Below are 141,723 nucleotides of genomic sequence, written 5' to 3'. Positions count from 1 at the left end.
CCCCACCCACCCCAGGCGAGGCTGCATCAAGGTGCGCTGGGGGGCAAACGGTCGCACCTCCCTCCCTCCCTCCGTGCCGCAGCCCCGATCCAACCCGCCTCCCCCCCAGCCCCCGATGCGGGCAGCTTTCCCGCAGCGAAAATAAAGGTCGTCGGGATCCCCCGGGCACGCGTCCCTCCTACAAGTCACGTCTGTTTTCGCCACTTCGGGTGACAGACTACCAGGCGCCCTTTGGATTTCCCTCCCGGAATCGCAACGCCGGAACAACTCTTGTCTACACGCGCCCGTGCATGCACACGTTCAACATCGTTTGTTTTTTATAAACACATAAAAGCCTCGTTTTGTCGGGGTTGGGGGGACGACGACAGCTGGACTCTCTTACCTCCTTCGCGGCCGGCTCGGAAAGTAGCAACAAGAGGATCCCAACATCCGGTCAGGAGCCCAGAAGGGGCGGGGAAGGGCGGGGCGAGGTGGCGTCAGAGCCAGCGGGGAGGAGGGGGGAGGTGTGGGAGGAGGCGGCGCTGGATTTCCGGGCATAGAATGTGGCAGAGGCGCGGGATTTAATTTAGAGGTGCTCGCGCTTCAACTCGGAGCTGCACACGTTTCAGTTCGGATATGCACGCGTTTATATGCACGCGCTTTAATCCAGATGTGCACGCGTTTGAAGTCTGATGTGCACGCGTTTATATGCACACGCTTTAATTCGGGTATGCACGCGTTTGAACTCTGATATGCACGCGTTTATATGCACGTGCTTTAATTCAGATATGCCGGTGTTTGAACTCAGATGTGTCCGTGTTTTACGTCTGATACAGGGCCGGATTTAGGTTTGATGAGGCCCTAAGCTACTGGAGGTAATGGGGCCCTCTGTCCAGCTGTCCTTTGTCAACAACAAATTGTCGCTGTTTTTTGTGTTGATTATATGCTATATATATGGTCATTTAGGGACCTAATAGGTCCATACACAACACAAAACACTGTTGCTATGTGTAAGTTTTATTTCATTCCCCCCCCCTTAAATTTTGGCAATGTGCATCCAGGTATTTTTTCTTTAATTTTTTGGGGGGGGGGCTCCAAGAGAGTGGGGCCCTAAGCTATAGCTTGTTTAGCTCATACGTAAATCTGGCACTGGTCTGATATGCACACGTTGCAATTCACATAGGCCCGTGTTTTAACTCTGATATGCACCGGGATGCGGGTGGCGCTGTGGGTTAAACCACTGAGCCTTGGGCAGTTCGAATCTCGCGACGGGGTGAGCTCCCGTTGCTCTGTCCCTGCTCCTGCCAACCTAGCAGTTCGAAAGCATGTCAAAGTGCAAGTAGATAAATAGGTACCGCTCCGGCGGGAAGGTAAACGGTGTTTCTGTGCGCTGCTCTGATTCGCCAGAAGGGGCTTAGTCATGCTGACCACATGACCTGGAAGCTGTACGCCGGCTCCCTCGGCCAATAACGCGAGATGAGCGCCGCAACCCCAGAGTCGGTCACAACTGGACCTAATGGTCAGGGGTCCCTTTGCCTTTATGCGCCATTTTAATTCAGATTTGCACAGCTTCACTCTGATATATGCACACACTTTAACTCCAGGTACAGATGCAGCCTGTGGTTTTATCACAACATGTTAATAATTTAAGTGACCTGCTCATTTTGTGTTTTGTCTTGTATTGCCACTTTATTATGTCACGGTGACTCTACAGCAAAATAACATTTAGAAGAAAAGTAATGCTAGAACCATAGGATTGTAGAGTTGGAAGGGACCCTGAGGGTCAACTCCTGGCAATGCAAGGAATATCTTGTCCAATGTGGGGCTTGAACCCATGGCCCTGAAGTTAAGAGTCTCATGCTCTACCAACTGATAAAATGTTTGGTACCACATAAAAACACATTTGGGGTAACGACAAAGATTAAATGGCACCTTTAAGCCAAACACCAGTGCTCAGTTGAATACAGTACTAATTTGGAAGCAAGACTTATTGGGAGGCAAGGCACATTGCACTCCCCAACAATGCAAAATGGAGATAACAATATTTGTAAAAAGAAGCAGCAAGATGTTGGGTCTCTAGTCATTCACTTTCCGCTTTGCCCTTTGCTCTCTGCGTATGGAGAGGTGCCCTTTGCTAGGCTGATTGCTTGGACAGATGACAACGATCGATCTATATTTTCTCATAGGGAGGCCTGGGGACACTCTGGTTAATAATCTACACACAGAGTGGGATCTGAGATAAGTGGGATGTGTGTTTGTGAAGCAAAGAAGGAAGAGAAAATTAGCTGGACCTAAATCAAATCCTCAACATGCTACTAATACCCTGGTATTGATATCAATATCTTTTCTACAGACATAGAAACTGTTCTTTTCTGATCCAAGTGAAATAGGAATTTGGGGGGGGGGGCTTGAAGACCCAGAGAAGTAAGGGTTCTTCAGGGTTTCCTGAGCCAAGGCATTATTATGTATGTTTTCTGGGGAAGTTGTGAAAGGGTTTAGGTGATAGCTATGCAAAAGAGGCAAGGCGTATCCAGGTGAAGGTCAAGTGGGGATTATTTCTCCCGTTGAGCAAGGGGTAACCCTTCCTTGACCTCCGTATCTGGCAGGGAAAAAATGGCTCCTGTTAGGTCATCGTTCCCCTCTGTATATTTGTGGACCCATGGAACCTGTGCATGGTGTTCACCCTCCTACAACACAAGGTTCAACCACAACGTATGTAGAACCTATGGAATTTGCCCAGTGATGCCAAGTGCAGCAAACATTTCACTAAATGTGCTGTCAGGTGCTTTTTTTCTTGCAAAGGTGAAGGACATGCAATTTTTTTCAAAATCTATGCGGTACCATAGAGACCAAACTATTTTGTGCCATGGGTTTTCATAAGGCTAGTGCGCTTATCAGATAGCTTGGAAAGAACTTCTAAAAGGCAACATTTCGGGGACTCGCCAGGTGGGCACTTTTTAAAGGTTTTACAGCCTATATTTCTGTGCTTTTCTTTGCTGCCTGCTTTGCAGTGTTAAATCTCAGCGGCAGTTCTCTCACCAAAGAGTACTGTGGTCCCCTCCATGTAGGTTTTTTTCTAATGTTTTTGTACTTTTGCAAAACTTGGGCATTCCCCCCCCCCCCGGCCCAAGCCTGGAGACACCTCCATCTTCTTTGTGGACTGTGGCTACTTAAGGATTGGCACTCACTTCTTTAGAAGAGGGAAATATTTTCTCTTTCACGCAAAAACGTTTCCGATTCTTAATAAATGTCAGTGATTTTGAACTTGGATTTGAAGACTGAAAAAATAGTGGCTTATAGAAAATAGAATAGTTGGATGTTAATGAGTGAATACTATATTTAGGTGACAGAGAGCCAGAAGTATTTCCATTTTCTTTTTCTTCTCTCTTTTTCTTTTTTCTTCTTATTGCTCTTGTTCCTTTTTAGGTTTAAGATTTAAGAAAGATTAAAAAAAATTCTTTTATTCTGGTGTACAGTATTAGAAAAAGATACTTTGTAATGGGCATGAATGTTATATATCTTTTGATAAGTATCAATAAAAATATATATATTTTACATAGAGAAGGAACATGCAAATTTTTCCAAGAGGCAAAGCGACTATACTATTTTTTTTAGCACTCTCTCATCCAAAGGTTACAGACTCTGGTCTTCTTATGATCAGGACCAAGGAGAGCACTCAATCAACATGAAGTGTAAACAAGGGAGCCTCTTCCAACCTAAGCCACAAAGCCTGCCTTAAGATGTGCTCCTTTACAACTCAGGAAGTAGATTCTCTTACTGATACCAGACAGGCTCTACGGCAGGCAGAGAAACCAGCGCTTGGAGCCCAGGACACATCTTTGGGGAGGGGGCACTCGGGGCGCAAAGCTTGATGGTTCTCTCTTCTCCCTCCTTTTTCTTTTTCTTTTTAAAATAATATTTATTAGTTTTCCAAATTTTTAACGCATCAATACCAAATTACATCAAATTGGATACAATTTTTCCGAAAAGTTGTCTTCCCCCTCTTCATCCTAAATGCGTCCCAACTTTCCCCCATAGTTTGGTGTTACATGTTTATTTCTAATTCGCATTTCATTCCTTATATTCAATTTACAAGTTACAGGTAGGTAGCTGTGTTGGTCGGACGTAGTTGAAACAAAAAATTAAAAAAATCCCTTCCAGTAGCACCTTAGAGACCAACTAAGTTTGTCATAGGTATGAGCTTTCGTGTGCATGCACACTTATTGAAAAGCTCATACCTATGACAAACTTAGTTGGCCTCTAAGGCAGGCATCCCCAAACTGCGGCCCTCCAGATGTTTTGGCCTACAACTCCCATGATTCCTAGCTAAGAGGACCAGTGGTCAGGGATGATGGGAATTGTAGTCCAAAACATCTGGAGGGCCGAAGTTTGGGGATGCCTGCTCTACGGCCAATGTTGTGCAGCAAACTGCTGTGGAGATGGCTGATCTTCTGTGCGTGCTGTTATAAGAATTTTAAGGTCTTGGATATATAATAAATGTTCATAAATGTACAAGGCAAACACGTACATAAATATATAAACCAATGACTGAAAACAGTACAGAAAAAGTCCTGAAACTATTTTGACTCTCCTAAATCAAATATTTCTCTGCAAGGAGGAAGGAAATGGGAAAAGCTTTCCAATTGTCTTTGGACTGAAGGGGCTTACACCTCCCTGTAAATACAGTCTGGCAACTATCTGTTAAGCTGAGCACACTATCAATATGCGTAAGAGATTCAGGAACTATGTATTTACCATCTCAAAGGAATAGTCAGGCTACCCAGGAAATGCAATCAGATAAGGCATTACTTTATCAGGTCTCCCTGACAGGAGAGAAGCCGGCATACTCAGATTTTTGCTGTAGACCACCCTTTTCTGTGATGTAGTTGTGACATGTCTGGGGTGGTGGTCTTGGGCTACACCCCTTCTGTGATGTATGCATGATGCTTCTGGGGGTGGCCTTGGACTGGAGGGTGGGCAATTTTAAATGTCTATATAAAGGGCAGGCATGCTTTTGTTCTGGGGTCCTCCTCTCCTGTGTGAGAGAGAACACCCTGTTGCAACAGTTAATAAAGATCAAACTTATTAGCTGCTTTGCTTCACAACATTCTCTGGTTGGCCTCTGTTCTTTTCTCCTACTGATGGAGGACCTACAAAGGACTCTATGAGGGCTCTTGTGTACCCCTTAAGGCAGGCATCCCCAAACTGCGGCCCTCCAGATGTTTCGGCCTACAACTCCCATGATCCCTAGCTAACAGGACCAGTGGTCGGGGAAGATGGGAATTGTAGTCCAAAACATCTGGAGGGCCGAAGTTTGGGGATGCCTGCCTTAAGGGAATGAGGGCAGATTTTGTTTATTACAATGCCGTTATCTGTCAGGGATCTACAGCAAAATCAAAACTGCATTTTATGGTCAAAACGTTTCATCTTTAATGTAGCACAGAGCTATTGCTAGCATCTTCACGAAGGCCACCATAAATCTCTTTGCACTTTGCAGTGCAGGCTGGAACGCTGGAACAGAGACTTCCAATCTTGTGCATCTCCCCGATCATTGCTGGGTACGCACTGGCTCCACCTGTAGCCACAGCCCATTTTCTGCCCGTAGAATTAATGCCGGCAAACGGCGCACGGCTTGGCTCTCATCCAGCCTCACCACAAACCTCAGCAGGGTCAAGGCCAGGGCCACCTTCAGCTCCGACATAGCAAAGTTCTGCCCAATGCAGTTCCTGCAAAGGTAAAAGAGGTCAGTGTCGTGGAAGAGGCTCCCCAACATTCCTTTCCCCCACCACACTGCCAAGAGGAAATAATGGATCAAGGTGAGAATGTAAGGAGAGCAGGCAACAATCATTCCGTGGGCCAAAGACGTAGGTCATCGTATTGATATGGCTTCTTGGGAGAAGTTATGGGGAAAGAATATGAAATTCACTGCTTGTAAATTAAGAGTAAATTATCTTAAAATGATTTACAGGTGGTATTTAACAACATATAAACCAGCCAAGGTGTACAAAAAAATGTGTCAAGCATATGTTGGAAATGTAAGCAGATACATGGGGCTGTTATAAGAATTTTAAGGCCTCGAATATAGAATAAATATTCTTAAATGCACACAGATCTAAATATATGAACCATGTGTCTGAAATAGTATGGGAGCGTAACCCTGAAGCCATTTTGACTCTCCCAATGACCTCAAATAGTCCTCTGCAGTAAGGGAGGCAACTGGGGAAAGCCTTCCCATTGTCTTTTTGCTTACAAATCCTGTCTCAAGGATGTATTTGTGTATGAATAGGGTGAGCCTGTGACCTGGACTCAGGAACTAAAGTATTAACTATCACAAAAGAATGGCCAGGCTGCCCAGGTAATGCAATCAGTGACCATTATCAGCTATCCTGGCAGACAGGAATTCTGCTGGAGACCGCCTCCTTCTGTGAAGTATGTATGATGTTTTTGGAGGTGGTCTTGGGCTACAGGGTGGGCAATTTCAAAAGTCTATATAAGGGCTTGCACACCATTGTTCTGGGTTCTCCTCCCTCCTGCGTGTGGTGAGTGGGGATCAGTCTTACTAGCCGCTTTTGCTTCTCAACATACTCTGGTTGGCCTCTGTTATTTTCTCCTACCGATAGGGAACCCACTTAAGGACTCCATACGGGCTCTGGAATACTCCATAAAGCAAAGGGAGCAGTTTTACTTACAACAGGTCATTCTTCCATATATGGTGGACATGGAAAAAAGCTAAAGGCTTTTGGGAAGCGATATATAAGGAAATGAAATTTAAATGGGCTATTCCCAAGAGATGAGAAGCTTTCCTTATAGGCATAATAGAGATGGAGGTTCCAAATATGATGACTAAACCATTTATGTACGCGGCAATGGCAACGAGAATATCATATGCACAGATATGGAAAGGAGAGCAGGGAAGAGAGGCTTTTGAAAGTAAAGGGCTAGGCAGAAATGGCAAAGCTGACAGTGAGATTAAGAAATCAAAATGACGAACTTTTCATAGAAGAATGGAGGCCTTTTTAAAAGTGCTATAGTCAATTTATGAAACAATGTAATTCTTTGATATTAAGACGATTGTGAAAATGTTCGAAAATGTTAATAAAATATTATACAGTGAGAATGTAAGAAGAGCCTGCTGGATCAGGCCAATGGCCAGCATCCTGTTCTCACAACTGTGGAGGCAGAGAGCACGGTCATCATGTAGGGTTGCCATATTTTAAAAAAAGTAAAAACCAGGACATCCCCAAAGTTGTTGGCAAAAGTTGGGTTTACCAAAAACAGCCCCCCCCCAAAAAAACCCATGATTGATTTGCCTAAGATCCAGGACAAAGCACCGCCTTTTGAAAATCCCCCCCCCCCAGATGTGAATTCCGCCTTTGAAATACCAGTAATGTCCGGGAAAATCTGGATGTATGGCAGCCCTATCATCATGGCTAGTAGCCACTGACAGCAGTCTCCTTCATGGTTTGATGTTATGTGAGATGAGCTGTTTACATTTTTACTGACCAGCACTGGAGACTTCTATCCAGTGATAACTATCCCCCTTTCAAACAGGGACCGAAATAAATCCAGATGTCCTCGACCGCAAGCTCTTTCTGGGGAATAACTGCGGAAGGAGAGGGCTTTTCCTAGTATCAGGGCTGGAAGGCACCACGAGGGCCATGCAGTGCAGAAATCTTTACATCCTACATGGGGGCTCGAAACCATGACCCTGAGTTGAAGAGTCTCGTGCTCTACCGACTGAGCTATTCCGCCTGCAGCAGTCTGCTTCATGAATTTGTCTAATCCTCTTTTAAAGCCTAGGGACCCAGGTGGCGCTGTGGGTTAAACCACAGAGTCTAGGGCTTGCTGATCAGAAGGTCGGTGGTTCGAATCTCTGCAACGGGGTGAGCTCCCGTTGCTCGGTCCCAGCTCCTGCCCACCTAGCAGTTCGAAAGCACATCAAAGTGCAAGTAGATAAATAGGGACCGTTCCGGTGGGAAGGTAAACAGCGTTTCTGTGCGCTGCTCTGGTTCGCCAGAAGCAGCTTTGTCATGCTGGCCACACGACCCGGAAGCTGTCTGCAGACAAACGCCGGCTCCCTCGGCCTATAGAGCGAGATGAGCGCCGCAACCCCAGAGTAGGACACGACTGGACCTGATGGTCAGGGGCCCCTTTACTTTTACCTTTTAAAGCCATCTGAGTTGGAGGCCCCCACTGCCTCCTGGGAGAGGGAGTTTGATAGATTGACTGTGCACAGCATGAAGAAGGACTTTCTTCTTCCAAGAAGTGACCACTGTCAGTATCATCCAGGCCAGAATATCTCACGATACCCTGCAGTCAAGAAAATTAACACCTGGCTACAAGAAGCTCGGAGTTCTCTGTTACCTGGGTCCTGCTGAGAAGGGCACGAAGGCCAGCGGCGACTGGTTCTGCAAGGCCTTCGGTTCAAAGCGGTGTGGGTTATAGACCTATGAGGACAAAAACAGACTGAACTTATGGGTGACTGGAAAGAAGAAGCCAGGCAGTTGGGAGTAAATGAAATGAGCAACACGACCTACTGAGTCCCCCTAGAGGAGCCCCCAGGCCCAGGAAAGGGTCCCAAGGGAGACGAGAAGAAGCTGAAAATACACAGCAGAAACTGATACCTCAGGCTCTGGCCAGACGGCAGGGTTGTGATGGGTTCCGAAGATACTGACCAGGCAGATGTTCCCTGGGGAGAGAAGAGTTTCTCATCAACGTGTGGATATGCACACAATAGAGAATGGCTCGCACAAGATGTTGGGTTGTTGTTTTTATTCTGATTGTATATGTTGTGATCTTTTCTGTGAACCACCCTGAGACCTTCGGGTATAGGGTGGTATATAAACTCTATTATTATTATTATTATTATTATTGCAGTTCGAAAGCACATCAAAATGCAAGTAGATAAATAGGAACCGCTATAGCGGGAAGGTAAACGGCGTTTCCATGTGCTGCTCTGGTTTGCCAGAAGCGGCTTTGTCATGCTGCCCACATGACCTGGAAGCTATAAAAGAAAAGAAAAGAAGCTGTACGCCGGCTCCCTCGGCCAATAATGCGAGATGAGCACGCAACCCCAGAGTCGGTCATGACTGGACCTAATGGTCAGGGGTCCCTTTACCATTATTATTATTATTATTATTATTATTATTATTATTATTATTATTATGGGAGCAGAACAATAAGGACTATGGACTCAGCTTAAGAGTTGTCGTTAACTTTTTGCAATGGTACATTCTGAGCAAATATTGCTCCACATCTCTGTTAGTGTTGCTGGCTCTCAATGAACTCGGGATCATCTTTTGGCTGGGGCGGGCGGAAGGGTGGGGCGGTATCTGTGTACATCATCATCATCATCATCATCATTTATTATTTTTACCCTGCCCACCTGGCTGGGTTTTCCCCAGCCACTCTGGGCGGCTCCAACAGAATATTAAAAGCACAATAAAATAAAAAAGATTTCCTTGACATCTGAAGGGAGGGTGTTCCACAGGGCGGGCGCCACTACTGAGAAGGCCCTCTGCCTGGTTCCCTGTAACCTCACTTCTCGCAGGGAGGGAACTGTCAGAAGGCCCTCGGAGCTGGACCTCGGTGTCCGGACTGAACGATGCAATGTTCTGTTCATGCAGTGGGGCTTCGCTTTCCTCTCCTCTCTCTTCACACCCTCAACGTCTTTTCCAGAGGGTCAGCCAGCCATCTGGAGCAGATGTTAAGGAGGACCTAAAGGAGCGTCTCCACCCCCATCGTTCTGCCCGGACACTGAGGTCCAGCTCCGAGGGCCTTCTTGCGGTTCCCTCATTGCGAGAAGCCAAGTTGCAGGGAACCAGGCAGAGGGCCTTCTTGGTGGTGGCGCCTGCCCTGTGGAACGCCCTCCCATCAGATGTCAAAAAGGAAAACAGCTACCAGATTTTTAGAAGACATCTGAAGGCAGCCCTGTTCAGGGAGGCTTTTAATGTTTAAGAAATTAGTGTATTTTAATGTTTCTGTTGGAAGCCGCCCAGAGTGGCTGGGGAAACCCAGCCAGATGGGCAGGGTATAAATAAATTATTATTATTATTATTATTATTATTATTATTATTATTATTATTATGTTAGGGGTGAGCGATGGTAGCAGCCGAGTCCGAGGCATCCTACCCACCGGGTCAAGCACAAGGCAAAGGAAGGTCAACGGGGATCCAGAGGCCTAGCTTGCTGCGGTTACAAAAAGAGGCCTAAGGACTTGCCTACCCTGTAAGCTTCTCAGTACTATGGTATATTCAATGGTATGTTCCAAGGATTAACATACCATTTACTTGTCACCGGTAATCACCCGTGGGACATACCATCAAGAATGCTGCTGTTAAGGGTCCTTGATTGTCCTTATGGTGGAAAAGCAAGGTAAAAAGTCAAATCAAAAATGTTTTTATGAGTCGCTGTCACTTAGGTCCAGACTATATATCACCAGGGAGACATGACGGCCTCTCTGAGCCGTGTCTCACTCATATCTTTTTGTTAATGTGCACTTGAAAATGCACAACCGGATCCCACCATGTGTTGCCTGATCTCCTGAAAGTGGAAGCCAAAGAAGCAGAGCAGAGGACAGGAGAACAACTGAAACCAATTAGCGAGGCTGAATTTCTTATCAATGTCCTTCCTCAACACTTTTAGACTCACAACCATGGCAGTGAACAAAATGGTGGTGGGGGTTCCATCCCCTCCCCCATTTTCTGATACGATTTTGCGTCAAATACGGCTTCTGATTAATCTGACGACTAGTCATTATAGAAAACATGTACCTCAAAGCATTTGAAATTTTTATTTTTATTTTACATTAAGTAAATTATACGTTCCTGCCAACCTAGCAGTTCGAAAGCACGTCAAAATGCAAGTAGATAAATAGGAACCGCTACAGCGGGAAGGTAAACAGCGTTTCCATGTGCTGCTCTGGTTTGCCAGAAGCGGCTTTGTCATGCTGGCCACATGACCTGGAAGCTATAGGCCGGCTCCCTCGGCCAATAATGCGAGATGAGCGCTGCAACCCCAGAGTCGGTCACGACTGGACCTAATGGTCAGGGGTCCCTTTACCTTTACCTTTTTAAATTATACGTAAAGACTTCATGGTATAAGAGTGAGCAAGCCAAACAAGCAACCCAATTCCCGCGGGACATTCTGAAATACGGACTTAATTCCCTACCACCAGTTTAGGGCTCACGGAATCTCTTGTTCTGATAGTGCAGCAAAAATACAACAGCACAGCAGCCCCTTTGATCCTCAGACTGCCCTTGCTGCAAGATGGAGGATGTAGCGGGGGGGAGGGGAAGAAGCCCACCTGCCAGGTGCTGGCAAATGGTGATGCCAACTGGCATGGGATGGGCTAAGGCCAGGTACCTTTGGGGATTATCTTTCCGTCAGGCAGTTTCACATCCTCGGTGCAGCGGCGGGAAATGGCCGTGACTGGCGGGTGGAGGCGCAGGCTCTCTTTAAGGCACATGGTGGTGAAAGGCATCTGAGAGAGGTCTTCCCTGAAAAGAGGAAACATCACCGTTACTGTTTATGATGGCCAACTGGCATCACGGAACTGTAGAGTCGGTGCATTGTAGCATCAGTGCGCAGGGCTTCAGGTGGCAACCCCTCTATCTACTCTTTCTTTTCCTGCCCTTGGGATGTGCCGTGAATGTTGCATTCTGGGGACCTTGGTAGGGAACATGTGGGAAACCGCGCCTGCCTCAAGGCTGTGTTGACTGCATTGTATCATTCTTGTTGAAATGGGTGCCCCTCGCCGTGTTCCCGTTTTCCTCACTTCAAAAGAGGGAATGACAACAGGAGCGGTGCCAAGCAGAAACTCTCTTTGAAGAAGCACAAATAATGGCGCCTGCAGACTTTCCCTATATAATAGAAACATAGCTGTTCTTTGAGATTTGTAGGCAAGGCTTTGTGCTTGTCTGTTAAAATGCTGGCTCTACAGCAGTGGTCCTCAAACTGTGGGGGAGGGTTGCCTTGGGATGCTCAAAATGTCAGGGGAAAACTTTCATTCTCATTGGCAAGAGTGGATGAAATGAGAGCCTAGCACTCAATCCTCCCTGGATTATCTTATTTTCTAAGCTGTGCACATGCAGATGGACATACATGCACAAAAACGGTAAACTGCATTGTAGATGAGCAACCACACCTGGGCTCAGTTCTACCTGCCACCCTCTTGATTGCCCCCTTCATGTCCCATCACCATTCAATCTCCTCTGTCTCCCGGCCTCGCAGCAGGTTCTGAATCTCTTCCCGGCACTGGTCTTGGTAGTTGGGATGTCGAGCCAGGTTGTACAGCACCCAGGACAAGCCGCTTGCTGTAGTGTCGTGGCCTGCGGGGAGGGAGAGTGAGTGTGAACTCACAAAAGAGGCATGCAGGGCCCCCTGCCTGCTCACCTGGAGCTTCAGCGCAACCACAGCACTGGCTGGCAACAGAAGGTCCAATCGGAAGATTTCTCTGGACCTGCAGTCGGCTGTAAATAGTATCAAAAGTTGGAAGATCCCAACTGGAGAGGACTGAGCTGCAACCCCAAAGTAAAGCTGGAGACCTACTACCCCTGAGCACAAGGAAACAACAACAACAACAACAACAACAACAACAACAACAACAACATAAATTTCTACCCTGCCCTTCTGGCTGGGTTTCCCCAGCCACTCTGGGCAGCTCCCAACAGAGCCCTAAAAACAGAATAAAACTTCAAACATTTAAAACTTCCCTAAACAGGGCTGCCTTCAGATGTCTTCTAATAGTCAGATAGTTGTTTATTTCCTTGACATCTGATGGGAGGGCATTCCACAGGGAGGGCGCCGCTGCCGAGAAGGCCCCTCTGCCTGGTTCCCCATAACCTCACTTCTCGCAGTGAGGGAACCGCCAGAAGACCCTCAGAGCTGGACCTCAGTGAACGATGGGGGGTGGGGACGCTCCTTCAGCTATACTGGACCGAGGCTGTTTAGGGCTCTAAAGGTCAGCACCAACACTTTGAATTGTGCCTGGAAACATACTAGGAGCCAATGTGCGTCTTTCAGGAACGGTGTCATATGGTCTTGGCTCCCGGTCACCAGTTGAGCTGCTGCATTCTGGATTAATTGTAGTTTCCGGGTCACCTTCAAAGGATCATCCAGTTGACAAATTCATCTAATCCCAGAGAGCCCCCCCCTCTCTCTCCCCCTCTCCCTCCCCCCCCTCCACCTCACATCCAGTTGCACATATAACCCCAGAGTCTGGGTTTTACTGAAACAAAAGTATTGTGTCTCAGGAAACCAGCGCACAATGAATGACCTGACCCCAATGGCTGTGGATAAAGGCTGCAGGTGGGATGCAGCAGAACTGGGGCAGCACCAGGTCAGAACCACGGACAGCACACCATGATCCTCCCTGGGAAGTATTTCACCTCATATTGGGGGGGGGGGGGTCAGAACCCATAGTTCAACCCCTCCTAAACACTCAGTTGCTGAACATGACCTGAAAATCCTTCTTGCCCTTCTGTGACTTGGGGGGGAATGGGAATTGTGCCCTGTTTCTGCCACCCCAGAGAGATCCTGCAAACAGTGACTGACCAGACCCAATCCAGGCACCTCACCCTCAAACATGAACGTGTCCGCTTCAGCTGCGATGTCAGCATCAGACAAATGGCGGCCCTCTTCATCCTGCAAGCACAAAGACAGGTGTTTGCAAAGACACAAGGACCAGAGCATCTCTGCCAGTAGAGGGCACCAGGGTTAGACCACTGGTTAGTGTTGCTCAACTCCACACTGACTGGAAATGAATCTCCGGGGTTTCAGATAAGGGACCTTCTCCATGCAACACAGATGGTTAACCACTGAGCTATGGCTCTTCCCTTCCCTTGTCCCTAGAGAGTCTGGTCCACTTCGTCTATACGCCACAGGGTTAAGCTTTCCCAAGTTGATGGCATCCTTCCTCTTAAGGCAGGGCATCAGTTCCCATAAAAGTCCCTTTCCTTGCCGTCTTTCTGCCTAGTACCTTTGCCAGCAAAAGAACATCAATGAAGTCCACAGTTTTGCCTTGCTTGGATTTGAGCCAGGCATCGTCCCCCAAGCGGCTATGTGCCATTCGTCGTTGCTGAACCACATTGGCTGTGAAACGGTGCACAATGTCACACGCACGGCGGAAGCGGCGGCCGTTCGTCGATAGGTAGTAGAGCCAGTCGAAATGGTGGATCAGGGCATGCTGCCGCAGCACGACAAGATTGCTGAGTTCTAAGATGGCAGCAATGTAGTCACTTGATTTCCTGGAACATAGAAAAAGTCTACTTGTCAGGAGAAGACATGGGAGGAAGTCTCGGCAGAAGCTGTCCTTGGAGTCTAAGAACAGGTTCTTTGGGGAACATTGTTCAGGTCTTGACATGGCTCCAGTATGAGCAAGCAGCACAGGCCCAAACAGCTGAAAAACTCCCCAACAGATTTAACATTTAACAGGTAACAGTACCTGTTTCTCATTAGTACTGAAACTCCAAAAAGCCTAGGCTTTTGCTGTTAGAATGCCCACGGAGAAACATCTAGTGGAGTACTGCCAATGGATACTTGTGATGCCCCAATAACACAGGTGTAGCACAATGCTAGGTGTTTACTCATTGGTAAACCCCACTGAGTTCAATAGCATCCCAAGGCAGCCCTCTGCTTCATGAACCTGCTGCAGACCAACACAGCCACGCTTCTGAGTGAAATACCGTGTTTCTCCTAAAATAAGACACGTCTTATATTTATTTTTTCCTCAAAAAAACACACCATGGCTTATTTTCAAGGGATGTCTTATTCGGGGGGCTGGATCATAACAGGGAAATGATTTTTGATATGAATTTTACAGATGCTGTACAACTGGCTGTGTTTATTTCTCTATTTAGAAATCACGTTTCTGTCTCTCAGGGCTGCCTGAGATCACAATTGGCTTTACCAGAAAGCTGTTAAGTACTTTCCTTTGATGCCCAGATCTCATGGCTACCATAAGGTTTCTACCTTTCAGGACAAAGGCAAGGTGATAATAGGAAGTTGTCTTTATCTATCTCCTTAATCTCCTCTTTCATATGCATAACCTTTGAAGCCTAGGAATGCAAGTTGTCTTTCCTACCATAGCTGCAGTTTTAATTTCAGTTTGCCTGCCCCGCTCTCTGTCTCGGCCATCAAGAGGAAATCAACAGGCAACTCATGGCTGGGCACATACCGGTAGAATGGAAGGGGGGAAAGGTGGGAGGAAGCGAGAGGTGGGCTGTGTGTGTGTGTGTGTGTGAGAGAGAGAGAGAGAGACAGAGAGAGAGACAGAGAGAGAGAGACAGAGACGCAAAGGGGGAGAAAGAGAGAGAGACGCACAGGGGGAGAAAGAGAGAGAGACGCACAGGGAGAGAGAGAGAGACGCACAGGGCGGTAGCCCGCCTCTCAGCTGATCGGGCGCCTCTTCGGCACCGCCGTAGCGCTCAGGGCGCTCGCCCCCAGTCGCCCACGCAGATCCCGGGCTTCACCTGCAGCCGCAGCTGCCTCGCACCAGGCTCTTCGCGCTGCGCTGTGCTCCCCGAAGCGGCTCCCACCCCCATAAAAAACAGTGAGGCGGCCGCGGGGGAAGTGCCGAGAGCACCCAGGAGCGCGGCTGCAGCGACGGTAATCCCGGGGGCTGCGGAGGTGGCTGTGAGCACACGCCAAGCCCCAAAGCACGGCGGCGGCGGTGGAGACGGACACTGCGAGTGGCATGAAAAGAAGAAGGTCGCCAGCAAGCGCGCTGTTGCCTCTTGCCGGCTCTTCCGAAGGCGCTTAAATGCCTTCCTTTCCTTGCCAGACCTGCTCCCCCCCCAGCTTATTTTCGGGGTATGTCTTATATTTATTCTACTCATGAAAAGCCTGCCATGGCTTATTTGGGGGCCCGTCTTATTTTAGGAGAAACACGAGTACTTTTGTTTCTGTGCAAAACATTAAAGGCATTGTCAAAGCTGCTGAACTATTGCAGATCCCTGCAAACACACCTTATAGGGATTTCCAAGGAACACTTGTTTACACCTTCAAATAACTTCAATCCGCAGAGGGGTGGTTGTTGGGGGTTTTTTTGGGTTTTTTTGAGGGGAAGCCATGACCATGAACACATCTCCAGTGATCCCCAGATGTGGGGAAGTGTGTACAATGGCACCTCGCAAGACGAATGCTTCACACAACAAAAAACTCGCTAGACGAAAGCATCTTGCGATGTTTTTGGTGACTCGCAAGACGAAGTTTTCAATGGCCGCGCTTCGCAAGGCGAAGTTTTTCGGCGTTTTTTTTTTGCCGCGGCAAAAAAGATGAAATTATCGCTAGACGAAGCGACTCGTGGCACGAATTAATTTCGTCTTGCGAAGCACCACTGTATTTTGAAGCTCAGCATTGCTACGGAAGTGAGTCATACGCACCATTTGCTATTCTGTCACGTAACATAACCCCGTATCTTTTTCTGTGGGGGAGAAAGAGCATCAATTCTGGGCTACAGCACTGAATCTAGCTTGCTCCAGAATCAATGGGTAAAGGCCCTTATGTAACAACTTAGAGGATGGGCGACAAAGGATCTGGAAAGCCACGAGTTCCCCCAGCGTTCCTTCTGCCAGCCTACTCACTCTTGGCAGTTGCTGTCGTAGCTGAAGACACATTTCTGCAAGGTGTCCAAAGTCATGAGGCTGATTTGCTCAAACATGTCAACGGAGGCTGGGCCTGCCGAGGTCAACTTGCGCCACTTGGCCTGCCAAAAAATGGAAGGGGAGCACAAGAATCAACATTTCGGAAGGCAGCAAATGAAGAGCACGGCGAAGGACTGACCAGTGGGGTGACACAGCATGGGCAGAAGGGCAGCAGGGGAAGGCCCAGGCTGGGCACACAACCACATAACACAGTGGGTGCAATGATGGGAGATGAGTGAAGCTGAGAGACTGAGAGACAGACAGACAGACAGACAGACAGACAGATGCTAATATTGAATATCTATGCGGGAAAGAGCTGAAAACAACTTTCTTTCAGCAGCTGACTGTGTAGTATCCCTACTGCGTGGCCCCTTTGAGGCATGCTTCCATGTCATGTTTAAATTATATTCAAACACGCACAGCCCATGGATACACATATATCAACCCTGAAAATGAAACATGAGTTTATTCAGTGCTAACTGCAGATGTGACATTCTAAAGTAGAGGAGCAAAGCAGGATTAAAAAGTGCAGTTACGGACTTCCGGTCTGGCGCCATTTGCGATCGGCGGGGGATTTTCGGGCTCCGAAGTCCCCAGCGACCCAGAGGAGGGGGGGAGTCGCGAGGGCACCGCGACCCCTCGGAGAACCCCCGGATTTGGCTTTCCGGGACCGTGGGAACCCAGCCGAGCTCCGTTGAGTCCCGTCCGCCGCCCGGAATGCGCCTTGCGAGGTGCGCTGAGAGCCGGCGGAGCGGGACGGAGCCTTGGGTCGATTGCTACCTCTGGGATGCAAAGCTCCGTGCCGACGACAATTTGAGCGTCAGATACCTCCAAAATTGAATTAAGATTGGACTTGTAAGTAAAATTTGTTGGATTACTAAGAAGAAATCATTTGGTCCGGGGAGGGGAATCAAAAAAGGAAACGGAGGTCGTCCCCCCCCCACCCGAGACAAGCGAGCAATTACCAAGCCCGCAGCCAATACATTAGATCGGGACCTTAAAAACCGCTAAAAAAAAAAAATTAAGCAAGACCCTTCCCTGTGGGGCAGAGCCAAGGGAAGGAGAAATTCTTGTAGATCTCTGCAAAGAAAGGTTTGAATCTGGGAACGAGCCCTCCATAAACCGGGAGGCGAGACCCTGGAAACAAAGTCCAGCCGACAGAGCGCTTCCACCGGTTAAGAAGATTTTTTTTTTTTAAAAAAAAAAACGAGTTTGTGAACTGTCAAATGAGGCACGGAAATATTAGATCTCTGGGACAAGAACGTTTAAATTGAGAAAAATTAAGTTGGATCTTATAAATAAATAAATAAAGGATTTGGAATCTGCGCCATCTTGGGGTAAAGAAACCATGCCTTCTTCATCGTAATTTGAGAACACAAAGGAACTGGATAGACACAACAATGAATTCCCAGCTGAGCAAAGAGAGACTGCAACTTGTGTTACAGCTTGTTCAAGAGCTGGGAGAAGATGTCCGGCAATATGGGAAACAGATACAAAGTCTTAAAGAAGTGCTACAAGAGTTCTCCCCAAATGACACTTTGGAATTACAGGATGAGATAGAAGAGCCTGAAACTGAAGAACCGGAGCAACTTGTGGGAGAAGTTGCAAAGGACATTGATTTTATGCAGACGGCTTCGACTCGGAATGCTGGTCTCTCAGTGGGAGGGGGAGTCCAGATTCTGGGCCACGTTATTCAAATAAAGATGGAAGTTTGGAGAAAGCTATGGTACTGGGGGGGGAACAGAGAAGAAAGTTGGGAAAGAGAGGCGGAGAAAGAGAGTTGTGCAACAGAAGGAAAAGTGGAAAGAGGGAGGGGGTATGGAGTGGGCGAGGGATGGAGTGGGGTGAAAAAATAAAATGAATTTTAATACGGGATGTCTAAAATGGTTTAAAAATGGATTGTTAAAAGGAGCTGGCCAAAGTTTGCAGGAAATCGCCAATCAGGGGAAGGAGGGGGGGGGTTAAGAATGCTTTAATAATTTAAATAGTGATTTTAGTAAGAAAAAATTTGGGAATATTTTTTAGGGAAATTACAGGCTAAGGGGTTTAGTTTAGAGATTTGATTGAATTTTTTTTTTTTTTTGGATAAAATTTTATGTAAGATGAAAATAATTGGTGAAGTGATAATTAACATTATGAATTGTATTTGATACGAGAAAATTGCTGACGTGGGGTGTAAAATGAACTCGGGGAGGGAGGGACGGGGAAGCTGAAGTTATGTCAGTGAACATTGGATAAGATTTAAAGAATTTTTTCTTTTCTTTTTTTCGTTTTTTGCTATTTTTGCTTTTTTCTTTTTTTTCCTTTTTTTCTTTTTTGTGCTCTTTTTCTATATTGTTTCTGAGGTTAAGAGTCTATGTTATGATTATGTGATTAATGTTTAAATTGAAAATCTTCAATAAAAATTATTTGAAAAATAAAAATAAAAAGTGCAGTTACTTTACAGGCACATCCCTGTAAAGTAAAGTAACTGGAGCAAGCTAGCTTCAGTGCTGTAGCCCCAACATCATAAGGATCTTCCTGCAGCCAATCTGAAGTTGCGCCAGCGTCGCTGCCTGCCCAGAGGCGTCCGTGGCTTCAGATTGGCTGCAGGGGCTTCTTGCAGCCAATCCGAAGGCGTGCCAGTGTCGCAGATGTCAGTCCCCATGCGGCGAGGTGCCCACGGCTTCTTTTCAAGGAAACACTACGCCGGTTTAGCTCAGTGCGGAGACTGACCGAGTGGGCATCAGGGTCCGTGGGCCGGATTCACAAGCCTGGTGGGCCGCATCCGGCCCCCGGTCCATAGTTTGCAGACCCCTGTGTAAGAGCATGGAGCGGAAGCACATTAGCATGAGTATTTTGAAGGAGCTCACGTGCATGATGTCTGTGCTCTGGTTGAAGAATTTCATGTAAGGCTTCAAGATGTCAAAATGAAAAGCCGGGGTGAGCATCCGCCGATGTCGTCCCCACTTCTTCCCACTGCTCAGAAGTAGTCCATCGCCTGGCACAAGGAAACAGAGGCTCATTGAGCTGCATTATCCTGGCAGCGGAACGGCCTGCCTGCAGCCAGTGAAACTCCCAGAGAAGATGAACTGCCAGGTCCACAAAACCACACCCCAAAGATCAAAACATCCACCCTGTTGGGATAAAATGGGTGGAGCTGTGCAGCTCTCAATTTTGCCTAGGTATACCACTAGTTCTAGGGATGCAGGTGGCGCTGTGGGTTAAACCACAGAGCCTAGGGCTTGCCAATCAGAAGGTCGGTGGTTCGAATCCCCGCGATGGGGTGAGCTCCCATTGTTTGGTCCCTGCTCCTGCCAACCGAGAAGTTTGAAAGCACGTCAAAGTGCAAGTAGATAAATAGGTACCGCTCTGGCGGGAAGGTAAACGGCATTTCCGTGCGCTGTTCTGGTTCGCCAGAAATGGCTTAGTCATGCTGGCCACATGACCCAGAAGCTGCACACCAGCTCCCTCGGCCAGTAAATGAGATGAGCACCGCAACCCCAGAGTCGTCCACGACTGGACCTAATGGTTAGGGGTCCCTTTACATTTACCTTACCACTAGTTCTACTAGTAAAAAAGGTAAAGATAAAGGTAAAGGACCCCTGGATGGTTAAGTCCAGTCAAAGGTGACTATGGGGTGTGGCGTTCATCTTGCTTTTAGGCCAAGGGTGCTGGCCTTTGTCCACAGACATCTTTCCGGGTCATGTGGCCAGCAAGACTAAACCACTTCTGGCACAACGGGACACCAGGATGGAAACCAGAGCGCATGGAAAGACCATATACCTTCCCACCATAGCGGTAGCTATTTATCTACTTGCACTGGTGTTCTTTCAAACTTGGCAGGTTGGCAGGAGCTGGGACTGAGCAACAGGAGCTCACTCCATTGCAGAGATTCAAACCGCTGACCTTCTGATTGGCAAGCCCAAGGGGCTTAGTGGTTTAGACCACAGCGCCACCCGTTTCCCTTGCTCTACTAGTAGCTAATGATCATGAAAGATAAAAGCAGAATTGCCATACTCAGGCACAAGATCCCTCCGGATCCTATCCTTGTCTGGCCACCCTGGGATTATCTGGTTTGCTACTCCTGATAGGCAGGATGTTGAACTGCATGAACTACCCTGAGTTCAGAGGACATCGATCTGGTGAGGTTGTCTTGGGAGACTAAGGGGCGTCACTGTGGATACAAAATTATCTCTTCGCAAGGAAGTTCTAAAGGAACAGATACCAACTGATCTCCCAATCAGAAGTCGATAGACCGGCAGGTAATTAGTTGCCCTAATTAGGCGGCAGTTGTGAAGTCAGCTCAACAATGATGCAACAGCCCCTTCGGGAGATGAATAGTGGTAGCTTTCTGGCGTCCACAAATTAGAAGCCTTGCAGAGAATGATTTTATTGTGTAGTATTGTACTACTGTGTAGTAGATCAAGGGTACAACAACAACTTCTATGAGTGCTTTTTCAAGATTAACTGCAGTGTGAGAGGGGAATTTCTGAGCTTGCAACTGGGGAGGGAACTCCCCTCCCCGGTTGCAATGCCTTAAGAGCTCTCACGTAGAAGATGGAGCAAGCTTGTTTTCTCCTGCTCTGGAGGGTAGGACTCAAACCAACGGCTTCAAGTTACAAGACAGGAGATTCCAACTAAGCACTAGGAAAAGCTTTTTGACAGCAAGAGCTGTTCGGCAGCGGAACAGTCTCCCTCAGGAGGACTCTCCTTCCTTGGAGGTTTCAAAGCAGAGGCTGGATGGCCATCTGCCATGGATGCTTTAGCTGAGATTCCTGCATTGCAGGGGGGGTTGGACTAGATGACCGTTGGGACCCTTCAAACTCTACAATTCTATGTTCCTGGCTGCTGTTAAATTTTATAGCTGTCTTTAAATGAAAGGCTGATCCAGGTAGAAATTAAACTCCTAAGATTCCCCTTTGTTTGTGGCTTGTCTTGTCCTGTGTTGTAATGCTGGTAACTCTTATAAGGTAAAGTAGGCTCTGTTGTTTCATTGGCTGTAAAAACGACTCTCATACTGTGCTTTCATTACTATAGCAGGTATGGAAGCAGCTTAACCATCTCAGGGTCCTGTCTGATGTCCCTACCCAAGCCCAATCAAGACCTATCTATCACTCCGCAGTTCAAGAAGGATACTGACAAGCTGGAACGTGTCCAGAAGAGGGCAACCAAAATGGTCAAAGGCCTGGAAACTATGCCTTATGAGGAACGGCTTAGGGAGCTGGGTATGTTTAGCCTGGAGAAGAGAAGGTTAAGGGGTAATATGATAGCCATGTTCAAATATATTAAAGGATGTCCTATAGAGGAGGGAGAAAGGTTGTTTTCTGCTGCTCCAGAGAAGCGGACACGGAGCAATGGATTCAAACTACAAGAAAGAAGATTCCACCTAAACATTAGGAAGAACTTCCTGACAGTAAGAGCTGTTTGGCAGTGGAATTTGCTACCAAGGAGTGTGGTGGAGTCTCCTTCTTTGGAGGTCTTTAAGCAGAGGCTTGACAGGCATATGTCAATAATGCTTTGATGGTGTTTCCTGCTCGGCAGGGGGTTGGACTGGATGGCCCTTGTGGTCTCTTCCAACTCTATTATTCTATGATTCTATGACTCCAAAGTGACTGGAAGCTTATGCATGGTAGGATAAGCACTCCATTGGTAGACAGCATACAATCCTTTTTGAACCTCTATATTACAGGTCTTTAACTGGTGGGTCGGGATAGAAGCACTACCACCGTGCAAATATATGGTTAAAAGTTTGAAAATGGGTCCCCAAAGGCATGTTTGGGTGAAAAGCAGGGCCTGGATCTGAACAGGTTGCAGATCCCTGATCGGAAGAATCAGAAATCAGGAAAACCAAAATTTTAATAAAGAATGGGGGAAATACATAATTTATCTTAAAAACCATTGTAAACAGTTAAAATTGTTAGTAAGATTGGAATAACCCTTGTAGTTTAATGATGAATTTTGGATATAATGGGGAGGTAAAAGATTTGGATTACAGTGGAACCTCTACTCATGACCACAATCCGTTCCAGAGGCCCGTCCGGAAGTCGAAACGAGTCTCTGGGAGAGGTGCCGTGGTGCACAGGCATGGGCGGCATTTGCCCGCTTCTACACATGTGTGAATGGCAATTGCTGCTTCTGCTTCTGCGCATGTGTGAACGGCAATCGCCGCTCCTGCGCATGCGCGAACGGTGGCAAACCTGCCAGTTAATTCCGGGTTTGCCATGGACGTTGGGCAAAATGGACGCGAGTGGAGATGGACGTAAGAAGAGGTTTGACTGTATTATAAAAGATGCAGGAGGAAATGATTAACCCACAAAGGAGAGAAGAGAGAAGGGAAGTCCAGGAGATTCTATGGAATCTTGTCTTTATGTTGTATGTTGGATATGTGATTGTAAAGCTGTAATTTGGAAAAACCAAATGAACAGGTTGCAGATCCCTGTTCTGCATCAATTGCGGGGAACCCCTGTCGCTCCAGATGTTGCTGAAATGCAACTACCACCAGCTCCAGCAAGCATGGCCAATGGCCAAGATGAGGAGAGTTGTAGTTTAGTAACATCTGGAGGGCCAAAGGTTCCCCGCACCTGCTCTACACACTTATCCCTGGCACAAGACTCATGGTCTGACAAGTTTCAGGTCATACCTGCCAAGTCTCCCACTGAAAAATGCGGGATCAGCAGCGGTGCGGCACCGGAAGTTGCGTAGAAGCAACTTCTGGGGCCGCTCTGCCCATGGGTGGGCACCGGAAATAGGGCAGAGCAGCACCGGAAGTCGCTTCTACGCATGCCCGGCAGCCATCTTGGTGGTGGCTGCATGGTGGCGGCCATCTTGGTGACGGCCGCGGCCATGCGGCCACCACCAAGATGGCCACCGGGCATGCGTAATAGCGACTTCTCGTGCCGCTCTGCCCTATTTCCGGTGCCCACACATGGTCAGAGCAGCACCCAAAATAGAGGCTCCCTGGCAGGTAGGAAATCCGGGGGGTTTCCGGGATTTTTCTCCATTCGGGAGAACAGCGGGAAACGGATTAAAATCCAGGGGTTTCCCGCGAAAAACGGGATACTTGGGAGCTAAGTTTCAGGTGTGGGGTGGGGGGTACCTTACCAAGCCAAGGCTTCAAGAAGCCATAGAAGAGTTTGTCTTTGGGAGCGACAGCAGCTGCAGGGAAGAGAAAAACAGAAACACATTCGCTCTAGTCCTTTCTTTTTAAAAAAGATCCTCAGACATTTAAGTATTAAAGAATTTAATAATGCAATTATTATGATGTTTATTTATATCCTCCAGACTGGGACTCAAGGCGGCTTACACAAATTAAAACAATAAAAATATTTAAAGTGTTTTCAGGGACACCTCCACTGAGGAGTGGAGCAAGGGAATTGGAACGCCTTCTGCCTAGCAGCACAGAGCAAAGGCTCAGGAAGGGATCATGCCACCCCCAGATATTTGCATCCGCATCAGACTAGAAGCACAGAATGGGCGCACTTGCAGGGAGGTTCACTGAGGCCAAGCAGCCACAAAAATGAAATTAAAAGCAGATTAAAATAAAATAACTTACATTTGCCATGCTTTTATTTTGTTGGAGAGGTGGTGTAGTTGTTTTTTTATTTTCTTTACAAAAACCAACTTTTTCCTACAGAACTCCACTCCGAGAACATGCAGGGAGCATCCTTGGACTGATGCAGCCGTGCTCAGATCCCATAATTTGCATAGCACCCTTCAACACACTTTACAAAACCTTCCCTCTCCCATCTCAATTAAAGCAAAATTAATCGCACAGCATTGAGTCTACAAATAAATAGATGCAGAGCATGAATATACACATACACAAGCACACTCCAGCTATTCCAGGGTGTTATGCGACATTCTCATTTCCCTGACAAAGAAGGAAGATGCAGACCCGGTTCTCACGTTAGGCTTTGTTTAGGCTTATTATGATTTACGAGTGTGTGTGTGGGGGGGTGTTAGGGGAGGGGTAGTACCTCTGGTGAGGGACACGTCCTGCTCCTTCGGGGGCAGTTTGTCCACCTTTGGTCCCCACCCTGCAAACGGCTCTCACCTGTGGCTCCTAGAAGCTGTCGGTGCGACAACGGGCACGCCCTGGGAATGGCTTTGATTGGCCAGCTAAACCAGGTGAGGGTAGCCGATGGGTCTCAAACCCTTGGTGAGTTAGGGACTTCCTCTGCGTGCAAAGACAGGCTCTGGCAGATTGAGCGGACGGAACCAGTAGTGCGCCCAATGGTCAATAAGATGTTCTCTGCACATGCTCTAGAGGCAAGTGAGGGGCAGGTGGGGCTTGCCAACCTGGAAAGGTGGTCCATGTAGGACAGGGGTCGGCAAGGCTTACCGGGCATGGGCCGGATTACTCCTGCGGAGATCCTCCGTGAGCCGGACTGGCGCAGCACTGGAAACCGCGCCTGTGCATGTCTGCGGCACCGGAAATCGCTTCTACGCATGCCCAGACGCCGACAATCATGCCTGCGCAGAAGCGATTTTCAGCATCTGGGCATGCACAGAAGTGATTTCCAGAGTCGCGGAAGAGAGTCCCCGCGCTGCGCCGGTTTAGCGCAGCGCGCAGGGGCTCACCAAGTGGGGGGCTCAGTTCAGGGGCAGCTCATGGGCCAGTTAAGGCACCCTCATGGGCCGCTTCCGCCGCATGGGCCTTAGGTTGCCGACCTCTGATGCAGGAGAAGGAAAACTCTGCTCCAAATCTGCACTGCTTTGCAGGATATATTAGGGAGAAGAAAAGACTAAGGAGTAAACCCTACACAAATCCCTAAGATGGTTGGATGGCACCTTATCATAGCTGCCAAGTTGCTGTCAGAGAAATAAGGGACTGGACCGGAAGTAGCAGACCGGAAGTAGCGCTGTCGCCATTTTGGAACTGGGCGGAGCATGCTCAGAAGCTACTTTTGATGCTGCTCTGCCCTGTTCCAAAATGGCCGCCGCACCAGAAGTCACGCCGCAGCCATTTTGGAACTGGGCAAAGCAGCATCAAAAGTCGCTTCTGAGCATGCTCCGCCCAGTTCCAAAATGGCCGCCACGCCAGAATAAACCGGGGGAAAACAAAAAAAAATCCATTTTTCAGCTGGGGACAGCTGGAAAAACGGGGGTTTCCCGGGGAATACGGGGGACTTGGCAGCTATGCCTTATATGCCTCCTTCTGGCAGCTCCGGCAGCCAAGCTGGTGCCAAACGTCTTGCTTGGCTTTCCTTTGGACCACATCATCCAGGCCGAGAGGAGAGACTTGTCGACTGGGCAGCCCAGGGCCTCCATGCACATTGCTTAGACTTGCACACTGCAGAGGTCCCTTTGGTGCTGCTAATGCAGCGGTCTCACTTCAGTCCCGGAAGTGCACTCCCTAGTCTCTCAAGACAGGCCAACGACAACAAACCCAGCTCAGCAGACTAATCATAAGTTGTTTTCTGCCAACAAATTGTGGTGGAAAGCCACAATTTGGTGTTAGCTTATGAACCATGGCATGCTTGGAGTTATGTCTGAACCAGATCATCCTGCTTGGTCCAATCCTGTTTGGCCAGCCCACTCCAGACAATCGCCGGGGCACAAAAACCCAACGCAAGAGCAGCTGGGAAAACAAAGCAAGCTTGGGAGAAACAAGTTAGAGATTGTTTGCTTCCCTGTGGGACAAGTCAGGGTTTGCTGAACAAACCATAGTGAAAACAAACCTTCCTAAAAGCATCTAACAATGTCCCTTTGCAATGATCAGTGGAAGAATCCCTCTGACAAAGCCATGCTGCACATTCACCAAGCAGCTTCCGACAATTGACCGTCCATTGTAATTACAGAGAATGCATGATTGGTTCTACAAATGCCAAAGGCTCCAGTGAGAAATAACAACAACAACAACAACAACAACTTATTTATACCCCGCCCATCTGGCCGGGTTCCCCCAGCCACTCTGGGCGGCCTCCAACAAAATATTAAAACACAGAAATTCATCAAACAAATAATAATAATAATATAATGGAAGGCATCTCCATTGATTATTGATATATCCACAACCAGTTGATTATCATTTTGCATTTATGGCCATGCATGAACACTATTGCAAATGCGACAGTTTCCCGAGGCTTCTTGCTGTGGAATATTTAGAAAGCGTATGTTTTTTGTACAACTCACTTCATTCCCTCTTATTCTTCACATAAAAGAATTGCTCCCTAGATTATCGCCAGCTCTCCGCATTATTTTCTCTCCCCCCCCCCCCACAATAAAGCCACATGTCTAAGATGGCAGTCTGAAGGTCAAAACTTGAACTATGCAGACAGGCATGGGGCAAGTTTTCAATGGCTCACATTGAATGGGCTGAAGCAGATAAGCTGCTTTGAAAATAGGGGTGTCCAGTGCTATTTTTCTAGAAAAAGACGTGCTGGAACTCACCAGGAACACCTCCCTCGTTTTCTTAGAGCGGCAATGCTGCCAGAACTGAGTTGGTTCTTTTTTAAAATAAATAAATAAATATTTATACTTTTCAGATATATACATTTCACCGATTTTACGATCATTTTGACATTTTAAAACTTGACTTTCTTCCCCCTCTTTCTGCGATTCCTTAAATTTATTTTTAATACCTCCTGCATATCCAACTTAACTTATTTATTTATCTCCTTTAAATATATACTCTTGTGTAATTGCAGGTTATTAGTATACAATAATCCTGCCAGTGTTTTGATCTGTTTACAATTTATCTGTAAATATTCAACAAACCATTTCCATTCTTTTATAAAAATAAGTTTGTTATCTTGATTTCTTATTCTTCCGGTAAGTTTCGGCATTTCTGCATATTCCATAAGTTTTTGTATCCATTCTCCCTTGAGTTCTGGTGAGCTCCAGCTGAAAAAAGCTCTGGGGACATCCTATTCCATAGCCTCCAACATTTTCCCAATGAAAATAGGGACGCCCTAAGGAAAAGTGCACGTCAATCAAATCAGAAACCGAAATGGCTTCTGTAAATCCGGGACTGTCCCTGGAAATTAGGGGCACTTGGAGGTTCCGATGATGGCTATGCTCTACCTCCACAGTGCTTCTAAGTGCCAGTTGCTGGAAACCACAGGAGAGCAGAATGCTGGACTAGATTGCCCTGTGGCCTGATCCAGCGGGCTTTTCTTATGTTCTTATGCCTGACATGAGACCTGCAGGCATCCAGATGCCACCCTCAAGTCAGCCCGCTGCATGGCTTCAGCTTCGTGCCCTAAGGAACGGCCTCTACATGTGCCTGCTTTCTCTGCCACAATCTACCTGATTCCCGGAGCACAGGACCGATGGTCTCTGGATGGAAAAGCCTCAGAATTGGAACCCAGGGCCCAAACCACCAGACACAGATGTGCCTGTACTGGGCAGTCAGCTGCGCGGCATCCTGCAGTCCTTCCTCAGTGCTTCGTGCCTAGGACAAGGATTGGGTTAGCAGAGACGCCAGCTCAGCCTGCTCCCCAAGAGCCATGTGAGTAAATAAGCCCGCAAAGGTTGCTGGCCTGCAAAGAAACAGTTAGTTTAGAGTCCTGAGGTCAGAGAGCTCCAGCTTGTCACATTTCGATTGTAGGTACAGTGGGGAGACAGGACACTCCATGCGCTGTCCACCAACCCATTCACTCGCTGGTGTGTAATTCCTCGTCACCCGCGGCTACCGACTAATTACAAGGCCCAAGCCTTCCTGGAATGGAAGCGATATTAACTCTGTCCATGTGCTGGGGGGAAAGATGGCAGCCAGCAAGAAGAGCCAAGCAGAAAAAGAAGGAAAAACAAAATACAGTGGTGCCTCAACTTACAGATTTAATCCGTTCCGAAGGCACCTTTGTAGGTCTAAAAATTTGTAAGTCGAAAAGTGCCATTGGAAACGCGGTTTCCCATAGGAGTGCATTGGAAACGGGAAAATTCGTAAGTCGAAGCAACCCTATCTAAAAATTCGCAAGTCGAAAAATCCTAAATCTAAAACTGCCGCGGTTTCCTTTCAGATGTCAAGACATTCGTAGGCTCGTGGCCATTTGCCCCATTTGTAAGCCGAAAAATTCGGTTGTCGATTTGTTCGTAAGTCGAGGTACCACTGTACAATATACTAGAGCTCTCCATTCTCAACCTTGGGTCTGCAGATATTATTGAACTACAACTCCCCTTATATCTGACAGTAGTTCTACTACTCCCGAACACTGGCCATGCTGGCTAGGAATGGTAAGAGTTGTTGTCCAACAATGCCTGGGGATCCAAGGTTGAGAAAGGCTGCATTCATAGATAGAACCGGTACTGTTCCTGTGTCAAGTGTGATAGGAACACAAGGAAGCTAAAAAGCTGTGGTGTCTTCTTTTGACGTGCACCTTAGCTAGAAATTGACTAGCTGCCCAGGGGGCAGGGAAGTGGCATAGCCCAATGGTGAAACACACGCTTTGTTTACAAAAGGCCTCTGGCATCTCCAGAGAGCAGGAGTGCCAACTCAGGCTTGTGGGTGCCCGCTGCCGCAACATGGACATGCCATGTCACAAGCACATGCCTGCACATAGTGCATTTGACATCACACACACTACGTGCAGGCATATGTGTGTGTGTGTGATGTTGCATGTTTGGGTGGTGGCGTATCCTCTTTTTCCTCCTCTTTGCAGCCAGTGAGGCACCCTTTTCCACAAGGAGGGGAGCAGTCAGGAGGAAGAGGAGGAGTTTGGACTTGATATCCCGCCTTTCACTCCCCTTAAGGAGTCTCAAAGCGGCTAACATTCTCCTTTCCCTTCCTCCCCCACAACAAACGCTCTGTGAGGTGAGTGAGGCTGAGAGACTTCAGAGAAGTGCGACTAGCCCAGGGTCACCCAGCAGCTGCATGTGGAGGAGCGGAGACGCGAACCCGGTTCACCAGATTACGAGACTACCGCTCTTAACCACTACACCACTGCTGGCTCCAAAAGTGCCTGGACTCCAAACATCTGTTCACTTCTGTGCTTTAGTTCTACATGAATGAAGCAGCAAGCAAAGAAGGCCTGCTTCGGGAAAAGCCAGGACCACAAAGGTCATACCCTTGTGGCTCCAACTGCGTTTGGATCATGGCCAGAAGGGTCATGAGAAGGGGGCAGGAAATGCTATCTGTCATGACCTCCATTATTCATGACACCAAAACTAGGGCAACCAGTGTTTCACCAGCGAGGGATTTGGGGAGTCCTGCCAGTCAGTATTAGCTGTTCTCTGATTCATGGCACATCATATTCCCCTTCTGTCTCAAGAACGGACTCAGGAACTGATTAGTTAGAGGCTGCTGCCCTGACTCCTTGGTCAAATCAATTGCCTTAGCTTCAGCATCTGAACTGCAACCCACTTCCTAGCGGCCTTCCTACAAGATGCTGAATTCATTACCTTCTAGCATCCCTGCCTGTGCTCGAAAAGGTCCACCTTTCACAATCATGGCTCCCTAGGAACTCTCACTGTCATCACAATTGCTTTTGCTTACCTTATTGCTAGATCCATTTCAGCTGGAGTTTAGGACTGGTTTGGACACAGAAACTACTTTCGTCACCCTGCATGATTGGCTATGTCAAGAGAGAGACAGGGAAAATGCATAGCTGCCAAGTCCCCCGTATTCCCCGGGAAACCCCCGTTTTTCCAGCTATTCCCAGGCAAAAAAATGGATTTTTTTGTTTCCCCCCGGTTTATTCTGGCGTGGCGGCCATTTTGGAACTGGGCGGAGCATGCTCAGAAGCGACTTTTGATGCTGCTCTACCCAGTTCCAAAATGGCTGCAGCACGACTTCTGGTGCGGCGGCCACTTTGGAACAGGGCAGAGCAGCATCAAAAGTCGCTTCTGAGCATGCTCCGCCCAGTTCCAAAATGGCGGCAGCGCTACTTCCGGTCTGCTACTTCCGGTCCGATCCCTTGTTTTTCAGGCAGGAACTTGGCAGGTATGGGAAAATGTGTCCCTGTAAATTCTCCTCAACCTCTAAGCAGCTTTTGAAACCATCAACCATGGTATCGTTCTGGAACAGCTTCCCAAGTTAGGGGGGTGGCAGCACCACTTTGCAGTCAAGGCGTAGCAAGGGGGGTGCGGTAGGTGCGGTTTGCCCTGTGTGTCCCCACTGAGGGGGGTGACAAAATGACAGGCGGCATTCCCTGGGGGGCCTGCAGCACGCCCAAGCCACGCGTTTCGGGCGCCCGCAGACTCCACGCTGTCCACCTGCTGCCTCCCCCACAGCTGTAGGGTGGCTGAAGCCCCGGGCCCTGCGGCACACCCCATCCCTATGGGAGCCATGCGCTCCGTCCCTATGGGTGCCACACACCCTGAGCCATCCCTATGGGCACCGCGCACCCCATCCCTCCCTATGGGGCTGCGTGTCCCGCCCCTATGGGCGGTTCGCCCCACCCCTGGGCGCGCCGCCCCAAGTGCCTGAGAGACTTCCTCCATCACTGGGCCCGGTCCTACTTGGATGGTCAGTTCTAGAGGGTGATGCTTGAGGCACAGCCAAACGACCCTCCAGCTGTTTTGAGACTACAATTCCCACAATCCCTGACCACTGGTCCAGTTAGCTAGGGATGATGGGAGTTGTAGTCCCAAAACAGCTGGAGGGCCAATTTTGGCCATGCCTGCCATAGAGCCTTCAACTGAAACCTCAGGGTTCAATTTTATCCCCCATGCTGTTTAACCTCTACATGAAACCACCGAGCGGGATTATCTGGAAGTTTGGAATACATTGTCAGCAATATGCTGATGACACACAGCTCTACTTCTAAACATCTGCAGATGTGACAGTGGATGGATTGGGCCGTTGTCTTGCCTTGGTAATGAACTGGATGAGAGCCAACAATTGAAGCTCAATCCAGGTAAGACTGAGCCAGTTATTGGGTGGTTCCCAAGACCGGATGGATGAGGGGTGACCTCTTCTTGATGGGGTTACACTCCCTCTGAAGGAGCAGGTAAGCAGGTACACAGCTTGGGTTTTTTTCTGGATCCTTTGCTGTCGCTTGAGACTCAGGTGGCCTCTGTGGCACAGAGTGCCTTCCGTCAGCTTTAGCTGGTGGCCCAGCTGCACCCCTATCTGGATAGGGACAATCTAACTTCTGTTGTCTACGCTCTGGTAACCTCCAAGTTAGATTACCACAATGTGTCATGTGTAGGGCTGTCAATGAAGACAATTCAGAAACTTCAGCTGGTGCAGAATTCGGCGGCCAGGTTGCTCATGGGGGCAAGGCAGTTTGAGCTTCTTACTAGGGTTGCCAGACTCAATAGAGGACAGGACCTCTGTGCCTTTAATTGCCCTGCTCTCTTTTGAGTCTGGAAACCTTAAAGAGAAACCAGCAGACCCTTTGTTTAATTTCCAAGCAAAGGGTCTTGCTGGTTTCTCTTTAAAGTTTCCAGACTCAAAAGAGAGCAGGGCAATTAAAATCACAGAAGTCCTGTCCTTTGTTGAGTCTGGCAACCCTACTTATTACACCGATCCTGGCTTGATTGCACTGGCTGCAAATTAGCTTCCCGGCCCAATTCACAGTGCTGGTTTTGACTTATAAAGCCTTAAATGGCTCAGGACAGCAATACCTCAAGGACCGCCTTTCCCCATATGAACCCACCAAGACGTTGCAATCAACCTTTGAGGCCCTTCTTTGTGTGCCGCCTCCACAATAGGTCCAGAGGGTGAAAACACAAGATTGGGCCTTTTCTGCAGTGGCTCCCCACTTGTGGAATGCTCTCCCCAGGGAGGCTCACCTGGCACCTTCATTGCATATCTTTAGTTTAGGCACTAGGCGACGAAAACGTTCCTCTTCTCCCAGGCCTTTGGTTAAATCAGGCATCCCCAAACTTTGGCTTACAACTCCCATGATCCCTAGCTAAGAGGACCAGTGGTTAGGGATGATGGGAATTGTAGTCTAAAACATCTGGAGGGCCGAAGTTTGGGGATGCCTGGGTTAAATAAACCAACTTATGGCCTTTAAACTATGTGTGTGAGGTGTGTATGTGTTTGTGTCATTGCTTGCTATGCTGTTGTGTATTTCGGTGTTTTTCTGTTATACAGTGGTACCTCGGGTTACAAACTTAATTCATTCCGGAGGTCCATTCTTAACCTGAAACCGTTCTTAACCTGGGGTGCGCTTTCGCTAATGGGGCTTCGCGCTGCCTCTGCGCCGCTACTGTGCGATTTATGTTCTCATCCTGGGGCAAAGTTCTTAACCCAAGGTACTACTTCCGGGCTAGCGCAGTTTGTAACCTGAAGCGTTTGTAACCCGAAGTGTTTGTAACCCGAGGTACCACTGTACTGTCAACCACCCTGTGATCCTTGAATGAAGGGCGACACAGAAATGTCATAAATAACAATAATTATTATTCCTCTTGCAGCTAGATAGAATCACTAACACACACCCTATTCATAATAATAAAACTATCCTGAAAATCCAACACCAGAAAATGAAAAAAAATACCTGCAGTGTTACATTTATTTTTGTTTGCTTCTTCATTTAAAACATTGCATACTGCCCTTTCTTTAGGGTGGTCATGATACTCAGTTTAAGTCTGGTTTAAGGATAATCAATCCTAAGGACAGGGCCGCCCCTAAGGCAAGGCTGGGTGGCGCAATGCGCCAGGGCGCCAGGCCACCAGGGGGGCGCTGCACTGCAGCGCCTGTTGCACTAGGAAACGGGGGGGCGGGGGCGCCGGAGGGATTTTCGCACCACGGCGCCAGATATGCTTAAGATATGCTTAGGCCCTGCCTAAGGAGGAGGGAGTTGAAGTTGTCTATCAATAATTAGCTACTGGACAGCAGACTGAAAGGGCACACACAGTTCACACAGTTAGCCTTTGACAAGACGGCAAGATGTTCTGCATTAAATCAATCACTTACAACTTTGCATCTATATATGCAAATCAGTAATTTATATATGCAATTTTCTGTCCTTTGGGTGTGTGTGTGTGTGAAGGGCCGCTTGACCCTTCCTCAACGAATTCCTGGGCAGTAATGAAACCCTAAAAACACAATAAAATTGTCACGTTAAGGATAATAGAAGGCAGCCACTAAAAATGTCCACAAATTAAAATGTCCGAGAAAGCAAAATGCCCTAGTCTAGAAATGAAACAAGAATCAAATGTAGGCACTGGCTGCACTTCCTTAAGTAAGACATGTGCTACTTCATTATTAAACGAATAAAACAAAGTCTTCTGCTTTGTTGTTATTCGGAGCACTTCCAATTGGGAAGGGTGCTTAGAGAAGAGCCTCAGCAGATCTCAGCACGTGGGCAAGCTGGTTTCAATCACAATATTATATCGTGGTTATAGTTATTGCTGACTTCTCAGTGAGGGGAGCATCTTTCATCCCAGCACTGTTTTCTTCACTCCCATCCTGCCTTCCCCCCAGTCAGTTCAGTGCCTGTGTCGAAATTCCAGCCGTGGGGGGGGGGGCGGACAACTTCACACCAGTATGAGACCATGTACAGCCATACCTCGGTTTAAGTACGCTTCGGTTTGAGTACTTTCAGTTTGAGTACTCCGCGGTCCCGTCTGGAACGGATTAATCCACTTTCCTTTACTTTCAATGGGAAAGTTCGCTTCAGGTTAAGTACGCTTCAGGTTAAGTACGGACTTCCAGAACCAATTACACTCATACTTTGGGTTAAGTACACTTCAGGTTGAGTACTCCGTGGACCCATCTGGAACGGATTAATCCACTTTCCATTACTTTCAATGGGAAAGTTCGCTTCAGGTCAAGTACGCTTCAGTTTAAGTACTCCGCGGACCATCTAGAACGGATTAATCCACTTTCCATTACTTTCATTGGGAAAGTTCGCTTCAGGTTAAGTACGCTTCAGGTTAAATACAGACTTCCGGAACCAATTGTGTACTTAAACCGGGATACCACTGTATTTGGCCAAGGTCCACCTTTCGCTATGGAAACTCCGTCATTCATGCCTGGGAAAGATGGCCACTACTGAATGCTGTGGCCTCTTGGGCCTGCGATAGACTCCGTGTCTTGCCACCACAATCCACCACCACAGTACCTGAGGCTGTTGCAACTGGCTTGATATAATCAGGATGAACCAAGGAAATGACCGGTAAGAAGGGCCCCATCCACGTCACAAATGCCTGGGAATTGGTGGCTACCAGCTCGGAGACTTTGACCAAACCCTCCTCACAGGGCATAACCTGGAAGCAACAGAGGCAATGAGTGTGGGCACTAGCAGGGACCGTGGTGCCATTGGGACAGCATTCTGGAGGCTAAGTCCAAAGCCCACCGGCCAGCAGAATGAGGAAGAGGGCCACCAAAGGCAGTGGGCATGGCTGACCACATCTGGAAATAAGTGACATAGAGAGAGGGGCCCATGTGGGGCCGTTGAGTCCAAGGTCCAGCCACATCTAACGCCATCACTGTGCAAGTGGCAGGACTGCCGAACATGAGGCAAAGGCAGGGATGTATGCTGGCCAAGGTTTGCAACAAGAACAAGAGGGAAGAGGAGGCGCTTCATAAAAAGGAGCTTGCTATGGGCTTGGAGCTTGGGCTCTGGCCGCCTGCCCTGAGCAGGCATCACAAGGTCTGGCAAAAGCCCTGTTCATCTCAGTGGGACGGGCACCGATGTTCCCACTGGCTGTGTGGGTGACTATACATATAGCAGCTGGTAGGCAGCAACGAGTCCCAAACCAGCAACTTTCTCAGAATTCCAGAGTGGTGCTTCATATTCCCTAGAGATGCTACAGAGACAACAGCATTGGTTAAGGAGGCATTTACTGCCCCCCGGTGCTTTTCTTCTAGATAAAATGGTGCCACCCTTGATTACTCTCAGAGAAAAGCACTGTTGCCACCCATCCCTAAGCCCTGGGGGGGGGGGAAGGATGGGGGAATGAGCAATGGTGGAGCAAGTCGATCGGGCGCCTGGGGTGGCGCGCGTGCCCTGTGCCCTGAGGCGGGGCCAGAGGCCCGCAGGGCAGGGCCAGCTGTGTCAGGGTGCTCCGTGGGGCCTCCAAGGAGTCTGCCTGCCTCCTCCCACTCAGCTGCCCTACAGCTGAGGGGGAAGCGGTGGGTGGATCGTTTGGGGCAGCATGGAGCTTGTGGGTGCCCAAGCCACTGCGTCACTCCCAGGAGAGATACGTGGCTTGGGCGCGCTGCAGGCCCTGTGGTGAGTGCCGCGTGCCATTTTGCCACCCCCCTCGCTGGTGACACCCGGGGCGGACCGCCCCCACTGCCCCCCCCCCCGGGAATGAGGTTGGTGAGGGGTTGAATGGGTGAGGCAAAGGGCCCAAGCCTATTAACCTCTGTGGGATAATTTGAGAGATTCCCATGCCAACAGCCAGGAACAAATGCAAGCAAATGAGGGCTTATCTGCACTCAGTGTCCGAGTGCTCTTTTTTTTTCGCTTCACAGCTTTCACCATGAAAACCCTCTCTTTAAAGTTGAAGCATGACAAAAGGATATAGAGGTTATCCACAGGTTGCCATCAGCTCCGATTCAGTGGTAAACTGTTTTTTGTTTTGTTTTTTGCAGGGAAACTCCCGAGTTAAAAAAGAGAGAGAAAGAGAGAGAACTCGGACATGGAGCTTTAAAGTGCAGACTGTGGCTGGGAAGTGTGAATAAACCCCGAGCTAGCCTTCTTGGCATGTCCTTGCCATGGTCTGCTGCTCTACTCCAGAGTCGTCTTTGGGATCATGCCCAATCTCTTCTTGGCAATTATGCTCCAGGGAAGCCTGGCCTGCTCATTAACAGCTCAGCAAAGACCTCAGCAGCTCCTGCCAAGAAGCTGGCCTCCTGAGAGACTTGTCACCAGGCCCAGGGCTCACAATGTGCCTTGAAACAGTACTGAGAGCGAGGGATGGCGGGAGGGAGAAACAAAGAGGGAGAAAACAGAGGAAGTGCTGTGAAGGTTTGGGGCAAGAAGAGCAAGGAGCCTGCCGGGCAAGGGGCTGAGCGCATGTTTTGGGAGTCTTTCAATTCTCTCCACCTCCCACCCACACCCCCAAATTAAGGTGACCGGGTCTTGCTGCTATTGCATTCTCAAGGGAGTAGCCGGGAGCAGAAACCTCTGCTACAACTTCTACACAGCTCTGCCATTTCTGTGGCTGGGAGCAATCTGCTGGGAGGACGAGCCAAACCGTGGCAGAGCAGAGCTGGGTTCAAATAACCGGCAAGGAGAAAACGCAAGGAAGAGGAAGAGGTGACCGTGGTGGGGATGCGGCGACATTTGAGCAAGCTGGGAGTGGAAGTTGTTTGCGAGAACAAAGGACCCATTCAGTCTGCCCCTGTGCCCCACTCTGCCAAGGGGGTTCGTGGCAAGCAAGATCTATTTTCTGAAACAAATGTTTCTCCCTTCCTCACATTCCAGCTAGTGTGGGTTCCCAATCTGAATGCATATGCCGTTTTGGCTAGCTCTCTCCTCATTTCTGCTTCCCGTTTAGAACACAAATGAATGGCTGGATGGTGTCTCAGACTGAACGACATTCTTAGAATGTCACAACCAGCCCACCCTGAAGTTCTGAACTGAGGCAAGACTTGCGAGCCATTGGCACCCAGGTATGGCGGTCTTCATCCCTCGCCCACCACAAGCAAGGAATGGCTGCGTCAGTCCCCCCCTCCTTTCCCTTCCCTCGGCAAAGCTGGAGACCTCCCTCCTTGACCAAGCCAAGCTCCAGAAGCCACACTTACTATGTTGAGGTGCCCTAGGAGCCAGTTACGACGCGGGGGCTCTGGGAAGCAACGCAATCTCTGGCAGTTAACGTAAAAGCGATGGCACATGCCAAAGGCGTCCGTAAGCAAACGGAAGAGCAAAGCCAGCAGCAAAAGCCAGAGGCTGGAGACAGCCGCGGTCCGGAACAAGGTCTTCTCAAGCGCCAGCTTCTCCAGGATCCAGTCGGTGAAGGGCAACATTCTGGAAGAGGGAGGCAAGAGGGACATAGTGTGCTCAGTGGGAGAGGGAGGCTGAGAGCAAGAATTTAAGCGAGCCTCTGCCACCCACAGGATAGGTCACATTGGACTCTCTCCCTTCACATTGGCTCTCTCCCCCCCCTCCCGAACCCACTTCCCCCTGCCAGACCAGTGCACTTTGAAACTGGAGCAGACGCCCTTGGGCAATGGGCCGAAAAACAAAAAAAATGCACCTTCAGGCAGACTCACTTTCCAATTTCCCTCACGGTGCTGGCAACCCTGCAACTCCCCAAACAGTGGGCAGAATGAGATTCCAATTAGTCATGTGTATCCACCCTCCACTCTCCCTGGAACATTTTTATTCATTCATTTAAGTTGTCTTGCCGGTTGTGATCAGGGTCAGGAGACAGGCTAGAGGGGGATTAATAATAATAATAATAATAATAATAATAATAATAATAATAATATATTATTATTATTATTATTATTATTTATACCCCGCCCATCTGGCTGGGTTTCCCCAGCCACTCTGGACGGCTTCCAACAGAAAAATAAAACACAGGAATCTATTAAACATTAAAAGCCTCCCTGAACAGGGCTGCCTTCAGATGTCTTCTAAAAATCTGGTAGCTGTTTTCCTCTTTGACATCTGTTGGGAGGACGTTCCACAGGGCAGGCGCCACCACCGAGAAGGCCCTCTGCCTAGTTCCCTGCAACATGGCTTCTCGCAACGAGGGAACCGCCAGAAGGCCCTCGTCTCTGGACCTCAGTGTCTGGGCAGAACAATGAGGGTGGAGACGCTCCTTCAGGTATACTGGACCGAGGCCACTTAGGGCTTTAAAGATCAGCACCAACACTTTGAATTGTGCTCGGAAACGTACTGGGATTACTTTCCCTTCCACTTTTTTTTTTTTTTTGCCTCACTCCAATTCACTTCCATGGGAAAGATAACAGTGCTTATATCTTCTGAGAGGGGGGAAAAATACCTGGGGGCGATTTTGAGTGCAAAAATATGTACCCCAATGAGATATGGTGAAGCTGCTCAGGACTGCAATATCTCAAGGACTGCCTCTTTCCATATCAACCTACCCAGACCCTGAGATCATCTTCTGAGGCCCTCCTTCGTGTGCTTCCTCCTCGAGAGGTGCAGAGGGTGGCAACACAAGAACGGGGCCTTCTCTGCAGTGGCTCCCCATCTGTGGAATGCTCTCCCCAGGGAAGTTTGCCTGGCGCCTTCATTATACACCTTTAGGCGCCAGTCAAAAACATTCTTTTTAACTAGGGCTTTGGTTGATCCGATTTCAATGGCTATTGGGTTGTTGTTTGTATTTTTATTAGGTATTTTGCGATTTTTTTTAATCTTGATTTTATTCTGTGAACCGCCCTGAGACCCCTAGGTATAGGGCGGTATATCAGTTCAATAAATGATACTAATAATAATTCCCTCTGTGGGAGATAAATTTTCCCAGTTTTGGGAAAGGGAAAAAAATTATGGCTCCCGGGACCTCAAAAAGTAGAGGGGTGGGAATATTAATTAACTCCAAGGTGGATTTTGTTGAGAACAAGGTGTTAAGAGATAAGAATGTAAGTTATGTTTTTGTTCAAGGTTCTTTAGAGGGCGAGCCGGTGGCATTAGCGTCAATTTACTTCCCTAACAAGCGCCAGCTGGATTTTCTGTGTAGGTGTGTAGGTGTTTAAAGAAGCTTGAGAAATTCTCGCCTCATGCAAAAGTAGTGGGCGGAGATTTTAATGTTAATCTGCAAGGGGGAAATAGTCCCAAAAAGGGAAAGGCTGTGATTTTTTTTAAAAAAACTACAGTGGTACCTCTACTTACGAATTTAATGCGTTCAGAATGCACATTCGTATGTCGAAAAAAATTGCAAGTCGAATCCCATAGGAATGCGCTGGGAGAATAAATTTGTAAGTCGAAGCAACCCTATCTAAAAATTCGTAAGTAGAAAAAATCCTATCTAAACCGCATCCAAGATGGTGGACGGAGCTCCGTTCGTAAGTAGAAACATTCGTAAGTAGAGTTATTTGTAAGTAGAGGTACCACTGTATATGGGAAGTATGGATTACAGTATTGGAACTATGGATGGAGTTGTTCCCCAAGGATTATTCATATTCATTTTATTCTAGCCCACATGGAACATTTTCAAGAGGCAGCCAATCAGAGAGCTCTCTTCTGCAGGCTGGCTTCCGTCACTGTTAAGACCCAGCTTGCAACAAAGTGGATGTTGGGGTGAATAATGTGCTCTGCCAGAGGGATCCCACCACCCGCTGCCCCGGGTAAAGTCATGTATGTCGAGATTACCTTTGATTCCCCAGACAGAAACTGGGAGCATGGGAGGGGATGCCTCTTGGGGTGACTCAGAAAGCGCTCTAGTGTTGCCATAGGCTAGTTTCTCAAATCTGGGCAGCCTAACCCGCTAATTGCTTTTGGTTTGCTCTTGGCACGCACTGCAAAAATAGGGCAAGGTGCAGCAGAAAAGATTGCCTAGTTGCTCAGCGTTTGGAAAGAGTGGTTTCCCTCATCTGCCTTCCTTCGTTCTGAGAACACAAGACAGGCTGATAGGGGGAGACCTGGCAGGTCCAAGTCTCCTGCTTTTGCAGCTCAAACAGTGCAGGACTTCACACTTTGCTCTGCGGTTACGTGAGAGTAGAAATTACTGAGAGTAGAAATTACGTGAGAGTCCCATGGACTGCAAGAAGATGAAACCTATCCATTCTTAAGCAAATCAGCCCTGAGTGCTTATTGGAAGGACAGATCGTGAAGCTGAGGCTCCAATACTTTGGCCACCTCATGAGAAGAGAAGAATCCTTGGAAAAGACCCTGATGTTGGGAAAGATTGAGGGCACTAGGAGAAGGGGACGACAGAGGACGAGATGGTTGGACAGTGTTCTCGAAGCTACGAACATGAGTTTGACCAAACTGCGGGAGGCAGTGCAAGACAGGAGTGGCTGGCGTGCTATGGTCCATGGGGTCGTGAAGAGTCGGACATGACTAAACGACTAAACGACTAAACAACAACAACAACAGAAATTACAAGTGTGAGAAAGAGGTTATTGTTTCCCCCCTAAACCCTAGAAGCCTTGGCAGCTGTGTGCTAGAAACAGAATATTCCGGCGTATAAGACAACCCCCCAACTTTTCCAATTAAAATATAGAGTTTGGGATATACTCGCCGTGTAAGAAATACAACCCGGCGTATAAGACTACCCCCGACTTTTGAGAAGATTTTCCTGGGTTAAAAACAGGGGTGTAGGAAGATAGGGGCGGTCGGGGTGGTGCGCCCTGAGCAATGCAATCCCAGGGGCGCCATCGCCGCTGCCCGCCCCGCCCCTGCGTGCGGTGCCCCCACCCCTGCGTGCGGCAAGCCCTGCCCCAAAACGTGCGCCCTGTCACTGTGCACGCCATGCCCCCAAAACGCGTGCCCTGCCACGCCCCCAGAACGTGGGCCACGTCACTGGGGGCAGCGCTCATGAAGCTCCGCCGCTGGTTAAAAAGTAGTCTTATACGCAGGAATATACAGTACTCAACTTTATCAGATAAAGTTTAGGTGGCATAATCAGTTATACTGAATCCATTTTGTGCGGTGGGGATTGTGGTGGCGGGTAAGGTAAAGGTAAAAGACCCCTGGATGGTTAAGTCCAGTCAAAGGCGACAGTGGGGTTGCGGTGCTCATCTCGCTTCAGGGCAAGGGAGCTGGCCTTTGTCCACAGACAGCTTTCCAGGTCATGTGGCCAGCATGTCCAAACCACTTCTGGCACAACAGAACACCGTGACGGAAACCAGAGCGCACGAAAACGCCATTTACCTTCCCGCCACGGCGGTACCTATTTATCCACTTGTACTGGCGTGCTTTCAAACTGCTAGGTAAGGAGGAGCTGGGACAGAGCAATAGGAGCTCACCCCATTGTGCGGATTCGAACTGCCAGCCTTCCAATCAGCAAGCCCAAGAGGCTCAGTGGTTTAGACCACAGCACCACCCACATCCCCTGTGGTGGCAAGCCCCACCCATTACAATTGGGCACATTCTTTCAATAAAGTTTAAAGACAACAGTCTGCAAACGAAATACTGGTGTGAACAAGAAGAGAAACACTAGAACGCTTGCATTCATGACTGCTGCTGTGAATGGTCCATATGGGCATCTTGAGTGTTACATAGATAGCTCATAGACCACAATTTTTTTCCTGTTTGAACCCATTGTTCTCTTTCTCTCCCTCCCTCCTTCTCTTTGGAATTCCCCCGCCGCCTTTTTTAGAAGGTTGCAGATTCCAAGACAGTGTCCTGGGAGACTGAGATATCCTCGCACTTTTTTAAAATAAGAAATGTTGCCATTTCTCATGGCAGATTGGTGCCCATTTGTTCTTTTGCATATAACAATAACAGACACAGAGACTGTGCTTTTTGCATTTCGTTATCACTTGATTCCCCCTCCTCACCCATCCACATCCCAAAGTATGCACGTATACCACGGATTATACCAGTCTGCCAAAGTTCATTCATTCTGCCAGAGTGAGTGTGTTGGTCTTCCTCACTGCACTTCCTAGGTCAGGGTCCATGTTTGTAGAGCGCTAGCCCTTTGGCAGGAAGACATGGCCAGACTGTTTCCACTAGAAGAGTGTTGGGAAACTAAGGCAGCCAACTTTCTTTCTGTGCCACAAGTGCAGCTTGGTTTTTCTAGGTGCCAAAATCCCAACAGATCAGAACAGACTATTTATGTATGTGACCACGGCTGCTCGGATGTTACTAGCAGGGGCAGATATAGGTTTGATGAGGCCCTAAGCAACTGAAGGTAGTGGATATATGTCCAGCTGTCCTTTGTCAGCAACAAATTGTCACTGTTTTGTGTGTGTTGAATATATGCTATATCAGGCATCCCCAAACTTTGGCCCTCCAGCTGTTTTGGACTACAATTCCCATCATCCCTGACCACTGGTCCTGTTAGCTAGGGATCATGGGAGTTGTAGGCCGAAACATCTGGAGGACCGCAGTTTGGGGATGCCTGTGCTATATGGTAATTTAGGGACCTAATAGGTCTCCATACACAACACAAAACACTGTTGCTGTGTGGTTTTGTTTTGTTTTTTATCTTGAATTTTGGAAATGTGCATCCAGGTATTTTTTATTTAATTTTTTTGGGCTGCCCCCCCAAGAGAGTGGGGCCCTAAGCTATAGCTTGTTTAGCTTATACATAAATCTGGCACTGGTTACTAGCCCAGAGATGGAAAGACGACAGAGTCCCTACCAGGGAAGAGCGGCAGATGAAGTTGATGGACCATGCCAAAATGGCCAAAATGACCGGAAGAATCAGAAATCAGGAAGAACAAATTTTTTATAAGGAATGGGGGAAAGATGTAATTTACCTTAAAAACCATTGTAAACAATTAAAGTTTAGTCGGATTGGAATATCACTTGCAGCTTAATGTTGAATTATGGTTGTAATGGAGACTTAATAGATTTGGATTGATATGCAGCTGGGAAAAGGTCAACATAAAGACCCACAAAGGGGAGATGAGATTCTTCAGAATTCTCTTTCTATGCTGGTTGTTTGATAATTGTAAATTTCAAAATTTGAAAAACTAAATTAAAAAATAAAATAAGGGCAGCTTGATTTGTCAACATTTAGCAGAGGGCATTCTCGGTAGTGGCACCCGCCCTGTGGAACGCCCTCCTATCTATGGGAATGTTCAGGAATGTGGATGAGGAGATATTGTTTAATATATCCTATCCCCGCTTGCGCTAGCAAGCACAAAACTTTAGCAGAGTAAAACATTCCCCTTTTGCAAAATACACAGCAGAAGAACGTTTGCGCAGGCTTGATTTAAGCCACTAAAATAAAGTGTATTTTCCTGGTATTTCCCCTTTTTCCCTCTTAAAAGAAAAGACACAACACAATGCTCTTAAAAGTATAAAAGATGTTTACTTACAAGCATCTCGAGGTACAGCACACTCAAGAGGTAGACTTGCTTAGTTAAAAGGTAATATATACATTGTGAAGTTCACTTATAAGAAGTGAGACTCCATCTCAACTCTCTCTCTAGGCTGGAGGCCTTGAGGGAGAGACTCACTAAGATGTGTGTAGTCCAAGAGGTCTGGTCCAAGAGAGGGAAAATGGCTGTTTCCTTCAGGATTTATCTGCCACTTCCTCAACTCATTTGCATGTGAAGGAAGAGGAAACTACGCTTAGTCATATCCTCCTCCTCAGTCCTCCAAGTGGACTATCTAGGGATTGTTGTGACTTGACTGCACTTAACCCTTTGCATCCCACAAACCCCTTCTCAGGCAATTCACAACATACACAAAAACATACATAAATAACTTTAATCAACCACCCAAGAGTCCCAGCTTGCCACGAAGATCCTGGAACTTCTCTCTTGGCAGGGGCTTTGTTAGGACATCTGCAGTCATCTGGTCAGTGTTGCAGTAACACATTTCAACAAGTCCATCCTCGATCACCTGGCGTATGTAGTGGTACCTGACCCCAATGTGTTTGGTGCGTGCAAGGAACTTTTCACTTTGTGTCAGCTTCATACTGCTCTGATTGTCCTCCATCAAGCTGACAGGTCCCGTTCTTGGCACGCCAAAGTCCTTCAGGAGCTGATCCAGCCAGGGGATCTCTCTGCAAGCTTCCGAAGCCGCAATGTACTCAGATTCTGTGGACGATAAAGCTACACATTTCTGTTTATAGCTGCCCCATGCAATAGCTCCGTCCCCATACATAAAAACATAGCCACTTGTGGATTTATAATCCTTATTGTCCCCAGCCCAATCCGCATCAGTGTACCCAAGCAGTTTAGGGTCTCTGACAGCTGGCAGTTTTAATTTACAGTCCATGGTTCCCTTTAGATAACGAACAACCCTCTTAACTCCAGCCCAATCATGCTCAGTGGGACAACTTACTTTCCTACTTAGGATCCCCACTGCACTTGCCAGGTCAGGTCTGCATGTGGTAACCAAATACAAAAGTTTGCCGACCGCTGACCTGTATTGCGTGTTGTTTGGCAGCAACTTCGAACCTTGTTGATTCTTCAAGAAGTCTGTGGCCATCGGTGTCGCAACTGGGTGTGCGTCCTGCATCTGCATGCTTTCAATCAGTTCAGTTATCTTTTGCCTTTGGCTGAGTAAGAACGATCCATCCTCTTCTCTCTCAACTTGAATTCCCAAGTAGTATTTCACTTTTCCAAGTTCCTTGACCTCTACTTCCCTGTTGAGGTGTTTGACTATGTCTTTATAGTCTTTCTCATTTGACGTAGAAATTAAAAGGTCGTCAACAAAGGCTAAAATGTACGAAAACTGTCCATTCCTTTGTTTGGTGTACAAGCACTTATCAGCAGTCCCTTGCTTGTACCCAAGCTGCACCAGCATCTCATGGAGTTTCTGGTTCCAAGCCCTCGCTGCTTGCTTCAAACCATAAAGTCCTTTCTGCAGCTTGCACACTAGATGTGCCTCATTTGGTTTAATGAAACCTTTGGGCTGCTTCATATAAATCTGCTCAGAAATTTCGCCGTGAAGAAAGGCTGTCGCAATGTCAATATGGTAAACTGACATTTGCTTAGATGCTGCAATACTTAAAAGTAGTCTGACACTGCTGTATCGAACTGTCGGTGCAAACACTTGATCGTAATCCTCTCCATACTTCTGGGAAAAACCTTGTGCCACAAGCCTAGCTTTGTAGCGTTGCACCTCCCCTTCTGAACCCTTTTTAACCTTGAACACCCATTTACTTCCAATTGCTTCCTTACCAGGAGGTAGTTCTGTGAGTGTCCAGGTCCTGTTCCGATGAAGTGCATCTATCTCCTCCTGAGCAGCTTTCCTCCAGAGACTGGCTTCATCTGGTGGCATCCTCTCTATCTCTTCCCATTTGGAAGGTTCCTGTGGAGACGCCGACCTTGTAAGGTAGGACAGCCGTAATGGTGGAACACCTCTGTTGGTTCTGGATGAGCGTCTGACCTCTGGTCTTTCGACCGCATCAGCTTCCTCATCCTCCTCCAGCAGTGGCATATCCCCATACAGCTGCTCGTCATCATCTTCGTCTCTGGTGCTGCCAGGGGCCTGGACCTCCACGTCTTCTCGGGTGTCACCTATAGGGGGTGCTACGACACTAGAAGTTGGATTAGTACTTTGTATTGGTTCAAAAGGAAAAATCACAAATTCCTCATCCTGTGGCTCCTTGGAACAATCAATGGCAGTGTCCTTTGTATCAACTTTGCCTTGCTCATCGAAGTAAATTACATGCTGCGAACTTGTCTTGCCAGTTTGCGGATCCAAGACTCTATATCCTTTTCCTCCAGAAGCGTACCCAACTAGGATCCCTGCCTTCGCTCTGGAATCAAGTTTGTGTCTGTGCTCCTTGGGCACATGATAGTAGCACAAACTTCCAAATACACGTATATGTGACAAATTTGGGGCTTTTCCATGCCAAAGTTCAAATGGTGTGCGCTCTGCGCCTTTTGTGGGCAGTCTGTTCTGAAGATAGACTGAGCAACGAGCCGCTTCACCCCACAGCCTGTGTGACAAGTTAGCTTCCTTTAGCATGCACCTTGTCATTTCCAAAATGGATCTAAATTTCCTCTCTGCAATTGAGTTTTGTTGGGGTGTGTAGGCAACTGTGGTCACGTGTGATATGCCTTCTCTAGCCATGACGGCCTGCATCTCATGTGAACAAAATTCCCCACCATTATCGGACATTAAAATGGAAGGGGCTCGCTGGAACTTGTTCTTGACCATGTTAAGATAGTCCCTGAACAATTCCACTGTCTCACTCTTCTCCTTGATAAAGTAGGCTACGCAGAATCTCGAGAAATCGTCCAAAAATATCAAAATATATTTATTACCTCCTAGAGAAGACACATTCATTGGTCCACATAGATCTGTATGGACAATGTCCAATACTTTAGTGCTTCTCTTCTCTGCACAACGTGGGAAAGAAGGTTTAGTTGCTTTCTCACTAACACAAGTTATACATTTTGATGTTGGTGTATTTGTGTTGCTTTGCTTTACCTGCAGACCTCTCACAAGATCACCTTTCTGTAGTTCCAGAATAACGTTGGTGTCTCTGTGTCCAAGTCTCTTGTGCCAGAGTTCCAGACTTCCTTCGTCCTTTTGACTTGGTTGCGCCACCTTTGCAGACTGGTTCTGCTGGTTCTCTGAAACATTAAGCTCATATACACCATCCTTTAGTGTGCCTTGAACATAAACTTCATCATGCTTAGTCACAATACATTGTCCTTTTTCAAATGTAATTTTAAAACCTTTCCTGTCCAAACTGGACACGCTGAGTAAGTTGCAATTAAGCTTTGGTGCAAACTTAACTTCAGTTATCTTAGTATTAATTGTTTCATGATCTACGTTGAATTTCAAATTCACAGTTCCTGAACCAATTGCCTTTACAATGTTGCCATCAGCAATCTCAATTTCAGAGGTTTCATCCCCATTAATCTCATTAAAATACTCCTTTTCATAACAGAAATGAGAACTCGCTCCACTGTCAAGAATCCACTTATTGCGCTTATTTTCACAATCCTGGACAGCTAAACTCCTCTCCTGCATCAACATGGTTTGCTCATGACTCCCCTTCTTAACACCTTGTGGTTTTGAGGGGTGGGATTCAACTTTATCCCCATTTTGACTCTTGCAGTTCCTTGCTATGTGGTTTTTCCCATTGCATTTAAAAAAAATTATTTCTCTAGATGTCTGTCTGGACTTTCCAAAATGCTTGGATGCATAGCTGCTATCCTTCCTCCTTGGATTCCTTTCTTGAGAATCAAGGCTATCTCTGCATTCCTCTCTTAAATGGTTGATAAGCTCATTAAAAGTTAAATCCTTTGTGTGATCCATTATACTTTTAAATGGAGCAAACGTAGGTCCCAATGATGCAAGCATAAACGTTACTTTAGTCACATCATCAAAGGCTCTGGGAGTAAGGGCAATTCTTTGAACAATCTCAGAAAAATTCTTAAAATGCTCTGTAAACTCTTCTCTAGAATTCATCTTCAACTTGAGTAACTTATCCAACAAGTATCTATAGGAACTCTCTGTAGATTGTGCATAAATGCGTTCAATGTCCTCTAGGATCTTAGATGCATCATCTTCAAAATTTATCATTGATAGATGCTCATTCCTCAAACTGCTCAAAATTATGTGCTTGGCTTCATCATTTTTAATACTCCAAGCTTCTATCTTAGCTAAAGCTTCTGCATCGGTTCCTGTAGGCTTTTCTTCCTTAATGGCCTGCAGAACACGCCTAGCAGCAAGATAAACTAAAACGCGCTGCTTCCACTGCACAAAATTATTGTCATCCAGCAGCATAAAACTTGGTCTTGCCTCACTATCAAAACTGGAGCTTGCCATCTTAAAACTTCAAAAATTTCCAAAATTCAAAAATCTTTCAAAAATCAAATTCAAAATCTCAAAAATATCTTCACTACCTCTGAGCTTTCTCAGTGCTGTAAACTCTGAGGGAGGGGAGGGGTAGTTAATCCCCCAAGCACACTGCAGAACAAAGAGACCATGTGCTCAACCAGGAAATCCTAACTGGAAAAATCCTACAGAGTTCAAAATCACAATCCAAATCAATCCTTCAAAAATACACAAAATACGCAACTCTGGGCCCATAACCCTATATGGGAATGTTCAGGAATGTGGATGAGGAGATATTGTTTAATATATCCTATCCCCGCTTGCGCTAGCAAGCACAAAACTTTAGCAGAGTAAAACATTCCCCTTTTGCAAAATACACAGCAGAAGAACGTTTGCGCAGGCTTGATTTAAGCCACTAAAATAAAGTGTATTTTCCTGGTATTTCCCCTTTTTCCCTCTTAAAAGAAAAGACACAACACAATGCTCTTAAAAGTATAAAAGATGTTTACTTACAAGCATCTCGAGGTACAGCACACTCAAGAGGTAGACTTGCTTAGTTAAAAGGTAATATATACATTGTGAAGTTCACTTATAAGAAGTGAGACTCCATCTCAACTCTCTCTCTAGGCTGGAGGCCTTGAGGGAGAGACTCACTAAGATGTGTGTAGTCCAAGAGGTCTGGTCCAAGAGAGGGAAAATGGCTGTTTCCTTCAGGATTTATCTGCCACTTCCTCAACTCATTTGCATGTGAAGGAAGAGGAAACTACGCTTAGTCATATCCTCCTCCTCAGTCCTCCAAGTGGACTATCTAGGGATTGTTGTGACTTGACTGCACTTAACCCTTTGCATCCCACACTATCCATAGCTGTCAAGTTTTCCCTTCTCTCACGAGGAAGCCTATTCAGCATAAGGGAATTTCCCTTTAAAAAAAAGGGAGAACTTGACAGCTATGCTCCTATCAGATGTCAAGGAAATAAGAAGACTCATGAAGGCAGCCCTGTTTAGGGAAGTTTTTAATGTTTGATATTTTGTTGTGTTTTTAATATTCTGTTGGGAGCTGCCCAGAGTGGCTGGGGAAACCCAGCTAGATGGGGGGCATAGCTGTCAAGTTCTCCCTTTTTAAAAAGAAAATTCCCTTATGCTGAATAGGCTTCCTCGCGAGCAAAGGGGAAACTTGACAGCTATGATGGGTGGGGTATGAATTATTATTGTTATTGTTATTAGCAGGTAGGGTACTTTTGGGGGGAAATCATGGGTAAATATACCCCCCAAAAGAGGACATTACGAGAGGCAGGCTTTGGTTGGGGGGCAGGTTTCCTGCGGGGGGGGGGCAGAACCTCAGTTAATTGAGTACTTTCAATGCTTTTTTAAAAAGTGGATCTAGGGGAGGCAGCTGCTGTGCCCTTTTTGCAACCTTTATTTCCTCTTTATTGCATGCTTTCATGATTTATCTCCCCTTTCCTTTCTAAAATACAAACCTGAGAGACACTCCGCGTTACGCACAGCAGGAAAGCCAACAACCGACCGACCGAGCGCCTCCCGATCCCACTTTCCCTTTCCCTGCGGGGGTCTCTGCGCTCCGCTCCGCTCCGCCTTGCTCGGGGCCACTTTCCCGACGTTGCTTTGGCAGGTAGTAGCCAGCCATGCCAGGAATGCAGCCAAGCAGGTGCGCGGGGTGGGGGGCGAGGGAGGGAGGGAGGGAGGGAGGGAGGGAGGCGGCGCTTCGGCGGGATCTGGGCTGCCCAGGAGCCTCCGGCATCGCCTCTCCAACCCGGAGAGGATGCCCTTTGGACTGCTGCAAGCTGGCGCAGGACCTTGCGCTGCCAAAGCCAGAAAACGTGTCTCGTCGGAATGGCTGGAGACCCGCGAGGAACGCGGACGGCAGTTCAGCGGGGGCGAAGCATCTCTCTCCAAAGAGTGCCCCTGCAGCGCACGGCTTCCCTTCCTTACCTGGCCTCGCACGTGCGGCTCCCCTTTCCCTTTTCTTCTCCGTCTCTTTCTGTGTTTTCCCCCAGGTGAGAAGTGAGCTGGGAGCCACCTGAGCATGCCCCGCCTTCCCTCCAGGCGGGGCAAAGATGAGGCGCTTCTGCCCCCGTGTGGCCTTACCCATCTCCGGGCTCATCCACACTCCCCTTTGCCCCGCATTTCTTCCTGGTGTTATAAGATTTCTAATTTGTAAACCATGTGTCTGAAATAGGAGAGCAATCCTGAAGCCATTTTGACTCTCCCAATGACCTCAAATATTCTTCTGCAGTAAGGGAGGCAAACGGGGAAAGCCTTCCCATAGTCTTTTCGCTTACAAATCTTGTCTTAAGGATGTATTTGTGTATGAATAGGGTGAGCCTGTGACCTGGACTCAGGAACTAAAGTATTTACCATCACAAAAGAATGGCCAAGCTGCCCAGATAATGCAGCTAGGGACCATTATCAGGTATCCTGGCATTGGCAGACAGGATTTCTGCTGTAGACCCGCCTTCTATGGTGTACGGCAGGGGTGGTCAACTCCCAAGAGACTGCGATCTACTTACAGAGTTTAAAACTGGCAGTGATCTACCCCCTTTTGGGGGGTTCAGGTCAAAGTTGTTGAGCTTATTTGGGGAAGACGAAGGCCCTTTTTTAAGTCCTTCAGATCAAAGTTTTTGTTGAGCTTTTTTTAGGGAGACGGAGAACACCATTTGGGGGGTGCTTTTTTTAGGGGAGCCAAAGTTGTTGAGCTTCTTTGGGGGGGAGCCAGTGATCTACCATTGATCTACCACAGGCATCCAGTGATCTACTGGTAGATCACGATCTACCTGTTGGACGTGCCTAGAGTACGGTATGTATGGTGATTTTGGGATGGTCTTTGACTAAGGGGGTTGCACATTGTCAAAAGTCTTTAAAGGTTCCTGCAGTGCACACTTTTGTTCAGGTTCTCTCCCTCCTTGGAAGGAGGGAAAGGAACTCTGTTGCAACAGAAAAATAAACATCTCCCTTGCTTTCTGCTGGATCCTGCCTCCATCCCTCCTTCTCTGAGCGATCATGGACTTAGGGGACTCAGAGTCCCATGGGGAGTCGGGCAGCAAAAGCCCTTTAAATAATTGAAGGAGGATATCATATATCCTCTCAGTCTCCTCTTTTCCAGGCTAAACATACCCAACTCCCTCAACTGTTTCTTTTTAGGCTTGGTTTCTAGACCCTTTCTCACCTGGGTTCTCCTCCACTGCACACATTTCAGCTTGCTTAAATCCTTCTTAAATTGTGATGCCCAGAACTGGACACAGGACTCCAGGTATTGTATAACCAAGACAGAATCGAGTGGTACTATTACTTCCCTTGATCTGGACCGCAGGCATCCCCAAACTGCGGCCCTCCAGATGTTTTGGCCTACAACTCCCATGATCCCTAGCTAACAGGACCAGTGGTCGGGGAAGATGGGAATTGGAGTCCAAAACATCTGGAGGGCTGAAGTTTGGTGGTGCCTGATCTGGACACTATCCTTCTGTATAGTGCAGCCTAGAATAACATTTGCATTTTTCCTGCTGCATCACACTATTGACTCATGTTAAATTTGCAGCCTACTAAGACCCCTAGATCCTTTTCACATGTACTACTGGCAAGCCAGGTGTCCCCCATATTATATTGGTGCAGCTGCTTCTTCCTGCCTGAGTGCAGAACTCTACATTTATCCCTTTAGTGCCCCCTTCCTCGTTTTCCTGTTGCCCACAGCGTGAGGGTATTGGGTGAGAGTGTCACTCAACACAAAACAACTTTGAAACCATTGTTCTTTATATAGTGGAAACTGCTCTGTGTCTGTACAGAACTGGAGTTCCCTTTATATTTCCTGGCAGGGGCGACGGGTGAAGGTGGGGTGGAACAGGTGCTTGCCTCCTGCTCTGCTGCTCTCAGCTTTGGCCGCTGCCTTCTCCTGAGTGGCATGGAAGTGTGGGCAGGTAGGCACCTGAGCGTCAAACATTTGCACTAGCCTGCCCAGGCTCTGACCGATGTTGGCAAGCTCCGAGCGAACGCGCCGCACAACCGGCACCAGCTCCTGCAGCCACAGAGTTTGCTGCTCCTGGACAGCCTTCAGCCTGGCCTCCATGTTGGACAGCTGCTGCTCAAAATTGTCTTCCTTGTCCCTCGGCTGCCTTTCCCCCACCCCAAGAGGTCTCGGGACTGGCAAGGAGGAGAGTTGGGAGGAGGAAGACTTCAGCGAGCCAGGTGGCGTGGAGCAGCCGGCCTCTTGCGTTGCACAAAGTGAGGTTCCGGGCCGAGGAAGCCGATCCTCTGGGAAATGGGAGACGATGCAGCAGCCTGTACTCCTGCTTGGAGGCAAAGGGAGCTGAGAGGAAGACTTCCGCGATGGGGTCTTGTTTGGGCCTAAGCATCCTGACTTGAGGCTGCTCGCTGTCTTCAAGCTGATGGCATCATCGCTGAGGGAGCTGGACTTGGGGAATGTACTTGCGCTATTGGCAGTAGGACTTGTGCGGGGGTTGGAGACCAGAGAGGAGGAAGAGGAGAGGTCCTCCTCGGAGCAGGACATGGGCAGAACTGGGGCAGCATGGGAGACATCTAATATCTGTGTTTCGGGTAGGAGAGTCTTGTGCTGCTGCTGCTGCTGCTGCTGCTTCCCCGAGGCCGGAGCTCTGGTTGGAAAGAGGCCTGGTGGCGGAGCAACCATTTTGTGCTTCCACAGAGGTGGCACAAGTTGGGTTTGGACAGCATTCCAAGGCTGCCCTGGGATGGGCACCTTCCTTCACTTCCAGGGAAACCTGAGCAGCAGGACACCCAGAGGGGATCGGGTTTTATGCCAACACCAAGCAGTTGACACAGCTCCTCCAAAGTCTCGGTGCGTCTCTCCCACTATCCCTGGGAAATGAAAGCAGTTCTGTTAATCCTGCAGCTGCAAGTGAGCATAGACTAATCACAAACAGATTAAAAAGATCTGGTGTCAGTGAAGAGATGGCAGTCAATGGCCTGGTTTTTGCTGCAAAACGCTGCAAAACCATTGCTGCACTTTGGCATTGGCTTGGAATGAATCAGACAACCAGCGGCGTAGTAATGGGGGGCGGGGGGGGACGTGCTGCCCCAGGCGGCAGGCTGGGCAGGGGGCAGCAGGCTGGGCGGGGGTGGCGGGGGTGGAGGCGAGGCCGGGGTGCACTGCGGAAAGAGCTCCGGCGGCTTCTGAGCCCAGCTCCTCCATGGCGTCTCCTCCCTGCCAGAGGAGCCGCCCTCCGCCGGCAGTGCAGCCCTCACCCACCTCCATGGTGGCCCTGAAGAAAGCCAGGCAGTGGGTGAGCAGGACCAGGGCAGTTTCGAGCAGGTTGCACGCCCTGGTGCTGAGGGGCGGAGATCGCTCTGGCACCCCCGCCCTCGGAGGAGCCGCCCTCCGCCGGCAGTGCAGCCCTCACCCACCTCCATGATGGCCCTGAAGAAAGCCAGGCAGTGGGTGAGCAGGACCAGGGCAGTTTTGAGCAGGTTGCGCGCCCTGGTGCTGAGGGGCGGAGATCGCTCTGGCGCCCCCGCCCTCGCAGGGCGCAGCATGGTTTCCGCGCGGCGCCCGGCCTACCGGCCCGGCGCCCTACCTCACCGCGCCACCGGGGGTCTATCTAGAGCTGGCCCTGAGCAGGACCAGCCCCTGAGGAGCCAGCGCAAACTGGCTGTGAGGAGAACCGTGGAGGGAGGGCCAGAGGGAGAGGGGGAGGCCTGCTGGACACCGCCCGCCGCTTCCTGCTGTGTCACCACAGTGCCACGCCGTATCGCTCCTGTGTGCGCATGCGTCATGTGTCGTGACACTTGTGTCGTGCGTCGTGACGCATACGTCATGATGCGCAACGCATGTGTGCGACGGACACCCTGCCCCCCGGCGGGGTGCCTTCAGGTTTGCCACCCCGGGTGGCCAGGCGGCTAGCTACGCCGCTGTGGACAACGGTGGGTTTTGAGGTGATAGCTATGACCTCGGGTTGGCGTAGCAATGGCTCGGTTGGTGGGGTGCTGCAAAATGCAGTGTTTTTGCTGCAGAGCGCTGCAAAACAACTGCACAGGGGTTTTTTTGGGTGAATTTTTATTTGCATTTTTAAAAACCGGAACAGAGAGCTTATTCGTACCAAATACGGCATGCATACATATATCATATGACTTCCCTTTCACCCATTTCCTGGTTCCTTTGCTTTTCTGCTACTCTGCATAATCCACATCTGTCACAGATGGGGTGTTGGCTACTCCCGAGTAAGCACTCCACACATCCTCTGGATTTTCATAGTTTTATTGTGCATGCTATATACAGTGGTGAGATGTCTCAAATCATGTCTGCTCTGCATGGGGCAGAAGCCCACAATGGCGTCTCGTGGGCTCTGACCCCCCTTTTAAGACTGGGCATCCAAACGCCCCTCCTCCTTGCTCTATGGGTCCTCCGTGGTCCCAAACCAGGCTCCTGAGGTGCCGTTCTCTCTCCTCCCTCCTTTCCAGCCCCTGCTGAAGCTAGCTGCTCCCCTGCTTCCCTGCTACCAACCTGGAGCTGAGCCACCAGGACTCTGCAGAGCCCTGGACCCGTCTTAACCCTTCCTGTTCCTGATTTGAACTCCCAGACTTGCTGCTGCTCTCCCATCTGATGGAAGTAAGCAGAGTGGGCTGCTCTCTGCAAGCCCTCTCTCTTACAACATCTTTTTGATTATCCAAATTGTTATCTATTAAAAACTCTATTTCAACTCTGCTGGATTTACTTGAGACCTGCTAAGCTATGTATTTGTCTATACTGGTTCTTAAAATATTCAATAAACATTATCCATTCCTCCTTTTATTCCTTCTCTTCGTTTTCTCTTATCCTGTTTGTCAGACCAGCCAGGCCAGCATATCCTTACCTTCCAAGTCCCGGACTGCAGAATTCTGGACCGGCAGCCGTGTGACACCGGAAGTTGCATCGACGTAACTTCCGGTGTCGCTTTGCCCTTCTATGGGCACAAAAAATGGCCGCCGCCGGCTTTGAAAGTCGCTTGTACGCATGTCAGGAAGTGCGTCGACGCAACTTCCGGTGTCACTCCGCCCATCTATGGGCACCAAAAATGGCCGCCGCCGACACCGGAAGTCGCGTCTATGCACTTCCGGACATGCGTAGATGCAACTTTAGAAGCCAGAGGCGGCCATTTTTGGTGCCCATAGAAGGGCAAATTGGGGGGGGGGGAAAGGCCGCCGGCAGGAGAAAATAACGGAGAAAAACGGGAGACGAAGTGATACGGGAGACCACTGGAAAAGGTAAGTAAAAACGGGGGTTTCCCGGGGGAAACGGGGTACTTGGCAGCTATGCAGCATATCTGAACATTTTACACTGCCATTCTTGCTTAGTGGGTACTATACTTGCTCTCCACCTTTGTGCCAATAAGGTTCTAGCTGTGGCAGTAGCATATAGTAGTAAACTCTTTGGGGGAGGGACCTCGTTACCATCCCCAAGAGGAAAACCTACGGTGCTTTGGGGAAAGTTTTTTTAAGTATCTTTTTAAATTCCTTATATATAGTTTCCCAATATCCCTTACTTATTTTACAGGACCACCACATGTGAATAAAATATCCCTCAATTTCATTACACTTCCAACATATACCTTTTTTCTTCTTTGAGACATTTTCGCCCATCTGGTAGGTGTTAAATACCATCCATGGGCCATTTCCATCAGATTTTCTTTTATCGCATAACATGCTGTAAAATTCATATTTATTTCCCACAACTTCCCCCATAATTCGTACTCAATATTGTGATGCACAACTTGTCAGTTTGGCACAGGTTTGGAGGGGATTCAAAATGTTGGGGTTCGTAGTTAACCCCGAGGTTCATGTATCAATGACTCGGTTTGTGAGGTGCTGCAAAATGCAGGGTTTTCAGCGCAAGATGCCCCAAAACAACTGCAAAAACTTTGGCACAGGTGTGGAGGAGATTCCAAATTATGGGGTTTGTAGTAAAATTGCCTGCATTGGATGCATTATTAGACTACAACAGCAAGAGGGTTTGTCCACACCGGGCTCTACTGTGTGCTCGAGGTTACTGTCTTTTGCATTGTCTTCAGCTAAGCTGAGCCTAGGGTCCGCTGATTGGAAGGTCAGCAGTTCAAACCCCCATGATGGAGTAAGCAGTTCAAAAGCATGCCAGTCCAATTAGATAGGAAGGTAAATGGCATTTCTGTGTGCTGCTCTGGTTTCGCCAGAAGCGGCTTAGTCATGCTGGCCACAGGGGCGTAGCCAGGATGAAAATCAGGGGGGGCAAGGGGCGGGGCCAAGGGGAGGGGGAGGGGCCACAGCAGGGCCAGCTTTCCCTCCTCCCCCTCCGCGATCGGCAGGGGCGAGGGGGAGCCAGGATCAGTCCGAAATCGGGCTGCTCCGACTCCCTCCTCCCCCTCCGCGATCGGCAGGGGCGAGGGGGAGCCAGGATCAGCCCGAAATTGGGCTGCTCCGACTCCCTCCTCCCCCTCCGCGATCGGCAGGGGCGAGGGGGAGCCAGGATCAGCCCGAAATCGAGCTGCTCTGATCCCCTCCTCCCCCTTTGCAATCGCCGGGGCAGGTGGAGGGAAAGCCCCAGAGCCGCGCAAAGCGTTTGGCTGGCTTTCCCTCCGCCCACCCCACAGCCAGCAAGGGAGAAAAGAGACGTCCCTTCTAGCCGGCTGGCTGTGGGGCGGGCGGAGGGAAAGCCAGGCAACCGCTTTGCGCGGCTCTGGGGCTTTCCCTCCACCCGCCCCACAACCAGCCAGGGAGAAGGGAGACGGCAGCGGGGCAGGCTGGCCAGCGGCCCTGCTTCTAGGGGGGGGCAACTGCCCCCTGCTGCCCCCCTGCCCACGCCCATGGCTGGCCATATAACCCAGAAAAACTGTCTGCGGACAAACGCCGGCTCCCTCGGCCAGTAAAGCGAGATGAACGCCATAACCCCAGAGTTGTGACTGGACTTAACTGTCAGGGGTCCTTTACCTTTACCTTTTACAGTTAAGTTGGCACCAGAAAGATCTATGCAATCTGAGCGAAGTGGGGGAGGCAGAATCTGGAACTGGTTTGATAATTGGCAGAGCAGAAGAAAAAGGAAGGCCTTTTTTTCCCTGCTTCCCTGCTTTTAGCCACTACCTGAAGACTGAAGAAGGGACCCACATAAGGATATTGCAAAGCTGGGGCTGGGATGGGCACCTTAAACCTTGGCTTCACTATTTGGAGACATCTCCAGTTGACAAACTGTGAATTTACCTCAATTGAACTTGAGATCCTGCCCGTAAGTGGACCTGCCCTGAATCAATAGTATAAACTGCAAAGGTCAAGGAAGCATTCAGTTGTTCAAAGTGCAATACAGGTCTGAACCAACCTGATTGGTTGGTTGTATCTGGTTGCTCTCTTCCTTCCTGTCAAATTGCAGATTGTGAGTGCTCAGAGCGAGGGACTTGCCTTTTTGTTTTGTTTTTGTTTTGCAGTGACAATCATTTGTTGTTTTTTTAAAATAATTTTTATTAAGGGTTTTCTTGGTTTACAAGGATATGTGCAATGTCTCTCTTAGCATTTTTACATATCAGTTTCATTTGTTGAGACATTGGTGAGGAGAGGGGAAGGAAAGTTAACTACCGTATGTGTCAAGAGCCAGGCACATTCCTGGTGCTATACAAAGGATAACAGAGCAATTCTAGCTGGGCCAAGTCATTTGTGATATTCTTTCCAGCTCTAGCACGCTGTGCTTTGTTGGGTAAAAAAAAAAAGTGCTGTGAAACCAAGCTTAGGGGTGGATATTAGAACTGCCCTAGTTTAAAAACAACAACACAACAAAAAGATTAGTTACAGGTAGGTAGCCGTGTTGGTCTGAGTCGAAACAAAATAAAAAAATTCCTTCAGTAGCACCTTAAAGACCAACTAAGTTTTTATTTTGGTATGAGACATAGGATTCTTATCCTCATTATACATGATCAAGCTTTCCTTAGCACCTCAGCCCTTGCTCCCCCCTCCCCCCCCGCAAGACCAATTGCAGTCATTAACAGTCGTTAACAGTCATCAACAGGTTTACCACTCCTATCAGCCCATCACCCATTCCCATCACCCCCACCCTCTGAATATACATAAGGGTCTGGTGGCTTCTGTTTCAGTGTATCTGATGAAGTGTGCATGCACACGAAAGCTCATACCAAAATAAAAACTTAGTTGGTCTTTAAGGTGCTACAGCAAAAAGATGTACGTATAAAATACCACAAAACTCAACAAAAACCCCAAACCTGATGTATTATGAATTGAACGCTAAGTTGGAACATTCATAATGGCAGCTCAATGGTGCAAACTGTTGCTGATTTCACAAATGTTGTGAATTGGCCATACAGTGGTGCCTCGCTTAACGAATGCCCTGCTTAACGAAATTTCCGCTTAACGAAAGGATTTTTCGAGCGGAGGTTGCCTCGCTAGACGAATTCGTTTTACGAAAAATTCATCTAGTGAATCGCGGTTTCCCATAGGAATGCATTGAAATTCAATTAATGTGTTCCTATGGGAAAAAAAATATCAATGCATTCCTATGGGATTCGCTAGACGAATTTTTCGTTATAAGAAAAGACCCGTGGAACGAATTAAATTCGTCTAGCGAGGCACCACTGTAACTCGTTTAATTACCCCATGGCTCTGAGTTATTGGGGAACAACAGTGTAGGCAGGCTTCTGCACTCAGGGCCTCTGTGTGTATTTCTCCGGTTGGCACCTGGGGGCAGAGGATGCTGGACTAGATAGGATATTGGACTGATCCAAGTGGGCTCTCAGGTGCTTAATCTTGATTTTGTGGTATATGATCCATCTCAACCGTTAAACGTGGAGAAATATGGGGTCTGGCCTGACCCAGGAGAATCAGGTTATGCCCATGCTGATGTGGCAGCAATTCTGATGTCACAGATTCCCTTTGCTTGCATTGCTCTGTTTCTTTTCTCTCTTTCAAATGCACACGCCCCACCTCCAGTGATGCTTTGGCAAGCTGTGGCGAGAGAAGCTAGCAACAGCTCGCAAAACTCAGTGTGAGTTTGCTTGCCTTTTCCCACTACCTTGACTTCAGCACTTAGGTGATTTAAACTACCGTAGCTCAGGAATTTTCTTCAGTGGTGGCGAGGAATTCCTCGAAGAGACAAGGAGAGGTGTTTTGGCACAGGGGCAAGACCTAGAATAACGTCACTGTGTACTAGAACGATCCTCTTCTTTCAATGTACAATTATGTCAATCTTTGCCATTGCGCATGAAAGTTCAAGGCAGGGTGCACTGCTACAATGTTTACAGATGACTGCCAAAGAATACTGTTATCTTGCATGACGCTAGAAACCATCTGGCAAGGACAATGAAAAATATACACTTAGTATTTGGCTTAAAGCTCCAAGTCACGTCCAGGCCTGCCATCCTCTCTCTGAGCAACCTGCATCAATGGGCAAAACATTTTCCAATTCTGGGTGCGGACTCCTGGCTCCTCTCAAGGGGGTGGAGTGCTTCTCCCCCAACAGATTGCCCAAGCACCTCTCCAATTAAGCACAGGGTATCCTGCATGGTGTAGGATTTGTAGCAAAGAAGCGGCTTTGTCATGCTGGCCACATGACCTGGAAGCTATACGCCGGCTCCCTCGGCCAATAATGCGAGATGAGCGCCGCAACCCCAGAGTCGGTCATGACTGGACCTAATGGTCAGGGGTGCCTTTACCTTTTGAAGGGACCCAGGTGGCGCTGTGGGCTAAACCACTGAGCCTAGGGCTTGCTGATCAGAAGGTTGGCAGTTCGAATCCCTGTGACGGGGTGAGCTCCCGTTGCTTGGTCCCAGCTCCTGCCAACCTAGCAGTTCGAAAGCACGTCAAAATGCAAGTAGATAAATAGGAACCGCTATAGCGGGAAGGTAAACGGCGTTTCCATGTGCTGCTCTGGTTTGCCAGAAGCGGCTTTGTCATGCTGGCCACATGACCTGGAAGCTATACGCCGGCTCCCTCGGCCAATAATGCGAGATGAGCGCGCAACCCCAGAGTGGGTCATGACTGGACCTGATGGTCAGGGGTCCCTTTACCTTTTTATCCTGCATGGTGTACCGGTAGGATTGACATCTTAGCAAGACTCAAGCTCTCAAAGGGAGTTGCAGCAATCGAGACCCACTGGCTTTTCGAAGCCAAGCCAGGCAATGGGTTTTCCACTGCCTTGAAATATCACCATTCATGTTTTGAGAATGCTTGTTCCTTGGGTGGTTCTGGCCTTGAATTATACTTGTCAGAAAGCATCTGTGCTGTGAGGACAACATGAATCACACTGCAACCCCAAAGCACCTTCTGACTGTGTATCCACAAGGAAGTAGGATATCAAACGAGGGCTTAGAATCATGTACGGAACTGATTATCCATCTGTATCACGATTGGTCAGGCATCTCATTTACAATAATGGATGCTTAAAGCTAGAGTTTTGTCATGATAACCCCTGAGAGCTGGGGAACAGGAAAAACTGGGAAATCTGTTTATAAATAAGGATCATTTAACTCTTCTCACTATAATCTCACAGTTACAGGTAGGTAGCCGTGTTGGTCTGAGTCGAAGCAAAATAAAAAAATTCCTTCAGTAGCACCTTAAAGACCAACTAAGTTTATATTTTGGTATGAGCTTTCGTGTGCATGCACACTTCTTCAGATACACAGGTAATCTCACAGGTATAATCTCACAGGTAATCCTTGCTAAGCAGTGGCGATTATTGTGTGAATGAAAACTCTATTCTTGTTTTCATTAGTCTGAGTGGGCTGTTTTGTAAAGCTGGGAAGACTTAGGGTTGTAACAGGCATGTTAAAGGTAAAGGGGCCCCTGACCATCAGGTCCAGTCGTGTCCAACTCTGGGGTTGCGGTGCTCATCTCGCTCTATAGGCCGAGGGAGCCGGCGTTTGTCCACAGACAGCTTCCGGGTCATGTGGCCAGCATGACAAAGCCGCTTCTGGCGAACCAGAGCAGCGCACGGAAACGTTGTTTACCTTCCCGCCGGAGTGGTCCCTATTTATCTACTTGCACTTTCGTGCTTTCGAACTGCTAGGTTGGCAGGAGCTGGGACCGAGCAAAGGGAGCTCAACCCGTTGCAGGGATTCGAACCGCCGACCTTCTGATCAGCAAGCCCTAGGCTCTGTGGTTTAACCCACAGCGCCAACAGGCATGTTACTTGCAACCAATAAGGTTACAAACACTCTTCTTTGGGGAAAGATGTGGCCATGTTCCATTTGCAATGTCCTCCTCCAGATGAGATGGTGCCCAAGATACACAATGCCAGTAGTCACAACAGTGTCATGCCTCTCCACCCTTGAATAGCAGCCAGACCTTATTCCTAAACTTAATGGCACCAGTTCTTTTTATGTAGGGTGTATTGTGCATTCCACAGGATCCCATGGGATCTGTTCCATGCCGGTGGCTTTGAGCCATAAGAGAAGCTCAGTTGCTGGTGCAACCATTGCTTGCGATCTTCATGCGTGCAATGATTGTTTTGATATCCGGACATAACACTCTACATCACTGCAGGCACTCAAAGCTGTTCAACTCACCCTCCTGCATTCTATCACGTCGGAGAAGCAGAAAGGAAAACAGCAAAGAACAGCTTAAACAGACAATGTCAGGCTAGGCATCTGATCACAGTTCCAAAAACCATGTTGAGGGATCTCAGTTCCGGGTTGTCTAGCACCCAACCACAAACCAGTTTCACTGCGTAGGAAGAGTCCTTCGTAAACCCAAAATATAGCACATGCTGGGTATGGAAATCTATCCAATCAAGCTCTACCTTCCACACATATAAATATTAATTGGAGTGCATGTCTACCTAACTAGGTTTGTTATTTTGGGGACACATACCCACCAAACAATTGGAGATTGTCAGCAAATGGGTTTATACCAAACACTCCAGAAGGTATGCTCTCAACATGGGATAAGCCCACCTTTGAATCTTGGTTGTGCAAGCAAGCCCAGGAACATAGCTTGGCTAGACCCAATGAGACCCCCAAAGCAGATCATCTTGAAGGACTGGGCAGTGCTAGCTCTTGACTAAAACATAACGGCCAATGAAAGATCATAAAGTTTGAGAAGAGTCTTGCCTAATTCTTGGGCCAATACCCATTTCCAGAACTGCCCTCTCTGCCCTTCATCCTCACACCTTCCTCTTAAATCTAGACGCTGAGGTAACCACCTTCTCATTTTCTCTTACCTGTGGGTAGCCATGACCACAACCCATCAAGACCTCCCAGAAGCAACCAGCTCTACCTGGCTAACTTTCAAGGCAAATGAGTGATTGGCAGACTGGCCAATAGGAGTGCAGGAAAGGAAATTGTGAGAAACCATTGGTCAAAGGCCAATCACCAGCCCATCTGAGGCCACACCCCTCACTGTGAGGTACACAATGGCTCCTGGGAGTACAGGTGTCTGCATGTGAGAGGCTGTTCTGTAGCAAGATGAGAGTGCTCACCACTATGTTCAGTCAAAAGGTCATATAAACTCAATAACTGACCACAACCTCTGAAAAAGCAGCACTCCTCTCTGATCCCAGATGTCTTGAGTCAGGTTATCATCACTTACTCAGAAGGGACGTGGGTGGCACTGTGGTCTAAACCACTGAGCCTCTTGGGCTTGGTGATCAGAAGGTCGGCGGTTCAAATCCTCGTGATGGAGTGAGCTCACATTGCTCTGTTCCAGCTCCTGCCAACAGAAGAAGAAGAAGAAGAAGAAGAAGAAGAAGAAGAAGAAGAAGAAGAAGAAGAAGAAGAAGAAGAAGAAGAGGAGTAGTAGTAGTAGTAGTTTGGATTTGATATCCCGCTTTATCACTACCCGAAGGAGTCTCAAAGCAGCTAACATTCTCCTTTCCCTTCCTCCCCCACAACAAACACTCTGTGAGGTGAGTGGGGCTGAGAGACTTCAAAGAAGTGTGACTAACCAAGGTCACCCAGCAGCTGCATGTGGAGGAGCGGAGACGCGAACCCAGTTCCCCAGATTACGAGTCCACCTCTCTTAACCACTACACCACACTGGCGTTCCTAAGAACCTAAGAGTTTGAAAGCATTCCAGTGCAAGAAGATAAATAGGTACCGCTGTGGCGGGAAGGTAAATAGCATTTCCGTGCACTCTGGTTTCCAAGTCATGGTGTTCCGTTGCGCCAGAAGCAGTTTAGTCATCCTGGCCACATGACCCGGAAAGCTGCCTGTGGACAAATGCCAGCTCCTGCGGCCTGAAGCGAAATGAGTGCCACAACCCCATAGTTTCCTTTGACTGGACTTTGATCGTCCAGAGGTCCTTTTACCTTTACCTTGCTTACTCAGAAGTAAAGAGAAACATATTCTTGGAAGATGTGTTTGGTGGCGAGCCTGCTGTACTTGTGTAGGATTCCCCATGCATCAATGGCCCTAAGTATACCTCTGAATACCAGTGGCTGGGAATCACAAGTGAGGAGAGGTCTGTTGCACCCAGGTCCTGCTTGTGGGCTTCCCAGAGGCACCTGGTTGGCCACTCTGAGAACAGGATGCAATCCTAGATGGGCTTCTGACTTGATCCAGCAGGGTCCTTATGTTTTATGCAATCTAGAACCCCCACAGTCTTTTTGTACTCGCATTACTGGAGAAGAGAAGGTTATGGGGTGAAATGATAGCCATGTTCAAATATATAAAAGGATGTCATATAGAGGAGGGAGAAAGGTTGTTTTCTGCTGCTCCAGAGAAGTGGACACGGAGCAATGGATTCAAACTACAAGAAAGAAGATTCCACCTCAACATTAGGAAGAACTTCCTGACAGTAAGAGCTGTTCGACAGTGGAATTTGCTGCCAAGGAGTGTGGTGGAGTCTCCTTCTTTGGAGGTCTTTAAGCAGAGGCTTGACAGCCATCTGTCAGGAATGCTTTGATGGTGTTTCCTGCTTGGCAGGGGGTTGGACTGGATGGCCCTTGTGGTCTCTTCCAACTCTATGATTCTATGATTCTATACTCTTTCACACAAGTAACAAATGAATAGGGCTACTATAGGAGTAATCTGCCTGCATTATAGCCCAGTGTCCTATTAGCTTGTTTACTTTGTAAACTTTACTAATTTTAAAGATCTTATTGACCTGATTTGACAGTTGTATAGCTGGAGGATTTCGTCATTGTGGGGTTTCCCTTTTTCTTATGTAGTAATTAAATCATTGCTTCATTCCAAGTACAGTCATACCTCAGGTTGAATACGCTCTGGTTGCGTACTTTCGGCTTCAGAACGCGGCGGACCTGGAAGTGTTTACCTCCAGGTTCTGCCGCACGCGCATGCGCAGAGGTGTTCTGCGTGCTTTGTGTGTGCGCAGAAGCGCTCTATCGGCGCTTCGCACATGCGCTAAAGCGCTGCTTGGGCTGCGTACTTTTCGGGGTGCGAACAGCACCCCGAAACAGATTGAGTACGCAACCTGAGGTACCACTGTATTTGGAACTGGGATGTTGTAGACATCCATTTAATAGATCAATTCCTAGAAATAAGGTATCTGAAGAAGTGTGCATGCACACTAAAGCTCATACCAATGACAAACTTAGTTGGTCTCCAAGGTGCTACTGGAAGGAATTTTTTTCATTTTGTTTCGACTACGGCAGACCAACGCGGCTACCTACCTGTAACTAGAAATAAGTGAAATACCTATAAGAGTCTTACACTGTTTAGTTAGAAGGTCATCAGATCCAGGTGCTTTGTTTACCTTCAGACTCTTTATAGACTCCATAGGCTTTTTCAGAAGACAATTAATATACTGCTATTTCCTTTGGGAAAGAGCAGGTTTTCATGGGGAAATGGGGTGGGGGAGGATCCGGAAAATCTGGATCTGTGCCTCGAAATGCAGAGCAAAGGTAAGTCTGGATGAGCCTCATGTTTATGTCACAGAGTTTTTGTGAGAAGAAAATGGGGAATGAGGAAATCAATCTGGCACTAATAATAATAATAATAATAATAATAATAATAATAATAATAATTTATTTATACCCCGCCCATCTGGCTGGGTTTCCCCAGTCACTCTGGGCGGCTTCCAACAGAAAAATAAAATAAAATAATCTATTAAACATTAAAAGCCTTCCTAAACAGGGCTGCCTTCAGATGTCTCCTAAAAGTCTGGTAGTTGTTTTTCTCTTTGACATCTGATGGGAGGGCGTTCCACAGGGAAGGTGCCACTACTTAGAAGGCCCTCTGCCTGGTTCCCTGCAACTTGGCTTCTCGCAACGAGGGAACCGCCAGAAGGCCTTCGGTACAGGACCTCAGTGTCTGGGCAGAATGATGGAGGTGGAGACACTCCTTCAGGTATACTGGACCGAGGCCATTTAGGGCTTTAAAGGTCAGCACCAACACTTTGAACTGTGCTCGGAAACGTACTGGGAGCCAATGTAGGTCTTTCAGGACCGGTGTTATGTGGTCTTGGCGGCCACTCCCAGTCACCAGTCACTGCTGCATTCTGGATTAGTTGTAGTTTCCGGGTCACCTTCAAAGGTAGCCCCATGTAGAGCGCATTGCAGTAGTCCAAGCGGGAGATAACCAGAGCATGCACCACCCTGGCAAGACAGTCTGCAGGCAGGTAGGGTCTCAGCCTGCGTACCAGATGGAGCTGATAGACAGCTGCCCTGGACACAGAATGGACCTGCGCCTCCATGGACAGCTGTGAGTCCAAAATGACTCCCAGGCTGTGCACCTGGTCCTTCAGGGGCACAGATACCTCATTCAGGACCAGGGACTCCTCCACACCTGCCCGCCTCCCGTCCCCCACATACAGTACTTCTGTCTTGTCAGAATTCAACCTCAATCTGTTAGCTGCCATCCACCCTCCAACCGCCTCCAGACACTCACACAGGACCTTCACTGCCTTCACTGGTTCTGATTTGAAAGAGAGGTAGAGCTGGGTATCATCCGCATACTGATGGACACCCAGCCCAACCCCCCTGATGATCTCTCCCAGCGGCTGCATGTAGATGTTAAAAAGCATGGGGGAGAGGACAGAACCCTGAGGCACCCCACAAGTGAGAGGCCAGGGGTCTGAACACTCATCCCCCCCCACCACTTTCTGAACACGGCCCATGAGGAAGGGGCGGAATCACTGTATGACAGTGCCCCCAGCTCCCAACCCCTCTAGAGTCGGTCCAGAAGGATGTTATGGTCGATGGTGTCAAAAGCCGCTGAGAGATCCAGCAGAACTAGGAAACAGCTCTCACCTTTGTCCCTAGCCCGCTGGAGATCATCAACCAGTGCGACCAAGGCAACTCTATACCCAACTCCAGCATTACTCTAGTGGGACTATAAACTCCAAAACCGATCTCCCAGCTGAGTCATTTGTGACTCTTCTCGAGCAAATTGAAATTCAGGCGGGATGCTTAATGCAGGAGTCATATATTGGTCTAAGCTTTAATCCTGATAAATACTGTAAATATATACAGTGGTACCTCTACTTACGAATTTAATGCGTTCCGAACGCACATTCGTAAGTCGAAAAAAATTGTAAGTCGAATCCCATAGGAATGCATTGGGAGAAAAAATTCTTAAGTAGAAGTAACCCTATCTAAAAACTCGTAAGTAGAAAAAATCCTATCTAAACCGCATCCAAGATGGCAGACAGAGCTCCATTCGTAAGTAGAAACATTCATAAGTAGAGTTATTCGTAAGTAGAGGTACCACTGTATTATCAATGTTTGTTCTTGTAGGGAAAAGCTTATTGTTCCAAGAACTGAGCCATGTTTTAAAGTTTAACAGAGTTATTGGTTCCTTTAACATTCAGCATCTAAACTTTATTTTTTATGACACAGTCTTGAAAAAACCAATAAAAGAAGAAAAGAATATTTAAATTAGGCCATATAATTGACTGTTCACGCCTGTCCTTATGTAAGCTTCTAAGGCTTCAGTAATCAGAATTATTTTCTGTAATTTTCTATGCTTTTGATTCATTGTTCTGAAACTGTGCTTCTGTCTCATCTGATTTGCCTAAGGTTACAGTTCTGTCCCTGGAACGAAAGTAACCCCATGGAACTCAGTGGAGCAACGTTGTGCCGCAATAAATTCCTCTGTTTCTTCTTTATTCTCGGTGTTCTTGTACTTCACACACATATTTCAAAAGGGAATCCCCACTTTTACTTAATCTTCCCGTTGATCTCACAGTGAGATATTTGAAACCGGTCTTCTCGTAAAGTTATCGGCAACCTAGCTGCCAAAAAAGACCCCCGAACGCTGAAAATGTTGACCTTTCAATGTCAGGTCTCCCAAACAGCTCATATTATTGCTTATGGGACAGCCAAAGAGACAATTATCTGTTTAATGTTTTCCTTCATGCTAGCACTGGATCAGGGGTCAGCCAACTTTTTCATCAGGGGGCCGGTCCACTGTCCCTCAGACCTTGCGGGGGGCCAGACTATATTTTGAAAAAGACAAATACCTTGCAAGCCGGTCCCGCAGTTGCCTCCGGACCTGGAGGAGGAACACACTCTGCACGTGCTCAGAGCGCGTCTTGGCGGCGCCCACTCTCTGCTGTTGATGAGAAGCAGCTGCTCCATTGGCCAGTCTCCATGGAGCTCCCAGGAGGCGTTCACCACACGCTGTCACCCATCGTAGCACTGGGCAGGCGGTGTGCAACTCGCTTCTGTCCGGGGTGTTTCTTCCTGTCCTTGTAAAATGTTATGTCTATCTTTCCCCGGTTGTTGCTGTTCTCCATCATGCCTTGGGAGGAGCTGATATCCCATTGTTGTTCCAGAAATTTCTCCATCGCTCCGTCTTCATAGGGACTAAAAAAATGTTTACAAAAATAGGAAGATGATCAGGAATAAAGAAGCCGCTTTCATAATGAAAGAGGCATTGGAATGTCCTCAGTAGGACCATTTCTGTTTTACCTATTCACTAATTATATGTCTATTGGCCTCATCCTGCCAGAATGCCCTTGCAAATAGCTAGGAGCCTGCTGCAGTTACCTTGGCCTGCAGCCAATCTCTCGAGAGTAAGACTTCTCTGCTTGTAGCAGCTGTATAGATGAGGGGAGTTTGCCTTTTCAAACCCCTCCTGCACAACACTTGAAAACTTACTACAGTGGTACCTTGGTTTATGAACACAATTGGTTCCGGAAGTCTGTTCATAAACTGAAGCGTTCATAAACCGAAGCGAACTTTCCCATTGAAAGTAATGGAAAGTGAATTAATCCGTTCCAGATGGGTCTGTGGCGTTCGTAAACCGAAAATTCGTAAACTGAAGTGTTCGTAAACCGAGGTTCCACTGTATTTGTTTTGCACCCCTGGCTCCCTCGGCAATGGTCTAACAAGTTGTTGTTTTTAAGCATTTGTTTAAAGCGATGCTGTCAGGAGGGCGTTGCGGCTGCTCTCGAGTAAAGACGCTCCAGTCCGCGCTGTCTTTAAGAGTTTTATTGTGCATACTATTTACAGTGCAGAGATAGCAGAAAACATGACCACCTAGTCACTTTCAGAGTCCGGCAATGGCTTTCGTCTGCTTCGGGGCCAGCATAAAAGCCTGGGCACCCCGAAACGCCACCCCTTCGCCCTACGCCTGGGCGCGCGCCTCAATTTGGGCACCGGAAGGAGAGGTCTCCCCTCTTCCTGGCTGGGCTCCGACGTCTCACTGAGCCCCTCATCCGCTGTTCCCCGACCAGAGCAGTGCCAAGGCTCTGGCGCATCTCTGAGCCCTTCGTGCCCTCTCTGTACTCCAGAGTGTTGCCAGGGCTCGGACGCCTCACTGAGCCCTCCCTCCATTCTGCTCCATTCCTCGTTCCCTCCTCCTGACTCGCTGCTTGTGCTATCTCTGGGCGAAGTGCTGGTCAGGATGAAGGGGGGAGGGAGGCTCCCTGTAGGGCAGCGATGGGCAAGCTTTTGAGCTTGGTGTGTCAAAATTCGCCAAAAAAACTGAGCATAACTCGGGTGGTGTGTCACTTCGAGAGAAAAAACCACAATTTCGCGATATTTACAGTTTAAATAACAAAAATGTATAATTTTAATAAATAACTGTATTTAATAAACCAAAAACTAATTATTTAACCAAACCAAACCAAAAACCCCTTATTCATCACAAAGTGCCCAGAGTTGTTGAGCTTTTTGGGGGGAGCTGCTAACCAAAGTTTTGGAGGTTTTTTGGGTGTGTGTGTGCAAAAGTTGCTTTGCTTTTTTTTGGGGGGGTGCCCCAAAGCCGTTGTGCTTTTTTGGGGGGGGAAGAGAACAGAAATAAATGACGAATAATACCTTCGCTGGAACTAACACGCAGCACCGACATAGTCTGCCGAAGCGCAAAAAAAACCCCAGCACAGAACGGGTTAAAAAACGGACGCTGTTACAATTCGAACGGGTTAGAATTCGAACACGAATGGGCTGATGGGGCGTGCGCCAGCAGTGAGGGCTCTGCGTGTCACGTCTGACACGTGTGTCATAGGTTCGCCATCACTGCTGTAGGGGGTCCCCCTGACAGATGCCACATCAGTCCTCCCGAGATTTCATTCTTTCACTTTCACGAATACTCTTTGCAGCATTCCTCTCCCTCTGTTGACTTCCGGCCTCCGCCCGTACGGTCAGTGTTTTTTCCATTCTTACAACACAGCTTAACCCGCATAGCCTGCTCTGGCCTTATTTCCTCATAGATTAAAGAATGGCTTCTACACCCGTAAACCTGAGAACTGGACAAGACCGGAAATCTCACCTAAAAGGAGGGAAACGATGTGCTATGTGTATGCAACCAACCGCTACCCTTTCTATTACTGGCACTCAGTATTTCATTCGGTGTCGAAATGGCGCAAGGTGCTGGGCAGAACAAAAGAAGCCGTGCGGTATCAGCTCGGAGGAATCGCAGCCATCCCTAGATAAGCCAGGTAGGTGGAGGGAAGTTAGGTCATTGCAGTGAGCTGGGAGCACCTTCACATGGTAACAGTCTTTAAAGGAATGGTGTTACACTTTCAGATCTGGACGGACCAGAACAGGCATTACCTGCAATTAATACTCTGACATTTATTTATTTTGTTTTGCAAGCTTTAGATACTGCTCGATTGTAATAACACCTGGAAGCAATTAAGTAACAAAAGGCTAAAACGACAATTTTTTCAGGGAACAATCTATCTCATCCGGCAATAAGTCATTGGTCTGTTAGGGATTCTCCACCTTAAGCAAATCTGGATTTAGTTGCATGAAGCTCACTGGAAGACAACCACTCACCCAGCCCCAGGGGGCTTGTGGGAATAAAATGGAACAGAGAGAACTATGCTTATGGCCTTGAACTCCTTAAAGGAAAGGCAAAGTATAAATGTAGGCAATAAATGTGATGCAACATGGTAATTACCCGCAGATCTTAACTAAATTGCAACACCTGACCTCCACTATCGCTATGTCATGTTTGGTGTCAGTGCTGGCCAGCAAATCAACACTGGACTAAAGTTCTGTTTGTGGCAGCTGATTGGTTGCCTCCCTCTTCCCATGTTCCAGCTTGTCGATATCCTTGTTAAATTGAGGTGCCCAGAACCCGTCACAGGACTCCAGGTGTGGTTCACAACTGCACAGATCTGGAGATGCCAAGTGGGGATCAGTGGCTATCCTGGAGATTCTGCGGCCTAGATCCACAGGGGCACCAGTTGCCTATGGTTGTCCAAGAAGAGAATCTATGGCACACAGAAATGTTGACCTCCATTAACAATCACAGGGGCTGTGTTGCTGAGGGAAAACATTCTCTCCCTAATCTAGAAGTAAAATACCTGTAAGCTAGAAAGAAAGTTAGGCCTCTTAGCTGCTGTGAGTGTGTGGGGTTAGGAGTCAATACAGAGATGGGGACAAGGAGCAGGGTATCCCTATGAAGCACAAACCCCCATGCTTCTATGCTAATGAAGGTAAAAGAACATGTAATCGAGGGAGCAAATGTGTTTTCTTTCTTTTTTTTAATAATATTTTTGTTGGTTTTCAATTACAATCCGATAATAGCCTCATTACTGTATAACAATACCAATTTATTACAGTGGTACCTCTGTTTACATCCGCCCTGTCTTCTGTCCATTGCAGTGAACGGGTTACTTCCAGGTTTGCCGCTCGCGCATGCACAGAAGCGCTAAATCGTGCTATGCGCACAGCACAAAACTGCTCCGCGTGTGTGCGCAGAGCGGTGCTTTGTCGAGCGTCACTTTTGTCAAGCGGTCTGGGGCTCTGGAACGGATCCCGGACTCAAAACGAGGTACCACTCGATACAATTATTAATACCAATCATTCAAATACAGAATTATATAATTTAGATAAAGTGGGCCCCCACGTGCTAGAATTGGTGGCTTGATTATTTGCTTTACTTCTGTTTTCCAAAATCTTACTCATTTCCATTACATTCCAGTCATCAGAATAATCCCTTATACAACAACTGCAATGTTAATAACTTCTATTCGTGTTGACACATGAAATGATTTATAGAACTGCAATTGAGGAACTCAAACTATATCATTGTTCTTCCTGTGCTTGGCAATTATTCTGCCCATGATGTTTCTTCCTGTCCTTGTAAGATGTCACGTGTTGCCCTACTTTGTTTAGGTTCCTCGTGTCAATAATGTGCCCTTCCCAGCAGAACAGTGCCAAATCCCCTGCTTGGAGAGGTTTGGGTGATCTCCCTCTGCAGGTCAACAAGGTCAGAGCGTTGGGAATTCCTCCAAGCAGAGGGGTGGGGTAGCTCACCCGCGTTGACAGAGCAGGTTTGCTAGCGGTGCAGAAACGGCAGCCTGTCACATCTGTCACCAACGTGGGGAAATCACTTGGGGAAGGCTGGCCGGCTGTCGGGAATGGTATAAGATCCCTCAGCCCAGGAAGCTGGCAGCATTAGCACACACCGGTTCCCTGCATGAGGAAGGTAAGCATTCGCTTTCCAATTAGATAGCATAGGGGAATGGCTTTGGTGAGAGCACTGTGCATAAAGGTGCCCTCTCCATCTTTCTCCTCCCCTAAAAGAGGAGAGGCTATTCTTCCCAGGGCTACTGCACTCATCAGGAGTTCATGGCCCTTTCAGTCCTAAATGATTTTGCAAACTCCCTACTGTATTTTCTGGTTCGAAGTCTCCTCTGCATCTCACCCCAGCTGTGCCGAAACTGTTGTGATTCCATGCATTCCAGGGATTTTATGCCCTTGAGTGAAATGGCTGCAGAGTGAAGAATCCCCGTAGGAGGAGTTTCCCAGGGCAGCACTGAATAGTTTTTCTCTGTTGCATTTAGGAAGCTGAAATGTAGAATCTCAAAATTCTTCCTTTTACAACTAGAAAACCCATAGGGGCTACTGTGGTGGTGGAAAGGAAGATATGCTGAAATGTAGCTTCCTTACCTCCGGAAACCCTACAAAGACGTGACTAATTGCACTGCTATAGAAGTCTGCCAGGTGCTGTAATAAGCACAGAAATGATGCAGTGACTTGCCCAAAGGAATGTTATTTCTGGATTCAGGTGACAAGAACAAGGATGAGAGGGATCAAGAATATACGAGTAATCTGGATAGGGAGACAGGTTTTACTAAAGAAGCGAGGAAAATGGAATTCTGGTTTCCAAACTTACAGAAGAAAGAAGGCTTCAGTGTTATTCACCTATGTTCTATCATCATGAGGACTAGAATCCTGAAATAGCTACTGGATTCTGCATCAGAGGCCATTTGCTGCAGATTCTGAGATATACACCCTTGCCCATGCCATGGCTTTCATCAGAAGGGGCATATTTTTGTGCGCGCGATGTTCTAAGCTTTGATCTAACCACAGTATCTTTGCTGAATTTTGGGGCGGGCAGGTAGGAGGAATAATGGCCAAGCCCCTATTGCAAAGGGAGGAAGAAAACGAAGCTGTTGTGCAATGAGCAAGTTGTTAATACCGTAATTGTTTATATTCTGCTTGGAGCCGCCCCGACTGGCTGGGAAAACCCCAGCCAGATGAGTAGGGAAATAATAATAATAATAATAATAATAATAATAATAATAATAATAATAATAATAAATAAATAAATAAAATTATTAGTGGGTTGTGATGCCTAGGTCCAGATCAAGATGTGTAAAATGAAGGGCAGAATATAAATAGAAGAAGAGGAAGAGGAAGAGGAAGAGGAAGAGGAAGGGGAAGGGGAAGGGGAAGAGGAAGGGGAAGGGGAAGGGGAAGAAGAAGAAGAAGAAGAAGAAGAAGAAGAAGAAGAAGAAGAAGAAGAAGAAGAAGAAGAAGAAGAAGAAGAAGAAGAAGAAGAAGAAGAAGAAGAAGCAACAGCTGGATTGGCAGTCCAGGCTAAAATCTCTCTCTTTCTTTGGAGGAGAAAGACACAGTGAGTGGAACTTGACATTTTTTAGGAATTGGGCCCAACTGGGTGCAATCATAGCCACTAGAAAACTGAATGAAAATTGTGCCTAGGGATGTGTCAGCCATAGCTGCCAAGTTTTCCCTTTTCTCGCGAGGAAGCCTATTCAGCATAAGGGAAAATCCCTTTAAAAAAGGGATAACTTGGCAGCTATGGTGTCAGCTCTGCCTACAACAAGCTAGTCTCTTGCAGGTCCAACCAGTGGCTTTGAATTCAGAGATTTTGATGACACCACCGCAAACGACTTAAAAAAACAGTGTGAAGTGAGAGAGGTACCTAATTCTGTTGCTGCAGAAAAGGAGCTGGTTTGTGCAGGAGCAAAGTAGTTGCTGCGTGCACAGCAACTGTTTGACTCAACCCTTGGCATGAATCATCCTGCCTTCTGCACATTCAAGCAGGCAAACAAGCATACCCACTTGGTTTATGAGGGAGGAAAGTTCACCAAGCTACAAAATTACCCCTCAGATAGATAACAGAGAACTTTGTTTATTCTTGGAAAGGCATGTACCGTGTCTGGTGAAATTGAATGAGTTAGATAGGGCTGAACAGGGTGGGAGACCAGCTGTTTCCTCACCCAGAGATGTGGGCAGTGTGTGTGTGTGTTCAGACTTGCTGTTAAATCATTTTTAGGCTAGGGGTGATTCCTTCCTGATGGGAAGAATAGGTTGCACCAAGCAGGGAAGACACCTCTTTTCTTGGAAGGATATGTAGTCTTAATGTTGTACTAAGTGTCCTTGCAGATACCTGCTTCTGCCAGGTAATGTTCCCAGTCCCCGTCTGGCTTTTATTTTTTAGAAGCTAAAAAAAGGTAAAGGGACCCCTGACTATTAGGTCCAGTTGTGACCGACTCTGGGGTTGCACGCTCATCTCGCATTATTGGCTGAGGGAGCCGGCGTATAGCTTCCGGGTCATGTGGCCAGCATGACAAAGCCGCTTCTGGCAAACCAGAGCAGCACATGGAAACGCCATTTACCTTCCTGCTGTAGCGGTTCCTATTTATCTACTTGCATTTTGACATGCTTTCGAACTGCTAGGTTGGCAGAAGCTGGGACCAAGCAACGGGAGCTCACTCCGTCACAGGGATTCGAACCGCCGACCTTCTGATCAGCAAGCCCTAGGCTCAGTGGTTTAACCACAGCTAGATAAGCGCAAAAAAATTGACACTTCCGGAAGGGCTCCTTCTTCCATGTGTTTCCGTCAAGTTTGTTTCAGGGTCGATCTGCACATTCCCTGCATCTTCAGACTATAGGTGATCTGTCATAGCTGCAATACTGGGTGCCTCAGAGATGTGAGTGACGCTGTGGTCTAAACCACTGAGCCTCTTGGGCTTGCCGATCAGAAGGCCGGTGGTTCGAATCCCCGTGACAGAGTGAGCTCCCATTGCTCTGTCCCAGCTCCTGCCAACCTAGCAGTTCGAAAGCATGCCAGCGTGAGTAGATAAATAGGCACCGCTGCAGCAGGAAGGTAAACGGCGTTTCCGTGCACTCTGGTTTCCATCATGTGTTCTGTTGCGCCAGAAGCAGTTTAGTCCTGCTGGCCACATGACCTGGAAAGCTGTCTGTGGACAAACAGCAGCTCCCTTGGCCTGAAAGTGAGATGAGTGCCACAACCCCCTAGTCGCCTTTGACTGGACTTAACCATCCAGGGGTCATTTACATTTTTCTGGGTGCCTGTTTGCTGCTGTTCAGCAAGCCTAGCAAGGTCCAAACTGACAGTTCCGCTGACAAAAATATGCTCCATTGCATGTTCTGAGCAAGCTGATGTAACACACCACAATCCTGACTGCATCTACAGTGGTACCTCGGGTTAAGAACTTATTTCGTTCTGGAGGCCCGTTCTTAACCTGAAATTGTTCATAACCTGAGGTACCACTTTAGCTAATGGGGCCTCCCGCTGCCGCCATGCCGCTACTGCGCAATTTCTGTTCTCATCCTGAAGCAAAGTTCTTAACCTGAGGTACTATTTCTGGGTTAGCGGAGTCTGTAACCTGAAGAGTCTGTAACCTGAAGAGTCTGTAACCTGAGGTACCACTGTACTTGGAAGTAAGTCCCCCTGAGGGACAATAGGGCTTACTCCCAGGTAAGTCCCTAGTCTTGTATGCACTTATCTGGGAGTAAGGCCTATCTAACTCAAGGGGGTTATTTTCTGAGCAGACATGTATATGATTGTGGTGGTAACTGAAATGCAATGTTACATCTGGAGAAAGTTTGGGAGTGTATGATATGTTACTGAGGAGTAATAAGAGAAAAAATATGTGTCGGTCAGCTGCATTCATGGACAGCTGTTGTTGCTAGGCACTTTTCACGGAGAAGTCAGACATACGGTGCTTTGCACTAATCTAATCTGGAAGTCACCAAGGTTATGTGTGACCTCATAGCAAGATCTTTCATATCCAGGAAAGAACGCTGTCTGTCACAGCTGCCTGAACAAAAGCCAGGTTCAAAAATAAACTACAGTGGTACCTTGGTTTACAAACACAATTGGTTCCGGAAGTCTGAAGCATACTTAACCTGAATCGAACTTTCCCATTGAAAGTAATGGAAAGTGGATTAATCTGTTCCAGACGGTCCGTAGAGTACTTAAACTGAAGCGTACTTAACCTGAAGCGAACTTTCCCATTGAAAGTAATGGAAAGTGGATTAATCTGTTCCAGACGGGTCCGCGGAGCATTCAACCTGAAGTGTACTTAACCCGAGGTATGAGTGTAATTGGTTCCGAAAGCCTGTACTTAACCTTAAGCGTGCTTAACCTGAAGCGAACTTTCCCATTGAAAGTAATGGAAAGTGGATTAATCCATTCCAGACAGGTCTGCAGACTACTACTACTTATTATTATTTATACCCCGCCCACCTGGCTGGGTTTCCCATGCCACTCTGGGCGGCTTCCAACAAATACCAAAATACATTAAAATACCACAGATTAAAAACTTCCCTAAACAGGGCTGCCTTTAGGTGTTTTCTAAATGTCAGGTAGTTGTTTATCTCCTTGACCTCCGATGGGAGGGCGTTCCACAGGGCGGGTGTCACTACCGAAAAGGCCCTCTGCCTGGTTCCCTGTAGCTTTGATACAGGCCCTCGGCGCTGGATCTCAGTGTCCGGGCTGAATAATGGGGGTGGAGACGCTCCTTCAGGTATATAGGACCGAGGCCGTTTACTTAAACTGAAAATACTCAAACCGAGGCGTACTTAAACCGAGGTATGACTGTATGCACTTGACCGTTCATTCACTAATAAAACACAAAGGAAAGTTTTGTAAACAGTTCCAAGAACATTCTGCACACATGTGTATCTCTGGACAGCTTTCTAGGTATTTGCAGATCAATTGCAGCAGAACACGTTGTGCATTGGAGAACGGTGTGTGTGTGTGTGTGTGTGTGTGTGTCCGTGTCCATTTTTTCCAGGGTGCAGCTTTGAATGCTATGGAAACATGATTTGATCAGAGACTCTTGATTGGGTACAAAAAAAAATAGAACTTGTGGACCATCAGCATTTGTTTTGCAACACCAGTCAAGGGTCCTTCAAAAGCCACTTTCTACATAGCTTCTCAAGTGAAGAAGTGAAAGTTGCATGTTCTGAAGACAGGCTTTGCCATTCAGGATGACGTGGGGGGTGCGTTTGGTCTGGGGTTGTTGTGAACCACTGCTTTTCCTCATTGGCCGCCAGCTCACATTCAGCAGTCCAGCCCCTTGAGATTTATTTGTTCCTCCCCTTCCCCCCCCCCTGCCTCATTGCTTCAGGTGCCAGCTGGCTCCACAATCAAAGGCAGACGAGATGTTGCAGCCATGGCTGAGCCTCCTACCTATGCTTTTCTGTGTCTCCGTGGACGGTACAGGTAAGACTCGACCTATATGCACCCAGCGCTTTGCTAACTGTTCTCACAAAGCCTCTTCTTGGGTGACAAACAAATGAGTTTGAGAAGTTTGGCTGTAGGAATGGGCAGGGGCATGAATTATGTTTGAAATCACAGGTGTCCAGGTCTTAAAGTCCCGGCCAGGGAATATGCTGCTTCTAACCCTGCCTCAAAACTTCCACTATTCCTGCATGCTTTTGCCGGATGGATAACCAGATAGCCTCGCGAGCGCTATTCATTACTGTTTTAAATTTTCTCTCTTCACGAAGGGCATGTTCTGATAGGCCTAATATGAGTCAGCCAATACTGACTTGCATTAGCTGAGCAGTGTGTTAATTTTACAGTCCTGGCTTCGGTTGCCAAAGGGCAGCCCAGTTCATTCAGGCATAGCCTACAATCCTGTAACTACTTACCTGGTGGTTGCCTGATTTCCCTCTGTGCCAGCCCAGCCCTTGCCACCAACACACCTCCAGGCAGTTGGGCATGGAGCCTGTGCACCAGCCCAGCGCTTGCCACCAGAGCTAAGCTGGGCTGCACTGTGCCATCTGCCTGCCCGCAGAGCGGGGAGACTGGCTGGCAACACAGCCCTTGACGAGTGAACACCCCCAGTACTGGCCAAGCAGCCATTCAGTGAGAGACCCCCCCTTGCCTGCAGGCACCTGGTTTGCTATGCCCCCCCTGGATCCCCATGCTATGCCCCTGGGTCTGTGCTTTTTTGGTCTGTGTCTGAGCCACTTTCCCCACAGAAACCCGCTCTTTAACACCTGCTTTCTTCTGTCCCACTGTCTGCTTGCTCACTCCAATTGTGATATTTCTTTTTTTTAAATAATGATTTTTATTGATTTTATAAACACAAAAGAGAGAAACAAAAGATCAACAACAACTTCAAAAGCAGTAGAACACATTAAAGAACAATAACATAACAATAAAAAAGAAAGAAAACAAACATCTAAATCCAAATTCAAATTTCTTTAACATTATGTATAGGGACCTCCTCGAGTTCCCTCCATCTGCTCTTCATTTCATTTTTATCTTTTAGCAATTTCTAATGCATTTTTATATACATATCTTAAAATTTCAAATCTATCCTTTCTGTATACAGTGGAACCTCGGTTTATGAACACCTCGGTTTATGAATTTTCGGTTTATGAACGCCGCGGACCCATCTAGAACGGATTAATTCATTTTCCATTACTTTCAATGGGAAAGTTCGCTTCAGTTTATGAACAGACTTCCGGAACCAATTGTGTTCATAAACCGAGGTACCACTGTACTTCACTTAGATTTTAAATCCTCAGCTTCTATACAATTCTAAATCTATTCTTGGTATACAATTTTTGCATGTTTTTTCAAATAGATTTTAAAGTCTTTCCACTCTTCTTCTGTCGCTTCTTCTCCCCGGTCGCGGATTCTTCCGGTCATCTCAGCCATTTCCATGTACTCCATCATCTTCATTTGCCAATCGCCCACTGTTGGTAATTCATGGGATTTCCAGTTCTTAGCTAGCAGAACTCTTGCCGCCGTTATGGCATACATAAAAAAATTAACATTTTTCTTAGGAATCTCTCTCCCGACTATACCCAATAGAAAAGATTCTGGTTTCTTGGTAAATGTGTTTTTCAACACTCTCTTTAGTTCATTATAATCAATTGTGATATTTCAATCCTGCCCTTTCCAGATTATTCCACATTGCACATGGACTCGGTGACTGGGGTTTTGGAAGACTTTGAATCCCAGCTGAAGGGGACCCCGGACCAGACTGTGACAGAGCTTTTCCGGGAGCTGAAGTGTTGCGAGGGCGAGCTCTGCCAGCTTCTGCTCGGCCCCGTGACATCGGCGCCCTCAGACGTGTCTTACCTGAGTGAGCCGCAGAGCATTTTCTTCAAAAACCTGGTGAACCACGAGGTTGATGACGCCTCCTTGGTAGAACATGGGGTGGTCTTGACTCCTGATGGGACTACCGTTTCGCTCAGTCCTCTTCTTGCTGGGATAGCTGCAGGGCTCCAGAGGAACCATACGGAGACTTATAGTTCTGTGGTACAGCTACCCCCTACTCTGGAGCCCCTCTTCGCCACGACGATTGCCATGGACCTCGGCAAAGCCTTTCTCCTCTTTCACACCAACCAAAGCCAGGTGACCTTGGGACCAGATGGCTGCTGGGACAGCATCTCTGCACCTCAAACATTCACCTTGATGGGTGCTCCCTCGCCTCTTCCGGATGCTTTTATCAATGGTGCAATGGATGGCCTCATTCTAGGCACTTACTTGGCAGAGAAAGCAGATCCGCCATCCAACATCAGTGTCCTGCTGAAGGATTATTATGGCGGAGAGGGCCTAGGAGCTGAAAGCCCGATGCGGAGCAACTTCCGACGAAAGAACTTTGCAGCTCTGGTGAGCGAGGAAAAGCTGAGGATGCAAGTAGAGGATTCGCTCCTCCTGCTCCGGAGGCTGAATGAAAGCAACCCCTTGTTTGATGGCCTCACGGATGAAGAATTGAGATCCGTCGCAAACCAGGCTGTGGAAGAATTCACGGCATTGTATGTAGGTATGGATCACATGTGGGAAACCATATCTCCAGGACGGGTTTATTCCTGTCTCCTGTGTACTTAGGTTGGAGAACTACACTGGCAAAATTCAAAGAAGGGCACAATCTCAGATTGTTTCGAAAAGGGCAATACATTCAGCTTTAAATGCACCCTGAATCATATCCCCTCCCACACCCCTTGTTGTTGTTGTTTAGTCGTGTCCGACTCTTCGTGACCCCATGGACCATAGCACGCCAGGCACTCCTGTCTTGCACTGCCTCCCGCAGTTTGGTCAAACTCATGTTCGTAGCTTCGAGGACACTGTCCAACCATCTCGTCCTCTGTCGTCCCCTTCTCCTAGTGCCCTCAATCTTTCCCAACATCAGGGTCTTTTCCAGGGGGTCTTCTCTTCTCATGAGGTGGCCCAAGTCTTGGAGCCTCAGCTTCACGATCTGTCCCCTTCATGGTTGATCCCCTTCATGGATCAACAGCCCTTGTTAGAGGTCCCTAAATGTAAAGTTATTTCTCTCTACTAGTTCTCTGTTTGTCTCCTACCCTATTCCATCCTAAACAACAGATCCTCTTACTACATAGATGGGATGCTGCCCACAAGTTCTTCTTTTCAAAGCCCCTTGCCCACGTGGTCCATTTATTTAACATACTGTAATCATATCCCACTTTTCTGCTAAGACGTTTGGGGCAAATTGCACAGACTCTCATTTTGTGGGAGGGGAAGGGAAAGAGTAGAGGACATGGATCTCACTGCAGACCCAGGGAAAAAAGAAGAAGTTGGAATGCCCCCCCCCGGCGTTTCCTCCTCCTCTCTGCATTTCTGCAGAACACACCTTCCTCCACCATGAGCAACTGGGTGCAGGCCTTCCCTCCCCCCCGCTTGCCCCTCCCCTCCCACCCATGTGCAAATCATTTTGGGCTGCTTGTCTGCCTCCCATGACCCCTCCCCACCTGCTACCCCTTGCCCCCTTGCCTCTCATCCTGGCCAGCCTGCCTGCCTCTCCCCAGCTGCCCTCGTTCAGACGTGCTTGAAAATGGGGCCGTGAGGGAGGAAGGCATCAACTTGCACAAAATATTGGGGGTTGGTGGCCCCCGTAAATATTTTATTGGGGGGCAAAGGGGCCAGCGCCCCATAGAGTTGGTGCCTATGACCTTAGCAATGTAGACTGTAGATGAACACATACCTCTCAATCATCCTGAATTGAGTGGGACCTCCTGGAATTATGGAAGCTGTCCTTGCTGCTGGCTGGATCCTGGGATGTCTCAGTTTGGGGTCGATTGCTCTAGCACGAGTCAGCTGGCTCCCGTAAGAGCTTGGGACCAATTCCCATCACTAGGATGTTGGAGGGTATGTGAATGCGAAATGTAACCAGGCAGGGGGGACCATATGAGCCTGGGTTATCCTGATGCACAAGGATAGCTGAGGGAGAAATCACATAATAGCTCTAAGCACGTGGGGAGCTGGTTGTCTGTGATCTGGCCCTACGATGCAGGTGGCGCTATGGTCTAAACCACTGAGCCTCTTGGGCTTGCCGATCAGAAGGTTGGTGGTTCGAATCCCTGTGATGGGGTGAGCTTCTGTTGCTTTGTCCCAGCTCCTGCCAACCTAGCAGTTCGAAAGCATGCCAGTGCAAGTAGATATATAGGTACCACTGCGGCGGGAAGGTAAACGGCGTTTCCTTGTGCTCTGGTTTCCGTCACAGTGTCCCGTTGCGCCAGAAGTGGTTTAGTCATGCAGGCCATGTGACCCGGAAAGCTGTCTGTGGACAAACACCAGCTCCCTCGGCCTGAAAGCAAGATGAGCGCCATAACCCCATAGTTGCCTTTGACTGGACTTAACTGCCCAGGAGTCCTTTACCTACCTTTACCTAGAAGCTGTGCCTCAAGCAACACCTTTGTCCTACAATTTGCCCCTCCACCAAGCAGACATGCTGGCTGACCTGCTTTTTAACTGCATGACCTACTTCTCCCCCTCACAGAGTGTCCTGCAATCATCCCACGGTGCATGTGGGGTGCCCAGCCCTACAGAGGAACACCCGCGCAGCTTCAATTGCCCTTGCGCTTCGTGTACATCCACCACACTCACAGCCCTGCAAAGCCATGCCGAAGCTTCCCATCGTGTGCAGCGGACATGCGCTCAATGCAGAGATTCCACCAGGATTTCCGTGGCTGGGATGACATTGGCTACAGGTAAGTCCTATTCCAACACACAGCTAGGAATGGACAGATCTGTCGTCACCTGTTAAGAGTTGTTTTCATAGGTTTTTCATTCCATTTCTGCATTGATGTGCATTAAAAAAAATTCAAAACAATGCTTTCTAAACCGTATCTAAATGTGTATTGTCTCTCGCCATGCATATCTAAAGGCAGATTCCAATCAGCTGCGAAATAACTGTCTTGCAACCTTTGAAGAAGTGCAGATTCTGGTGGATAACTTAGTTCACATTTGTGTGTTAGGGTGGATCTAAACACAGGAAAGCAACGCTATAAATAAGCCAGAAATTACATCGTTTTAACAAAAGAAAAAAAATCTCCATGGAAAATAGCGTTTTAACATTTCCTCCTCTCTGGCGCCACCTGGTGTTGCATGTTTATAGTGCATTCAAATCGCTGTTTCTTTGCTAATGCAGCTGAGTCCTTATTCCACCCAGGGCGTATCAAGGCCATTTAATTAATGAGTATCAATGAATATCAAATTCCTCAAGCGTCCCTATGTTTGATGCACTGGAGGCTCAAAGAAGATTCCCCAGTGCAGAATCCCGCGAAAGGTGAATTGAGTTCTGGAAGTTGGGGTGAAATTGCAGTTAGACGTCCTTCCCATCCCAACCCATGCCATTCTTGGCTAAAAATAAACAAATGAGGCATAGTTCTCTGTGTTTCAGGTGCACCACTTAACTCCAGACTGCTGGTGGGGGCTCATTTAAATAAATAACTAAAAGCCCTGCACAAAGAAAGCTAGCATCAAATAGGAAAGCCAGTCTAGAACCTATTTCCAGACTTCTAGTTTGGGCATATTTTTTTCACGGTTGTTGAGCATTCCATCTTGCCAGGTGCCTTCTCACCTATGGCCTGAAGTGATACACTCCAAACAAACGTTTATTACCACACCAAGAACTATGAAATTCCCAAATCAAGAAAAGGACCATAATCTAGTCCAGCTTCTGATCCCCAAAGCTTAATTTCACTCCTTTTGACACTGGAGTAGAAGACTAGAGTTCATGGAATAGGTGGGCTTTTTTAAAATCTGGAACTCACCAGAACTCAGTTCCAGCACTTCTCAGATGGGAGACATTGCCATTATAAGAGAATGAGGGAGGTGTTCAGGATGAGTTCCTGCGCCTCTTTTTCTAGAAAAAAAATAGAAACATGGAACTGGATGATAGCCCACTTTTCAACTCGAAAACCAGATTGCAGACTGCGTTTTGCTCCCATGTATGCAAAGCTGTGGGCAGTGTTCAAGCAGCACACCCTGTCAGCGCAAACATTCCTGCTTCCGCAATGGGACTTTTCCGCTTCTGCCCCCTGCATGTGCCCCACACCCTCCCCAAATCTGATCCAGAGCATTGTGAGAGCCCCAGAAACATATTTAGGGGACATGATAATGATAAAAAATTCATATGCCGTCCATCTGACTGGGTTGCCCCAGCCACTCTGGGTGGCTTCCAACAAATTAAACACATCCAGCGCAGTAAAACATGATGATAGTCATTGTTTGGATGGGGGGGGGCTTTTATCCATTTCCACAGTCACACAATCAATCAGTCAATCAATCAGGAGCTGAACTGGGTCCCACACAGCCACAAAAACAAATAAACCGAAAGAGCCTCAAAAACAAAAACGCAAAATAAATAGCAAAATAATAATAATAATAATAATAATAATAATAATAATAATAATAATAATAATAATATATTATTTATACCCCGCCCATCTGGATGGGTTCCCCCAGCCACTCTGGGCGGCTTCCAACAAAACATTAAAATACAGAAACCAAACATTAAAAGCTTCCCTAAACAGGGCTGCCTTGAGATGCCTTCTAAAGGTCTGGTAATTGTTGTTCTCTTTGACCTCTGGTGGGAGGGCGTTCCACAGGGTGGGTGCCACTACCGAGAAGGCGCTCTGCCTGGTTCCCTGTAACTTGGCTTCTTGTAGCGAGGGAACCGCCAGAAGACCCTCGGCGCTGGACCTCAGTGTCCGGGCAGAACGATGGGGGTGGAGACGCTCCTTCAGGTCTCCGATGGGGGTGGAAACGCTCCTTCAGGTCTCCAAAAACAAAAGCGCCAAACTTAATCTGTTCAGGAAGTCCATTTGACTTCTGAAATGTTCAAAAACCAAGGCGCAGCTTCTGATTGGTGCAGGTGCCCCAGAAACAATAGCTGACAGACACATCGGTCGTTCGGCTTCCGAAAAACGTTCGAAAACCGGATTACTTACTTCTGGGTTTTTGGCGTTTGAGAACCAAGGTACCATTGTACCAAGGTGTTTGAGAACCAAGGTACCACAGTATAGAGAGAGAGGGAGGGAGGGAGGGAGAGAGGGAGGGAGAGAGAATGTCAGCAAGACTGAGCTCCTTGGTAAGACAACACTTATCTTCTCTCCCTGCACAGCTATGTTGTCGGAGGTGATGGATACATCTACCAGGGGCGAGGCTGGCACTGGGTAGGGGCACACACATTGAGCTACAACACCCTAGGCTACGGCATCAGCTTCATCGGGGACTACAAGGAGGCGCTGCCGGATGCCCACAACATGGAGCTGGTGAAGAACAATTTCATAAAGTGCGCTGTGAGGGGCTCCAAGCTGCAAGCCAACTACACCATCCATGGGCACCGCCAGATGGGGAACACCCTATGCCCGGGAGACAGACTCTTCAAAGAGATTCAAACCTGGAAAGGTTTCGCAGAGAGGTGCTTTACGGACAAGGGTGTTCACCGCTGCATCTAACGCAGAGCTTCCTGATGTTGTTTCCTGGTGTGAGAGGAGAGTTTCCAAGAACCCATCATCCCGCAGACTGGGGGAAGCGTGCCATCAATGCCCAAGTCCAACACCAGGGGGCGGATGTTCAACACCTGCAAGGAAGCAAGGGCCGAATTCAAAATCCTTAAGCAAAATAGATGATGACAGTCACACAATACTTTGATTTGAAAATTTGGGGAATGCAAATATAAGATACACGGGACTATGGGGGAGGCAGTGGTGTGGAAGAGAGGGACTGAAAATAGAGAAATCTGTCCGAGAATTACACAGCCAGCCCACTGCGTGCCTCTGCTCCTGTCTGCAAGGGCAAAGATGCAGAATAGAGATACAGAGCCACTGAAAAAAGGCACTTTCATGTGCAAATGTTGTGTTTTCCCTGATGATAACAACATGCCGTCCCAAATCAGAGCAGGGCAATACCATGCTACAGTACATCCAAAGGCAGATCTAGCGGGGCGAGACCCTGCAACTATGACGTCCAACGGAAGGGAAGAGGTGGGAGAGGGTGCCGGATTTTGGCATTGCCCAGGGTGCCACTGAAATTTGAGCTCTGCCACAGCTATATCATCAGCCCCGGACCCGAAAGCCATAGCGGGAGATTGCACCATCTAGCTACATGTAAGATGACCGTTGTTAAAAGAAGAATACATTTACATAGCTGCCACTTCTCCCGTATTCCCCGGGAAACCCCCGTTTTTCCAGCTGTTCCCAGCTGAAAAAACAGATTTTTGTTTTGTTTCCCCCCGGTTTATTCTGGCGCGGCGGCCATTTTGGAACTGGGCGGAGCAGCATCAAAAGTTGCTTCTGTGCATGCTCTGCCCAGTTCCAAAATGGCGGCAGCGCTACTTCCTGCTTTCTCAGACAGGAACTTGGCAGGTATGCATTTAATTCCCTTATGGGGTATCTAAAGGTAAAGGGTAAAGGGGCCCCTGACCATCAGGTCCATTCGTGTCCAACTCTGGGGTTGTGGTGCTCATCTTGCTCTATAGGCCGAGGGAGCCGGCGTTTGTCCGCAGACAGCTTCCGGGTCATGTGGCCAGCATGACAAAGCTGCTTCTGGCAAACCAGAGCAGCGCACGGAAACGCCGGTTACCTTCCCGCCGGAGCGGTCCCTATTTATCTGCTTGCACTTTGATGTGCTTTCGAACTGCTAGGTGGGCAGGAGCTGGGACCGAGCAACGGGAGCTCACCCTGTTGCGGGGATTCGAACCGCTGACCTTCTGATCAGCAAGCCCTAGACTCTGTGGTTTAACCCACAGCGCCACCTGGGTCCCTATGGGGTATCTAGAGCCCGTATAGAGCCCCTCAGGAGATCTCTATTGGTCAGAGAAAATAACAGAGGCCAACCAGAGTTAATTGAAAGCAAAGCGGCAAAGCTACAGAAAAAGAAGGATCATTTTACCATGTGTGGTGGGAACGTAAGAAAGTTAAAAGTTTTGGGGAAATGATATATAATGAAATGAAAAAGATGTTGAAATATACATTTGTAAAAAAGAACCTGAAGCATTTTTGTTAGGCATTGTAGGTGAAGATGTTAATTGACAGGACAATAAATTGTTTATGTATGCAAGGATAGCAGCAAGAGTATTGATGGCACAGAAATGGAAACAGGAAGAATTACCGACCAAAGAAGAGTGGCAGATGAAATTAATGGACTATGCAGTTCAATGGATAAGATGACGGGGAGAATTGGAAACCGACGGGATCAGAGGTTCTTAGAAGATTGGGAAAAAATTGTGAACTATTTGAAAGATAGCTATAAAAAGCAGATCACGCTAGTAGGATTACAAGAAGTTCTGTAAAGAGGATTACATGAAATCTTGCAGGAGAAAAAAGGAAAGATATTGAGTTATGGTGTATTTATAAGTAACAGTGAGATAATGAAATTTAAGATTAAGTGATGAAGAAGGGAAATCATCAGGCGCGGCTGAGGGAAGTCAAAAAACTGTATAAGATATGAATGAATGTAATAAGATGTTTGGAAACTATATGTAAAAATAATAAAAAATTATATTAAAAGAAAAGAAAAAGAAAGAAAGCAAAGTGGCTAGTAAGCCTGATCTTTATTAAAGGAAATAAACTGTTGCAACAGGGTCCCCACTCATCACACACAGGAGAGAGAACTCTGAACCATGGTGTGCAAGTCCCTATAAAGACTTTTGAAATAGCCCAAGACTACCCCCCAAAACATCATACATACATCACAGAAGGAGGCGGTCTCTGGCAGAAATTTGAGAGTGTTGCTTCTCTCCTGCCTGCCAGGGTACCTGATACAGTCATACCTCATGTTACGTCCGCTGCAGGTTACATCTTTTCAAGTTACGGACGTGCTGAACCTGGAAGTCCCGGAATGGGTTACTTCTGGATTCGGCGCACGCGCATGCGCAGAACCGCCAAACTGCATCACGCATATGCGCATATGCGGCGCTTCAGGATGCGGCCTTTTCATGTTGCGAACGGGCCTCTGGAACGGATCCCGTTCGCAACCAGAGGTACCATTGTACAGTAATGCCTTACTTGGTTGCATTTTCTGGGTAGCCTGGCTATTCCTTTGAGAATGCTTCAGTTCCTGAATTTCTTACACATACAAATTTGCTCAGCTTAACAGATACTTGCCACACTGTATTCGAAAAGGGAGGTGTAAGCCCCTACAGTCCAAACTGGAAAGCTTTTCCTATTGCCTTCCTCCTTGCAGAGAAATATTTGAGGTCAATTTGGGAGAGTCAAAATGGCTTCAGCATTGCCCTCCTGTACTATTTCACACACGTGGTTCATATACTGTATGTGTTTGCCTTGTGCATTTGTGAACATTTGTTCTATATTTGAGACCTTAGAATTTTTATAACACTGCGTCTACGTGATATCTTCATAGCTACCAAGATAGCAACGGCAGCTGTAATAATTGTTCTCATATTAGTTTCTCTGGCCCATCTGCACTGGACATTTAAAGAAGTATCATATCACATGAAGCAATCATGGCTCCCTCCTCAAAAAGAGAAAAATTCTGGGAACTACAGTTTGGAGATGTGCGTATCCAGAGGTACCACTGTACTCCCAGTGTATCTGTTTCTTTAAAACATACAGTGGTACCTCGACTTACGAACGACTCGACAACCGAATTTTTTGACTTATGAATGGGGCAAATGGCCGCACGCTCACGAATTTCTCGACATCCAAACGGAAACCGCGGTGGTTTTAGATAGGGTTTTTTCGACTTACGAATTTTTAGATGGGGTTGCTTCGACTTACGAATTTTTCCGTTTCCAATGCATTCCTATGGGAAATCGCATTTCCAATGGCGCTTTTCGACTTACTAATTTTTCGAGCTACGAAGGTGCCTTCAGAACGGATTAAATTCGTAAGGCGAGGCACCACTGTATTAGCATTTTTTCTTTTGTTTTATTAATATTTTCATTTCTTTTCCAAATTACAGTAACAACAACGAAACAACAAATTGTCCAACAACAAACAACTAAAACTTCTCCTGGTATTTGTACAGACTTGTATCATTATAATAGTTTCCTTGAATTATTCCAAAAAGTCTCATTTGGTAGTTTCCTTCTGTGATCTAAAACCATTGTTTCTCAACCTTGGGCCTTCATCATCCCTAACCACTGGTCCTACTAGCTAGGGATGATGGCAGTTGTAGTCCAAAAACAGCTGGAGGCCCAAGGTTGAGAAACACTGATCTAAACAATTCATATATTTAATAAACATTTGCCGTGTATCATAACACGAAAATTTATTGTGTTTGCCTCTAGTTGCTCCGACCTAACAAGTCCGCTTTTCAGCCTGTACTACTGACTATACTCTAGCATACCAAGGTTCAGTGTTCAGATGCTCCCTTTTCTTCCAGGATCTGGGTAATCTGCATCCATGCAGGTGTTAACAGAAATGTTAGAAGCTCATTATTTGGCTAACCTTGAGCGATCAAGCGTCTTAATTCCTAGCAGCACCAGTGCGGGAGACAATTTATCCATCATGTTAAATACCAAGTTAATTTTTTAAAAATACATTGCTCTATAAAGTTTTAATGTTATCGAGGTGCCACCACATATGAATATAAGTACCTTTAACAACACATTTCCTCCAACAATTGGGAGTGTTTTTTTTTAGCTATCTGGGATAGCCTTGTTGTTGTTTAGTCGTTTAGTCGTGTCCGACTCTTCGTGACCCCATGGACCATAGCACGCCAGGCACTCCTGTCTTGCACTGCCTCCCGCAGTTTGGTCAAACTCATGTTCGTAGCTTCGAGAACACTGTCCAACCATCTAGTCCTCTGACGTCCCCTTCTCCTAGTGCCCTCAATCTTTCCCAACATCAGGGTCTTTTCCAAGGATTCTTCTCTTCTCATGAGGTGGCCAAAGTATTGGAGCCTCAGCTTCACGATCTGTCCTTCCAGTGAGCACTCACGGCTGATCTCCTTCAGAATGGATAGGTTTGATCTTCTTGCAGTCCATGGGACTCTCAAGAGTCTCCTCCAGCACCATAATTCAAAAGCATCAATTCTTCGGCGATCAGCCTTCTTTATGGTCCAGCTCTCACTTCCATACATCACTACTGGGAAAACCATAGCTTTAACTATACGGACCTTTGTCGGCAAGGTGATGTCTCTGCTTTTTAAGATGCTGTCTAGGTTTGTAATTGCTTTTCTCCCAAGAAGCAGGCGTCTTTTAATTTCGTGACTGCTGTCACCATCTGCAGTGATCAAGGAGCCCAAGAAGGTAAAATCTCTCACTGCCTCCATTTCTTCCCCTTCTATTTGCCAGGAGGTGATGGGACCAGTGGCCATGATCTTGGTTTTTTTGATGTTGAGCTTCAGACCATATTTTACTGGTACATAATGCCACCTGTGCAATAACTTTAATGAAGACTCCCGGATTATGACAGAAACTGATTTCAAAGTCAGACCACAAGGTGGCCTGTTTTTCATTAGGTATTTAAATTTCTAGGTCCATTGCCCAGGGCATTCTTGCACTTAAAAGACTGTCATATTCAGGGGCTATTAGAGCTCTATAAATTGAAGGCGCTATCTCCTTAAACAATTGAAAAGTTAACAAAAATGTGTTCTAACATTGTCAGATTTCTTCCTGCATGCCGGGACAGAGATATCTGGTTTTAAAAGCAATCCTAACAGCTGGTTAAGGTGATACCACAACCATCTGAGATTTTGTAGACTGACAAGGAAAAGTTCCCTCCATGTGGGAATACCATTTACATTAGAATATCTTTAATGTAGAGTCTGTTCTCAACTGCTCCAATCCGACCATGCCCCACGCCTCCTGAAAAGACAGGTGGAATTGGCTGGGCAAGGGGTAAGAAGAGAGATCAGTCGGACTAGCTTAAAAAACTTTTGATTTCTATATGGCAATGTAGCACATAGGAAGGGGTTTGTGTCTTAGCAAGCAAGCAAAGTAAGAGAGAAAAGACCTGCTCTATAGATTGGTTCTGAAAGTTCTGTTTTCACACATGGTTTCCCCTTCAGCTAGTGGATTAGTGCCATCAGGTTTTTTCAGTTGAAAAGCATTGTACTAAAGAATCACATTCAGCAGCAAAGCATATGCCCGCCCTGCCCAGGGGGGGCGCACTTCCGGGGGGGGCGGGTGCAGTGGGTGCCCTACCAGTCGCGGGATAGCTGCTCAGGTGCACAGAGCGATGTGTGCGCCCTGCAGCCGGGGGCAGAGCAAGCCACCAATGGTGGACATTTGGTGTGCCCCCCGCCTCCCACTCCCAAGCCTCCCCCAGCTGCCAAAATGAAGGGGGAAGGGGGGAATGCTGCTGGCAAAGCGGCACAGTTCCCCCTTCCCCCAACGGCTCAGGGTAGGCTTGGGAATCGCGGACGGGCAGCATGCCAAATGTCACCCCCTCAGCAAAGACACCCAGGGCGGTCCACCCCTACTGTCCCCCCCCCTTCCTCCACCCCTGATCACACTGCTAGCTCATGTTAAGCTTAAATCAACAGTGTGAAAAACACACAGGAAATAAATATCAGAAAGGGGCAGGATTAGACACGGACACACTAAACATTTTTATTTTTAACTAGCTGTACCCAGCCACGTGTTGCTGTGGCTGAGTCTAAGATTGGATGTGAGGTTCGTTGGCAGGTAATACACAGACAGCAGGCTTGTATTGAACACAGAGAAGACCCCCCCTGCCCCCTGTTTCATAGTCCCCCAAAAAAGACTCCAGCCATCTTCATTGGAGCAGGAGTCACCGGGCAGTCGCTCCCATGGACCTGGCACCCCAACCTCTCCCCCTCTCGCATACCACATGTTCCCGAAAGTACCGCATACTCCTGCCGGGGTCCACCGGGGGAAGACGCAGGATCTGGCCGCTGCCCTCAGAGAAGGAGTCACTGGGCAGTTGTTCCCAGCAGCCTCTGCCCGCTGACATCAGGATCTGGCCCCTGCCCTCAGAGGAGCCACCGGGGAGTCGCTGCCAGCAGCCTCTGCTCGGTGATGCATTTAGTATAGCATGTGTTACTTCGACACCCAGCAGATGGCACTCTGTTTGAAAAAAACAGGGTTTTACCTGCCACAGGTGTGACACCTGTGCAATCTAAGTATATGCAAACACTCCCGTATTGATATGGAACGTTGTGTCAAAATTTCAAACCAATCGGTCAAGAACTTTTGGAGATTTTTGGTCACACACAAACGGACACTTACATTTTTATTTATATGGATCAAGACTCCTTGTGCTCTGCTCTGCTCCCTCTTTCTTCCTGCCCTCTGCTGGTGCATCACACGGGGCTGGACCTCAGCAGGGGCAGCCTCCTCACCCGCTTTTCAGCAGCCGCGATGAGTTGCCCAAGGGAGGAGGTTGGCAACAGGGAGTTCTTTGCAACTGCAGCCGCTGCTGGAGACAGCCGCCAGTTCATCCTCTTCCCCAAGCGTGGTGGCACTGGCAGGGGAAATTGGGATATTCTGGGGTCAAATCAGAAGCTTTCATAATTCCAGGACTGTCCTGGAAAATCATGACACTTGGAGGGCATGATAGTAAATGGAACAACCTCCTGATGGGATGATAGAGGCCTGCAGAGAGATCAGTTGAATATATAAGGGGTGAGATTATTATTTTTTAGGTAGCCTGACCCCAAGCTGCACATAGATTTTCACACCTTGAACTTAGCTTGGTAGTTGACTGGCAGCCAGTGCAATTCTTCAGCATATCATGGTGGCGACAGTCTGTTTTGGTGAGCAGCCGAGCAATCCGCACTCGGCACATTTTCTGGGCCAAGTCTACAGGCGAAAGGAAATGCTGGTCGAGAACTTTCTGCAGCGAGCCCGGCAGTCAATACTGCTGCTGGCTGCTGCAGGGCGAAAAAGGAGCGGCTGAAGCTTTTGCCCCGGGAACCACACTGAAAATAATGAGCTTTTACTTTAATGTCAGCACCACAGCGCTGTCAGAGGAAACAGTGGCGCAGCTATTTTGAGAAACCACAACAATTTAGGTAAATCATGCAAGTGCATTCAGTTGTGTGTGTGTGTGTTGGGGGAAGAGGACTCTATACATGTTTTTGATTCTGAATTGAATACCTTTTCATATCAGTCTGGTGTGGAGAATAGTGCTGAGTTAAGTCTGCTTCCAATTACAGGCCTTTGTCCTCAAATGTAAGTCTGGCTTTCTTAGGTTGGTTGTGTTGCATGGGGGGGGGGCTGTGGGGCAGTGGTAGTACGATTATGAGTCTGCTGTCTGCATTTGACGGCTGCGGTGAAAACTGACAGACCCTGCTCTTTCTAGTTGCTACCAGTGGCCTCTGAGAAACAGGTCGGGGATCCTGTTTGATGTCACACTCTTGCTGCTTAATAATAATCATCATAATAATTTATTATTTATACCCCGCCCATCTGGCTGGGTTTCCCCAGCCACTCTGGGAGGCTTCCAACAGAAAAACGAAATAAAATAATCGATTAAACATTAAAAGCCTCCCTAAACAGGGCTGCCTTCAGATGTCTTCTAAAAGTCTGGTAGTTGTTTTCCTCTTTGACATCTGTTGGGAGGGCGTTCCACAGGGCAGGCGCCACCACCGAGAAGGCCCTCTGCCTGGTTCCCTGCAACTTGGCTTCTCGCAACGAGGAAACCGCCAGAAGGCCCTCGGTGCTGGACCTCAGTGTCCTGGCAGAACGATGGGGGTGGAGACGCTCCTTCAGGTATCCTGGACCGAGGCCGTTTAGGGCTTTAAAGGTCAGCACCAACACTTTGAACTGTGCTCGGAAACGTACTGGGAGCCAATGTAGATCTTTCAACACCAGTGTTATGTGGTCTCGGCGGCCGCTCCCAGTCACCAGTCTAGCTGCCGCATTCTGGATTAGTTGTAGTTTCCTGGTCACCTTCAAAGGTAGCCCCATGTAGAGCGCATTGCAGTAGTCCAAGCGGGAGATAACTAGAGCATGCACCACTCTGGCGAGACAGTCTGCAGGTCTCAGCCTGCGTACCAGGTGGAGCTGATAGACAGCTGCCCTGGACACAGAATTGACCTGCGCCTCCATGGACAGCTGTGAGTCCAGAATGACTCTCAGGTTGCGCACCTGGTTCTTCAGGTGCACAGTTACCCCATTCAGGACCAGGGAGTCCTCCACACCTGCCCGCCTCCTATCCCCCACAAACCAGAGGATGTGGTTTTCAGGCAGGCTTGAGCACCAGGCTTTGACTACATAATCCTTCCCCCCACCCGCAAATTTTATTTACACTTTTCAAGTTTATACATTTCACTAGTTTTATACATTTCACTCATTTTTCACTCATTTTTACATTTCAAAACTTGACTATCTTCCCCCTCTTTCTGTGGTTCCTTAAATTTATTTTTAATATCCTCTGCATATCCAAATCAACTTAATTGGCTCATTTATTCATCTACTTTAAATATATACGTACTCTTATAAAACTGCAGGTGATTACAATAACCCTGCCAATTATCTTATCTGTTTACAATTTATCTGCAAATATTCAACAAACCATTTCCATTCTTTTATAAAAAAGTTTGTTATCTTGATTTCTTATTCTTCTGGTAAGTAATTCTCATTGGGTGTGCGGAGAACTCTGAATGGCAGTTTTTAGGGCTGCTGCACAATACGTTTTGAGTGTTAACTTGGGACAGATTTCCAGGGCACTATGTTATTTTCTTGTTAATTGCAACAGTCACGCTAGTTCACCTATGTTTTAATTTTTTTTTAAAAAATCAATTTTTCTTGAATTTTCACTTACAAACTAATCATATCATATCATATCATATCAATTGTTACAAATTATACAAATACATATCTATTAAACCAAATATTATACCGAATCATAAAATTTTTGACTTCCCATGCTTCAAAATCTGAGGATTTTGAGTAAAGATTCTTGCTGCCATTCTAGTCCAGTTCACCTATGTTTTAAACTGTGGTTTATGGGGTGGAAGTGCTTGGCTCCTCCCCTACTGCTGCGCTGCGGGAAGGTAAACCATGGTTTAATTTCCAAGCAAAGGGTCTGCTGGTTTCTCTTTAAGGTTTCCAGACTCAAAAGAGAGCAGGGCAATTAAAGGCACAGAAGTCCTGTCCTCTATTGAGTCTGGCAACCCTACTCAGAACCAGGGCAGGTTCACATGTGGGAATATCTTACCTTCCAAGTCTCGGACTGCAGAATCCGGGACCGGCAGCCGTGTCACACCGGAAGTTGCATCGACACAACTTCTGGTGTCGCTCTGCCCATCTATGGGCACCAAAAATGGCCGCCGCTGACACCGGAAGTCGCGTTTATGCACTTCCAGACATGCGTAGATGCGACTTTTGAAGCCGGCAGTGGCCATTTTTGGTGCCCATAGAAGGGCAAATCAGAAAAAAATGGCCGCCGGCAGGAGAAAATAACGGAGAAAAACGGGAGACGAAGTGAAACGGGGGACCGCCGGGAAAAGGTAAGTAAAATCGGGGGTTTCCCGGGGAAAACGGGGTACTTGGCAGGTATGGAATAATTTCAGAGAGGTTAGACCTAAGCCATGCAGGGCTTCATAGGTCATAACCGGCACTTTGAATTGTGCCTGGACACAGACCGATAGCCAATGGAGCTCTTGCAGCAAGGGAGTTGTCCGCTTCCTATAACCATTGCCAGGCAGCAATCTGGCTGCAGCTCTTTGAGCCGGTTGAAGTTCCCGAGCACTTTTCAGAGGCATGTTGCAGTAATCCAAATGGGGTGTAACTTAGGCGTGTGCCATTGTGGTAGGGCTGGTCCTGCAGTACTCAGATGTAGGCCTGGAGAGTGTGGGAAAGGACGAGGAGGAAGCCTGAAGGCCAGGTGCTGCTGCTGTGTTGTCTGAGCAGGTGGAAGGCCAGGCTCCTCGCGTCGAAGCCAGACTTGGCAAATCCAGAGGCTTCATACTGCTTACCAATCGGAGACGCCGATGTTGCCCATATTGGTGCAAGGAAAAAATAGGTATAAACAGAGAATTCCTGGATGCCAAAATCCAACTTTGGGGCAAGTACTCTTTGGTGGGAGAAACACCAGTGGAGATTTAGTCACAAAATATGCAGCAAACAGTGGAAATATAGGCTGTTAGACCTTTGAAATATGCCCTTCAAAGTGAGTTCCAGAGATTCCCTCTTCTCCCGCCATAGGAAAAAGACCACAACTTTGGTAAGTTAAAATTTTTGCTTGATTTTAAACTCTCTAAAGCTCAGGTTCATGTGCTTCAGAAAGTTCACAGGCAATAAAACCTGGCTTAGAATAAAAGGAGAATAAGTTAAGTTAATTTAGAATTAAGTAGAAAATGATAAAATAAATGCAAGGGACCGCAGAAAGAGGAGGAAGGGAGGTTTGAAATGCTAGAACTATTGTTAAACTATTGAAATGTATATAAATGAAAACTATAAATAAAATGATGTTAAAAATTAAAGCCGGCTTAGTTGCAAAGTGGTGAAAGTTCCTGAATTATTGGTATAGGAACTTAAGAGAGGCTTGTGAAAGCCATGTGGTCTGAGCTGCAGCAACCAACTCAAACCTCTTTACACAATGAGCCCCTCATGTTAACTGAATACAACAATAGGTAGAGGGAAGTGTCCCAGCTAAGCCTGGCGGGACGGGACAGAGCTTACTCTATGGTTTTAACCCCTTCATACATGATTTAAGCATGGTGGTTATATGAGGCTGGTGTCCCACCATCCACCCATATTCCCTTCTGCACTTGATGAAAGCTTTCACAGTTCCAAGAAGTTCGCTGCAGCCCATGAACATCTGCTCTGAACTTTGCTTTCTTTTAGGTGCCAGGCAAAAAACTTTTTCTTTTCACCCAGGCATCTCTCGTTGCTAATTGTGCTTTGATCTGCTGTATGTTTTGTTTATATTGCTTATCATTATTGAACTTGTTTTTAATTTTTCCGAACCAATTGGTAATTATTGACAGAAGGTTGCATATAAATATCAGTCAGTCAACCATAGGTCACCCCAAAACATAGAAACGTTTCGAATAAATAAAAGACACACGCAGAATAGGTCAATGGCACAAGGTGAGAGGGTTTAGCTCCCATCCCCATGTGTCATGACCCTGATCTAATTTGGGCTCCTCCACTTTGATCTTTTGAAAACAAAACTCAGAAGATCCAATCACATCCCTTGCTGTCATATTTAATTTGGCCCTTGCTCCACGGTCTTACCTGTTCAATTGTCTAAGAATCCTCTTTGCACTGTTATGCTGGAGGCAGGCATCATTTGTCCTAGGAAACTTTTACTGGCACTGCTTCAAAATGGACTCGCAGCATCTGAATGGTTTACTGGGGGCTCATCCACACTTCCCCATGTCCTACTGCTTTTGTCCAAGAAAAACCACTCTTTAGTGCTCAATCGGAGCAAACAGCAATGCAGGTTTTCCCCAGATTGCCATTTGTTCAGACCTATCACTAAAGAGCGGGTTTTCCCTCGGAAAGAAGTGGAAAATTGCCGGGACCTGGGCTTTATAGGCCCAAGACGAGCAGAAGGGTGGGTGAGCCCTTTGATACACAAGCAAGGTGCCAAACCAAATGAGCTGGATTCAATCAAATAGCCAGTACAACATGTCCCACTAGTGCAATAAGGGTTTTTCTCCCTTCCTCTCCCACATCAGCTCTGTGTGATCTGAAGAACCCCCAAAACAGCATAGGGAAGGGAGAGATGGTTTGACAACTGGTTCAAAGAACTATCACCGTAGCATGGTGTTGAATTCCACTCAATGTGTGCTCGCCAGTACGTTTCCGAGCACAGTTCAAAGTGTTGGTGCTGACCTTTAAAGCCCTAAATGGCCTCGGTCCAGTATACCTGAAGGAGCGTCTCCACCTCCATCATTCTGCCCGGACACTGAGGTCCAGCACCGAGGGCCTTCTGGCGGTTCCCTCGTTGCGAGAAGCCAAGTTGCAGGGAACTAGGCAGAGGGCCTTCTCGGTGGTGGCGCCTACCCTGTGGAACGCCCTCCCAACAGATGTCAAAGAGGAAAACAACTACCAGACTTTTAGAAGACATCTGAAGGCAGCCCTGTTCAGGGAGGCTTTTAATGTTTAATAGATTATTGTGTTTTATTCTTTTGTTGGAAGCTGCCCAGAGTGGCTGGGGAGACCAGGCCAGATGGGCGGGGTGTAAATAATAAATTATTATTATTATTATTATTATTATTATTATTATTATTATTATTATTATTCTGGAGAAGAACAATCCTGGGATCCTTGGATGAAGGACAGATATAAATTTAATAAACAACAACAAAAACAACAAGGCTTGGCCCACTTCAGCAAGTTGCCTGCTCAGAATTGGGTTGCCATGTGGCTCCTCATAGGAGGAAATGCAGGTGCGAATTTGTGTGTAAGCTGCTCTCTGGTGGCAGAATGGATCGACCGGGTGAGAGCTTTGGCTGAGCCTGGTCCAAGCAACCCAAGTCCATTCCCCCCCCCCCCCAGAGCAAATGTGCACCTTCTGAGTCAGACAGACAGAGAATGGCTTCAACCACCCACACTGTAAGAGGCAGCCTTGGTGCTGCTCAGGCAGAGAGGGAGGTGAGATTGTTATCTTGATGCAGATCACATGGGGACTTGCAGAGCGCAGGGTGAGCAGGGGAGGAAATCAGTCAGACAGTGAAGTGGTGAAGGCAGGATGGGGTGAGAAGCTCAGCAGGAAGCCAAGGTAACTGGGCAGGTGGCTCTGTGTCGTGGTGGAAGGGGAACTGGTTATTGGGGGGGGTGTTGCAGAATGAGGGGTGAGGAAGAGAAGTAACAAAATTGGGACAGGAAGATGTACTCTGCACCCCTTTGTTGCAGCAGATCTTGCCATTGATTGGGCAGATACAATTGAAAATAAAACATTTTTTTAAAAAAATGCATTATTCAGGAGAGGCACTCTTGCACTGTAGCACAACAAAGGCAGGGCAAAAACCCAGAACATTTGTGGTGCAAAAAGCTTGCATAACTAATGGATAAATTTCAGCAGGAAGCTATGGGGCATGCACTGATTGGAAAGGAAGCAGTATGTTCACCCCAAAACGTTTGCAGGTGGAAACAGTATTGAAAAGGGGATTGTGTACAGCTGCCCTGATACCATCAGGAGTGCAACAAAAAGGATATCCAGAGAGCCCCAGAGTCAGCCCAGCAAAGCACAACTGAGACTGAATGAAACCCTGCACAAATATGCCCTAAAAGATTTTGCTCTGCAGGTGTTACTCAGCCAGGATTTTCCTTCGGTGGCTTTTTGATGAACTTGTGCCAGACGAACCTGCTGCCCCAGTTCCTGTGGGTCCCATATTCTCACCCTCTGGACACTTCTGCAATATTAAACCAGGGCTGTGGAGCTAGCTGCCTGGAACAGAGCAGTGCCCACAGCAGGGAGGAGGGTAGGAAATGAAAGGCTGGTCCTCTCTCTGGGATGCACAGCAATCCCTGCTCCGAGTGATCCCTGCTCCAAGGCTGGCACCATGCAAGTGGGTTGGGCAGGATGGCTCCCCAGTTCACAAGGGATGTGGTAGGACAGGTTCTGTGGGTCAGGGCAGAGCCGGTTGCTCAAGAGGCAAGCCCCACAATGCCCCACCCATGGCTCTTTGGAGCTAGGCCACAGTCTGCGAGGTTTTGGCAAAGCACGGCGAACCTCCTCTCGATGGTTTCAGACAAGGCAAATGGGCTTCTGTTGATACTCCACTGTCCGCTCCCAGGTTCTGCAAGCCTCAAGGAGCTTAGCTTGCAAGTTACAATTAGCAATTCTGCGCGGCGCAATCTCTTTCATCACAGGAAGTGTCTGGGTATGAGAATGACAGTGTGGGATGCAGTTGGGCTTGCCATCTTATTTTCTGTTCCTGTTGTTAAAGGCGCAGGAGCCTTGCTAGAAAAATGTCCGTGACTGAGACACAGCCGGTGCAGGACAGCATCTCTCAGGACCAGAAATCTCTCAGTTGCGCTCCACGAATGGACAGGGGTGGAATTTGGCTGCGGTAATCCTGCTGCAACACCCACCTGCCACTAGAAAAGGATTGTTCCTTGGTGGGGAAAGCCTACCTTCTTTCCATTGCTCTGAGAAGGCAGGTATCGCTTGTGCTTCCTTGCTGCTCAGGAGAGGGAAACCAGACCATGTGGCTTTGGTCAAACTGCCAAGACAGGAAGGATATTAGGCCATTCAGTAAGAACCAGAAGGTGGAGAATCTGGGCTCACTTTTAGCTTCCCTGTGATATCCTGAAACCTTGCATGGAATACAAGGGTCTTTTGTTGTGGATGCTTTTCCGGAACCTTCTGCATTTACGCTTTTGCTTTTCAGATGGAGGCTCCCCAGAAACACAGGTCCGGAATAGATACGCCGTCCTTGTTGAGGTCCTACAGGTGGCAGACAGTTCTACAGAACGGGGAGAAGGAACCGGAGTTGAACCACGCGACATGGGGCAGCAGCAGCAGCAGCCGGAGGGACAAGTTGCAGAAATGGAGGCGAGTACAAAGCCAGCCAGAGACTGAGCATTCTGAATCTAGCCGTGAGCACCCACAAGCGCCAGCGGCCCCCCAAGACAGCAGAGCTGCCGCTAAAAGATCTGTCTTCCAGAGGGCTTTCTCCACTCCAGCCAAAGTGCCCAAGGCCCAGGAGAGAAGCAGTAAGATGAGTTTAAGGAAGTACTTGCGCTCCGTGTCCCACCGAAGGAACCAGGAGGGGACCCTCCGGTCGGAAAGGGAGACTAAGGAAGCGAGCAAAGGTAAGGCAACTCTGCCCAAAGGCAGTTTTGAGATGGATCCAGCTAGGTTTCTGTGTTGTTTTGAACTAGAAGAGAGCAGACCATACGTGCAGGACAGGCTGGGGGAAGTGGGTAGCTGCACAAAGCTGGTTCAAGGCCCAACGTTGCTCAAAAACACCTTCCACATCCTGTCTAGGGTTCTATCGCTTATGACTGAGATATATTTTGAAAGCATGAAGGCAGTGACTGGTGAAATCCCAGGTGACAATGCAAGGAGCCATGAGGAATGGATGCTTTGGTGCTCTGCATGACTCTGCCTTTCACCCACCATAGTAGACTACAGTGGGACCTCAGTTTGCGACCACAATCCGTTCCACGGAGGTGGTCGCTCGCCAAAGCGGTCGCTCCCCGAGGGCAAGCTTCTGCGTGTGTGCGAAGCGATGATAGAGCACTTCTGCGCACACGGGCACTGCGCAGATCGCTTCTGCGCATGCACGAGCTGCACAGATCGCGTCTGCGAATCCGACGCCACAGAACCCGGGTGTAAACACTTCCGGGTCTGCGGCGGCCGCTCACCGAAGCGGTCGCAAACAGAGGTAGGCGTAAACCGAGGTTTGACTGTAAATGCAAAGTAAAAAAAGTAAAAAAATAAAAGTAAAGGACCCCTGGACACACGGAAACGCCATTTACCTTTCCGCCGCAGTGGTACCTAGTTTTCCTTTTTTTTCTTTCAAAGTTTCAAAAAACATTTTTTTACACACACACACACACACACACTTAAATGTACTGATATGGATTAAACCATAATCCATATCAGTACATTTATGGGGTACCCTGAACCGCCAGACTTCCACCCCCCCACCCCCCTTGGCTTCCATAATTTATCTTCCTTTTTTTGCTGCATCTAATTCAATTTATCTAAATTATTACACTTCGATTTTATCCTCTGTCATTTTAAATTATAAGTGCTATATCAATTCTGCTAACGTTTTTGAATGTTTACAGAGTTCTTTAACATATTCTATAAAGTTATATGCCATTCTTTGTTGAATTTATTATCCTCTTGGTGCCTGATCTTCCCACTCAGCCTTGCCATTTCCATATAGTCCACCATCTTCATTTTCCATTCTTCTTTTGATGGGGTCCTTTCTTCTTTCCATCCCTGGGCAGATAATATTCTTGCCGCTGTTGCCGCATATATAAACAGTACTTTCTTATCCTTCGGAAATTCTTCTCATATTATACCTAATAAGAAAGCCTCTGGTTTTTAAAACAATAGTTATTTTAAACATGTTTTTCAGTTCATTTATAAATCATTTCCCAAAAGAGGGGGGTGGTACCTATTTATCTACTTGCACTGGCATGCTTTCAAATTGCTAGGTTGGCAGGAGCTGGGACAGAGCAACGGGAGCTCACTCCGTCGTGGGGATTCAAACCGCCCACCTTCCAATCCAAGAGGCTTCGTGGTTTAGACCACAGCTCCACCCGCATCCCAATTAAGAGCAAAATAAATGCTCTTAATGTCCATATTTTATTCATGCACAGAACTTGGGTTGTTTTAGCCAAGCTGACACAGCCCTGAACTGTTCTAATTGGTATTAGTTATTACGCGAAAAGAACCAGAGGGAAGTCAATATTCTGGATTAATTTGTCAAGGAAAATAAATGATGTAGTACTATGTCTGGGCCGCCAGTGTCTTCCTCTGTTTCTCAAAGGCTGAGCCTCTCCACCTCTCCAGGAATTTCTCTCTTCTTGCCAAATTCTGGGAAGAATAATGGTTGGTTTTAAACCACGGTTTAGAAACTATTGTGCAATAAGTAAGCAGTTGTCTGTCTTTCATCAGGCTGCCGTGGAAAACAAAAACAAAAAAACTAGCGTGGTGATTGGCCGGGGAGATAGTTAAAAGTTTAGGAAAGTGCAAAGTTCCTCGTCTTCTTCAATTTACCCCATACCACATTTCAGTTTATGTGCTAAATTGAGTGGAAGTAGGATTTTGTTCCCTGTAGGGCAGAAGAGAGGAATGCTGGCTAAACTAAAGACGATACAAAATAGATCTATTGCTGAGCCAGCTAAGCTGAAACGATTGACTGCAAACCGCTTCCGTCCTATTGACACCATTCTGAAGTCAGTGAGGCTCTTGATGCCTGAAAGTCATTTGAGCACATCTGAATGTGTTTTTTGGTTTGATTTACAGGTAGGTAGCCGTGTTGGTCTGACGTAGTCGAAACAAAATAAAAAAAATCCTTCCAGCAGCACCTTAAAGACCAACTAAGTTTTTTATTTTGGTATGAGCTTTCGTGTGCATGCACACTTCAGAAGTGTGCATGCACACGAAAGCTCATACCAAAATAAAAAACCTTAGTTGGTCTTTAAGGTGCTGCTGGAAGGAATTGGTTTGATTCCAACTCTCGAGCTGCAAAGGAAAATCCCTTGACACTCCCTGCCCTCTCCTGCTCCATTGCTTCTGCCAACTGCTAATAATACGGTTTGGGTGAGCTTAGGTCTTCCTCAGGTATCTGTTTCATGCCTCAGTTTGGCTTACTTGTTTGCCCCATGAAAAAAAGTCCACATCGAAACATGCAAACCTTTTCGTTCTGCTGGTGTTGAAATGACGGCCGGAGCAGCTACTTCCCTCACTTTGGCGAAAGGCCTTTCCTACATGACTTGGCGTTCTGCTCCATAAATCTCCACTTGTTTGGTGTGCACAACCCACACTCCCTACCTCAAAGTAGCGCTTTTGTGGAATGTGATTGCAAAACAGCTATGTCTCTGTGTGGCGTATTTTATATCATTTATAATGAGTGACGCATCCTCTCCCTTTGCTGCCGATGCTACTGCTCTGTCTTTTGTTCCAGTTTATATTTTATTATTTTAAGTTTGTTTGTTTTTTTAAAAAGAAAAATAAACTATTTATCTGGTGGTGCTTTTGTGTCGTATGGGGGCGAATACGCAGCCAGTTTTCTTTCCTTTTTAAAGAAGTTTTATTTATACTTTTCAAGTTTACACATTTCATTAGTTTTACAATCAATTTAACATTTCAAAGTTTGACTTCCTTCCCCATCTTTCTGTGGTTCCTTAAATTCATTTATTAATATCTGGTTGCACTGGTATGCTTCCGAACTGCTAGGTTGGCAGGAGCTGGGACAGAGCAACAGGAACTCACCCCATTGCATGGATTTGAGCCGTCAACCTTCCACTCAGCAAGCCCAAGAGGCTCAGTGGTTTCGACCACAGTGCCACCCGCGTCAACCTAGCAGTTCGAAAGCATGCAAGTGCAAGTAGATAAATAGGTACCGCTGCGGCGGGAAGGTAAACGGTGTTTCCATGCGCTCTGGTTTCCATCACGGTGTCCCGTTGCGCCAGAACGGTTCAGTCATGAGGGCCACATGATCCGGAAAGCTGTCTGTGGACAAATGCTGGCTCCCTCGGGCTGAAAGCAAATGAACGCCGCAACCCCAAGGTCGCCTTTGAGAAGTCTCTTTTCATTGGGTTTTGGCTTCTCCCCCCCCCCCGCCCTTCCTAATTGCACCCAAACCCTCTATGCAAATTTTGTTTGGGATTGTTAGAGTGGCAAATAATTGCTAGCTGCCACTCAAAGGAGAGGGCGGGGTGGTCAGGGCTGCTGTTGTGGGTGGGGATGTCTTTCAAAGATGATTCTGTGATGATTGGCATGTCAGAAGGAAGTGAAACTGTATGGCACAAGCTTTGCTGTTTTACAGGCACTAACTGCCCAATGATACAGCTCTTGGTAGTAGTGGAAACTGTAGCTCCATGCTTTTCTGCTGCAATTGACTATGCCAGCTTTCCGATCTCTATCTGCACGAAGCCGCACAAGTGTGGGCAGGATCCACCTCAGGGACAGGAGGAGCCTGCAGCCACCCCCTCGTTTCCCTCTGACCTCTCCCTGTGCTTGAGTGGGATAGAAAATCCCAACCACCAGGAGGACAGCTGCAACACACAGGGAGGGCATGACTTTCCGGTGCCCACAGCCTTGCAACTTAATATTTGAAAAGACTGCAAGTGGTGTGCCAATCAACCCAAAACACCAGTATTGCCATTATTTTGCGTGTGTGACTCAGCGAAGCCAAGTTACAGGCTGTGCTACTTTCCATTGTTCATGGCAAATCTAGCGAGGTGACCCCGGCAATAATGGTTGAGCTCAGCCTCCAAGTGGATTTTGTTTGGTCTGTGTTTCTAAGGGATCCCATTAAGTGGGTGATTTGCACTTCCTGGACTAATATGCAGATCCGATGTCCTGCCTTGGTTCCCTGGAGGGACTCACAGAGCAAGGCAGCAAAGCAGGCCAGGTATTGCAGCACCACGGAGAGCTCCATGTGAGCAGCGTGCTCCAACAAAGGTCTAGAGGTGAACAGAGGACTTTTGAGCCTCTGTCCAGCTGGTCACTGCTGGGCTTTGAGGCCATGGCAGAACATCAGTTATCCTTCACACATCTCTGATCCTTTCACACATCTCTGAATCTTAAAATGCACTTCTCTGGACTAAACAAAAACAAACACTGTTCATAAATGCATAATGTATGTTTTGTTGTTTAGTCGTTTAGTCGTGTCCGACTCTTCATGACCCCATGGACCATAGCACGCCAGGCACTCCTGTCTTGCACTGCCTCCCGCAGTTTGGTCAAACTCATGTTCGTAGCTTCGAGAACACTGTCCAACCATCTTGTCCTCTGACGTCCCCTTCTCCGCAGCGGTCCCCTTTTTTTCCCTTTCTTTTTGCATTCCATTTCCTCTCCCCAAGTCTTTTCCCCCCAATTGGTTCAGCGTTTCCATTGTCAAGCCAAGATTTCGAAAACCGTCTTTCAGAGACCCAAACAATACCTTTTAACTAAAGTTTTTACCCCACACCCATTCTTTCCCAAATCCATCTCCAGACCTTTGCCCCCCTTTGCCCCTGTCCTTCCCATCCCACAAAAACCCCACTTCACATTTTAACCCTTCCAGGATCTTCAATTCCATTAGACTTTAAGTCCCTTTGTCTCTCATCTTCTTGTTCTGCTTGTTTTTCTCCCTTTTGGAGGTCATCTTTTGCTTCATCCCAAACAAATTTGTCATAGTCCAAGTCCTCTTCAAATTGTTTCTTATCACCCACAGTCTCAGAGTCAATAATCTCCAAATTTGAATTAACCTCTAAGTCCTGTACTTGGACTTCAATCTCAACTGGTGGTGAGCTGGGATGTTGCCGTTCCTTGTAAAAATCTTCCCATGACAGCAAGTAGTTCAGCACAGTCTCCTGGAAGGCTCGAGAAAGTTTTGTTTTCATACCTCTCGTAACCGCAGATAAACAGGGTGTAGGGAACAATGGGTACTGGAAAATTCCTTTCTCAGACGATCGACTCCATTTTGGCTGTTCTTTTTCTTAGTTCTTAACTCAGTCCCAAATCCATTCTTACTTCCAATTTAAGTAATTCTTTGGCAATTCCAAACAATTTTTCCTGTTCACAGCAGTGCAATCAATCCACCCGGTCTTTTGACAGTTTGACAGCTTTTGACAGCTGTCAAAACGCTCTTCTCTTTAATACCGCTGTACCTCAAGGGGTGCCGGACTCAGGGGCTGAGATGGTTCCAAAAAGTCTTTTTTCCCTCTCGGGTCCACAGTTTCAAATTCTTTTGTTATTCGGCTTAGGATTTTTTTTTTCCAAACGCCTCCCAGTTTCCCATTAGGAAGAGACCAGCTTCCGTTTCTTTAAAGTCTCTCCTATTTTCCAATTAGCAAATTTAAGGTCCAAATCAAAGTTCCACTTACTTCTTTAGGAATCTTTAGTTTCAAATCGGAAGAATCCGCCGCTTGCCAGGTCAGGACTCGGAGCTTCGCTTCCCGGAGGCAAGATGTGGCCCAAAATGGCTCCCGCGGTTCAACCCCGCCGGCTCACGATCGCTCTATTGAGCTCTCGGGCGGCGGGGGATCCGCCAAACGGAGCGGCCGCTGGGCTCCTGAGTCATCGGAACTCTCGATCCGATGTTTTTACGGGGAGTCCGCTCGCTCTGCGGACTTCCCCCCCCCTCCGAGAAGCCAGGGACCTCGGCACGCGAAAGTCCCTGCGTCCTTCTCACCGCCGCGACGAACCGGAAGTTCCCATCTTGTCCTCTGTCGTCCCCTTCTCCTAGTGCCCTCCATCTTTCCCAACATCAAGGTCTTTTCCAAGGATTCTTCTCTTCTCATAAGGTGGCCAAAGTATTGGAGCCTCAGCTTCACGATCTGTCCTTCCAGGGAGCACTCAGGGCTGATTTCCTTAAGAATGGATAGGTTTGATCTTCTTGCAGTCCATGGGACTCTCAAGAGTCTCCTCCAGCACCATAATTCAAAAGCATCAATTCTTCGGCGATCAGCCTTCTTTATGGTCCAGCTCTCACTTCCATACATCACTACTGGGAAAACCATAGCTTTAACTATACGGACCTTTGTAGGCAAGGTGATGTCTCTGCTTTTTAAGATGCTGTCTAGGTTTGTCATTGCTTTTCTCCCAAGAAGCAGGCGTCTTTTAATTTCGTGACTGCTGTCACCATCTGCAGTGATCAAGGAGCCCAAGAAAGTAAAATCTCTCACTGCCTCCATTTCTTCCCCTTCTATTTGCCAGGAGGTGATAGGACCAGTGGCCATGATCTTGTTTTTTTTGATGTTGAGCTTCAGACCATATTTTACGCTCTCCTCTTTCACCCTCATTAAAAGGTTCTTTAATTCCTCCTCACTTTCTGCCATCAAGGTTGTGTCATCTGCATACCTGAGGTTATTGATATTTCTTCCGGCAATCTTAATTCCGGCTTGGGATTCATCTAGTCCAGCCTTTCGCATGATGAATTCTGCATATAAGTTAAATAAGCAGGGAGACAATATACAACCTTGTCGTACTCCTTTCCCAATTTTGAACCAATCAGTTGTTACATATCCAGTTCTAACTGTAGCTTCTTGTCCCACATAGAGATTTCTCAGGAGACAGATGAGGTGATCAGGCACTCCCATTTCTTTAAGAACTTGCCATGGTTTGCTGTGATCGACACAGTCAAAGGCTTTTGCATAGTCAATGAAGCAGAAGTATAGCAGAAGCAGAAGCAGAAGAAGTATATAAAATGCCCCCCCTATATAATTAAATCTTCTTTTTTACAATCAATCAATCAAGACTTTATTGCGGCTATAAGCCCATATAAACATAAAACATGAAGTTACAAAAATAGACATAAGCCACCAGAGACCAAACCACAGCTATCACAGAAAAACACAAACACGATGGTATTGAAGCTGTAATCAAAGGGAAAGATGACAGAAATCTTAATGGTCATGTAGTTGGCCACTTTGCCTTTTTTTGGGGACAAAACAGAGTTTAGAAACCTTGCCACCTGCAAGGTTATGTAGGAATCATTGTCTTGCAGGAGTAGGGCAAGGTGTGACTCTGCTGGCGTACCGACAAGTTTCTGGGTTATTGGTCTTAGTAGTTTTGCCCGAACATCACTGTGCAGGGGGAAAGTAAAGATTATATGATGGCTGGGCCGGCTCTAGGTAGAGTCCCGGTGGCGCGGGCTGCCAGGGCGGTGGGCCAGGAGGCCGGGCGCTGCGCGGCAAAGCCGCGCGGAAGCCATACTGTGCCTTGTGAGGGCGGGGGCGCCGGAGCGATCTCCGCCCCTCAGCGCCAGGGCGCGCGACCTGCTCGAGACTGCCCTGTATGATGGAGGGATTCTGTCGACTTATTATCACAATCACATAGAGCGGAAACAAGGCCCTTGGAAAATCTATGTCTCAAAACATTAGACGGAAAAGCATTAAACCTCGCTCTGGTGAACGCAAATCAGTGGGAAGCAGTGGAAAGGGAGGATAGGTATGATGGGGCATGGTGTATTGGGGTGATGCCAATGTTCCGAGGCAAACAGACTCCCCCGCCCATCATGTAATTATGTTGTAACTCAGAATCGTCCAATTTTTGTTTGATGAGTCTTTTTGCAGAAGCAAGGTCTAGTTTTAGCGAATCTGAGGGAGAAATTCTGAAAAACAAAAGTTTGGCATGGATTTTACTGATCCAAGGGCTTGTAAATTCATTGCGCCAAAGACACTCAACAAGATAGTGGCTTTTTTTTTTTTTTTACAATTTAAAGTACAGTGGTACCTCTGGTTACAAACTTAATTTGTTCCGGAGGTCCGTTCTTAACCTGAAACCATTCTTAACCTGAGGTACCACTTTAGCTAATGGGGCCTCCCGCTCAGGGCCAGCTCTAGGGGTAGGCTGGGTGGTGGGGGGTGCCAGGGTGCTGCCGCGCGGCACGCTGCATCCGCCCACCAGGCCAGGGGTGCCAGAGCGATCTCCGCACCATGGCGCCAGGGCGCCCGACATGCTTGAGACGGCCCTGCTCCCGCTGCCGCTGCGCCGCCACCGTGCGATTTCTATTCTCATCCTGGGGCAAAGTTCTTAACCCGAGGTACTACTTCCGGGTTAGCGGAGTCTGTAACCCAAAGTGTTTGTAGCCTGAGGTGTCTGTAACCCGAGTTACCACTGTACTCATTATTACATCTCCCTTCTTTGCTTTCCATGGTTCATTTTACATATCATAAATCCCTGCATATGCTACAGAAACTATACTATTCAGTATGCCATTATTGCATCCATCGAAACTTATTTACACTGTTGAACTTATCTTAATGCTGCCAGAGTTTTCAGGTGTACACAGTTATTTCCCATACAGTGGTGTATGAAGGCACCTTCGTAGGTCGAAAAATTCGTAAGTTGAAAAGTGCCATTGGAAACACGATTTCCCATAGGAATGCATTGGAAATGGAAAAATTTGTAAGTCGAAGCAACCCCATCTAAAAATTCGTAAGTCGAAAAAACCCTATCTAAAACCGCCGCGGTTTCCCTTCGGATGTTGAGAAATTCGTAAGCGTGCGGCCATTTGCCCCATTCATAAGTCGAAAAATTCGGTTGTCGAGTCGTTCGTAAGTCAAGATACCACTGTATATTCAATAAACATTGTCTAATCTTCTCTAAACGTGTTCTTCTTGTTCTCTTATTCTATATGTTCAGTCTGCAAACTGTGCATATTCTGTAAACTTAAGTTGTCACTCTTATTTGGTTGGGACCTCGCTTGTTTTCCATTTTTGGGCTAACAAAACCTGGGCTTTTTAAAAGTTCAAAAATCATGTAAATTTTGATTTTTAAATTATTATTATTTTTTAAGCAGTGGAACAGACTTCTGAATGAACCCATGTGAAATTGACATGGGCCAGAAATATACCTGTCACTCTGAGCTTCAAGAGACCAGAAATCATCTTGTCTAGCTCTGCCAACCACCTCACATATTTCAGCTCACATATTCTAGGCCACCTCACATGCAAGGAGCCTAAGAAGAAGCCATCCTTTGAGCCACTTCTAAGGAAACTTTGATAGATGCAGCTCCGTTTCACTAAGAGCCTGTCTCCTTAGCTTTGGTCTCTGTCGCAAGGCTCCTGTCCCGTTTTGGCTGAAAGGGCAGGTCACCAACAAATCTACCACACCTCACTCCTACAGTCTTCCACCACATGGCAATCCCTGTTTCAGGTCCTCCACCCTGTGGACACAACCCAAAGAGGTGAAAGCATGCATCCCAAGTAGGGGGAACAGGATTCATCCACTCCTTGGACATCCTGCATGAGTGAACAGAGGCAGTAGATAATAATAATAATAGTAATAATAATATATTACTACCTGTATTATTATTATTTATACCCCGCCCATCTGGCTGGGTTTCCCCAGCCACTCTGGGCGGCTTCCAACAAAAAAACAAAACACAATACAGTAATCTATTAAACATTTAAAGCCTCCCTAAACAGGGCTGCCTTCAGATGTCTTCTAAAAGTCTGGTAGTTGTTTTCCTCTTTGACATCTGTTGGGAGGGCGTTCCACAGGGCAGGCGCCATCACCGAGAAGGCCCTCTGCCTAGTTCCCTGCAACTTGGCTTCTCGCAACGAGGGAACCGCCAGAAGGCCCTCAGTGCTGGACCTCAGTGTCTGGGCAGAACGATGGGGGTGGAGATGCTCCTTCAGGTATACTGGACCGAGGCCATTTAGGGCTTTAAAGGTCAGCACCAACACTTTGAATTGTGCTCGGAAACGTACTGGGAGACAATGTAGATCTTTCAAGACCGGTGTTATGTGGTCTTGGCGGCCGCTCCCAGTCACCAGTCTATCTGCCGCATTCTGGATTAGTTGTAGTTTCCGAGTCACCTTCAAGGGTAGCCCCACGTAGAGCGCATTGCAGTAGTCCAAGCGGGAGATGGCAGTAGATGGCAATAGGGAAAGTGGGGGGGGGAGCCATTCAAGCTAGGGCACGGCATGTGTTAGCTCGTCTAAATGCATCCCCCTTGTCTGTATTGTTTGGAAGATTTTTTTTAAAAAAAACCCTTCCAGAACAGATTCTGTTCCTGGTATAAGAATACACCAGATACAATAATTTTGTATCACATAATTTTGGCTTGCCCTCTTCTCAGCACCCTTCGCAGAGATCTCCTAGTGACTCCCTTACAGCTCAAAATATCGACTTGCAAAGAGTCTGTAATCCAATATTTGTTGAGGGATGGTACTCCCGAAACTACCAAGATTGTTTTGGGATGCTTAGCCGAGATCTTTAAAGCTAAATCTACTTGCGGACCTAACATATAGGATAAGGGAACAAGTAGAACATACGTTTAAAGAAGATTGGAAAACGTTTATTGAATATATGGGAAATAATTGTGTACAACTGAAAACACTGGCAGCATGAAGATAAATTCAACAGTGTAAACAATTTTTGATGGATGCAATAATGGAATACTGATTGGTATAGTTTCTGTAAAACATGCAGGGATTTATGATATGTAAAATGAACTGTGGAAAGAGAAGAAGGGAAGTCACTGATATCTTAAGGTTGTAAAACGAGTATTTTAAATGGTAAAACCGAAAATTTAATAAAAATTATATACAAAAAAAAGCTAAATCTAAAGATGCCTGATTTATTCAGTGGTGGTTATCTAGTCTTTTATATATTGTATGTGTTTGGATTATCAATGTATTTGGATGACATTGTATGATTTTACTGTTTTAACTTATGCCAATAAAGGCTAGTTACAAGTTACAAGTCACAAGGGCATAGCATATACAGTAATGGAAAGACACGTCGATGGTAGTTACTTAGTTAGGAGGAAAATGTATTTTGCGCTCACGTCTTTATTAGCAAGTATGAGCCCGGGTAAACCCAAATGTCTCCCATGTTTTTCTTCTTCCAGGTGATGATTCTACTGTCCAGTTGACCCAACTGACTTCGGCTGTGCCGACGGATGCAACCATCTGGGATGTGGCCAATGTGTCCCTGGTAGATCGACAGCTCATGATCTTGGGCAGAGATGAGGAGGTGAGGCCATCTCTGACATTCAAATCTGTAGGAGGGAGAAGGAGGGTCTGTGTGTCTGTCTGAGCACGCCCAGCACACCATTGCACGTCAAGGAAGTGTATGCTTCTCAGGCCGTGAACTGCTGGCCAAGCATTGACTGAAGCCACTGATGCTCAGGGACCCGAACCCAACTTTGATGGTCATGGATGGCATCGGTACCTTAAAAGTTCCTGCCAAATTTTCTAGACTAGCAGCAACAACAGACAACACGGTGATGTTGGCGAAACAATGAAAAGGTAAACTACCGTGAGGTGCAAATATATGTATATACAACCTTCACATATACAAGGAGATTCAAAAATGTGTGCAAAATCTCATGCTCGAAGTATAAGTCCAGTATAACGTGCATTTGAGAATTATGAGCTTTGGCAGTCTTGTTAAGCCTTCACACATGAACCTTTGAAAGAGTCCGCCCCCTGAGGAAACCATTCCTGTGAAACGGACAAGAAGCTGGCCACCCGTCGGATGAGATAAGAACATATGGGAAGAGATAAGAACACATGATACATCATAGCACTTTATTGTCAGACTTGATTATTGCACGTTATACTGGACTTTTATGACTTCGAGCATGAGATTTTGCACACATTTTTGAATCTCCTTGTATATGTGAAGGTTGTATATACATATATTTGCACTTCACGGTGGTTTACCTTCAAATTTTCTAGACTGGCTAAAAAGCCTTCTCTTCTTCATAACATGCTGCTTTGGTGACAGAGAGGAGGCACTGGGCTATGAGAGAAGCTGCCTTGTTTATTTTATTTTATTTTAATCATTTATATACTGCCCTTCATCAAACTATCTCAGGGCAACTCACAAGATAAAAATACAAGGGAAAAGCACAAAAAATGGTTAAAACAGAAACAACAAAACAATAACACACACACACACACACACACACACCTCCCTCAAACACTAAAATATATAATGAAGGCACCAGACAAACCCCCTTGGAGAGAGCCACCCGCAAACGGGGAGCCATTGCGGAAAAGGCCTTTTTCTGTGTTGCCACCCTCTGGACCTCTTGTGGAGTAGGCGCACAAAGAAGGGCTTCAGAGGATGAGTGCAGAGTCCTGGGTGGTTTATATGGGGAGAGGCGGTCCTTGAGGTCTTGTGGCCCTGAGCCCCACCTTTTCCCCTGACAGTGACTCAAGGAGGCTTACAGCTAAAATAGGTAAAGGTAAAGGGACCCCTGACCATCAGGTCCAGCCGTGTCCGACTCTGGGGTTGCAGCGCTCATCCCGCTCTATAGGCCGAGGGAGCCGGTGTTTGTCCGCAGACAGTTTCCGGGTCATGTGGCCAGCATGACAAAGCTGCTTCTGGCGAACCAGAGCAGCGCACGGAAACGCCGGTTACCTTCCCGTTGGAGCGGTACCTATTTATCTACTTGCACTTTGACATGCTTTCGAACTGCTAGGTTGGCAGGAGCTGGGACCGAGCAACGGGAGCTCACCCCATTGCAGGGATTCGAACCACCGACCTTCTGATCGGCAAGCCCTAGGCTCAGTGGTTTAACCCACAGCGCCACCTGGGTCCCTACAGCTAAAATAGAAACAGCTAAAAACATTGAGCACCAGCCCTTTTCTTAAAAACAATCAGTTCTTGTTGTTGGAACAAGAAAGTCTTCGCCTGCTGTAGTGTAGAAGAATGGGGAAGAGGGGGAATCATCATCATCATCATCATCATCATCATCATCATCATCAATTTTGTCCGTGGTGTTTGGTTTGCTATTTTAGGGTCTCCTCCAGAATGGGAAACGAGCCAGTTCTGCTTCAGAGTCAAGTTTACTATACCCGCCAGGTACCCAGAGGGACAATGGTGAGTTCTGAGATAGACAGTCTGTTGAAAAGGAGAGCAGGGCATTGGAAGGATCCAGTCCTTGCCAGCCTCCAAGATCATGCCCAGAGCGTTTGTATTTATGACATCAAAGCACAACAACCCGAATCATGCGAGCCATGGGGTGAGAGCCCTACCAACCACTGGGAAGCGAGTTTTTTCAGTAGCCACCAACCTGCTCCGTAAATTGGGCCAATGGGATCCTTTAAATGAGATAACAGAGGTGGTGGAGCCCAAGCAATTTCCCCTGGCACAAGATCAGGAGAGTCGTTGTATCATGTGTCCAAACGTTTCCTTGAGAGCTCCAGCGTGGAAAGTATTTGTGACCATTCATTTCTCAGGCCCACCCCACCCATGAGGCAAGGTGAGGCCATAGCTGCCCGAGAAATAAGGGACTGGACCGGAAGTAGCAGACCGGAAGTCACGCTGCAGCCATTTTGGAACTGGGCAAAGCAGCATCAAAAGTCGCTTCTGAGCATGCTCCGCCCAGTTCCAAAATGGCCGCCGTGCCAGAATAAACTGGGGAAAAACAAAAAATCCATTATTTTCCGGCTGGGAACAGCTGGAAAAGCGGGAGTTTCCCGGGGAATACGGGAGACTTGGCAGCTATGGGTGAGGCGGGTGCACAGGAGCAGCAGGTCCTGATGCCAATCTTTACCTGCCCCCCCAATATTCCTGATATAGATCTTCCCTCACCCCTGCTTCCCTGGGTCACCATTTTGGGATCCGCCTCCGGTGCCAAAATGCATTGGGTGGGTCAGAATTGGGCTGGCAAAGATCCTCAGTCCAGGATACAGAGGGAGCAGCGAATAGGGAGCTGGGTGCTGGGCGCCATTTTCTCCCATCTTCCAGGAACTGCCTCCCCTGGCCAACATGACAGCCAACCAGTCCACTTTCCTTGGTCCATTTTGCTCCCGACAGAAATGCTCACCGAGGGACGAAGCTTCTTAGACTCACAGACCCCTGAAAAAAGACCCTGCCAAGAGGCTTCCTCCAGCTCGCAGCTCAGCAACGTGAAGGTACAGAAGATGTTCAGTATATTGCAGGTTCAGGTAGCCCAGACTGGTGCTTACTGGGAGCGGAGGAGAGGGGGGCTTAGGAGAGAGGCATGACTCCTCAAGGGAGACTACGGAGAGCTATTTCAAAACAGCACTGGGCTGAGCGGGCTCCTGGTGATCTGGCTTGGCATAAGGTAGCACCATGCATGCAAGGGCCATTATCTGACCTGGGGCGCTTGCCAGATGAGACCTGCGTTCGTCCAGATGTTGTTGGGCTCCAACTCTCGTCAGCCCCAACCTCCATGGCCGATAGTTGGGAGCAGCGGGCGTTGCAGTCCAGTTGCATCTAGAGCAAACCAAGTTCCATGCTTCTGTTATGGGGCAAGTCAGGCAGATAAACTCTCTTCTGCGCTCAGAATTCCTTCGTTTCTTCATTTATTTATTACATTTATTACATCTCACACCATCTCTAGGGGCTTCTATGGAAACGCATCAAGGACCGGAAAGGACGGCTCCAGGCCAAGACTGACTCCTCTACTGGACTTGTTGCTAATGGTAACAGGTAGGCCCTGAAGCCAGTGTGGAACAGAAGCATCCATTGTTTTCTGTCTTTTATGCCTCTTTATGGATTCAATGGGCCCCATTTCTTTCCGGCTCTGTTTATATTTCCTGAGAACTAGAACGAAACCAAGAATAGATCCAGGAATTTATCTAATAACTTGGATTGACTGCATCAAATGCTGGCACTGTATCTTCCTCAGAGCGGTTCAGGTTGTGATCCTAGGAAGGGATGACTCCCCTTGAACCTTGTATGTGCTACGTCCTGTGATAGGGTCCTGCTCTTCTTCCAAAGTCTCCTCCAGTTCCAGATTGGTGCTGCTAGGGAAATGGCAGGAAAGAAGACAAAGAAAGATGTTAAGGGAAGAACAAGCCTCTGATAACCATACCTGCCAAGTCTCCCGCAGAAAAATACGGGATCAGCAGGAGCAGCGGCACCGGAAGTTGTCCGGTGGCCATTTTGGGGGTGGCCGCATGGCGACGGCCATCTTGGGGGTGGCCATGCGGCCACCTCCAAGATGGCTGCCGCCATGCGGCCACCCCTAAGATGGCCGCCGGGCATGTGTAGAAGCTATTTCCGGCGCCAGCGGCGGCCATTTTCTGGTGCCCATAGATGGGCAAACCGGCACCAGAAAAATGGCTGCTGGCAGGAGCGGATTTAAGGGAGATTCACGGGAGAGGAGCTCAAACGGGAGACCGCCGGGAAATGGTAAGGAAAAACGGGGGTTTCCCGGGGAATACGGGGTACTTGGCAGCTATGCTGATAACTTTTTCTGCCAGATGCTGCAAAGTTAGTATAATTTGAGCAGAAATAAAAGTCTTAATAAAATATGAAAGGAAGGGATAATAATGCTTCTGTTGGTGATGGTGTCAGATGTTCAGGGTTGTCCATCCACACTGTCTGCTCCTATCCTGGCTCCTCTTGTCACTTCCTCCAGGGAAGCCCTTCCTGGCCCGGCTGTTCTCATGGACTTGGGCAACGAAAAGGATGCATTGATCCGCCCTCTTCACAATAGCCTTCTGGGTGAGCGGTACTGCTTTGAGGTAAGAGCCTATTGTCATCCCTTGACCTGAGAAGCTGCATTTCTCCAGTTATGAAGGGAGATGGTCAGGGCTAGGCCTTGGGTGGCTGGGAGCTTGACCCATAGATGAAAGAAATGCCTTCTGTGCACACTTGGGGACTCTGTCTCCTCCAGCTGGTCCAAGACGTGGAGAACTCTGCTTCCCAACCTCAGGCTGAAGCTCAGACATCTGCTGTGTTGTTTTATCTATAAAGCTGTCATGGCTACATGAGGGGCTGCGAGAAGCTCCTTTGTTGGGACTGGACCCGTAGACGAAGCAGAGGAACATATTCTGGGGAAGGAGTAGGGCAAAGCCCAGAGGCTGGCCATTCTTAGCAGGAGGTAGCAATGCAAGCACTTTTTTAAAAAGCTTACGGAGAGGCCCTAGCATTGGCACTGGGACGTAGTGCTGATGCCTGGCTTGGATTAAATCCTGCCTGTTCCTTGTCACTCCCAAGTCCCCCAGGGTTTAGTTGCCCATGGGACAAACCCAGGGCATACTCTGAAGAAGAAGACAAAGACGAAGAAGAAGAAAAGAAGTTTGGATTTGATATCCCGCTTTATCACTACCCTATGGAGTCTCAAAGCGGCTAACAATCTCCCTCCCCCTCCTCCCCCACAACAGACACCCTGTGAGGTGAGTGGGGCTGAGAGACTTCAGAGAAGTGTGACTAGCCCAAGGTCACCCAGCAGCTGCATGTGGAGGAGCGGAGACGCGAACCCAGTTCCCCAGATTACGAGTCTACCCTCTTAACCACTACACCACACTGGCTCTTAAGCGCAACCTCCCTTCCTCTTCTCAGGTGCTGAGCACTGGGGGGCGCCGCTGCTTCAGCTGTGGCTCTGCTGCTGAGAGGACCCGCTGGATGGATGACTTGCGCCGACTTGTCCAACCCAGTATGGTAATGAAGCAGCTTCTGTACTTTGTGCCGCTTGCAGGGGGTGCATGCTGCCTTTGTAACCGATTTTCCCACTTGCCCTCTGGTGTATTTGCCCACTCACCCACCCTTCCCTCTCATCTTCTCCTGTCCCTATTCCCTGTATAAATCCCCGTCAGGCTTCGGGGAATCAGATCCCTCCCCCGATGGCAGCAAAGAAGCAGATAAAAAAAGAAGAGTTCTTACCAGTTAGTTTATTCAGGAATCACAGCGAGAGACAAAGGAATGCAGTCTCTCTCTAGAAATGGTGTTGCTCCAAGTAAAGTCCCCCCCACTTCATCTCCATTGGGGAGGGGGGAACCATCGTGGCCATCCCCCAGACACACACCGCCACCCCCCCCACAGCGCCAGGCACCACGCCCCCGTGGGTGACGTGCCATGCCCTCAAGACGTACGCCAGCCATGCCCCCACCTGCTATCCACCTGTGGGGCCGGACCATGCAGCTTTGCCACTGAATCTGTGTCAGTCCTGCATCGGCTAATCTGAGCTTTCTGCCTCTGAGTTCTCTGTTCTACTACTCTTAATGCACGCCTGGTCTGGGAGAAGGGGGATCAGGAATGCTTTCTAAAGACATTGAGTCTGTCAGCTGTTTCTTCCCTGGTGCTGCTGCTTCCTGCTGTTCCTCTTCCGATTTTTCCCAGCTTCTCCCCTCTGCAGCCTCTGAACTATGCCCTTCTGCAAACCACTGTTGCAAATCTATACTGTCCTCCTGTTCTCGGGAAGGTTCAGGAGAAGGGGGGAAGTCCCCACCATTCCTCCTCAGTCCAGCCCCTGACATCTGTCCTGTTCTCTGCACTTGTCCACACCACTCCTCTGGGGCAGAAGTTGTGGCCTGACCATTCCACGGTCTCATAGAAGAGTTAGCACTGCTATACTTGGAAGCAAACACAGGCCCTGAATTCCTCCCATCTTTTGGCCTTGTCTCCTCTGGCTTCTGCCCCCACTGTTGAGCTAGATGACCCTCGGGGTCCGTTCAAAGTCTACAATTCCATTATTCCATCTTGACCCTCCTTCACCTTCAACCTCATCCCACTTGCCTCTTGCTTTCCCTTCATCCTGCATTCAGCCTGCCTCTCGTGTGACCGATTTCCGGCTGCATCTGCTTGCCTTGCTCCGTGTCTTGGTGTTTCTTAACCAAACCGCTGGCTCATTTCCCCAGGACAACTGTGAGCGGATCGAACGCATGCTGAGCCTCTGGGTGTACGAAGCCCGCAACCTGGTTCCCAGGAAGCGCTACCTCGGCGAGCTGCGACTGGATGGGGTCCTCTACGCTCGCACCACAACCAAGGCAGCCAGCCCTGCTGGAACCATCTTCTGGGGGGAGCACTTTGACCTGAAGACTCTTCCGCCAGCAGTGGAGCTGCAGGTCTGCCTGGTGCAGGAGGAGGACGGGCAGCAGCGGGCAAAGGGCAGCCCAGTTGCCGGCATGGCCGTTCCCCTGAAGGAACTGGCTGCAGTCCGCCAGCCCTTGGAAAGGTGGTACCCCTTGGGCAGAGACAGGCCCAACACGCCCGCCCTACGGCTACGTGGACGCTACTGCAACATCCGAGTGCTGCCCATCGTGCAATACAAGGAGTTTGCTGAGTATCTCACCTTCCACTATCGGGAGCTGTGTGCCGGACTGGAGCACAGCCTTAACGCCCGGGACAAGGAGGAGCTGACGGGGGTGCTGGTTCGCGTCCTGCAAAGCACAGGAAAAGCCAAGGTATCTCTTTGTTTGCAAAGGTAGACAGGGCCGGCCCACCCATGAAGCAAGGCGACCGCCTTGGGCGGCAGGATCCACAGGGGCAGCAGATATCTAGGACTAGGTGATCCTCAGGGTTCCTTCCCGCTCTATGATCCTATCATTCTAGAGCTGGTACGGACCCTGAGGACCATTCAGTGCAACCTCCTGCAATGCAGGAATATGCAGCTGTTCCATACAGGGATTGAACCTGCACCTGTCAGGATGCTGTCAGCGGCTCCTGGCTAGCTGCCCAGGAAACTATAAAGACAAGGAAAAGTTTATTACTGTCCTTTTTTATTTCAATCTTTACAGAGAGAGGCCATAGAGCTCAGCCTCTTGGATAATGGCGTTGTCCCAAGTGAATCTCCAACCCCCGTCTCTCCCACTTCCTCATTCATCTTTTTCATCTTCTCCTCTATGGGTGCTGCTACGTGCCCTTTGTCTTAGAGCTCTTTGGTCTCCTACTTTTAAGGCTCGTCATGTTCTGGGAGATGGAGGGTCTGGAATGCTTTCTAATGACAACGTGTTAGCCAGCTGCTGCTCCGATTCTGCCTCCTCCTCTCTCATTATTTCCCAACTTTCCCCCTCATCTGCTTCTGAACTGTGACTTCCCACAGACCACTGTTGTAAATCTATACTGTCTTCCACTTCCTGGGAGGGTCAGGATGGGGAGGTGGTCTCCACCATACCTCCTCTGCCCAGGCCCAGAAATCACACTTGGCATTATCAGCATCATGCTCTAACCAACGGAGCTATTGAGGCTGACTTATCCCCATGACCACCTTCAGTGCTAGAGGTGCCGGAACTCACCATGAACACCTCCCTCATTCTCTTAGAACGGCAATAGCGCCCACCTGAGAGGTTCTGGAATTGAGTTCCAGTGAGTTCCAGCTGGAAAAAAGTTCTGATGTTCCTGATGTAGATCTTCACCCACCCCTTCTTCCCTGGCAGGGAGTGGGACGCTATTTTGGGATCTGCCTCAGGTGCCAAAATGTCTTGGGACTGGCCCGCAACGTAGAAGATGAGAAGGCCTTGGATACAACAGCCGCACAGCCAGTTCAAAGCTGATTCCCCTCGCCTGTCACCGTGTTCTGCTGGTTCTAGTCTTACAGCCTGCTTCCCTTCTAGGGTTTTCTAGTATTCCCTTCTAGGGTTTTCTAGTAAGGTGGCTCTCGGAAGCCATGTTTGCTGCAAGAATAACCCTGGACTGCTTTGCAGTTTCCCAGAGCCACACACAGCATGGACACGGGGCCCTGGATATCACTAGGTTGGGAGCCTGGTTCAGAATTAAGATTCCAGGGTGAGTCCGTTGGTATGGGAAATCCTTGAGGTAGGATAGGGTTTGTCCGACTAACCCTTCCTGTCCTGTGTTGCAGGACTTTCTCATTGACTTGGGTGTGTCGGAGCTGGACCGTTTTGACGAGCGTGAAGCACTGATTTTCCGTGAAAATACCCTTGCCACCAAAGCCATCGATGAATACATGAAGCTGGTGGGAGGCCCCTACCTGCTGTCCACACTGAGTAAGTTGGCAACCGACGAACAGGGGCATGCAGCATTTTCTGAAGGAGCTAGTTAGGATTTTCTGTGTGATTGCTGCCAGAGGAAACCCCAGAGTTTGGGGCTCTAGCAACAGAGAGTGTTGTTGTTGTTTAGTCGTTTAGTCGTGTCCGACTCTTCGTGACCCCCATGGACCATAGCACGCCAGGCACTCCTGTCTTCCACTGCCTCCCGCAGTTTGGTCAGACTCATGTTGGTGGCTTCAAGAACACTGTCCAACCATCTCGTCCTCTGCCGTCCCCTTCTCCTAGTGCCCTCAATCTTTCCCAACATTAGGGTCTTTTCCAGGGAGTCTTGCGCTCCCTTAAAGACTTAACACATTTTATTTTAGAACAAAATAATTAAAAAATCCTTCCAGTAGCACCTTAGAGACCAACTAAGTTTGTCATTGTCAGTTGGCCTCTAAGGTGCTACTGGAAGGAATTTTTTTATTTTGTTCTGACTACGCAAGACCAGCACGGCTACCTACCTGTAACATTTTATATTGTGAGCTGGAACCCACTTCAACATGAGTGCTATCCTCAGTTGCAGGATTGGTACAGAATGCCATTCTTCTCTGGTTAAACTTAAACTGGCAGATTAAGTTGATGGATTGTGCCGAAATGGCAAAGATGACCGGAAGAATCAGAAATCAGGAAAACCGGAATTTTAATAAGGAATGGGGGAAATTTATAATTTATCTTAAAAATCATTGTAAACAGTTAGAGTTGTTAGTAGGCTTGGAATAACACTTGTAGTTTAATGGTGAATTTTGGATATAACGGGGATGTAAAAGATTTGGATTATAAAAAAGATGCAGGAGGAAATGACTAACAATAGGGCCCACAAAGGGGAGGAGGGAAGTCCAGGAGAGCCTTTGGATTCTTGATTTTATTATTTATGTTGGATGTAAAATGTTAATTTGAAAAACGAAATAAAAAAATTTTAAAAAAAGAAAATAAGTGGCAACAGAATGCAAAAAGTATAGCTTGCAACGAATCTATGGCCTGTAAAAGTGTGGGCGAGAGGATAGTTATTATGATGATTATTTTTTTAGTAGGCTGTCGGTCAGTATGCTTTTTTACTATGTTTTTGTTGATGTTTTGCAATGTGTTTCTAATGTCATGCACTGCCTTGAGATCTTTTGATAAAGGGTGGTATATAAAATTGAAATAAGAAGAAGAAGTCATTTGGACCTCAGGTCTACGCAAAACGACCCTTCATGGCAGTATTAGCTGGGCATGCTCAAGTAGTCTGTTCAGTGCCAAATTTACATATAAGCTAAACAAGCTATAGCTTAGGGCCACACTCTCTTGGGGGCCCCCCCAAAAAATTAAGGGAAAAAACTGGATGTACATTTCCAAAATATAAGATAAAAAACAAATAAAATAAAACCTACATACAGCAACAGTGTTTTGTGCTGTGTAGGCTCCTATGATGTAAGTCATGGGCCTCGCCTGCTAGCCGGCTCCCTAAAATATCACTGGTTTGCTCCTTTCTATATATAGGGTGCCTACATTCTGCATGGCAACATGTGCAAATGGCTTTAGATACCTATTAGGTCCAATAATAATAATAATAATAATAATAATAATAATAATAATATATTATTTATACCCCGCCCATCTGGCTGGGTTTCCCCAGCCACTCTGGGCGGCTTCCAACTGAATATTAAAAACAGTACAGCATCAAACATTGAAAACTTCCCTAAACAGGGCCGCCTTCAGTTGTCTTCTAAATGTAAAATAGTTGTTTATTGCCTTGACATCTGCTGGGAGGGCGTTCCACAGGGCGGGTGCCACTGCCGAGAAGGCCCATATGTTCAGCACAAAAAACAGAGGCAATTTGTTGTTGACAAAGGACAGCTGGACATATAAAGGGCCCCATTACCTACTAGTGTCATTCAGCCCGTTAAATAAACGGGCGCTAGAACATTCGGCCTGTTTCGGGGGTGGAGACGCTTCGTCGGGGTGCTCCGCTGAGCCCAGCGCGTGCGCGTGCGTTTGTGCATCCAGTCTCTGCGTCCAATTCCTGTGTCCGTGGGGCACATGCACAGTAGCGCGGACACAGGGACACAGGGACTGGACGCAGAGACACTTGCACATTATTATATAGGATGGTAGCTTTATCAAACCTAAATCCAGCCCTGAGCCTGGTCTTCTTTGCAGGTCAATTTGTAGCCCAAGGTATCCCTGTTGTAACTACAGTCAACACTGTAGCCTGGCTGAAACTAAAGCATGAGGCTGTATTGCAGGTGATATTGTCGCCCAGCCATACAATTTAGAGGACAGCTGTGAAGTGGATCCCAGCAAATGTGCACCCTGTGACCTGGCTGACAACCGCAGCAACCTGCAGCACATCTGCGAAGAGATCTTCCAGAGGATTGCTGTTTCTAGCCAGTGAGTGCTAGAGTGGGTCACTGGGGGCGGGGGGGAGGGGGCAGACGCTCTCCCCACTGGGCCTGCAGAAGTGAAGCTGGGGGGGCACCATTTGTGGTTTTCTGTGTCCACCACTATGCCTCTCCTTCACAGAGTATCGGGCCAGAAAGTTGCAGTCCGGGATCCCTATTACAGCCCCCTCGGTCAGGCAGCACTCTGACCCAAATGAATGGGGAACAGCAGTGCATTCCATTTGAGGAGGGGCTCCCTGAGATGTCGGGGCTCAGCACGTGCTACCAGAGTGTCACTGTTTTTGGGTGGGATTCAGTCAAGTCCCAGGAAGTTCAGGCTGTACAGTTCATGCCGATTTGGAGCTCTTGTGAAGCAAACCCACTTCCCCCAAATATTGGACCTTTTTTTTGCGATAAGGAAAGAGTGAGATGGCAACCGCTTGATGCAGATTTGTCTTATCAAGATGAACGCTCATTAGATAGCCAATTTTGTCTAATCTCTCTGTAAACAAATTGGGCTGAATGCTCATTAAACAGGCTACTTGGAAGCGACCCGAGTCATAATGAGTGCCTTTGAACATACGCAGGGTAAGCCAAGCAACTCTCATATCTGAGGACAAGAGAAAGGATTTCTAGCAGAGTGGATTGCACTATTGCCCCCAGGGTAACAAATCCATTAAAAAAAAACCCAAAAGCAAACCTGTAGCCTTTTTGCAGTTAGGGAAGTGACATAGAAATGCCCTGAGAAGTGTGGGGTGAAGATTAACAGGAATATATTTATGTGTGCAACAACTGCGGCCCATGTTTTGTTAGCCCAAAAGTGGAAAATGAGTGAGGTCCCAACCAAAGAAGAGTGGCAACTTAAGCTGACAAAATGCACAACTTGCAGACTTAACACATAGAATAAGAGAACAAGAAGAATATACGTTTAAAGAAGACCGGAAAACATTTATTGAATATACTGTATGGGAAATACTTGTGTACAGCTGAAAACACTGGCAGTATTAAGATAAATTCAACAGTGTAAATAAGTTTCAATGGATGCAATAATGGAAAACTGATTGGTATAGTTTTTGTAAAATATGCAGGGATTTATGAACTATGGATACGGGACCCAGGTGGCGCTGTGGTTAAACCACTGAGCCTAGGGCTTGATGATCAGAAGGTCGGTGGTTCGAATCCCTGTGACGGGGCGAGCTCCCGTTGCTCGGTCCCAGCTCCTGCCAACCTAGCAGTTCGAAAGCACATCAAAGTGCAAGTAGATAAATAGGAACCGCTATAGCGGGAAGGTAAACGGCGTTTCCGTGTCCTGCTCTGGTTTGCCAAAACCTCTGTGGGCACAAACAGCATTGGAAGTGGGATGCCATATACTGTAACTGCCCTGATATTTTAATGAATGCACAGTAACAAGGCTGTCCGGAGGGGCCCATAATTTAACCACTGTGTAAGCAAATCAGGGTGATTGCAGAATAAGCAGATTGACAGGAGGAGTCCTCAGAGTTTCTGAGGCCAGTCACTGGGCAACCATTGGCACACCATTACTTTGGCTCAGGTAACAATGTGAACTAGTCAAGAGGCCTTCCTTGGGTCTGTTATTGTTCTGCTTCAGGGTGTGCTTCTGTCCAACTCAGCTCTGTGTCACTCCGCTAGAATGGCAGCCATTGTGGGGAGGGCGGGGGGTTTCAGCTGAGGGACATTCCTGGATCTTTCCCCGAATGTCCAACTTCCACTTTAAGCGGCTGTAAAGTACGAGGGAAAAACAACGGAGCAGTATCATACCGCATTGTCCAACAAGCGGCAAAAATGCCTGACTTTGGCGTTGCATGCAAAAAAACGCTGGCATGACTGTCAAGCAGAAACTGATAATTTTATGAAATGGAGTGTTATTTTATGAATATCATCGCTTCAGATGTCTTAGTCAGCCTGCATTTTGGCTTTGCTTGTTCTGTAGTGATTCCTTATCCTATCCAGATGTTCTGTGAGGCCCCTTTATCACAAAATGTCTGCCCTCAGGCCTTCTCACAGCCTGCCAAATCCTCCTTTTCTCTCTGCAGCTCCTTCCCAGCTGAGCTCAGCGAGGTCTTCACCGCCTGGCAGGAGGCATGCCAGCTGAGGGGCAAAGCGAGCATTGGGCAGCGCCTCATCTCTGCCTCCCTGTTCTTGCGCTTCCTCTGCCCGGCCATCATGTCGCCCAGCCTCTTCGGCCTCACTCAAGAGTATCCGGATGACACCACCTCCCGCACCCTGACTCTGGCGGCTAAGGTTATCCAGAACCTGGCAAACTTTACCACGTAGGTAACTGTGTCCTTGACTGTGCCCAGGAAGGATGATTCAGTAGGAGGCTTGGGAATGGTTTGGAATTCTAATCTAGGCAAGTCCTCAAAACACACACACACACACACCAGGATTCGCACTCAGGGCATTCGCATCAGTGTGTGGGTTTCTTGGCATGTGAAGAATTCATAGCAAGGAAGGGTAATTGTGCTTTCTTTCAGAGGTTTACCGACTTAGCTTAAAAGGGCATTTTCGGTCGGCAGTTTTTAAAAGCAATCTGAAATGAGTGCAAACAAGTAGGTTGTTTAATCGTTTGATATAATAAGAAATTAATTGTTCAGAAATATCACAGTGTGCTCGTGTCTATTTGTCATTTTTGGGGGGAAGGATATAAATCCTTTGCCCCCTTTAATTGTGAATCTGCACTTTGGTGGAAGGGTTTGGACGATAGAAGTGTACTCTGATTTCTGTTTGAGTACCCACCATTTCACATGTTGTTGTTGTTGTTGATGATAATGGACACAACATCCAACTTGCCCGATTCTCTGCTTAAGCATACCTAACTGCAGAGGATTGAGCTGCAGGGCCCAGAAGTTTCCTTCAGCAACACATTGTCCAGACTAAGCCAGCAGATCTGGGGGCTTTAAATCGGGCTCTCATCACATTCCTCGTCCCTCTGGCTAGCAGGATTAAGAGCATCGGTGGTGTGCAGTATCCCAGCAGGAATCGTGTAGTTGACAGAGGGATCATCCACACTTCCTTTGGGTGGGACATGGGTGGCGCTGTGGTCTAAACCACTGAGCCCCTCTTGGTCTTGCCAATCAGAAGGTTGGTGGTTCAAATCCCCGCGACGGGGTAAGCTCCCGTTGCTCTGTCCCAGCTCCTGCTAACCTAACAGTTCGAAAGCATCCCAGTGCGAGTCGATAAATAGGTACCCCTGTGGCGGGAAGGTGAACGCTGTTTCCATGCGCTCTGGTTTCCACCATGGTGTTCCGTTGCACCAGAAGCGGTTTAGTCATGCTGGCCGCATGACCCGGAAAGCTGTCTGTGGACAAACACCGGTCCCCTCGGCCTGAAACCGAGATGAGCGCCGCATCGTCGCCTTTGACTGGACTTAACCATCCAAAGGTCCTTTACCTTTAACCTTTTACCGCACTTCCTTTTGTGCCGCACATTTAGGCACAGGTCTGGGCTTTCTAGGTCCAAGTTAGAGCAGATTTTGGACCTGGAAAGCTCAGACCTATATGTAGCAATCACAGAGCAAAGGTAAGTGTGAATGAGCCCGTAGTTGCCCCGGTGGTGCAAGGAGCCAATATCTGATCTATAGTTCACAGCCAAACCCGATGTTCCATTTCCTGCAGGTTTGGAGAAAAGGAGGCGTACATGAGCTTCATGAATGAGTTTCTGGAGCGCAACTGGGGCACCATGAAGTCATTCCTCTGCAGCGTCTCCAGCCCTGGCAGTGCCATCCACTTGCCTGCTTATGACGACTCAATTGACCTGGCCCTGGAATTGTCCGTCCTGCATTCCCTGCTCTGCAACATCTTTTCTACCCTGGAAGAGGTACCAGCTGCTTGTCTTGTGTGTCACCTCCACTTTGATGGGCTTGGCCTGCCCCCTGGCGGCAAGATGCACTGACTGGGCCTGCTCATGGGTAGCAGGGAGGAGCCAATGAATGGAGCAGAAATGGAGTTTGCATCTGTCAATGCCTGTCATCCATGTTCCTCAGACCCGCTGTGTCCCCCCTCTCTCCTGCAGCTCATTGGTGGCTTATACCAGCTATTTTACATAAAGGTGCCATCAATTTGGCTAATATTGTTATGAGCTGCTTACAGACGGGTGTTTATTATGGGATTGATGCTCCTTGTGCATGGAAGCTCCCCTGCCCCCCCCCCCCAGTAACTCCATGACATTCTTGGCACCCAAAGTTCAGGGTGCATTTTCTCACCGTCTAATCCAAAATTTTCGTTTTCTGCGAAAAATCCGATAAATAGTAACCACCAATCCCTGCTAGCCAGTTATCGGTTTGCAATATCTCAGTGACCCATTCACAAATTATGTGTTAAATCTGGAAGAGAGGAACTCGTTGGCATTGCATTCAGGGAGAAAGGGGAGTGATTTGGGGACACAGGGAGACACGAGAGAGGGAGCAGTTTTTGTGATGGGATGTGTGAAGGTGGGTGGGTACTTGTCTCTGAATTTTGAAATTCACAATTTATTCTTCAAATATATTTGCTCATTCAGGCAGGATTGGAAGGGTGAGGTGTATGGAGGGAGATACTGTTAAAATAAGGTGTGTGTGTATATATATATATATATTTTAACAAATGCATAAATGTGAATTGTAGGGTCAGATCCAGGTGTGAGTGTGATCCTCTGCTCCCGTTAGTCAGAGGGAAAGCAAATCCTTCTGTCAGTCTCGCCACGCCAATAGCAGTGGTTTCTCATTTTCGCAAGCCCTCTGGGAAATGGCTGGGTTCTCCTCACCGGTGCTTTTTGCTCTGTTGCATATAAGCGGACAAAAGACAGATTGGAACCTCTGCCCACAATCCTCCGTGCTATACAAGAGGGGATACCGGTTCCTGTCATTGTTCGACTTGGGCCCAGTGCAGAGTACAGGTAACGAACGACTGGGCAACTGTAAGCACTCGCTTCTGGCTCTTGGGGTGGTTGGCAGGGAGGGAAATCGCAGCGATGGTTTCTGGCTCTCGAGGCTCAAGAAGAAGAAAACCAGCTTTCGGGGAAATCCAGGGGACAGATTTTGATCACACTTGGGGTTGAAACGGCCACCACATTTGGTGTTGGATTTCCCCCAGATGGAATTGGCTTATGTCCTGCCATGGAGTTGCTTTCTTCATGGTTTGGGTGTGAGGGGTTGATAGGATGATAGTCGGTTCCCTCACTGCGAGAAGTGAACCTACAGGGAACCAGGCGGAGGGCCCTCTCGGTAGTGGCTCCCACCCTGTGGAATGCCCTCCCTTCAGATGTCAAGGAAATAAATGACTATCTGACTTTTAGAAGACATCTGAAGGCAGCACTGTTTAGGGAAGTTTTTAATGTTTGATGTTTTATCATGTTTTTAATATTCTGTTGGGAGCCGCCGAGAGTGGCTGGGGAAACCCAGTCAGGTGGGCGGGGTATAAATAATAAATTATTATTATTATGGTCCTACATCTTGGATAGAGATTAGGTGATTTCCTGGAATTTCCAGAAGCCCATCCCTCACAGGCCCTCATTTACCCCAGCCCCAGTTCCTGGCACCTACATACCTCCTGGCCTGAAATTATTCTGTATGTTTTGCATGTTCAAATATCAGATTAATATCAAAGAAACTGAGTGCTTTATGCCAATTTTTAAAAATGCATATATTTCAGTTTTGCTATTTTTCCATGAAATAAGACCATCCCTGCTAAGTGCTCCCCCCAGCCCTACTCACACACAGTAAAAAAGAAAAAAGGTAAAAGGTAAAGGACCCCTGGACAGTTAAGTCCAGTCAATGGCGACTAGGGGGTTGCCAGCGCTCATCTCGCTTTCAGGCCGAGGGAGCCGCCGTTTTCCCACAGACAGCTTTCCAAGTCATGTGGGCAGCAGGACTAAACTGCTTCTGGTGCAATGGAACGCCGTGACAGAAGCCAGAGCGCATGGAAACGCCGTTTACCTTCCCACCACAGTGGTACCTATTTATCTACTTGCTCTGGTGTGCTTTCAAATTGCTAGGTTGGCAGGAGCAGGGTAGAGCAACGGGAGCTCACCCCATCACGGGGATTCGAACCGCCGACCTTCTAATCGGCAAGCCCAAGAGGCTCCGTGGTTTAGACCACATGTTCAGTAAAGAATGATAGCCAGGGGTCATCTCTCTCTCTCTCTCTCTCTCTCTCTCTCTCTCTCTCTCTCTCTCTCTCTCTCTCTTTCTCTGGGTTTGATAGGTTCAAGTGTTATCTGTTGCATTATAGTCACGCTGCACTCCCATGCTTCCTTTGTCTTCCAGACAGGCGGAAAACCAGAAGCCGGGTTTTGTGCCCCCAAGGGAGCTGGGCAAGCACAGTCCTCTGATCAAGAGCCAGTCCATGACCAGTATCCAGAAAGGCCGAGGCAAGGAAGAGCCGCTGGCCCCTTTGCACCCGGTCAAAACCAGGACCAAAGTGCAGCGCACCCAGAGCGTCCCGACTCAGAGCAAGGCAGCCCGGCGTCTCCAGAAGCAGAGGAGCACCGAGCACGTGGCCGAGAGCAGGGAGAGCAGCCCTCCACTTTGTACCTCCTACCCAAATGGCAGCAGCAAAGCACCCCAGGTAATCGAAGCTCTAGACAGGCCCTCCCAACTACTGGAACACAGCTTGGTTGGCCACTGCCTGCCTGCAGCTCAACGCAAGTTCCCTGGGCAAGACGTAAAGAACCGGAATCTGTAAGGCCCACAGGGTGTGCAGAATTGGCACCATGATGGGGGTCACCCACTGTCATAGAATCATAGGATCTTGGAGCTGGATGGGACCCCAGGGTCATCTAGTCCAACCCCCTGCAATGCAAGAATCTCAACTAAAGCATCCATGACAGATGGATGTCATCTTTAGAGGATTCATGTTTGGAGAGTGAATAGGATCTGGGTGGATCAGGGGTGGCGTTTCTTCTTGACACAGGACAGCACCCTTGTCTTCCATGTCACTTTCCTAATTTGTTTACCCAGGAATCCCACTGCTTCCTTGCAGTGCCATTATTATATAACTAGTGTCATTCAGCCCATTTAATAAACGGGCGCTAGAACATTCGGCCTTTTTCGGTGGCAGCGGCGCGTGGGGGGCTTTTATTCCTTGTCTAATTGATTGTTCCTTCCCCCCTCCCTTTGATCCTTAATTTATCCCTAATTCCCCCCCCCCCGTTCCCAAACCCCAAGCCAAAGTCCCCCCCCTTTTAACCTTTACAGCCCAGGCTCGGCTGGGGGGTGCGGGGGTATTTCTTCCTTTACCCCCTCCGAAGCTTGTGTTTGGAGTGCGGATCCCTCCCCACCCTGTTTTCGCGTGCTTTTTGCGCCTGCCGTTTGGTTCCTAATTTTTCCCCGTCAATAGCGCTGCCGCTGCCAGGGCCCAGTGGCCGAATTCTGGCTCCTGGACGGCCCGGGCGGCTGCTCCGGGGGGGGGGAGCCCAGTTTTTCGGGGGTGGGGGTGGCGCCCGCTACTTTTGTTGGCCTCCGCGGCTGTTTTTCAGTCGCCTGCTGCGTCCGGGAGGGAGCTTTGCCGTCCGGGGGGCTTGCGCCCGCCCCGGCACTTTCTGAGGGTCCTGCGTTTGGCGCTGAGCATTTGGTGGCCTCCCCGTGCCTTTCCTGGCCGTTCCGGCCCAGCGGGGGTCTCCCAGTTGCTTGCGCTGTTTGGGCCTCAATTTCGGGCCTGTTAGTGAGGAGAAGCCGGGGCCTCGATTTTTCCTCCTCCTCAGGCCCTTGGGCACATTGAGAGAGGGCCTGCCCTGCTTAGGGGCCTTACTGCCTGCTCCTGCCTTCCACCTGGTGGCCTCTGTTTTAACTGCTTATTGAGCCAGTGCAGGGCAGAGGGGTGGGGGGTGGGGTGGGGAGAGTGTGTGTGTGTGTGTGTGCAGTCTCTGCGTCCAATCCCTGTGTCCCTGGGGCACATGCTCAGTAGCGCGGAAAACGGGACACACGGAATCTGGATGCAGAGACACAGGGACTTTATTATATAGGATAATAATAATAATAATAATAATAATAATAATAATAATAATAATAATAATAATAATAATAATATCGCCCTATGCTCAGAGATTCAGGGTGGTACCAAATGTTGTTGTTGTTTTCTTCTTAACATCTTTATTGAAAGTTCAAGAAGTACATAATTATATGTGCACTAAACACGGTGAGACGTAAATAAAAAAGAGAAAAAGAAAAAAGAGAAACAGAACCTGTATAGAAGGGAAAATAAAGGGGGGGACACCCCAAACTGTATATTTTACAAGGTTGTTACTGTACTTAACCAGATATTAACCTATCTGTACTTAAAGTAAAGGGGCCCCTGACCATCAGGTCCAGTCGTGTCTGACTCTGGGGTGGCGGCGCTCACCTCGCTCGATAGGCTGAGGGAGCCGCCGTTTGTCCGCAGGTCATGTGGCCAGCATGACAAAGCTGCTTCTGGCGAACCAGAGCAGCGCACGGAAACGCCGTTTACCTTCCCGCCGGAGCGGTCCCTATTTATCTACTTGCACTTTTGATGTGCTTTCGAACTGCTAGGTAGGCAGGAGCTGGGACCAAACAACGGGAGTTCACCCCATTGCAGGGATTCAAACCGCCGACCTTCTGATCAGCAAGCCCTAGACTCTGTGGTTTAACCCACAGCACCACCTGGGTACTTAACCAGATCTTCAATCCAATCTGCCCTCAAAACCCGCCTAATAATGTTGCTTGTGTTCTAAGTAAAAGGATATTGGGAAATGATTTATAATGAATTGGAAAAAAAATGTTCAGAATCACTTCCCCATAAATAACCAGAGTCCTTTTTGCTGGGGATAACCCAGACTGAAACTCCCAGGTGTCAGAAAGGGTTATTTATGTATGTAACAACTGTAGCCCGCAAATGGAAAGTTAGCGAGGTCCCAACTAAAGAGGATCAGCAACTTAAGTTGACAGAATATGCACAACTTGCAGATTTAACATATAGAATAAGAGAACAAGAAGAACATACGTTTAAAGAAGATTGGAACACATTTATTGAATATATGGAAAATAACTGTGTACAGCTGAAAATGCTGGCAGCATTAAGATAAATTCAACAGAGTAAGTAATTTTGATGGATGTAAAAGTGGAAAATTAATTTGAATGGTTATAGTTAAATACAGGGATGCGGGTGGCACTGTGGTCTAAACCACTGAGACTCTTGGGCTTGCCGATCAGAAGGTTGACGGTTTGTAACCCTGCAATGATGTGAGCTCCCGTTGCTCTGTCCCAGCTCCTGCCAACCTAGCAGTTCAAAAGCATACCAGTGCAAGTAGATAAATAGGTACCGCTGCAGTGGGAAGGTAAACAGAGTTTCCGTGTGCTCTGGTTTCCATCCTGGTGTTCTGTTGCACCAGAAGTGCCTTAGTCCTGCTGGCCACATGACCTGGAAAGCTGTCTGTGGACAAACACTAGCTCCCTCAGCCTGAAAGTGAGATAAGTGCCGCTACCCCATAGTCAACTTTGACTGAACGTAACCATCCAGGGGCCCTTTACCTTTAACTAGTAAAATCTCCAGGTAAAATGAACCATGGAAAGAGAAGAAGGGAAGTCACTGGATATTTTAAAGTTTGTAAAATGTTTATTTGAAATTGTAAAACAGAAAATGTAATAAAAATTATTGCAGAGGTATAATAATGTTACAGGTAGGTAGCCGTGTTGGTCTGAGTCGAAGCAAAATAAAAAAATTCCTCCAGTAGCACCTTAAAGACCAACTAAGTTTTTATTTTGGTATGAGCTTTCGTGTGCATGCACACTTCGTCAGATACACTGAAACAGAATCCACCAAACCCTTATGTATATACAGAGGGTGGGGGTGATGGGAATGGGTGATGGGCTGATGGGAGTGGTAAACCTGTAGATGGCTGTTAACGACTGCTGATGACTGCAATTGGTCCTGGGGGGGAAAGCAAGGGCTGAGGCGCTAAAGAAAGCTTGATCATGCACAATGAGATAAGAATCCAATGTCTTTATTCATCCCAGGTGGCTCCATGGTTTTAAGCTTGGTAATGAGTTCCAACTCAGCAACTTCTCTTTCCAGTCTGTTCCTGAAATTTTTCTGTAATAAAACAGCTGCTTTGAGATCTTGTATAGAATGTCCTGGGAGATTGAAGTGTTCTCCTACTGGTTTTTCTGTCTTGTGGTTCCTGATGTCAGATTAATAATAATGTTGTTTGTGTTCTAGGGGTATCCGAAGCTCCACGCATCTGCATCGCTGCCCCGGAAGCCCACTGTGCCTTGGCTAAGGCACTCTGAAGAAGCAGCTGCCCAGCAAAGCAGCCTCTATGCCATGCAGCCGCTGGAACAGGTAGGAGAATCACTTCCACTCAGAATATCGGACCCAGACACCCCCACTCCTGAGTGCACGTGCTAGTAGCACTTTGCATTCTGGGACAAGAACGGCAGTCCACAGTTGGCTTAAGTTAGTTGTGATTTCTATTTTAAAAAAATGTTGTTCTGGGCAATGATGTTTGGCTAGTTTACAGGGGGCTTCCACCCTGTAGACTGGTGCACTGCCATGTCTAGAAAGGGATGAATTATGTCACCTGGAGGCAGTCTTTTATTCCAGTACACTTAGCTACCTAAGGTAGTGCCCCCCCCCTCCGCCACAGAACAAAAACCACAACCCTATTTCATGCTTGGTATCCCAACATTTTACAGACTTAAGAAAGAGAATGGGATAGCAGGAAGATTCAGGACCTTCAGATGCTTCTGTAATGTTTAGATTTAGGAAGCAGGCATGTTAATGTCACCCCTAGGCTATAAAAGGTGATGGGGGAGGATTGGGAATGCTAACAGGCTAATGGCACAGGCAAGATTTGAACCCAGGACTCATCTCTCAGGGCTTATCCACACCTACCTTTCCCCCGTTCTTTCCAGGCACAGTCTGTGCTTAAAAGGTCTAGATAGATAGACAGATGATAGATAGATAGATAGATAGATAGATAGATAGATAGATAGATAGATAGTTGTTGTTTAGTCGTTTAGTCGTATCCCACTCTTCGTGACCCCATGGACCAGACCACGATAGATAGATACTTTATTGTCATTGTACATAGTACAACGAAATTGAATGCCATCCCATAAAAACAAAAAGACAGTTACAGCCACACATACACACACATTGCAACTCCCCAAGATCATATTATTTAGTTACAGCATTTAAGATGGTTATAGCTCTTGGATAAAAACTCTTTTTTAATCTATTTGTTCTTGATTTAATTGTTTTGTATCTCTTGCCTGAAGGCAACGGTGCAAAAAGACTATATCCAGGATGAGATGAATCCTGCAAAATATTATTTGCTTTGCCAGAGTGTGTGTGTTTTTGCCCTAGAGCTTTCTCCATGAAAACCCACTCTTTAAAGCTCAATCGGCACAAACAGCCATCTGCAGAAAATCCAAATTGACTTTTGCTATGATTGAGTGCTAAAGAGTAGGTTTTTACAGGCGAAGCTTTCTCCATGAAAACCCACTCTTTAAAGTTCAATCGGCACAAACAGCCACCTGCAGAAAATCCAAAATGACTTTTGCTATGATTGAGTGCTAAAAAGTAGGTTTTTACAGGCAAAGCTCTGGGCAGGAAACAAAACAAAAACACCATGCTAGGACACAGAGCTTTTAAGTGTGGACCTCTGCCTGGAAAGAGTGGGGCAAAAGTTAGGTGTGAAAATAAGCCCGATGATCTAATAGCAGGATTCCTGTCTCTGGGCCCCTTGCCATGACTATGACCTTGCTTCTGCCCTATTGACCCTGTGCAAGCCCACCCGGGAAAGAGTGGTTTCACTGCTTCAAGCCCCTGTCTGCTCTAACTACTAGCCTTGTTTACCGCCACAGTATGGGAAGCAGGTGGAAGAGCTACAGGTGGAGCTGACCGCAGCGAGGGAGAAGCAGCAACTCTTCGAAGAGCAGATGGAAAAGCTGACGACCCAGAACCAAATGCTGCTAGAGGAGCAGGCCAAGTTTCAGGAGCGGGAAGAGGCTCTCTGCAAGAGGCTTGAGGAGACCGAGAGCTGCCTTGTGCAGCTAAGCACCAGGTGAGGGATCCCACGAGATCCTCTATAGACCTGCATGGTCACCTTAGCTCTGGTGCCTTAGCTCACCGGGCAGGAGTTCACTGGCTCCTGGAAACTTCTCAGTCCGTCCCTGATTTGAGTGCCTTGTCATGAGGCAGTGTCTCGGCCCAAGTCCCCTGCTAGGAAGCAAGATGAAGAGGACATCTTCTGGAGCCAGAACCAAGCTGACCAAGGGCAGCTGCCCTGAATCTTGGGAGTCCAGTAGGTAGTTGCTAGGACACAAACTGCTTGTGCCAAGTGACTTGGTTGAAAGAAGGTCAGCTGATGAGTTAAATCAGGCATAGGCAACCTTGGCTCTCCAGATGTTTTGGAACTACAACTCCCATGATCCCTGACCGCTGGCCCTGTTAGCTAGGGATCATGGGAGTTGCAGTTCCAAGACACCTGGAGAGCCAAGGTTGCCTATGCCTGAGTTAAATCCTGCTCAGGTCAGCAGCATTCCATGCAAACCACATCGGATCCGCTGCTAAAATGAAGATTTTTTTCATCTGCTTTTGAACAAGGTTTAAAGAATGGGTTTTGCATTAGAATCCCCTGCCAAAATAAAGGGATGGCAGAAATCTTCATTTTAGCAGCTCCTTATAAGGTTCTTTGAAGTTCCAAGTCCAATGAGGAAGTGGAGTAAAAAATGTACCCCAGTGGTTTAGTGTATCTAGTGTGAAAAGAGTTTTTACTGGATCCTCTTCTGTTTCAGGGTGACTAGTGTAGAGGCCAGCTGGAAAAAGGATCACGAGAAGCTCCGAGCTAGTGAGGAGAAGACCAAGAATCTGGTAAGGGTTCTCTGTAGACATTTAACCTGGTGGTCAAGGGGCAGGGGCAGGAAAAAATTGGGAGCCACTCAGGGGAATTGCTCAACAAAGGCGCAGGAACTAAACATCTTCCAATGTAATAATGGCCACTCACATCATAAAGAGCTCATAACCCACCTACTGTCGGCAGCCAGAAGCATCATAGCCAGACACTGGAGAGACATGTCAGGAATGAACATGGACCAATAGTGTGGGAAAACACCCTTATTAGAAAAGCTAACCAATAAACTGAAACTGATATGGGGACAAATAGAAGAAGATGCCTTCACCCCAGTATGGTTCCCCTTTATCACATCACAGCCCAACAAGACAACAAGAATCCGCCGACAGCATACAAATCAATCTGGCTAACCTGATCCAAACACACACACAAACACACACGCATACTACTCACACACAAAAACAAATCTCACTACAGCCAACCAAAGACAACCAACCACACCCTGTTGTTGTTGTTTAGTCGTTTAGTCATGTCCGACTCTTTGTGACCCCATGGACCAGAGCACGCCAGGCACTCCTGTCTTCCACTGCCTCCTGCAATTTGGTCAGACTCATTTTGGTAGCTTCGAGAACACTGTCCAACCATCTCGTCCTCTGTCGTCCCCTTCTCCTTGTGCCCTCCATCTTTCCAAACATCAGGGTCCCTAGGCCACCCCCAACCTCTCTCACCACCAAGGAAATACTAGTGAATAGTAAGAGAACCCACACAAGTGACGCTGATACAAAACCCCACAGAAGAGGAGAAGCATTGCCACCCGACCCCACCCCATTCCACTGACCATTCCCCCCTCTTTTCTTCCTAACCTAACACTGTATGCAACACTAATGTCTCACAAAACAAATGAAACTGATCTGTAGAAAACACAACTTGAAAAAAGAGACAGTGCACGTATTTTTGTAAACTAAGAAATCTTTAATAATAATTTTTTTAAAAAAAAAAAAGGCTCAGGAAGAGTAGAAGCATCTGTACCTCATTTGGGAGGCACACTCCAAAGAGATATATCAGCACACATGCCCATTTCATTGCAGTAAGATGTGAGTCGCTGGACCAGCTGCAAATTGCCCACCTGATTGTTTTACTGCACATAGATATGCTGAAGTTGGACAATTGATTCACTGGGGGTTTGGTGGCCCCCACTTGCCCACTGCTTGATTTGTACAGTGAGAGGTGCTGGGGCTTAGGCCAACTGTCTCTCCAATGTCCCCTTTGCAGGAGCGCCGCCTGTCTGGGATGGAGAGGGACCACGACCAGCTCCTCCGTGCCGTCGGCCAGATGCTGGGATATGCAGGGAAACAGTCCAGTGCACCGCAGAAGCCCCTCTCGGGGCCTGTGTGGGTGGACAGGGCTGAGAATGGGGACGAGACCTAGCCCACTTCCCTTCGCCTCCAAAAATGCCAAGCTGTTGCATCTCCGTAGTGGAAACTCTCCTCTCCCAGGAGAGCCCTGGAAGTCTCTCTAAGGGGGACCTTCTTGCACATTGCTCTGGTGGATCCTTCAGCTGGAGCCCACACAAGGAGCTTTGCTACAACCTCCCGTGCCTTCCTCTCGGCTTAGTTTCCGGCGCTACGCAGCCATCGCCACCCTTTCATCCCCGCCTGAGATGTCATCCATACCACAAGCCCCGAGTCTGCTTTCTGGCTGCAGCTTTCATCTGCAACAGCTGCTTTCCCTTCTCTTCTGAGATGAACCGTTTCCCCCCCCCATCCGATTTGCCCCCAGTATTTTCATATCACAATAGCAGAGATGTGGGTGTTTAAATCTGGACTTTCCCCAACTATATAGAAAGGGTGTGGGCTTGTTCACACTTCACTTCTCCCATGTCTAGAAAGCACGGGTCCAAGAGGTTTTCTACTTGCCCTGTTTGTAAAAACCCGATTCCTGTTTGTTCCAATTGAGCGCTTAACTGCCCTGGTTTTCTCCGGGGGAAAGTGGCCAGGAAAAGGCGAGTGTGGATGATTCCAAATTGCTAGGGTTGCCATACGTCCAGAATTTCCCAGACATAGCCAGAAAACTGCAGTTAGAAGCAGTATAATGTCCAGGCGTAAATTGCTTTAAAAAGATCTTGGCCAAACTTTTGTGTCCGGATTTTCACTTTTTGAAATATGGCAACCCTACGAATTGCGAACCTTCTTCTTCTTCTTCTTCTTCTTGTGAATACAGTGGACCCTCTGGATAAGAATGTAATTCGTTCCAGGGGTGTGTACATACCCCGAAAAATCTGCAAGTAGAGGCGCCGCTTCTGCGCATGTGCACGGCGTGATAGAGTACTTCTGCCCATGCGTGAGGCGCGCAGAGCACTTCTGCCCATGCGCAAACCACACAGAGCGCTTCTGCCCATGGCTTGCACGGCGAAACCCAGAAGAATACACTCCTGGGTTTGCTGTGTTCGCAACCCGAAAGCTACGTTACCCAAAGGTAATGTAACCCGAGGGTCCACTGTATAGCCCATCAAGCAATAAAGGCATAAAAGTGAAAGCACTTGTGTGTGGACAAAGATACACAATTGTACACACAGAAACAACAGCCCAATGTACGCATGAATGCCCTAGTGTGGGCACAGCATTAAAAAGAGAAGGGGGAAGAAACGGCACCTCTCTGAGTCCACCACTTGCCTCCCCGCATCATTTTCTCTTAGCCAGGCTCACTTCCAGTGTCAGAATCTGGCCAGGTGGCGGGGTCATTCTCCTGGAAGACAAAGACTGTGGTGAGAGAAGTAAGCCATGAACAGAGAGAGGCTCCATACCTTTCACCCCTGTATCTCCTTCGCTCTTTGACTCAGAACCTCCTCTGCCTTCCCCTTTCCTGCATGATCAGTACAGATCCAGGTTCAAATGACACCTTGTTCAATTTGAGGCTGAGAATCATAGTTTGTGCCTTTCTGCCAGGCTTGTTTCGTCATGCCTGTATTAACCCAGCATCTGCCATTGAGCTATGCAATGTCTCAACTTTTCTTTTACCATGCAAATATAATTCTGGTTTGTCGGTTTTGAGATATATATGTTAAGAACTTGCAGTTTTTCGGCAGGTACGAGGCTGTGGGGTGGGGATGTGGGGTGCAAAGGGCCGTCAGGACTCCTGCCCCCTTTCCATCAGAAGCTCTTAAATTATTTCTTTATAGGCACAGAGAGCTGGATTTTCTTGGAAGGGGGTGTTGTTCATATTAACCCTGAATCTCCAACCGGCCTTGGGGAGTGTGCATAAATTGACTGAATTTTGTACATCCTTCAGGCAGGCTTTGCAGATGCTTCAAGGGCCTCTGGGATGCACAGTGCTGGCCTGAGTCCTGGACATTGGCCAGAATCAACTGGGCTCTTACTTTCTTGGAGTCCTTTCCCATTTTGGTGGCTCTTTTCAGATGGAGAGAGAAGTCCAAAAGCGTCAAAGTCCACTTTTGATGCGGCAACCAGGTTGTTGTACAACTCCGAGTGGGTCTTGTGCCTAGTGAGAGCATTTGTGCTGGTGTGAATGGGACCAAACGAGCTCACTTCCCAGAGACAAGGTCCTGAGCTCAAGCACTGGGAACTGCCATCAACTCAGAACCATTCCTGGAGGACCTGTGGGAACGTGAGGTTTTGTTGTTGTACTGTGTCGGGCTTCAGGGACTTGGCTCCCCACCCCCTTTGGCCGTAGATAAGCAGGACAAAGCAAAAAGAGTCTCTCACCATTTAAAGAGTCTTTAATGGTCACAGGAAAAGAACAAAGCATCCATTCTCGGAATGAAGGTGCTCCCAATTAAGGTTTCCACCCACTTCCTGCCTAGTCACTTCCATGCCTTGCAACCTGATCTCGCAACCACCGTGCTTTTTGTGTAGCCACCTTATCTGCTCTACATGATCTTGGACTGATAGGCTGGACACTTTCCAGCGAGAGAGAGTCTGTTAGCTCTCTCTCTTTCAGTTCTTCTTCACCTTGGTGTTCACCCCCCAGTTCTTCCCAACTTTTGTCTTCAGAACTATGCCCCTTTACAAACCACTGTTCCAAATCTATACTGCTCCACTGCTCCTGGGCAGCTTCGGGATCCTGCTCAGGAGAAGGGGGAGGGGGAGGCTTCCACCATTCCTCATCAGAGCAGTACTCCTCAGCCTGGTCTCTGACATTCTGGAAACACATGTCCCTTGAGTTCCAGGCACAGGTCTGAGCGGTTTTGCTTTTGTCATGTCACTTCCCCGGGGAAACCCCACTCTTTACTGTTGAAACGGAACAAATGTCAGCTGGGTTTTTCCCAGAGACTGACATTTGTTCTGGTTTAGCAGCAAACGGCGGGTTTTCCTGGGGAAAGTGGTGGGACAAAAGAAAAACCTCCGAGACCTGTGCCTAAGAAATCATGGTGCAAATGGAAGTAGGGATGAGCTCTTGCAACAGGGCTGGAGAAACCTTCCCAGGATTTTCCAGGAGTTGGCATATTTGGACATCAGCTGAGGTCACCCCACATCATTTTAGAGCGATGCAAAGGATTGGTTTCGTTTGCTTTCAACCGCCTTGTCACAGAGCCAAATCCGATTGGCTACATAGTGCCATGATATCATCACATTCCCTGCATATAATCCCTGCTTGGCTGGGATCACCTGGGAAGGAAGAGAGCCAGGGCAGTGGGATGGGAGTGATGGTGATGAAACAGGAGCAGAAGGGAAAACTGGAGCTCAAAAACTCAGTGAAAACTGAGAAAGTAAAGGTACTGTTTGCGTGGGGTGTGTGTGTCATTTTGTGGTCCCCAAATCTGCTTTTCGTCCAAAAACATTCATAGGGATAAAATCAGCGCCTCTAGGGCAGTTTACATCCACTGGTTTGGGGAATGGTTTACACACACAACAATGTTAGTTGTAATCCATATCAGTCCTGTATCTATCCTGGGATTTCTTAGGAGATCTTGAATGTTGATGCATTTTCCAGAAACTCAGCTTTAATCTGAACAAAGGGCGGGGGGCGGCAACCTAGCTGCGTTTTAAGCCAGTCATGCGTCCAAAGCCAAGCAGCCATAACTATATGTTGTAAAAAGCACTTCTGGACACTAGGAGGTGCCCTGTTTCCAAAAATAAAAGTTTTCCTTTTGACATACTCCTTCAAAGGAAAGAGACACCTGCAACTTTCACCTCTGGGGCAAGGCAAATATTGTACCCCCTAACCGGTGGTTCCTGTCAAGGTTGGGCGGCGATGGGGGCAAGGAAGGGTCTTCCCGGCAGGGAGAGAGAAGCTGGGGAGGGAACAGCGCCGACCAGGGGTCCTTTACCTTTTTTATATCACAAGTGGACTCTTTATTATTGTGTCTGCAATAGTTCAAGATAAAATCCATTTTGGAAAGAGAGGAAATTGAGCACCAAACCAGTTGTTATATTAAAAGTGAACTCTTTATTTACTGCGCTTGCTATTGTTTAAGATAAAACCTATTTGGGAAAGAAACTACTTTTGCCATTTTCATGGCCGTCTATGGTTGCCTTGGGGATATTATTTTGTGTCGATTGCAGGGGAAAGAGGCAGCAGTTTCCTCTCAATAGTGCTACTGCAGTGTTCATCGGATGGGTCAGGACAAGGCTGCAGTGGCAAGCTCAGGGGAACTTAAACTCTCCAACATTTCTCCAATGAAAATAGGGACATCCTATTCAACAACAACAACAACAACATACCTGCCAAGTCTCCCGCAGAAAAATGCGGGATCAGCAGCAGCGCGGCACCGGAAGTGGCGTAGAAGCAACTTCCGGGACCGCTCTGACCATGTGTGGGCACCGGAAATAAGGTAGAGCGGCACTGGAAGTCGCTTCTACACATGCCCGGCGGCCATCTTGTTGGTGGCCGCATGGCGGTGGCCATCTTGGTGACGGCCACCGCCATGTGGCCACCGGGCATGCGTAGAAGCGACTTCCGGTGCTGCTCTGCCCTATTTCTGGTGCCCACACATGATCAGAGCAGCACCCAAAATGGAGGCTCCGTGGCAGGTAGGAAATCCAGGGGATTTCTGGGATTTTTCTCCATTTGGGAGAACAGCGGGAAACGGATTAAAATCCGGGGGTTTCCCGTGAAAAACGGGATATTTGGCAGCTAACAACAACAACAACTTATTAGTTATACCCTGCCCATCTGACTGGGTTGCCCCAGTCACTCTGGGTGCCATCCAACATATAAATAATCAAACATTAAATATAAAAAAGGTTGAACAGCTACTTATCTCCTTGGGTTGCATAACTCCATACCCTCCAACATTTATCTGAGGAAAATGGAGACCTCCTAAGGAAAAGTGGGATATTCCAGGATCAAAACAGAAACCGGAACAGCTTCCAGGGTCTGTCCCTGGAAAACAGAGACACTTGGAGGGTCTGGGAACTTGCCCAACCTCACTGCTGCCCCCTTACCCCACCCTGCCCTGATGAAAATATAGCTGCTGCTGTGAGGAGACCCCCCCTCTCTTCCACGGCCACCACTCTTGCAAGCCACTGCTGTGGTCTAGAGAGGTGGCATAGCCTGTCCCATGGGCAGGACAGAGAAGCTCAGAGGTCTCCATTTGGTCCCCATGCCTGTTGCATTCCCACCGCTGGCCTATGGTTTGCCAGGAAGAAGCACCAGAATAGGAAATGTTCCTACCTGCCACTCCCAGATTTGCTCTTGCAGGCTCTGGTTCTCGGGAGTCTTTTCCCCACAACATGAAGCAGGATGAAGTCATCCTTTCCCCACTTCTCAGGTTTGTTGACAAACCTGTCCAAGAATTTAAGGCTTGGTACCTCTGAGTAATTTAGATGTGCCAAAGCTGCCAGGGCTTCTTGACGTGGCTTCTTTGCCACGGATAATGTTCGTCCCAGGGAAGAAAAGGTTCAAGACCTGTGAAGTTTTGTCTTCCAAGTGGGGCAGGTTCCATTAGAAGGGGCCTCTTAAGGCACACAGAAATCATAGAATCAGAGTTGGAAGAGA

The 141,723-nt window shown here is 47.7% G+C and overlaps 5 protein-coding genes across 16 annotated transcripts in view; 2 read left to right on the top strand and 3 right to left on the bottom strand.

Moving 5' to 3' along the window:
* Positions 1–480, bottom strand: part of MCOLN1 (mucolipin TRP cation channel 1) — a 21,590-nt gene extending 21,110 nt beyond the window's left edge. Inside the window, exon 1 of the mRNA XM_035141215.3 lies at positions 383–480. The gene's annotated coding sequence lies outside the window, so the exon portion shown is untranslated. The remainder of the gene's footprint in view (positions 1–382) is intronic.
* A 3,548-nt stretch (positions 481–4,028) lies between these two features.
* Positions 4,029–49,842, bottom strand: CYP4F22 (cytochrome P450 family 4 subfamily F member 22). Of its 7 annotated transcripts, none has more exons than XM_088658789.1 (13): positions 49,730–49,842; positions 37,195–37,417; positions 34,562–34,706; positions 23,706–23,759; positions 19,475–19,602; positions 16,563–16,684; positions 13,958–14,225; positions 13,557–13,623; positions 12,179–12,308; positions 11,344–11,477; positions 8,604–8,668; positions 8,344–8,426; positions 4,029–5,705 (listed from the first exon to the last, which is right to left on the bottom strand). In XM_088658789.1, the coding sequence occupies exons 2-13, from the start codon at positions 37,414–37,416 to the stop codon at positions 5,528–5,530; spliced, it is 1,596 nt and encodes a 531-aa protein (XP_088514915.1). In that variant the 5' UTR covers position 37,417; positions 49,730–49,842; the 3' UTR covers positions 4,029–5,527. The 7 variants fall into 7 exon arrangements, with proteins under 7 accessions (XP_088514915.1, XP_088514916.1, XP_034996907.3 ...); XM_088658790.1 differs by lacking the exon at positions 49,730–49,842 and adding an exon at positions 49,258–49,397; XM_088658787.1 differs by having other exon boundaries at positions 5,385–5,705; positions 12,179–12,449.
* Positions 49,843–51,528: 1,686 nt separating this feature from the next.
* On the bottom strand, positions 51,529–52,527 carry LOC148683374 (uncharacterized). The gene has a single exon (XM_088658791.1). It carries the CDS (start codon positions 52,434–52,436, stop codon positions 51,591–51,593), a length of 846 nt encoding a protein of 281 aa, XP_088514917.1. The 5' UTR covers positions 52,437–52,527; the 3' UTR covers positions 51,529–51,590.
* An 18,765-nt stretch (positions 52,528–71,292) lies between these two features.
* PGLYRP2 (peptidoglycan recognition protein 2) lies at positions 71,293–86,413 on the top strand. 3 transcript variants are annotated; one of them, XM_088658373.1, is made up of 6 exons: positions 71,301–71,544; positions 75,575–75,707; positions 76,748–76,842; positions 78,539–79,405; positions 81,377–81,587; positions 84,005–86,413. In XM_088658373.1, exons 3-6 carry the CDS (start codon positions 76,782–76,784, stop codon positions 84,339–84,341), a joined length of 1,476 nt encoding a protein of 491 aa, XP_088514499.1. In that variant the 5' UTR covers positions 71,301–71,544; positions 75,575–75,707; positions 76,748–76,781; the 3' UTR covers positions 84,342–86,413. The 3 variants fall into 3 exon arrangements, with proteins under 3 accessions (XP_034953252.2, XP_088514499.1, XP_034953251.2); XM_035097361.3 differs by lacking the exon at positions 75,575–75,707 and having other exon boundaries at positions 71,293–71,544; positions 78,539–79,401; XM_035097360.3 differs by lacking the exon at positions 75,575–75,707.
* Positions 86,414–91,848: 5,435 nt separating this feature from the next.
* Positions 91,849–137,822, top strand: RASAL3 (RAS protein activator like 3). 4 transcript variants are annotated; one of them, XM_060269208.2, is made up of 19 exons: positions 91,849–91,987; positions 99,109–99,532; positions 110,752–110,876; positions 112,652–112,733; positions 113,673–113,770; positions 114,223–114,311; positions 115,246–115,351; positions 116,172–116,270; positions 117,467–118,012; positions 119,410–119,554; positions 121,825–121,969; positions 124,014–124,250; positions 125,595–125,796; positions 126,749–126,852; positions 128,222–128,522; positions 132,129–132,251; positions 133,778–133,977; positions 134,711–134,786; positions 136,039–137,822. In XM_060269208.2, exons 2-19 carry the CDS (start codon positions 99,109–99,111, stop codon positions 136,192–136,194), a joined length of 3,258 nt encoding a protein of 1,085 aa, XP_060125191.1. In that variant the 5' UTR covers positions 91,849–91,987; the 3' UTR covers positions 136,195–137,822. The 4 variants fall into 4 exon arrangements, with proteins under 4 accessions (XP_060125191.1, XP_034996992.2, XP_060125189.1 ...); XM_035141101.3 differs by lacking the exon at positions 91,849–91,987 and adding an exon at positions 94,450–94,985; XM_060269206.2 differs by lacking the exon at positions 91,849–91,987 and adding an exon at positions 97,399–97,493.
* Positions 137,823–141,723: the final 3,901 nt, after the last annotated feature.

The sequence above is a fragment of the Zootoca vivipara genome, chromosome 15 (genome assembly GCF_965207765.1).
Source record: "Zootoca vivipara chromosome 15, rZooViv2.hap1.1, whole genome shotgun sequence".
Taxonomy (NCBI): Eukaryota; Metazoa; Chordata; class Lepidosauria; order Squamata; family Lacertidae; genus Zootoca; species Zootoca vivipara.
Note: the sequence above shows the minus strand (reverse complement) of the source record. Positions and strands in the feature narration are given on the sequence as shown.

Excerpts from the sequence above, each read along its gene's own strand:
- RASAL3 (XM_035141101.3), top strand. The coding sequence starts at position 94,920 with ATGCCCTTCAAAGTGAGTTCCAGAGATTCCCTCTTCTCCCGCCATAGG. Across the intron at positions 110,877-112,651 it reads TCTTGGGCAGAGATGAGGAG|GGTCTCCTCCAGAATGGGAA; the intron begins GTGAGGCCATCT and ends TTGCTATTTTAG. Across the intron at positions 128,523-132,128 it reads GCAGCAGCAAAGCACCCCAG|GGGTATCCGAAGCTCCACGC; the intron begins GTAATCGAAGCT and ends TTTGTGTTCTAG.
- LOC148683374 (XM_088658791.1), bottom strand. The coding sequence starts at position 52,436 with ATGGTTGCTCCGCCACCAGGCCTCTTTCCAACCAGAGCTCCGGCCTCG.
- PGLYRP2 (XM_035097360.3), top strand. The coding sequence starts at position 76,782 with ATGTTGCAGCCATGGCTGAGCCTCCTACCTATGCTTTTCTGTGTCTCC. Across the intron at positions 79,406-81,376 it reads ATTCACGGCATTGTATGTAG|AGTGTCCTGCAATCATCCCA; the intron begins GTATGGATCACA and ends TCCCCCTCACAG. Across the intron at positions 81,588-84,004 it reads TGGGATGACATTGGCTACAG|CTATGTTGTCGGAGGTGATG; the intron begins GTAAGTCCTATT and ends CTCCCTGCACAG.
- CYP4F22 (XM_088658786.1), bottom strand. The coding sequence starts at position 37,443 with ATGTCCCTCTTGCCTCCCTCTTCCAGAATGTTGCCCTTCACCGACTGG. Across the intron at positions 12,450-13,556 it reads GGACACGTTCATGTTTGAGG|CCGACTGCAGGTCCAGAGAA; the intron begins GTGAGGTGCCTG and ends TACTATTTACAG. Across the intron at positions 5,706-8,343 it reads CCCTTCTCAGCAGGACCCAG|GAACTGCATTGGGCAGAACT; the intron begins GTAACAGAGAAC and ends TTACCTTTGCAG.